This window comes from Carassius carassius, chromosome 23 (genome assembly GCF_963082965.1).
Source record: "Carassius carassius chromosome 23, fCarCar2.1, whole genome shotgun sequence".
In the NCBI taxonomy this organism is placed as follows: Eukaryota; Metazoa; Chordata; class Actinopteri; order Cypriniformes; family Cyprinidae; genus Carassius; species Carassius carassius.
In genome coordinates, this window is record NC_081777.1 from 5,547,345 (window position 1) to 5,691,523 (window position 144,179).

The following is a 144,179-nucleotide window of genomic DNA, read 5'->3' on the forward strand; positions in this document are numbered from 1 at the left end:
AATCCACCATAAAACGTGCAAGAAGAAGTAAATAAGGAATGGCTTGAAGCAAGCTAGTGGTTTGCTGGACGCTAGACACTACTTGCGCATTTGTTCATGACACTGTTGTCATTTGGTTTCTACGTCAGTAAAGGGCGGTAACAAAGGGTAACTAACAAAGGGTAACTTTTAAACTGTTGATTCATTCAGGAACGAAACACTATCATGTTGCTCACAGTCACAGATCCAAAACAGTGGCTGATTTTGGAATGATTTTTGTTTTTAGAAAAAGAGCAGAAACAGGGAATATGTTGTCTAAAACATAAGTCTCTTGATATTAACTTCTTGTTTATTGAACTGTTGTATAAAATCAATATCACATTTGTAATAATGCTGACTTTTGGAGAAAAACTTAACTCTTTGTGTGATAGTAACTATATGGAATTATATAAATTACACAGATACATTTTCTGCCCCATATTTTGACAAATGTGATACTTCTAAATTTCCAGTGAAAGAACGGGAACGGATATCTAAACTTGATACCGGAGGTCCACTGTCCTGCAGGGTTTTGTTAATCAAGCTAATCAAGGTCTAATCAAGGTCTTTAGACTGACTAGAAACTTCCAGACAAGTGTGTTTCCAGCTGGTTGGAGCTAAACTCCGAAGAACACACTGCTTCACTAGAGAAGACATTCTTTAACCCACTGGAGTTGTACAAATTACTTTTATGATAGATGGATGTGCTTTTTGGAGCTTCAAAGTCTTGGGCACCATTCACTGCCATTACAAAGCTAGAAAGAGCCAGGTTTTTATTTAATATAACTTTGTGTTCGTCCGAAAAAAGAAAAGCATATACGCCTGGAATGGCTTCAGGGTGAGTAAATTATGGGATAATTTTCAATTTCGAGTGAACTATTCCTTTAAATGAAGAAAATGTCCTGTTGGTATAGACAGTTATTTCCTCTCACTCAAGCACAGAACATACATGGTAGTTCATCATTGGCTGCCATCTTTGAGGCGACTTTTTAGCCCAAACACAGGCGACATGAGGCAACAACACTGTTGGCTGTCAAAAGCGCTAGTTTTTTTTATGTCGGTTTGGTGTGTCACAGCTTTTACAGAGCTGGAGATACAGCAACAACACTTGCATAAGGGTGTTAAAATATTCTCACAAGCTTAAATGAGTACTTATCTGTACTAACTTCCGGAGAGAAATAGCGCAGAAACTGTACAAGGGTTTGGTTTGACGTGAACACTTAGCGTCAAAACTGTGTTCACAGTCAAAACTGAAGTATACTTTTTGTGGAAGTAAAATGGATTGCGAATACTGTTTCACATTGACTTCAATGGTACTTTAGGTAAACGTGATTTCACCAAGTACAACATGTTCCTGGATCTACATCCTTGTTGATCCTGGAACAACATCCCAATCAACCAATCAGAATTGAGGGATACATTTATAGGATATGTCTGTTTTAGGCTTACAATAAGGGTTAGGTCTTCATTTCCATCTGATATTTGGCATACATTTTGAGTGGGGTTAGGTTTAGGGGTAGGGATAGGGTTATGTCTATATTTTGGACAGTGATGTTGTTTCAGGATAAACAAACGATGTTGAAAACTTCCAGAGGTCATGTCTGACTTGGCAAAATCATGGTGACCCTTGATGTATGATCCTATATCTCTGTAGAAACACAAATAAGAATGACTTGATACTTTGCATGCTAATACTATTTGAGTGAAACCTAAAATTAATAACCAAAGTGCTGAAAAATACTTATCATCCTCCAAATGTTGCCTCTGCCAATTACGAGTGATGCTAAAAAATACGCTGGTGATACACATAATGTTGACACCAAAATATTAGTCTGTAGCTACTATCAAATTGTCTATGCTTAATATCTTCAGTTTTCCATTGGGACTCATCCAGCCTGCTCTCTCTCTCTTCCCGCCGGGGGCTGTGTGTGATAGAGTTATTTCATTTTTCTATAAAACACTGATGTGAGGGAAGCTCCAAGTCTCCAGAGAACTCCCCACCACTAACAAGCTAAATTAAACTTGTGAAAGACAAACAAGGCAACAAAGAAACACAGTTACTCACACACACACACAAGCTTCTCTTTAACCCACCTTAGTTCCTCCCAAGGCTAATTAAACGCACTTGGTAATTACTTAAATCCCTGATTTGGCTGCGTAATTAGATGCTCTTTGTTTCAATTGCTCCTTTTGCACCAGGTATTCTCCCAAGATTTGATATATTGGTGGCTGGTGTTGTGCAGGTTTGATTATTTTATGTTGATCTGATTAATATCTGACTTTAACAGTCATAACCATTTCCTTTCTGCCTCAATCATACATCGCTCTTCCTTTTTTATCATTCCCTCACTCTTTTCCTCTCCTCTTGTTATCCAATTCCATCAGACTCGCGGAGGGTAAACCAATTTACATTCTTGTTTTAGTCTTCAGATCCTTGCCAGTTTCCATGACAACACTGCTTTCACACTCTTTCTCCCCCTTTCTCCTCCTCAGGATCTTTCATTCCCTACTGTTTCGCTCTCCTTCTTTACTCTTGACCTTCCTCTTCGGTCTCATTTTTGTTCTCTTTATATTCTGTTTGGTTTTTGCATCTAACTCTCATTTCCTTGCCTAATTGATGTGGTTGCTGTCGTGGCACACAGCAGCTGATGGTAACAGGGGGTTAGATGTGGACAGGAGGGAGATGCATCCCAAATGTCTGTATTAACACACATCACACTCTCTGCATGTTAAATGATCAGTGCCGGGAGGAAATTATTTGGGCGTCTCTCTGTCTCTGTTTCAAAAGGCTGTCTGGTCTCTGACGCTTTTATTTGCTGCTGTTTGCAGTCCGAGGATCATTTTGTACTGGCGATATAATTAAATAACTTTGTCAATGATATTAATCATCACTGGGTACAGGCGTATAAACTACTCATTATTCAGGATTAAAAAGATATTCTGTTACTGTTCCAGAGACCCTGTGAAGTCATTTTAAAATTAACCTCAACCACTTCCAAACATTTTAATGCGCTTCCATGCATTTTCCAGAAATGTGACCATGTTTATTTAACATCATTACTTGGCTCTCTTGGAGTACTTGATTCTGATTGGCCAATCATGCATTCTGTGGTCAAATATTTGTGTGTAATGGCAGTTAAACTATTAAATTGACCGTTGTACCAAGCGACCAATTTCCTACACAGCTAGTTTCATGTCTCTGGTAACACACTGTGGTCTCATTCTTCTCACATATTACAATGATTTTAAATTAAATCAATATTTCATGTCAGTTTCTGTGTTTATTTGATAAGCAGCCATGCAATAACAAGATGATGTCCTTTCAGTCTGTCATTATTGGAAAATAAACCTCTTAAAGATGACTCTGTTCTGTCTGGCTGACTGTACAGTATTCCTCATTAGTTAACCTCAGCAACACATTAGTTGCATCCCAATTCACATGCACTATTCCATTTTATAGTTGAATATCTAAATATATATACAGTACAGACCAAACGTTTGGACACACCTTCTCATTCAAAGAGTGTTCTTTATTTTCATGACTATGAAAATTGTAGATTCACACTGAAGGCATCAAAACTATGAATTAACACATGTGGAATTATATATGGAATTATATACATAACAAAAAAGTGTGAAACAACTGAAAATATGTAATATTGTAGGTTCTTCAAAGTAGCCACCTTTTGCTTTGATTACTGCTTTGCACACTCTTGGCATTCTCTTGATGAGCTTCAAGAGGTAGTCACCTGAAATGGTTTTCACTTCACAGGTGTGCCCTCTCAGGTTTAATAAGTGTGATTTCTTGCCTTATAAATGGGGTTGGGACCATCAGTTGTGTTGTGCAGAAGTCAGGTGGATACACAGCTGATAGTCCTACTGAATAGATTGTTAGAATTTGTATTATGGCAAGAAAAAAGCAGCTAAGTACAGGAAAACGAGTGGCCATCATTACTTTAAGAAATGAAGGTCAGTCAGTCCGAAAAATTGGGAAAACTTTGAAAGTGTCCCCAAGTGCAGTCACAAAAACCATCAAGCGCTACAAAGAAACTGGCTCACATGCGGACCGCCCCAGGAAAGGAAGACCAAGAGTCACCTCTGCTGCGGAGGATAAGTTCATCCGTGTCACCAGCCTCAGAAATCGCAGGTTAACAGCAGCTCAGATTAGAGACCAGGTCAATGGCACACGGAGTTCTAGCAGCAGACACATCTCGAGAACAACTGTTAAGAGGAGACTGTGTGAATCAGGCCTTTGTGGTAGAATATCTGCTAGGAAACCACTGCTAAAGAAAGGCAAACAAGCATTTTAAGCAATGGACACAGCGACCCCATTGGATTCAACGTAGACAAGTGAAGTAAATTAGAAGCACTTACTTCCTGGGGGTTTGAGCGTACTGTGCAGACTCAAACTGAGCTTGATGACATAGATGTCACGTGAGCAACCTGTAAGTCTTCTAATCGCTGTGCCAAGAGAAATCTAAATCACCCAACGAATCTTCCAGAGAAGGCAAGCGTGAACAGGAGCAAATTTTGGTAAGTATTCTGATTAATTATCTCCCTTGACTTCATGCCTCCATGTCCCCCCGTTTGCCCCATAGACCGTAAAAGATTGCCTGCGATCTTCTCCTCCTGTCCACACGGTAATTTCTCTACTGTGCGACAGAGAGTCGCTGGTTATGGCGCAATCGTTAGCCTATTTTTACAAAAACTGCTTCTACGGGACCATAATGTAAGATACAAGGTAATGGAGCATTTTATACATTGTCGTGTTTCTTTAGAAATAATTAATGGACAAATGGAGTCTTTAAACGCCTCAGATGTAAAATTATTAGCTGTCAAAGTGACGCCAAATTGAATCGGAGTCAATGGAATGCTAACAGTAGGTGGGAGTCCGCTAGCCAATGGCGGCGCCCAGGGGAGCTTCAAAAAAATATGAAACCCTGCCCCCCTGGTTTTAAGTGCTTGCACTCTCTCCAGGCGAGAGAAGCGTGTATCTGAGCATGCGCGTCTGGTTTTGTAACAAAGCAAAGGAAATCTGCGTGTGAGCTGAGAGATTATTTTAATGTGCTTTCGCGTTACATTAATGCGCTCTCGCTGCAGCTTCTGCATCGCTCACACATACTGTATACATACTGCAGACGGAGTCTACGTGTGAACCTGTATAATGTATAACAAATCTATATTTCAACACCTGAGGCACCGCTACAATTAATGAGCTCTATGAACAATGCATGGCAAAAAAAGAAAAAAGTCCCTGGACACGGGATTTATTTATTTATAATTTTTTTGCCATAAGTCTATAAAGTTTGTTACACCTTTACTATAGTGATTATTTTGACTTATGTCTGTTGTAGAGACGTTACAACTTTTTGATAAAGCTCTAATTGGTTTTCTTTTGCAAATATGTTTCAAATTCATCCTGAATGCATTTATGACTGTAAAACATATCTGTGTGTGTCAAAATTGTGATTTAAAATCGAAATCACAAAATTTATCAAAGGGATCGCGATAGGTTTTTTTTTTGTCCATATCGCACAACCCTAGTTCATTTAATATAGTTAACAATCTAGTTTCTGAGTACTAAGTTATTAACCCAACAATAGCGGGGTAAGTTAATTTTTTTTGCAGTGGGCCGCGCAAACATATGTGTTTGGTTAAGTGGGCCACGAGTTGAAAAAGGTTGGGAACCACTGCCTTATTGAATTCAACAATTGGCAACCAACCATTGAATTCCAAAGTATTTTTCCCATTGAGTCGCATATAATTAATGTCAAGGGAACCGGTATTGTTTGGTGACTTGAATACCAAAATTTTTTCAAAATATCTAATTTTATGTTCCACAAAAAAAAAATATATATATATTTTATTCATCTCTCTCTTTTCCCCACTTTCTCCTCAAGGCTTAAGAGTGTAATACAACACCAGATTTGGGAGACAAAGAGAAAGAGCCCAGTTCTTTTCAGGTATACACTTTTGCCAGTGCAAAATATCATTCCTTTTTTCTTTTTTTGTAAACCACTCTGTCCATTCAGCAGGGTTTACTACATAAATTTAACAGCATAATTAGAATCCTGCATTTCTCTAGGTTTCATCATGTATACCTGATTATAACACGTTTCCTCAGGGTAAAAAATATAAACATAACCAGCTCATAAAAGAGCTATTTGTATGCGCACAATTAGATAAGCTGAGCTTCAGTTTGGAGAGGGGTTGATTTCTCTATGGTGCAACTTTTGGTGCATTTAGTACAAGCCTGTCGGATATGAAACTATGGTTAATTCACTTTGGGATGCACATTTACATAATCATAGTTTTGTTTTAGAAAATTTGTCTGCTTTGACAACCTAACAGTAAAATACTAAATTCATCAGGGCATCATTAAAGTGACTTTTTTGGACTTTGAACAGTTTCCTGCACCACCAGAGGGAGTGCTCACCTGTGAAATGATGTCTGAACACCCAGCGATGAAGGTCCAAATATATCAGAGGGTATCAAGCCTCCCGGGGAGAGAGTGCTGATCTTGGCATATGCCTGGTAAAGAGTGATCTAAGAGGGCTGATACATCTGATACCTCTGTTGTCAGGTCAGGTTATGTGTCTGATGTTTCAGACAAAGCAGGCATGAGCTTCATTCACCCAACCACAATTGTATAACTGTGTTCCTCATGCTCCTGTGTTATTAAAAAAAAAAAAAAAAAAAAAAATTATATATATATATATACACACACATATATATTCTTTTAATAAAAGTAAGGCCATATTTTATCTGTCTTAAATGATCAGGGCTATTTGAAAACAATTCATGGACATAAGTAAGATACAACAATTATATAGTAATGACTTGTTTACTACAGTACATTTACTACGGGATAAACACTGCTTCATTGAATATTTTTCTTTTTGATTTTGTATGCATGTGCAATCATATATATATATATAGGCCTATATACACATGCATATATATACACAGGTGCAGTTCAATAAATTAGAATGCTGGGGTAAGGTTCATTTATTTCAGTAATTCAACTCAAATTGTGAAACTCCTGTATTAAATAAATTCAATCCACACAGACTGAAGTAGTTTAAATCTTTGGTTTTTTTAATTGTGATGATTTTGGCTCACATTTAACAAAAACCCACCATTCACGATCTCAACAAATTATAATACTTCATAAAACCAATACTTCTGGAAAGTATGTTAATGTACTATACATGTACTCAATCAGGGACGTGCACAGACATTTTGAGGGGCAGGGGCTCAAGTGAAATAAAGGGCACTTCTCATAATTAGGTTTTTTTTTTTTTTTTTAAACAAAAAAGTATATATATATTAACGCAACTCTGACTTCCTTTTAAAAAAAAAAATAATTTAAAAAGTTAATTAATTTTATTTTCCTCAAACTCACGCAATAGTTTCATTTTCAAAAGATGTCTACAAAATAATCAGTTCACAGAAACCATGGTCTCCTTAGTATTCACTAGGTTTATAGAGCAGCAAAGGAAACCATTCCACAATGTGCATGTTTTGAAAACATTTTCTATGCTACTAGTTTCAAGTATATATGAAGAGTTCAGATGCAAAAGCCTCGAAGTGCCATCTGAAATTTTCTTATGAGCTTTTTTTTTCAAGCTCGTATTTAAGTTCAGTAATTTAACTTAAATGACAATTAATAGGTAATTTTCATTGCCAGTAATGTGAAATAAGTGAGCATAAACATACAAGCTTGATAAAAATGATCATTATTGAAGGAAATTTCAGATGGTACTTAGAGGATTTTTCATCTGAACTCTTCATATTTAGAATAACCTAAATAACTGCATCAAACAGAGGGGCGTGTTTTACTAATAATTTGTTTATTTTTGCACAAGGCCCTACATCGTTTTAATTATTTTGGTGTTATCAGAATACATAACACTTTAAAATTAGACTTACCAAAATAATGGAGTAAAAATTCAGTAAAAGCCAATGTCATGTATGTATTTGTGGTGGTATGGAATACTATTTTATAAAGGTTTCGAGAAAATAAAAAAAGTTAAATTACTTAAATAGTTAATTTATAAATATTGTTATTAAAGTATTAAAGTTTAATGTTAACTTGTTTCTACTCAGTTTATTTATTAATGTAACAGATGCAGTTACTCAGATTTACTACATTTTTTAGTGTATCCTCCATCTGTTTGCATCTGTAGATTTCTTCTTAATTCACCAATTTAGATTTCTAAATTTCAGGGGGAAAGACTCTTGATGTAAGTCAATAACTGGGGACGCTCTGTATGCAAATTAGGCGTCAACTAGTTAAAATGCGCACATTTGCATCTAATTGACAGGGAAATGCAGGTAAATAGGATAAACAAAATAACTAAAGCATATCACCTGGTGGTGATATATGCTTATTTTATTAACTTATTTTATTACATGGCTTGGTTGAATTTCAATGTAGAATGCGGTCTGTTATAACCAACAGACAGCTGTGCGGAGTATAACAGACCGTTGCCATGAAAAACAGAGCGTTGCTATGGACTCACAGGATTCTAACCGTAGAGACGGAGCGGACTATTTTCTTTAGCGGAAGCAATACAATCGGGTTTAACAATCGGGGGAGAGGGAGAGGGAGCGCTTCAGAACTCCTGACCTGATATTTAGATACTATATTTCAATAAATATATTTGTTTGACAGGGAAGCAGTGTGCAAACAGAAATGTATATTATTTTTCAAAAATAAAAAAAAACCATCCCAGAAAAAGGGCACTTTCTCTCCAGGAATAAAAAGGGCAGGTACTCAAGCCCCCTTTCATGTCTATGTGTGCACGTACCTGTACTCAATACTTGGTAGGGGCTCATTTTGCTTTAATTACTGCCTCAATTCGGTGAGGCATGGAGGTGATCAGTTTGTGGCAATTCTGAGGTGGTATGGAAGCCCAGGTTTCTTTGACAGTGGCCTTCAGCTCATCTGCATTGTTTGGTCTCTTGCTTCTCATTTTCCTCTTGACAATACCACGTAGATTCTCTCTGGGGTCCAGGTCTGGTGAGTTTGCTGGTCAATCAAGCACACCAACACCATGGTCATTTAACCAACTTTTGGTGCTTTTGGCAGTGTGGGCAGGTGTCAAATCCTGCTGGAAAATGAAATCAGCATCTTCAAAAAGCTGGTCAGCAGAAAGAAGGAGGAAGGAAGTGCTCCAACATTCCTTGGTAAACGGGTGCAGTGACTCTGGTTTTCAAAAAACACAATGGACCAACACCAGCAGATGACATTGCACCCGACAATCATCACAGACTGTGGAAACTTAACACTGGACCTCAAGCAACTTGGGCTATGAGCTTCTCCACCCTTCCTCCAGACTCTAGGACCTTGGTTTCCAAATGAAATACAAAACTTGCTCTCATCTGAAAAGAGGAATTCGGACCACTGGACAACAGTCCAGTTCTTCTCCTTAGCCCAGGTAAGACGCCTCTGACGTTGTCTGTGGTTCAGCAAATTCCTTGACACGTCTGTGTGTGGTGGCTCTTGATGCCTTGACCCTAGCTTCAGTCCATTCCTTGTGAAGTTCACTTAAATTCTTGAATCATTTTGCTTGACAAGCCTCATAAGGTTGTGCATCATTTTCTTCCAATTTTTTTTTCTTCCACTCAACTTTCTGTTAACATGCTTGGATACAGCACTCTGTGAAGAGCCAGCTTCTTTGGCAATGAATGTTTGTGGCTTACCCTCCTTGTGAAGGGTAGCAGTCTTCTCCATGATTGTGTAGCCAAGTGAACCAAACTGAGAGACCATTTTGAAGGCTCAGGAAACCTTTGCAGGTGTTTTGAGTTAATTAGCTGATTGGCATGTCACCATATTCTAATTTGTTGAGTTGGCGTTTTTTTTTTAAATGTGAGCCAAAATCATCACAAATAAAAGAACCAAAGACTTAAAACTACTTCAGTCTGTGTGCAATTAATTTATTTAATACAAAAGTTTCACAATTTGAGTTGAATTACTGAAATAAATAAACTTTTCCATGACATTCTAATTTATTGAGATAACCCCTATATATATATATATATATTGTTCTGTATTCATTTTTTATTTTGTTTGCATGTGCAATCATATATACACACATATATATATATATATATATATATATATATATATATATACATTTTATAATGATTTATAAAAATCTATGATATTGTGGATATTTTATATTTTAATGTGAAAATGTGTGCTTATTAGACGATGGTGTATGAATATGATCAAATAGGAGAGGAGCTCACTGAAACAGCAGGAAACAGTCCTGATATAGCTCTGGGTGAGAGAGCGTGCGTGTCACTCATATGTGTGTACAGTGAGTTGAGTAATGAGCGCGAGAGCTGCTGTCTGTCTGAGCGCCTTCTGCTACCTCTACACTACGGGCTGTAATATACAGACAGCGGAGTCATGATCTGCCGTCTTCCCCGGGACTCGTCTTCCGCTCGGAGCCGAAGCCAAGCAACATTTTGAAGCATCTGATATTGAACCAGCGGCTTTCCTTCGGGACATCGCGTTGGTCGCTTAACACAGCCGAGGAGGATCTTGCGCAGTGGCGGCGGACACTTCGGGTGATGTCGGCTGGCCGTCACTCTTGACATCGGCCTCCGCTCGCAGACGCACGCCGGAATGGGGTAGGCAAGCTCCGCGCTCACGCATCCACACAAGATCGGCGCGTACTAAACGCCGAAGCATCAGACCATCAGTTGGCTGCGTGTATCGCGGCGCGTCTGTAGCGTAGCGCTCCGGCGCTGAACTCGCAGTCACAGCAGCAGCTGTAGGGGATCCTGGAGTTAGCCTCGCCTGCTAACTGCCTCTCTTCAATGCAATGGATGCTAATGAGCTGACGATAGGCTCGGTGTAACGTCGGCCCCGTCTCCATGTGACCGTAAAAAGACACGAAAAGCCAGTAAAGACTTGTAGCTGCTGTTTACGAGTGAGTTAGGGCGTTTAGATGGTCGTTTAAAGCTCTAGATTGAGGGAAAACGAGCTAGGCAGTTACAATGTCGCGACTGATTGGCAGAAAGAGGCAGGCACTTGAAGAATGTGACGGTGAATGTGGTCGCTGCTCACCATCACGTTCATGAAGTCAGTGGAAAGAAGCGGTTGTCTGTAGTAATCCCGTCAGCATTAAAGATGGGCTTTTTACAAAAGTGTGCTGCAGCTGACCGGGCATGCGTAGGCCTACAGGACATTAGTTTCTCTTTGAAATTTGAATATTGTGCACACATTCAACAGACTTGAATGTTTGAATGTCCTTGCATCGCAACACACACACACACACACACACACACACACACATCTCAATCCAAGAGGCATTTACTGTAAACAAAGATAGCACAAGCAGAGTTTGTAAGCAAAACATTACAGGAAGTGTGTTTGGCATGTTTTAAATGATAAAATGCACTTCAGAATGAAGATTTAAGATTATTTACACGTTCTCTTTTCAAACTTTAATGGAACATGTTCTTAGTTAAATGGGAAGTTCATTTACTTAACATCATGCCGTTAGAAACCTGTATGCTTGCTTTCTTTCGTGGAACACAGAAGGAGAATTTTTGAGGAATGTACAGGTTGCTCCTTTTTCGTGAAGTGACTATGAATGGGGATTAGCTTTCAAGTTTCAAAAATTAGGCCAAAGTATCATAGAAGTGATTGATATGATATTCCAAAGTCATATTACAGCTCTGTGTGAGGAGCAGACTGAAATTTAACTCCAATGAGCTGTTAACTGCTGTGATTGAATCATTAAGTCAGTGAACTGAAATCAAGAACCGCGTTAGTCAAATTAGTGAATGAATCATTCAAACTGGTTTTCTGAAATGGATCAACAGATTGATTGAAAAGATAATTTCATTCATAAACCAGACATTTTCTCTAGGGAACTTTTGTGAACGTGCAAAGAAGAGTCAGGACAGAAGTCAATGACTACATATTTGTTCTGTTAGCTGTCATGTATGGTTTCAGGAGGCCTAGTTGTACGGGCCACTTTCATAGTTATAAAAAAAGTGGCCAGGACATGTTTCATGGAAAACTGTTTCTAAAACTGGGTTTCTAAACATTCTGCGAGGACACCTGTGTGACCTTGAGGGGAACTGACTTTAATTTTCAGTAGTTGCAAAATGATTTAGTGAAGTTTAGTTCTAGTTTAAGAGAAAACAATGTATTTTGTGTCTAATGGAGTAAATTTAAAATGTTTTTAAAGGGGCCAAGTGTTTTTTGGCATCACTGTAGCTAGCATAATTCACCTCAGTATATTATCAGATATTGTTGTGGAAAATCACATGATTGATTTATTGGCGAATCTAATCTTTCAAAGATTATATATTCTTATTTACCCTGAACTGAACTCAAGCTTTTTTGATGCTGGCATGACAACTAATGGTTTTGAAGGAATAATTCAACCATGATCAACTTTGGAGCACAGTTATTCTGCAGAATTGGACGGGCCTGTTGAGCTCCAAATATAACACTAAAACTAAGACCGGTGCACTACATTCCCATTTGCTTTCCAACTACTGTACATCCATTTACTTTCATTGTGTGGAAATGAGTGCTTGGGACGTCTGTAAAATATCTTCTGTTATATGTAGGGAACATTCCTAAAAAATAAAGGTTTCGAAAGCCCCCCCCCCATATTAAAAGAACATACTAATAATTTGAAATAACCTTGTTCCACTGTAAAGAACCTTTTGTCCAATGAAAAGATTCCATGGGTGTTAAAAGTTCTTCATGGAGCTTTATTTTTTTATAGTGAAGACGGTCATACAGGATTGGATGAGCAAGCGATCACAAAATATTCATTTTTTGGTTGAAATGTTCCTGAGTAAAATGGGTTATTTGGTGAGAAAAGTGCACTGTGGGTCTTGATTTAATCAAAGATTGTATATTGATTGGATTGTGAAAGTGGGTGCTTGATGACGTCAGCCTTGGCATAGTCACACTGGAGGGACAGTACATACAGCTCATACATACAGCGACTTGAATCTCTTCTTTGATGCACATTCTTAATTTCTAAATTTAAATACATTTTTGAGAGCATTAAGTCAAAACTGTCAGGGTGGTACAACTGTCCTGATATCATAATGAGAAATGTATTATATATTGTAATAATAAAACCTTCATATTCATCCGGAAGAAGGAGGCGGGAACCGGCGGACAATCCAAATGAAACTTTAATAATCACAAAATAAACAAAACAGCGCATCAGCCCCTCACGGACGACTGATGCGCACAGATAAAAAGCAAAACATAAACTAAAGCCCAGGCCTGGTCCTCTCTCGTCCTTCACTGTCGTCGCTCCCATTTTATATCCTTACATCTCCTATGTGGGACTTGAGACCGGTGGTGGTTCGCAGGTGTCGCTGATTTCCCAATCACTCCACCGGCCTCGCTCGTGTTCCCACATCCCTCGGCCCCGCCCTGCTCGTCACATATATATAATATATATATATATATATTTTTTTTTTTAAACAAATTTTCCTAATTATATACTTAAATTATACTTACAGTAGGGCTGGGACAACGCGTCGAAGTCATCGATGACGTCGACGCAAAAAATACGTAGACGCAAAATATGCGCATCAATTCGTCGACCTGTTTTTATTTCTCTAAAAAACGTTTGCAAAACAATTACCTTATGTGCGCTGAATATACGCGATGGCCGGTTCAACATTCTGTCCAAAGTTTTATAACCAATCCAGGGGTTTTTCTGCATTGATCTTTTTTTTGGCGGCTGTCAAAGCCTTATTTGATCGGTGAGAGACAGTGACAGGGCACGTACGAGTGAGAGACAGTGACAGGGCACGTACGAGAGAGAGCCCCGGCTGCGCGCGCACTCACAGTCTTGAAACAACACGAGCGCTTCTTGCTCTCTCTCTCCCTTGTGCATATTAATCAAAATCATTAAACACGATAGAAAAAGGGCGAAACACCAGAGTTTCACGCGCGCTCGCGCACTCACAGTCTTCAAACTACACGAGCGCTCTCTCTCTCTCTCTCTCTCTCTCTCTCTCTCTCTCTCTCTCTCTCTCTCTCTCTCCCTCGTGCATATTAACCAAAATCATTAGACACGATAGAAAAAGGGCGAAACACCAAAGTTTCACGCGCGCTCGCGCACTCACAGTCTTCAAACTACACGAGCGCTCTCTCTCTCTCTCTCTCTCTCTCTCTCTCTCTCTCTCTCTCTCTCTCTCTCTCTCGTGCATATTAACCAAAATCATTAGACACGATAGAAAAAGGGCGGAACGCCAAAGTTTCACGTGGAGCATTCTGAGATTTTTTTTTCTCCATGACAGGCTGCTGGCTCCCACTGTTAAATTATTTTTTTTTTTTTTGGAAAAGCACTCTCTGTATTAGCTTAAAGCCCTCAAGTTTACATTGGTTACTGTATTCTTTTAATTGCTCTAAACAAGTATTTTGGGTGAACTTTTTTATTGAATGCTAGACTTCAAGTTGTTGTTATTTTCATCTGAAAGAAGAACTTTTTTTCAGTAAGCTAGGCCCTATGTGTTCAGTAAGCTATGTGTTTTCAAGGCTTTAAGGTTTTATTGAATGCTATCTCTATACATGTGCAAAGTAATGCATTCTTAGTCAGTCTTTTATTTAGTAATTTTAAGAGCAATAAACATATATTGCAATATCAAGGAATTCATGTTTTTTCATTCAGATATGTAAATCAACATGTATAGTGGTTAGTAGTCAATTAATGGGGGAGATAATCGGAATCGAATCGGTCTGGAAAAATTAATCGTAAGATTAATCGATGCATCGGAAAAAAATAATCGCTAGATTAATCGTTTAAAAAATAATCGTTTATCCCAGCCCTAACTTGCATATATTTATAGTATAAGGAAAAAGTTATTTCTTTATTACTTTGTGGTTACTGCACATAAAATTTTTTAGGATTAAATTATTATTATTATTTTGAAATGGTAAACAAATAAAAGTATAGTAAAAAAACGTGATACGAATGCAACAGTATGTTTTTAGAGCTTGGCACATTATTTTTTTTTTAAAAAAAGTACTTTTTTAAATTTATTTTTGACTTTATCTTGTGTCACTGACTTTATGTGAGATGTCAAGTTTTTCATTCAACCTTTCTGTTGAATTCTACGGTGGCCTAGAGAGCTCAACGCGCTGCAAATTTGTTGGTGAACTGAAAGGTGTTTTTTTTATTATTTTTTTTACACCCTGATTGCATGATTCCTTTTATCTTTTGGATATTATTAGCCTGAATAAGCTGAATAATTACATGATTAAATGTAAAACGTTACTTAAGATGGCTAACTTTAAAATCCTCAGCTAAATATAATTTCAAGATTAATGAAAATAAATTTGCAATGGTTCATTAATTGTTTCTTAATTTGCATGTGTTGTGAAGGATTTGCAGCGCGTTTTGTTATATGCATGTGTTGTGAAGGATTTGCATTGCGTTTCGTTATATCCATGTGTTGTGAGGATTTGCAGCGCGTTTCGTTATATCCATGTGTTGTGAGGATTTGCAGCGCGTTTCGTTATATCCATGTGTTGTGATGATTTGCAAGACTTGTGTTGTCAAACTGATGAAGTTCTTCATTTGCTGGTGTTTTTTCAATTTGCATGTGTTTTTTTAAGTTGAGCTCTCTCGGCCACTGTAGAATTCCCCACAAGGGTGTATGCAAGTAAATGTGTTCCTACTCTCATTATAAACTGTCAAATCTGGATTGTACTTACTTAATGAGGGATTGTGTGTATACAGTTATTTAATTGGCATAATACACACCCAAACAGTTTCCATATAAGGGCTTTCCGCGTAACCTCTCCCGTACAGCCATTGAAAAAAACCCTGCAAACTGGTTTCGGAACACTCCCTCTATCTGTCATTGGTTAAACAATCAGATAGTCCACTCAAACCCACACCATTGATGCAGTCAATGTTGCTGTGTCAGGCTAGTTGGTGTTCTTAAACATAGTCACAGTGTTTACACATTTTTTCCAAAGGGAATCGACCTAGAAATTCAATATTTATAGTTGTCTAAGTATTTAACTGGATAAGAGTAATTATTTCAGTATTTAAAAAATTAGTTCCCTATAAATTGTGTTTGAATTTAGAAGCCTTTATGCACTGGTTTGTGTGTTACAGAAAAATGTTCTTCCTGGACACTTTTGCTGAGGAACTGAGTGTGGTTAGAGTGCACTGAGTTGACCTCAAGTTCAAACCTACAATTCACTTCTGCTTCTGTGAAAACAGTAGAGGATACTGCTCTAAGGAACTAGACTAGACTGCATTGTGATGTCACATTTTAGCCAGAAGGAACATTTATCAGAGAATGCGCTTGAATTCTCGAGATTCTGTTTGACTATGTTGTGTATAAGATACAGTGAAAGATGAATGTGGAAACGATGGGGGGGAAAGCAGGAAGTGAGATCACTGACTGACACAAGCTGGATACTAACGGAGCACCACAAACGCTAGACAGGGGCATCGGAACAACCCGAAAAGTACCCATTTAACCCATTTAATTCCATTATAATTTATATTTAATGCAATTTTATATATAATGTATAATTTAAATATAAATTACTTTTCTACTTTTTTCAATATATGTAGAGCTTTGGTATTATTAATCAATTGTGACATTCGTTCAGCTCATATGTAGAAGACAATATGTTGATAGGTGAGTGTTAATAGTATGATTTCCCTGTGCCGCAAACGCATTCATTTACCCTGCAGCCAAACCAACCTGTTGGCAGAGACTCGATTGTGCAGTGGTGCATTAAAGGGCTCATATGATGCAATTTCAAGTTTTCGTTTGTTTGAGGAGTGTTACAAGCTGTTCTTGCATGGATAAGATTCCTAAAGTTGCAAAATCTAAAGTCTCAAGCCCAAAGAGATATTCTGTATAAAAGTTAAGACTCGTCCACACCCTCCTAAAATGTCTTTTTTAAACACGCCCCCACATGTCTACATCACTGTGTGGGAAGATTTGCATAACACCGCACAAATGTTTACGCAAAGAAATAGTTTTTTTTTTTTTTTGCCACTGCCGTGACGTGGAGATGCTGTGTTCCGTTGTGAAAGCGAAACTACTTTGGTTGGTCTTCCAAAAGAGGACACAACTAGAAATCAGTGGTTAAGTTGTATTTACAACACTGTTCGAGAACAGTTTAACCCAAATATTCAGATATGTGCTGCGCATTTTATGGAGGACTGTTTCCTGATCCTGGGAGAGTAGCCTACAATAATGCCTGTGCACAAAGGCTGTTTCTATAAAGTGGGGCAGTTCCAACTTTGCAAGGACAGTCTGGTGCTTCTGGCTCACAGCCAGTAAGTATGTTTTCATATTTAAAGAATTTGCCAAATGATGATTCATACGTGATTTAGAGTTTAGGTTTAGAGTAGCGCTTGTTGTTTGTTGTTTCTCCTATCACAAACGCAGACATGGTTTTATGTTTACGCGGCGCGATACACAAGGCAACATGTAAAAAGACAGTATAAATCATTATAATCAGTAATTATGTCTCCACTGGATGCAACAAATGCCTCATTTTTTAATGGGTTTATTGTTTTTGTCTTGTCGAACAAGGACACGGCATCACATTATGGTGAGGGGCATAACATTTCTGTCACACGCTTGAGGTATTCGGCCAATCATAATGTGCTGGATAGCAGGCCAATCAGTGCACACCTCGCTTTTCAGAACATCGAGCTTTGTAAAACCGCATAAACGCATTACATTACACCAAATACAAAAAATAATGTTCTTTTTAGCATACGACCCCTTTAAGGAAACACGGTTGTGCTTCTGTGTTTACCATATTTTATGAGCTTGATGGATGTGTATTGTTTAATGTTAATGAATGAGTCAAAGGCTTAGTCTTTTCAGTCTTTATGGATTTCCTTTGTGAACTTTGGGATTGCATGAACTTTCAATGAATGGACAGAAAATAGATTCCAGTAAAAACCTCCTCACTTGTGTTTCGAAGAACTTTTCCTACCCTCAGACCATCCAAGATGTTGGTGAGTTTGTTTCTTCATCAGAACAGATTTGGAGAAATGCATCATTTACTCACCCACGGATCTTTTGCAGTGAATGGGTGCCGCAGAATGAGGGTTCAAACAGCTGATAAAAACATCACAATAATCCACAATAATCCACAATAATAAGTATGTAAGACATATTTGTTTAGAATGGTTTTGGACTTGATCTGTGCATTTTCTCTTTTTCAGACAAAGTAAAAATTTTCATTTAAGAAAGCGATGTAATAGATTGAGCTGGAAGTCACAGCTTGAAGTTTTTGCTTCAAAGCATAAAGTCTTTTGCTTCTCAAGATATTAATGTACTGGTGTCATGTGCATTACTTGATAGATTATTATGACGTTTTTATCAGCTGTTTGGACACACATTCTGACGGCACCCGATCACTGCAGAGGCTTCATTTGTGAACAAGTGATGTAATGCTACATTTGTCAAAATCTTTTATGCTGAACAAACAAAGTCATCTACATCTTGGATGGTGAATAAATATTCAGATAATTTTCATTTTCTGGTGAACTATCTGTTAAAGCATTGAAGGTATTCTTAATAAACCATTTTGACCTTTTAAAAAAAAATATATATAAATAATACTTTTTTGTAAAAATGTCTCGTATTGCTAGTTAGCATGAAAATATTAATTAAAAAATCATTTATAAGACTAAAAATACGATGAAAAAAAATGTCTATCAAACATTCATTCATATCAACTTAACTAATTTCATAAAAAAAAAGATATATATATATAAATAAATATATATATATATAAATAAATATATATATATATAAATATATATATATATATTTCAGAAAAATGAAAGAGAAAATATAGTAGTATCTTGAAAATAGAACCAGCCTGTCAATCCAGAATGAGCTAAAGTCCAGCTCCATTGATTATAATGGGGAAAGTCATGTCTGCACGTGTCCGATTTAGACGTGGTGTAAGGTTGCCGACCCATGCCCTATTCTAAAGCCACTTAATTTCCTCTGCCGCAGAACCAGAACGGACCTCTTCATGCTGGCCTGTGCAAACCTTTAACATATGGCCTCTCACCTGAGACTGCATGATGCCACACTTCAGATCACCTCTGCTAAGGGACAGTGTTTGTCCCTGTGCCACCATCTGCGTTCATGTTCTTTGAAGAGTAGGCATATTTACATCAGGAATATTAAAAACAAGAACCACTGCCGCTCTGTGTTATGTCATGTAAGCATTAACGCACCACCACAGTATCACCTGGTCATAAAAACTACGATGTTATTTTGAGGCGATGGCGTAATCCGTCTTATCACAGGTCAGGCAGGAGGAAAGTGAAATGTTTGGTCAATTGTAGATCTGTGTTTTGAGTCTATTAAAGGCAGTTTGTAGTGGGTTGGAAGGACAGTAAGATCCGATGTTTGGAACAAAGTGTTTCTTATCTGGTCAGGTGATCTGAGCTTCCAGATGAGTTACAAGTCGCAGCGCTAAGGTGAGCTATGAAAGAATAATGTGATATCGAGAAGCTGAAAACAACAGCACCCAGCTGTGAGGCTCAGAACACTCCACAGTCAACACAGCAAGCCTTTTTTTCCTTTAGTACAAACTCTTTGGCTGGATTGAGCTAGAACTTTGCCCTACATTTAAGGTGGAATGGAAATGACTCAGAGTGTGTACAAGATTCCTGTTGAGTTTGTTCCGCCAGCACAGCGGAGAGTGTGTATACTGGCTTAATTAAAAACTTAAATATTTAGCTTTATGCGCCAGTGATGAAGTGCAGTTCCTCTCATAAGAGACAATTTACTGTATTCTTTCCCCTGTTATGATGATTGTTGGCATTAATTTTGATTTACAAAGAACTGGAATTAAAAGGTGCAATGGTTAAAAGTATTGTGCACTGCAAAAAATACTTTTAATAAAAACATGGTAAAACATTCATTTCCAATCGACCATTCAGTCCTTTCAAATACCAAATTGTTTGAATCATGTAAAAACAGCTTGCGATCTACAAAATATCATTAATAATATTGAAGTGGATGGATGATGTCCAATGGAAGAGATTTGTTGACATTGGGTCAATGACGATTTTTTTCCCCTTTGGATCTATTCATTTGTATTTAAAATTCATTCAAGCTACACTCAGTGACTTAAATAAACCTCTTTAATGATAAACATAATTTTAATGGCTGAAATACTTTTTTTTTTTTCAGGCATGATCTGAAATCTCATAGCCATGTTAAAATTTTCTTTAAAAGGAAGTGTATTAAAATATTTATATATATATATATATATATATATATATAATATATAAACAGAAAATCATGTCAAAGAGAGTATCACTGCTGTCTCCTAAAATATCAGATAATTATCAGATAATTTGGCTTTTTTTTTTTTTTTTTTTGTGAAATGTTATGTAGTCTGACTCAACCATAAATTTGTAAAAAAATTTAGCTTCCCCATTAGCTAGAAATCTTTTCTTTCTTTCTTTCTTTCTTTGACACTCTTATGTGTTTCCGCGATGCAGAAAACATGGAGGGAATCGCGGAATCCAGTCATAAAAAACGGAATTTACAGTTAAACGTGGAATGGCACAGAATTTGCTACATTTTGAATGAATTAATCAAAAATAGGTCATTTCACTTACATCAAATCACGATATGGACTAATATCTGTAAATATTAAGCCGGAACAGACTATTTAAATATGAATCCTGCATGTTCTGTGTCTATGTGTTAAGCCTGGAACACACCAAGCCGATGCCGACGAACTAGCGCTGATGAAAGTCAACTGTGTTGTCGCCTCGCGTCGGAGTAAAAAGCTGTACTTGAACACACGAGAGAACTACTGCTGACTGTTAGGTAGACTGAGTGTAAATGAGTCAACTGTCTATTTCTGCAGATATATTCGTCTATATTCGTCATTCAAAAAGGGAAACTGACGCTGCCGGCTGAAGTTATACAAACCGTAAACAAAGCAGCGCGTGCTTACTGTTTTGAATATTAATCCTGCTAAACACTTTCTTTATTCCACTCCTCTCGTGTTAATATTGAAATATTCGCCAAGGAACAATCGGTTAAGATTTTATGCTGAACAGCCTCTATCTGCACCGTTTTGACTTTGCTCGCTGTTTTGCTATTATTCTCGTCCACTGACTTGTTCACTAAGCGGAACAGCCAATCAGAGTTCCCTCTTTCACTGATGGCCCGACGCTGATTCAACATGTCGAATCGGCCGAAGAAAAGCAGACGAGGACCAATTTCAGCCGACGGTGTGGAACACACTGAGGAAACTTAGTCGGCCGACGCACAAAAACTGCCCGACGGCCGACCGGCGGCTTGGTGTGTTCCAGGCTTTAATGAATGGCGCAGAAGCGCTTCTTCATTTATTTACACACTGAAGCGCGTGACGCTCGCGGTAATTTCAGCGTCTGCTGTCTCACTAAATAAGGACGTGAATACATGAACAACATCTCCAGAACTGCTCTGACAGTCACTTACTTCATGAGCATTTGACTGTTTGATTTGAGTAAAACTAGCGTCACATCACATACACAGAACTGTAAAGATACGTCGTCAACCCGTCAAAATAAAAGTCCTGTTAAAGACTATTGTTCCGCAGAATGTACATAGCCTACTACTAAAAAAAAAAAAATCAAACATTATTATTTTTTTTTAAGGTTTAATCGCACAACATTTCTTCCATGTTTTATTTTTAATAGTAAATCCCCTTTGTTTACCAAAAAGTTAAGTTAATTTTCAATAATTAAAAGATAATTAAATTAATGTTTTATGTGTTTAATGTGCATCTCAGAAAATGCTTTATTTTAAACCCCAACTGAATGGCACTTAAATGCACTTAATTCATCTGTCAACTTTCTTGTCATTGTTCACAGTACAAGTACAGACAGAGAAACAATGGGTAATAATTAAATGTTTATTTTTGATGTATGCATTGAATTCTATGCATTTAAAAAGTAAAAGTATTTGTTGTCTAAAAAAAGAAACTTAGTTGTTCATTTTAAGAGACCCAGGAGTCTTATTTTCTCTTGCATAATTAATATTGCACTTTAATTAAGCAAAAACACATTTTATCCGATTACTCGATTAACCGATGGAATTTTTGGTAGAATACTCGATTACTAAAATATTCGATAGCTACAGCCCTACTTCTAAGCATATTTAGCGTATCTAGATTCCAGAATATCATATACACTTGGCAGTTGGTTATTTTGACCATCTGAAACATCCTGGCACTGTGGCAGCGACTTTTACACAGGCAAACATTTTCTTCAGAAGATGTACAAATCTAGTTTTCACTTGCATGTCTCATTTTCCTACATCTCTCTCTCTTTTTTTTTCCTGATGAACACTAGATCTACAGAACAGAGGCTGTACCTCCATGTCTCTCTCACCATCTCCTGTCTGTTTGTGCTGCCGCTGCAGTTTGCTCTTTTTTTCCCCCTTGCTCTAGTTGGCTGATGGCCCAGAGTCAGTTGGAAAAGATACAACTCTTGACCCCCGTGCAAAGTGAGCCGAGCTCTTCCCTGTCTTTACAGAGAGAGAATGAAATCGAGAAAGAGACTGCAGAGCTCACCGAGGGCCTTGGCCTCAGTCACTGCACACACTGCTGTTCTGTGGCCATGACAGTCTGTTTATGCTTCATGTACTGCCCGCCCTCTTTCTCTCTCTCTCTCTTTCTCTCTCTCTCTCTCTCTCTCTCTCTCTCTCTCTCTGTTTTTCAGTTCTCTTGGGGGTCACATGGTATGTGTTCCAAGAAACTCTGTTCTAAGATGTGATCATTCTGTATACACCCAAACCAATGCGTAGATGTTTACCTAACACACTTTGTAGGCATTTTTGCATATGGGTAAGAAAAAGGATATCCTTACCAGGCCAATGCAGCAACACTGGCTCAACCAGTGGATCTGTTCGTCTGTCCAGTAACAAACCGGCGGGGTGTTTGGTACACTTAAGAACATTTTATGGCCAATTTTGGCAATTCCATTTGGTGGCATTATGGAAAGGGAATCCTTTACTTTAAACAGCTATAAAAATAATCAATGGATATTTTCCACACTGTTTTTCACAGAATGAACAAAATAACTAGTTATAGAAAATGTTAATTTACATGCACTAATATACATAAAATTATATTATTACTTATGCACATTTAAAAAAATATATATTTTATATGATGCAAATTATGTGCAAAGTGTAATGCACATTGATGATGCAAAGAAATGGTTGAATCAGATCTTAAAGCAGACTTAAAAATACGCACATTATGCAATTACACAGTATTTATGAAATTTAGTCACCAAATAAAAAGCATATTAAAGTCATTGTGATATTAACATTCTTGCATAATTTTCTATTTTTGGTACATTTTATCTTGCTGATTGTAATTACTTTGGAAATATAATGTAAATACTTATCTTGCTGTATTTGCAAAAAAAAGAAAAAAAAAATTAGACCTCCTTTTTCTTTTTTGATTTGTAAATGCCAATCATGTTTATTACAACATGATTACGATTTGTTTGCATTTGCAAATATCCTGGCTTGAGGCGCACATATCCAACTGATTCTCGGATACTGGAAGAGAAGCTTTCGGTAATTATAGATAATTACCAAATTGGCTTTTGAGAAAAGTAATCACCTGACGCTGAATAAGAAGTTTGAAAGTGATTATAATTTGTCGTGAGTAGTTGTTGATCATGTTATTTATCAAAGCTGTTCAGCAGGGTGTCTCGGATGTTCAGTACACACTTTGAGTCTCCTCGAAGGGCAGAAGCTTTCTTTATACAAGTACGCGAATGCAGATGTGACTCTAGTGTTTGGTCTATGTATTGCAAGTACTGTTTTCTCCTACTTCCTCCCTAATAGTTTAAATGGATAGCTCATCTGAAAGTTAATATTTGCAAAAAGTTTACCCACTCTCAGGTCATCCAAGATTTATAGGATTTGTTTTTCTTGATTTGGAGAAATTCCATCACTTGCTCACAAACAGATCCTCTGCGGTGAATGGGTGCCATCAGAATGGGAGTTCAAACAGCTGATAAAAACATCACAATAATCCACAAGTAATTCACATGACTCCATCAATTAACTTTTTAACTACACGTTTGTAATAAACAAATCCATCATTAAGAAATTAATTTAACTTCAGACTTTTCCTTCTGGCTTATGAGTTATAAGTCCTCTATCCATAATATGGCTTTCACCAGTGAAAACGTAGCCTGAATCAGGAGAGAAATATGTACAGATCAGGCAAAAACAGGTCTAAAGAAATATTTTGGTGGATTTTGATGTGAGATGACAACAGAGGATGGAATTTTTCACTGAAGGAAGCATTTTTATGAATTATGAACTGGAATTTTTGCCAGAAGTGACATTTCAAAGTTAAAACACCTTTATGATGGATTTGTTTCTTATGAAAAAAAACAAACAAAGCACACAGCTTTTCACTTCACAAGACATTTATTGATGGATTGTAGTGGTGTGGAATGGATTTCTTGTGGATTATTTTGATGTTTTTTTTATTAGATGTTTGGTCTCTCACTCTGACGGCACCCATTCACTGCAGAAAATCCATTGGTGAGCAAGTGATGTAGTGCTTAATTTATCAAAATCTGTCCCAATGAAGAAACAAACTAATCTTGGATGACCTGAGGATGAGCCAATTTTTAGCAGATTTTCACTTTTAGATGAACTATTTCATTAATGTGACTGAGTGTGCCGTGTTGTATAAATATTTCAATGTAAGACATCATATATCACCCTTTTTATTTATTCATGTGCCACCACATTACAAATGTTTAAATGTAACAAATAAATCTTATTACCCAACAGTTTCTTCCTTCTTCTTTTTGGACAGATATTTGACTTTGACATGAAAATTTAGCATGTGGCCAAAGGGCATGTGTGGAGCTGGCCTGTAGGGCTGGGCGATATCGCATGCGATTGTCACACGCATTTCGTCAGTAAAGCCGGTTCCCTGATTAGTGGTAAATCGCCATCACCTGCTTTCAAATAGAGCGGCATTTAATAGACAGAGCTGTAGATCACTGACAAGCAATGCAATATTGCGTTCATTATCGAAGGCAATTCATCTGCGATAATGAACGTTATATTGCGTAGCTTTTATTAAATAATATTTTATTTTATTTTAAAGGGATAGTTTACCTCCCAAAGTGTTGTCATTAATTACCCTCATGTAATTCCAAACCCGAAAGACCTTTGTTAATCTTCGGAACACAAATGAAAATATTTTTGATGAAATCTGAGAGCTCTCTGAACCAGCATAGACAGCAATGGAACTACCTGTACCACGTTCAAGGCCCAGAAACATATTAAGGACATCAATATTTAATCCATGTGACATCAGTGGTTTAACCATGATTTGTTAAAGCTACGAGAATACTTTTTGTGTGCAAAGAAAACGAACACAATGACTTTATTTAACAATTTCTTCTCTTCCGTGTCAGTCTTTGACACGCATTGACGAGAGTACCACGATGCATGCATGTGCATTCATCTACTTGAAACAAGGCATGTTGTGTGGTACTGTCATGAACGAAGATGAAAGAAAGTCTTACAGGTTTGGAACGACATGAAGGGTGAGTAATTAATGACAGAATTAACATTTTTGGGAGTACTATCCCTTTAAATCCTTGACCACAAATGATTGGAAAAGTCATTGGAATTCGAAACCGTATCTGTATCATCAAGACCATTTTAACAAGAAATCATGCAGATTCGATTTTTGGATGGCTTTCTGTGACGCATCAGCTTCGGACAGTGAAATATTCCAGAGAAAATTAGATCAGTGTGAATGAGCGAGCTGTTGACGCATACAGCCTGCAGTTAGCGTCCTAAAGTCTCAGCGCTCCCAAAATGCACCAAGCCAGTCTGAGTCATTTCTGATTTCTGATAAAGTCACACACACTTTAACCTGCAATCCTGGCGAGTCCCTGTAGCTGCTGTCTTGCACTTATGACAGTTGCACTCTTGTAACCTTTTGGTCTACACAAAACTGCACTGCACTCACTCCCATGACAACAGGCGACTGGAAAACAAACGGCCTGTTGCAGCGGAGGAACAATGGACTGACTGAAGACGGCAGGCACACAGCTGGACAGAGAGAGAAAGTTACTAGACAGACACTCGGGTGACAGTGGGAAGTTTCTAGGTAAACCCTCTATTGTGATGAAAACAGCATTTTACAATCTTACCCTTTTTTACTAAATGCCAGACTGGGAGAGTTCAGTGCCATTATTATCCATATTTACTCCTCTGCTAGTTATGCAACATTAATTTTTAAGGCCTACGTGGACAAAAGCGTTTATTTAATACGTTATGTTCAAATATGAGTGATTCTGTTGAAAAAGCACTCAATCCAGTAAGCTAACCCCGTTTTGTGGCTGACAGGCTGCAAACTGCCTGCAAATCAAGCATCCGAGCAAGGCTTTGTCCCGCCTCCAATAACAGTCTTTCCTAGAATGGGTGAATGACGTCATGCAAAATTCGACCCCGCTGTCAAATCACAGAAATGTGTCAAATCTTATCCCCATTGGGCCCTAAAACATTTCCAGTGGCTGTTTTGTTGGAGAATATGGTTTTACAGTACAATGAATGGTAGCAGAGTGGATTTAAAACTTCCTCTGGCATGTTTAGCCAATCCTAAATGCAAATATCACTTTATTTTAGATAATTATATTCTGTTGTTGATTCTTCATCTAATTTCTTATCTCTTAATTGCAAACACTGAAACTAAATTTATGGATTGGTCACAATGGTAATTAAGACAACTACATGTCTACCCATCCAATATTCGATTAATAAAGTCAACTAGTTTAGCTGTTCGCTCAATATTAATTGCACAAAATTGCACAATTTAAGAAAAAACATTGTATGATAATATATATTTATTTATTTGCCCTTTTAGAGGAATTTTTTTTTGTTTTTTGCATATACCTACTAAATGGTCATCATTTACTCTACCTCATGTTTTTCCAATTGTTTCCATTTATTTCTTCTAGTAGAATGCAAAGGAGAAATAAAAAAAGGGCTTGTTGCTTTTTTCATTCAATTATAATCAATATGAAATGGTTTACAGAGCTTGTTTAAATAATTCATTTTATTTTTTTGAAATTGTTCACAGATTTTCACGTTTCATTCACGTTTTTATTTTATTTTGTCTTACTGACATTGCATTGTTGAATCTAACAGAAACTAGACTGGTTTTACAGTAAAATTACTATTCAAATACAAAACATATTTGAAAAAGCAAAATTAACCTTAGGCCTATCCTCAAGTCTCTATGGTATTTTGGTTTCTAGGTATGCTACTGCAATTTCTTTGTCCCTTAAAAAAAGTGCAAGTCTTCTTACTCCTCTCGAAAGGCCATATGATTGGGAATTTTAATACTTAGTTAAGCATTTGATGAACCCCAAACCCTAAGCATGAGCAATAGTTATTGTAACGCTCGCCTCAGCAAGCCCCGCCAACAAGTCCTTTGTGTATCATTTATAGAGCTGTCAAACATAATTGATGCTCAGTCAAATGTCAAATGCGATCCTACAGGCAGAATGAATAATGAGTTTGAACATGGTTTAAAACGTGTTTAATGGCTCCCTCTTCACACACTTTATAGGGAATGAGCGGAACACATAGCGAGACAGAAATAGAGAGCGACGGGGAGGGGGAAGTGTTTAGACGGTGTGAAGTAGTCCCTGCTGCAGTGGAAGAGAAGAAATTAAGGAAAGTGAGAAAGTGTGTTAGTCACCGTTTGTGTGTGTGAGAGAGTGGCCATATTAGTCAGACATGGAATGAAAGCATGTTTGACTCGGGTGGTTTCAGCTGACGTGTGGGAAATTGGGTTTCGGCTCGGCAGGTTTCATGTTCAAACAAGACACAATCCCAACTTCTAACAATTATGCCTCTCAGTCTTTCCCTCGTTGTGATGAGTAGCTGTTCTGGCGAACGCTGAGTCATCATTTGTAATCTGGGTGTGGGGCCATATTTTATACGGTAGTGCCATTAGCATGTTCAATCCTGAGAAATTCGGGTCGGTTCCACAAGAATCAAAGTGAAGATCATCATTTACTCTCACTCATTTTCTTCTAATTCAGTTGTTTAAATTTTCAACAAGGTTCCACTTGTTTATATTAATTTTATCTGTAGAATACAAAAGGAGCCATTTTGAAAAATGTGCTGGTCACTTTTTAATTAAATTAATACGAAAGCACCATAAATATCACTCAAGTTTCTTTGCGCATAATATTTAAATTATATATTTCTTCTGAAGCTGTAAGATAACTTTATGTAAGAAACATGCCAAATTTTATATCCTATTTTTGAATTATTCTTTTGAGTCAAATCAGTATTCTCACTGATACAGTTTTATTATTTTATTTTTAATTTGACCTTTGCTTTTGATTAGAGGTTACAATTGGAGGAAAAATATATAGAGGAATTTAAATATATGTTTTTTGCTCATCCCTAGCTAAAATATCTAAAAAAATAAACTATTAATGAGTTCATGAAATAAATACTAATCTCTAAAATTCTTGTTCTCAAAGTCAACCAGCAACCTCAGCAATGAGTGCCTGTCGGTAAACATTTATTTTGGTGCTTCAAGTGAAGAAAGATTTTGGGGTGCTTTAAACAACAAATTTCCACACCCAAATTTTTGACTCCGAATCATAGACTGAAATAATTTGATGTGACTTTTGGAGAAAAAAAAAAAAAAAAGCTTTAATATTAATCCCATTTGTTGTTCTAATTGAAGATCAGATCAGCATTTCTGGGCTTGGTCGAGTGTAAAAGTCCTGAAGTGGAAAGACCTGATTGGCCTGACCTGGACACAGTAATGGGCTTTTAAATGCCGGTAGCAGGTGAATGATTATGGCTTTCAGTGTGGCTGTTGGCTTGAGTGTGTTTAACTTTCCTTTAGTAGCATGAGCAAAGGTCTTGCCATCAAGTGATGGAGTGAGATTAAAAGTACAGTGTCGCTGACCCTTTGAACTCTGTGCCAAATAGGAGACAGTTGACAACGTATGCGTGCATAAACTTTCGTATGCATGTATGTATAATTTTCATTTATTTGCAGTGTTGTTTTTTCTACATTTTTATTTTGTGCATCTCATTTCCTATTATTAAAGTTGAGATGAAAACAGCTATGACCATAAACTCTAAGAATTTGTAAAGCACCCTTGTAAACAGAACAAAGATATTTGGAGTACGTTTTATAAGAAAATACTGTTTCATTGTTTCAACAAAAAATTCACTTAATTATATTTCTTTCTTTCTGTTTCTTTGTAATTAGTTGTGAAACGTTCTAGCAATTTCTGAAAGTTGTTTTTACACAGCGCCTGCAAATAGTCTGTGTAATATCATTGGAATAAGAGTATAGTTCCTAGCCATATCAGCCTTAGTTTTTTCGCAATGTAACTACAGAAGAGTCAAGTTTTAAATAGGAAAAATATTAAAACTCTTTAGTCATTTTTGAGCGGGATGCTAATGGTCTAATCAGATTTGATGATCTATGCTAAGCTAAGCTAAAAGTGCTACAGCCAGACTCAACTGTTTAACTCTAGAGGAGTTAAAAAAAGAATCTATTTTCAAAAAATGATTGCGTGTTCCTTTTTCCAAAATTGATAGTACTACATGTGGATCCGCTCTCTAGATGTTGGTATAAGCCTCACCAAAAACACATATCAGTGCACAACATGCTTCTGAAAAGAAATAAAAGTTTGTCATTCGACTGGAGAACAACTCTCATCTTGCGCCATTTTCTCAACCGAATTAAATCCAGCAGCAGTGTCGACAAGGTTAAGCTGCAAAAGTCAAAGAGCTTGTTGTTTTGGAAACAAACAATTTGGTCTGCCAGAGAGACCGAGTCTTAAGTGGACAGCCTGGAACAGAGATGGCCGTCAAACCCTTTCATTCTTCTCTCTCGCTCTCTCTCTTCTTTCACCCCTCCCAACATTTCCACTGGCGCCGCGCTCAAATGTAGTTTGTTAAGCCAGGGCCAATGTCATAAAGCCTTCACTGTGTGTGTGTTGTTAACGTTTAACTCCTCTGTCAGACACACTTTGGTCACAGTATTGACCCTGTATTGCCTACAGTACAGCTCTGTGTGCATGTGTGTGAGAGATTTATGTGTTTACGCAAGTATAAGAGGGCGAGAGGTGTGTGTTTCTTAGGATAGGGCCTAGAATTTTCCTATTACTTTTCTCCTGCTCTCCTTTGGGGATTTGGAGCTATAAATATAACTCAGCATGCTAAAAATGTGCAACAGTGTACGTTGTGTGTGTGTGTCTCTGCTTCTAGATTTCAAAACTACATGTGTAAGAGTGTGGGCATTAGCATTAGGGGTTTATTCAGAATCCAGTGAGTATGTTTCTGTTAACGTCTATATTCTTTCACTTATGTGGAGGTAACAGTGTATTAAAAGGCTGTAAATTGTGTTTTATTTTGTAAAGGGTTTTATTTGTTTATTTTTTTACAAATAAGGACATCCCAAAGATAACTTGGAGTTTTTGTCAAATTTTGCTCAAATTCTGTGTACAAGTTTGACTACAAAAATGATTCGTTAATTTACTCACCCTCAGGCCATTTCTTGACTTAAGCAGAAAAGTACAGATTTTTAACTGAAATGGTGGTTCTTAGGGTGCTTTCACATCTCTAGTTCGATTCATTTGGTCCGAACCAAGGGCAAACAATTATACATTGTAGCATTTTTCAGCTTTTTTGGTTCCTTTTCACACCACACTGATTGCTTTGGTCCGTACCAGTTGAAACGAACCAAAATGCAGTCACATGACAACATCTATTGGCCATGACGTATTTCCTAAACTGCTTTTCGATTGGTCAGAAATTACGTGCGGGAAAATTCCAACCTAAAAGTAAAAGCCAGCAAAGTAAACAACACGGAGACAACATGACTACACGACTACGTGGGCTGGTTTTGTCCCTGGCCATAATCTATTACATTGTTTGTATACACCACAACATGTAAAAATACATTTCTATAATGAAGCGCGGATGCGGCTTGAAAACAATGTTCTAATGCACTGCAAACGGCAAGCGGGAATCACTCATAACTTCAAGCGGAGGCGTGCATTAATTCTTCTTAACTCTGACATGCTCATGGTCGTCTGACCAAATTTCTATGAGGCTCCGCACCTCCGCACTACTCCAAGTTTGTCCACGAGCTGCCATGCTTAAGTGCAAACTGTCAACAAACACTTCCTCATCCCATAATGCACAACACAGCTGACTACGGCAGCTGGTTTAGTCCAAAAATGATCAGTACTTTTTGCAGTTGGGTCTGTTCGCTGTTCGGATCACATTCTCACCACAAACGAACCGCTCCAGAGTTCGTTTGAAAGCGTACCGAGACCACCTCTTCCAGCAGGTTGTTTGGTCCGCTTTTGGTGCGCACCCGAGTGCGATTGCTGCTTTCTCACCTGCCCAAACGAACCGCACCAAAGGGGGAAACAAACTCTGGTACGATTCAACCGAACTAAATGAGGCAGGTGTGAAAGCACCCTTAGTGATCCATAAATTAAAAGTCAGCAGCTGCTTGTTTTTGAGAATAATCAAAATAAACATGTTAAGTTACAAAAAGTTAACACCTGTGTCTCCTGATGATATATTGAGGTCCTATGAAGTAAAACGACTGGTCTCTGCAAGAAACTGAATATAATTTACAACATTTTTACTTGTAATCCCTAGCCTTAGGCAATGGGAAAGACTGATCAATGTGAACGACTTTTCTGTGAACAGGTTCTTTTGGACTGTTAGTTTCAGTGGTTCAATTCACTATTTTTACACTCACACAAATGAGGTTCACTTATGCTCCTATCACTAGCTCAAGTGTTCTTGTTTTTTTTCTGAGTCAGAACTGTTTCCTCAGTGACTGTTGGAGGAACTGGAGCATTAAATAAGTCAACAAGATCAACATCTTAGGAACATATGCGCCTGTATTTTGGCTCATTTCGAGTCTAAGTGACTGTCGGACGTCCAAAAGTGAGGTTTATTTGAGTAACTTATAGATCTGTGCTGCTCCAGCCGCGAATTGTTTTAGATGGTTCAGTCCAGTTTGGTGAACTGCTTCAACTCGTTCACCAAAAAGAACCAGTTGACAAGAATTAAATTATGTTGAAAATAATGTTAAGTTTCTTGCGTACACGTTATTGCGTTGCAAATTATGAATCACCAAGGACAATGGTTTCAGCTAAAATTCTTCTGTAATGGTCCATTGAAGAATAAAGTCACCTACTGTACATCTTGAATGGCCTGAGGGTTAAATTAACAGCACATTTTCATTTTTACATGAACTATCCCATTAAGTAGGTACAATTTTGTTGTCATTGAACATTCAGTTTCACTCTTAAATAGGTTATATTGTGTTAACATTTTGTTTGAATTTTATTTTTGAAAAATTCATATTATGTATGGCTCTGCTTTCTAGATATTGATGTCAGCCTCAGCCTCATCTTTATAAACAAGACATCCCCCAAATGATTTTTTGAGCAGTCAAACATTGCTCACTTTTGTCCTTATGAAAACTAACCATGGTATTTGTAGTAAAACTGTGGTTATACCGATGATAATAATTAGCCAAAGAAAAAAAAACCTGGTTACTACATTATTACTAAAATAAAACAATGGTTAATTTTCCTAAGGGTGGGTACAGATTTGTCCCCCAAAACAGTGGGTACAGTTTGTCCCCCATTCTGGCTTTATATGTTGGTGGTCTTCTAATGACATCAGCACCCTTCTCTTTTGTGAGCATCAAACATGTGCTTCAAATTCCCCCCAAAAAAATCAATCATCTCAGACATTCATTTTGCTTCCTTCAAACATAAACTTGAATCTCTGGAAAGTTTCTCTAGCTGACATCATTTTCATGTTCTTAATTCAAATGCCATTTGCGAGAGACAAACTCCCATTTTGAGCTCTTGTTTTCTCAGATTAGACTCTTTCTGGACTGTGTAAATGGGATCAAAGTACCAAGCGGTAATAGCTGAGTTTTGAGAAGAAAGGTTGAAAAAATATGTTATCTGTTTCTCTCTGTCTGCTTTCTCCCACATCTTTCTTCCACATCTCTTTCTCTCTCATCTCTTTCTCTTTCACAAGCACAGTTCATTGGTCTAAAAGGTGTGTGATTGTGTTCTCTAAGTTATTCACAAGCTCTGATGTGATTGCTGCTTTAGAGACTCCATGGTTTAACAAGCACTAAATTTGACCAATGTAACACAACTTTCTAAACCGGAAGTTTAGGCTGGACATATCAAATGGCCCATTTCTTTTCATTTTAAATAGGGCTGCAACTAACGATTATTTTGATAATCGATTAATCTGTCGATTATTTTTTCCGATTAATCGATTAATCGGTTTATGTACTTATATTTTAGTTTTTTCCATTTTTTCCTCAAGTAAATTATTAATAAATGGTCTTTATCCTTCAGCATAGATTTTTAAGAGATTTTAACCATTTTGCACTGTTATATCCTAATCAAAAATATACCTGGAGTTGTTTTATTGTGTTAGTAATCCTTTGTCGAACTCTTCTGCAATCAGAACACTGACCCATACTCTAGCAAATTTCACAAGGAGATTTCAAATAATGTTTTCACCATGGCAGTCCTTAGAGCTCCTAAAGTAGTTTAACATCCCGAACGAAGCTTAAGGAATCTTTCAGAACATATTTTCACTAAGAATAAGGATAAAACAGAATAAAATTGCAGTGCATTGTATTTTATTATTTACTGGGAAACAGCTTTATAGCTTTTGCTGTGAAATTGTAAACAATCCTTAGAATAAAGTGCCAGTGGCATGAAACCTGAATGGAACTCACAATTTAAAGTAAAATCCATCAGAAGGTTGTCCAGAAAAAAAAATTGGACAGTCACACACAAAAAACCTGCTGTGTGAAAAAGAGCAGTGAATACTTAGGAAAAAAAAGTGCATTTCAAATATCTTTAAACATTTACCTCTCTCATTCAGTCATAATTAGGCTGCACGACTGAATTTTGAACTGGTAAACTACAAACTGATCACAGAACATGTTTGTAAAGCTTTTAATGTTAACTGTTAAAAAGCAATGTTATCAGCTTTTACGACTAAACATTTGCAAACAACATTGTACTGGAGAATCTGCACAAATAAAAGTCTTAGGGGCCGTTCACATATCGTGCCTAAAAACGCGTGGAAAACGCTAGGCGCGCCGCTTTCTCCTCCTTTCCAAAGCGCTCGGGCAGAAGCGCCCCTGAGGCGTCTGCCTTTGATAAGCAACCATGACGTGCTCTCTCCTTGAAGACGCGGAAATTTCAGCAAAGGATAAATGGATTTGCAGCTCAAAAAATCGCTTGCAGTAGCTCTGCTACTAAATTTATTTCAAAACGGAAATCCATATACAACTATGATCAGCTGTTCCTTTCATCTTGACTGAGCTTTTAACGTTGTTACGGGAAAGGATGAAGCTGATTGGTTAGTTCTTGTCACATGACCCGCGATGCGCTTGCAGCATTCTGAAAAGTTGAGATGTTTTTAACTCGATGCGGTGCGGTGTTGGAAATAACGAACTTGAGCGCGCAAAAGACGCGATATGTGAACGTCCCCTTAAACAGTTAAGTAGTGCAGAGTTTACATGTTACTCTTCTTTTTTGAAGGCTCAAAGTAAAGTACTCCCAGTCTCCCACATCCCGCTAAATGCTGCAGAGACGCTGTTCGGGAAGCACGTGACATAAAACGAGGCCAGCTATTGGCTATTCGCTACTTCTCCTGCTGTACTGGCTGAGTAAAACCTCCGGTGGCTCATTACTGCCGTACTTTGGTCACCGCAGATTTGAAATATGCACGAAATGAGCCGCTTACGGCAAATAAAAGTTATTTAGCAACGAATCGATGACTAAATTAGTTGACAACTATTTTAATAATCGATTTTTATCGATTAAATCGATTCGTTGTTTCAGCTCTAATTTTAAACAGACGTGGACAGTTGAGTACTACTTAAGTACTCAGCTGAGCGGAGTACTAGATGTTTTACAAATAAAACCTTGGTTACCAGGGTTTGAAATTAACACCCGCCAAATTTGGGTAAAAGTCAGCTGTGGTGGGTAATGCTGTCAAATCACTAGACAATTTGGTGAGTTAATTTTCGTAAATTATGTTCACTTATTAATTTCTTGGGGAGGTTGCAAGCCAAATCTGTGCAGATTTAACGCAAATACGAGATATCATTATATATTAAATACAGCCTAGTTTCGCAGCATCTGTGCATATCTAGCTTACTTGAACATACCCATGACCCGTCACTAATGGTGTATTGGTTTCCTTTGCGTTGAAGTAGCAGCGAAGAGTCGAAAAACGACTTAAGACTGTGATGCGACACATTATAGTCGGTGATGCAGTCTACACTGGATGCGGCATGACATATAGCTGGTGTTTTTTTTTTTGGCTAGTAGAAGTCATGGTAACTTAAAACTAAACAATTTAATAGCCAAATTGGCTGTGAGTGGAAAAAGTTGATTTCAAACCCAGATTTTTACTATGGTAATCACTGATTAACTATGGTTTTGCTACACTAATTATAGTTTAACCATGGCATTTGTAGTAAAACTCTGGTTATGAAAATGGTAATCAAAAATAAAAATAAAAATAATGGTTACTACACTTTTACTAGTAAAACAATGGTTAATTTTTGTAAGAGAGGGGAGGGACATTCTCGTTTTAGAAAGCATTTGATTGGACAAAACTAATCCATACTCTCTTTTGATGGGATCAAACAAAACCCCCATGAAATTACAATTGAAGATTTTCAGCCTTTAGTCTGAATGTTGACTAAATTTTTCTTTTAATATTTTTTTTTTTCTTTTAAGTAAATTATTTCTATAATAGGTTCTTATTTAATTGTATGTTAAAGTCTACTTGTTTTTTACAAGGGACAAGATGTATTATCATCACCGTCGCTGGCACCAGCCATTAAAAAAAATCATATTGGTCAACCTCTGATGCTAATGATAGTAGTTAGCTTAGTCGACCTGACCTGTCCACGCGAGATGATGTGCACAAAGGCTGCTGCGATACATTATCATGAGAGAATTTCCTCTGGGGGTTAATGAGTGATGAGCACTGTGTGTCTTTTAATTAATGACTAATTGGTGTCGAGCAGGTTATGTGTGAGATAACTCCTCTGAAATGTCAATTCAAAGATAAAATGTGTACCCCCCCCCATTTTAGGATGCTTATGATCTATTTTACAGTTTTTAGGTGCAAAGGTGACCAGTATGCCATTTCTTCTAAAAAATATAAACACTGACTGAATTTGGGGCAGGGCATAAATGTAGTTCTTTAAAAACAACAACAACAAACTAACACATAACTTGTCCTGCATATTTTGTGCTACAAACATATATACAGTAATTTACAACTGTCCAGAACACCTTAGCAACCATGCAACAATGCATAAATAAACACTCAAAATACCTTAGCAACAGTACAATGAATAATAAACAAACAAACACTTAAAACACCTTAGCAACATCACAACAACATAAATATCTCGGAACACTTTGGCAACCACATAGCATTGCATAAAAATTGTCCCATATAAGTTTGATAATTATTTTCATTCTATGAAAATAGGGAAATCAACACCACAGCTACACGACAACCATAATGCAGCAGAGGAACAAAGTCACTGGAATCACTTTCAGAAGGTTTTTTTTTTTTTTTACCAACTGATGAATGATATAAACATTGACAGCCAAACAGAATCAGAGGCTTTAAAGAACTTGAGCATTTAAAGGGACAGAAGACTCAACTGCAGCATGTGTTTGAAATGAACATAATTTTGTGTGAACTAGAGCTGTAGCTATCGAATATTTTAGTAATCGAGTATTCTACCAAAAATTCCATCGGTTAATCGAGTAATCGGATAAAATGTGCTTAATTAAAGTGAAATATTAATTATGCAAGAGAAAATAAGACTCCTGGGTCTCTTAAAATGAACAACTAAGTTTCCTTTTTTAGAAAAAAAATATTTTTCTTTTTTAAATGCATAGAATGCAATGCATAACTGTTAATCACTTTAACAGCCACAACATCATGGAGCTGCTGAGTTTTGCACAGGTAAACACCACCCACAAGGTTTTCAGAAAATGTAGAAATCGAATTATTTTTGCATATCCGTTTGGTGCCGCTGTGGCACAGAAATGACACACCTCGAGAAAAAGAGAAGGGGAAAGAGTCTGTTATTTGAGACTGAGAGAAAGAAAGGGCGCAAATAACTTTATAGAGGAAGCAGAGGGTGTTTGTGAACGGCAGCAAGTGGAAACGAAAGTTTCCTGTTGAAGAGACGGAGAGTGTGATGGAGGGACAGAGGTGTGCTGCTGAGGGGGTGGGAGAGGGACTGATAATGTGTCTTTTGTTTTTGAGGTCAATAGCTTGAATGTCTCTGGCATGGAAATATGTGTGGGACCCCGCAACCCGTAACCGACACGCTTTACGTCTGACTGGAAGTGTTTTTGTGCCCGTGAATGTGTAATATTTACCCACTGTTTATGACTGAAAAATTTGGATTTATTAAAATTTATACTACAAGCTCTGAGGCCTGCAGAGATTAATCAAAATCGAACCGAAATTGCTATACGAGTTTAATTAGCAAAAGCTGGGATTTAATTCAATAAATATATGCACTGTGTGTGAGTGAAGCGTAACACTGTGTTCTGATTGTAATGCAAAATAAAATAATTAGGTGGTTATTTTACTAATATGACAACTTTTTCGTAATTTTATTGTATTTTATTTAATGTGATTTTGGCAAAATTGTCCAGCACTTAACACAACAAACCTCCGTTTATATACAGTATGTATTTACAGAATATACTGGAAAAAATTAAGTTTACTGCCTTTTTTTATCATTTGCATGAACGCTGGTGTCATTGGGTGTGTGTGTGTGTGTGTGTGTTAATGTCTTTTGTGCAACAGGTGTCCTGTTCGGACCTGTATGTATGACATGTACCACATGCCTCTCCCACACAGTCTACATGACAAACCTGCAATGACAGCATGGGAACTCACTCAACATGCGCACACACACACATGCAGGAGAGCTCTGCAGGTTATGGACAGAGGCAGGTGGCTTCTGGGATAGTGTGTAGTTCCTCTTTCATTCACATGAGAGAAATCCAATCCATTGCACATTTCAGTCTTGGCAGCTGTGCTGAGGTGTGTGTGTGTGTGTGTGTGTGTGTGTGTGTGTGTGTGTGTTAATTCTGGATCTACGGTAACACTTGGAATGTGATCAGTTGCTGTCCATTGTCTTCAAGAGCCCCTGAAGTGGTTTGATGAATGCATTTTTTCTGTCTTGTCTTGATTTTTGGGTTGCATGATTCATCAAAATCCCGAAAAAAATCGCATAATGGCTTAGTGTGATTATCAGATTGCACAGGCTGCAATTCAATTAAATATGTGCTGCATGTTTCACAGTGAAGCGTAGTACAATGTTTATTTACACATGAGCAAGTTATGCTCCACTTTAGCGTCTCGGAGTGTTTCAGAACTCCTCTGCATCTGCTCAGAGTTTGGGATACTAACATGCATTTAGGAATGCAACATGCACCCTTATTTGTAGTAAGAAACTCTTGTCAACAAAAGGGAAGCTGGAAGGGCTTCCTGCAGTTGTCTGTCAAAATAAAGTTTGATTTAATTATTAAAATATAAAGAAAATGTAAAATAAATTATTATTAATATTATTAATTTTATTATTATTATAGTATTTAATAATAAAAAATAATATTACTAAATGAAATATAACTAACAAATTGTTAGTAGTAGTAGTAATTATAATATTAAATGCTTAAAAATAATTGTTATAAAATAATATTAAATTAAAATACTAATAAAATATTTATATATATTTTTTTGTTATATTTTAGTCATATTGATGGATAATCACAAACTTAATTGTGTATCCCTACAAAAAAGCACATCAAACCTTCTTTTCTTTTAATAGAAATCATAATTTTCTATCAAAAAAAAAAATCACAATTAAAAGTTGGTGGCATATCAAAGGTCTTGTCTCTTTTTTTATAGGGTGGGATTTTCTCTTTGTAGACTAGAAAGCATTTGTTTGGACAAAAATGGACACGCCTCTGAGTGCAAGATGAGTCATCAGTCCACTGTCAGAAGTGAAAGACTAAATGTTAAATGGGTCAGTGCTAAAGGTTAATTTAGTCAGATGAGATCAGAGCCCTTTAGGATCTTTAGGAAATATTTAAATGTGTATATATTAATAGTAGATTTAAAAATATGTAAATAGCTCTTATTCATTTCCAAACATTGATTTGTTTATTGCTATATGAACAAGACGAGGAATTAAAAATAAGAACGGTTTGATGACAAATAAGAGCGTTTGGATATTATTACTTAAGGTGGGGAGTTTTTGTGGTTTCTGCTCGCTGTGGGTGGAGCAAATTAAACAGGAAACTCACTTCTGGGCATCAGAGTGTCCAAACATTATTTGCAGCCTCCTTCTTAAAGGGACAGTTACACTTATTCAAAAGTCTCTCTCTCTTTCAAAGGCTGTCGTTTCTCTCTTGTAATTATGCTAATATGTATCATTATTTTGAATGTTTTTGTGTGATAATGGTTCATAATGGAATTAAATGAAAGCATAATTAAATCTCTGTGGTGTGTGTTACAGATCAGTGCACATGCAGTGAGGAGACGTCGGAATGCACTTGCTTGTTGGACCTTCATCCCAGTGAGGTGCGTAAAAATCCACAGCAAACCAGCAGCATCCCCTGCGAACCAGCCTTCAGTGTCCTGAGACTGTGTTTGTTCTAAACACATACAAGACAATTAACATTTATAACACAAGAATTTTGATGCAGTCTCTCTACTATAGTAAGACTGACTGTAGTACTGGAAGTTCCTCACAGTCAGTGACAGTGTTAATATCAGTGTTAATATATTTAATTGAGACAATTAATATGAGTAATAAACTGCAAGAAAATCTGTCTATTAACATGTTTTATAATAAAGACCATTTATATTCATATTTGCAGTTCTATATTCAGGGTTTATAATTATATGATATTTATATAAATTATATAATGTATACATTTACAGAATATATTGAGAATTATAACTTTATTTCCATTCTTACATTAAGATTTAGCGATATATTCAGACTTAATATTATATATTCATATATAACTTGAAAACCAGTTTGTGATTTTATGGCTAAAATAAATGATCATTTTGAGTTGTATCATCTCTCTTATGAGGTAAGAGAGGTATTGTTGGCAATGACCTTTGAATCCTGTTTAAGCATTAAGTGTGAACAGACCTGTTGGGATCTTCTTTAGATGTGATTGGTGAAGGGTCAGAACAAAATCATATACATTACTGCAAGTAATTTTATATGATGGTATTTGTATATATCACAGTATAGTGATATGGGATGACATTCAACAACAACAACAAAAAAAATTATTATTAGTATTTTTAAATATTAAACAGCCATGTGGGAATACATATTTTTGTATAACACGGCAAACTTAAAGTTTTGAAAGTTAATCATTTTCACCAAGAAATGAGATTGGAAATTTTTTGAGTTAAAACCAAAATACTAGTATGACTAATAATATAAAATAGATACTTGATAAGTTTAACACTACAATCATAATACATCCATTGTAAAATAGCCAGTATATACACAAGTGCACATGAGTTTAACAATGTTTTTTTGTAATATTAACTGTTATACCTCCCAGTCCTACTGTTTGCGTCTGATATGAAGTGAGTAAAACTGAATCTATATTATTACTAGAAATGTGCAAGACCAACTCTCACAGTCTTTCGTGCCTCTTTCTTTCTCTTTTCAGCTGTCTACTGACAGACAGACACAACATATTGCTGCAACCCAACCCCCTCAGTTTCCTCTCCATCACCAGCCAATCAAATGCACTCTGAAAATAAACTATCCAATCATGGCAAGCAAGTGACAAGCGGGGCCCAATCACAGTTCCCCAATGTAAACCAAGCGCAGCAGCAAGGACCTGCTGGCAACCAAGGGTCAAAGGGCAGTGGGTCTGGGAACCATGGAGTCAAATCCAACCAGATTTCTCCTGGCAACCCTGGACTGAAGAGCCACAACCAATCAGGTGGTGGAGTTGGCGGGATAATGAAGACCAAGGCAAAGAGGGAAAGGAGCGTCTCCACGGACACGGGAGACCAAAGGGAGTCACTCACCCCTGTTTTGGAGCCAGATGCCAAAGGTAGGCGTAATGACCGAATGACCATGGGCCGCCCACAGTCCGTAGACTGACTGTCTGATGATTTAAACACAAAATAGGATGAGCTTTCTCAAAACATCAGATCCAATCTGCCTGACTAGCTTTACAGATGTCACATATTAGTAATGCATTTTGACTACTTGATTACGCACTACTTTTAAATGACTTTTGACCTAACTTGTGAGAAAATATTTCCATTCATTGTTCTCAACATTTCCCAAACTGGGAAAGACCTGCGGGGGTTCGTGAGGTGATGAAAAGTTAATAATTAATTCAATCATAAAAATATCAAATTAAACTAATTTGTGTGCAGTTCCATAAAACCAGAAGACTTTCTGAATGTAAATAAGCGGCAGGAGTTTTTTTAGGAAGGAAGATTTAAGAGAAAAAATAAAAGTATTGGAGCAAATCAATAACTTATCAATAATTTACTGCCATTGTGTAAATAATATGCGAGCATGTAGTGTATAAAAAGTAAGTTTGGTCCAAAGCTGCATTTACTTGATCAAAAATACAGTGAAAAATGTGATATTGTGAAATATGATCACAGTGTAAAATAACTTTTTTCTATTTTAATACATTTTAAAATGTAAAGTAATCCTGTGATGGCTAAGCTGAATTTTCATCATCATTACTCCAATCTTCAGTGTCACATGATCTGAAGTTGTTGTAATATTTGCTGCTCAATTACTCATGCTCAATGATTTATAACGGTTCTTTTTATTATCGATGGTGAAAACTGTTTTTGCTGAGAATTTTTTGTGGAAACTTTTGTAACATCATACATTTGTTTTTATATATTTTATTTTATTTTATTGTGACTATTTAATGTGTCCTAAAATAAATCATATTATTTATTGAATGAAAGAAAAAAAAACATTTTACACATTTTTAATCCTAGTGTGTCATGATTTCCACAGACATATTAGGCAGCACAACACCGATAATAATACTAAGGGCCAGTTTTACGCGAAAGTGCAATTCCAGAACAGCACCAGTGGGTGTGGAAATTTCTGCGGCTGATTTATTGACAATTCACAAATTAAAGAACACAGACGCAACATCTCATTTCCAGAATGACCAATGAAATCTACCAAGCATAGTGCAAATAAGCTTAAGGATGTGTTAAGATTCGAATAATGTGTTATTTTGGCATTCCAAATAAATTAATATGCATGGAAAAAAATCCTCTTGCTTCTAGCGCGCACTCTGTTCTCTGTGAGGCCTCCTCCTAGCAACAACAAATGCCGCCATTTCAAGCTCAAAACAGTTTAAGGCACACTTTTTTGGGGTGTTGAATAATGGCGCAAATACCAGTAATTTGAAAAGCGCAAAATTTTGTTAATCATGTTGTGTGATTCTTTTTTTAATACTCTCCTCCCATAAATGTTGCGATACTCCTACAAATGCATATTCAATAAGGTCAGGTGCAAAAATAACCATGTCATTTCAGCGTGTTTTCAATGTAATATTTCACTGCATGTCTTTAGTAAATCCTGACTTTACAATTTTAAAGCTATTAATTAATCTGGCCTAAATGTTTCTTGAGTAGCAAATTAGAAAGATTTCTGAAGGATCATGTGACAATGAAGACTAAAAAATTCAGCTTTGAATCACAGGAATAAATAGCTTTTTAAAATATATTCAAATCGAAAACAGCTATTTAAATTGTACTAGTATTTCACATTATTACTGTTTTTTACGGTACCTTTTAATAAATAAATAAAAGCAGCCTTGTTGAGCAGAAGAGACTTCTTTTAAAAACAAAAACAATTGTTTAGGTAGTGTATATTGAAGGTAGTGTAGGCAATTTCGGAGAGGCTAGCAATAGCATGCTAGCTTTGAAAGCAAGATCCCGCCCTCCTAGCAAATCACTCTGCGAGGCCACGCCTCCTCCAAAACACATAAACGCACCTAGGCAGACCAGAGACTTACCTGTGACACCTTGAGAAATGGAATTGGGTTGAATGCAGCACTGTCAGATTACCTCATGAAAAACATTACAGTACACAGCACATAGTATAGCAATAATAACGCTTTTCGTTATCCCTCGGTCTGCAGTGGAACGCACTGATGACAAATAATGTCTGCGCAAGCAGGGTGCACAGAGGTATTCAAATACATATGTTTACTGGCAGGTAGGACAGCCTATCATAGTCCTCGGACCAAATAATTTGATTGGACAACCATTTTATGGTCCTATGCCATCAAAGGAATATATAAATATATATTATAGGGCTGCACGATAATTTGCATGCAATATTCAATGTGCATCTTGGCAGTAAAGCCGGTTCTGTAATCAGCACGTAGTAAATGCTTTTCCATGTGAAATCTGTGCAGGTGATGGAGATTTAGCACTGATGACAGAACCGGCTTTATTGACAAGATGCACATTAAATATCACATGCGATTTATTGTGCATCCATAACATATAAGCACATTTAGACCACTTAATTGATTCCTGTTGGGATGCAAAGAGACTTTCAACCAGCATAAGAAAAAATGTCACCTAAATGAATGTCATTTTTGGTTGCTTTTCCAACTTTAGCTTGCTCACAAATGTCAATTTCTTGATATTGACATCAAATATTAGTTTGTGACACTCTGATTTTGATTCTGATCTGATTTTGATTATTTTAACCGACTTCCTATTTTTTTATTTTTTGCTCATGCTTGGGATGAAAAATAGCTTGCCTTTTCCTGTCAGAATAAGCAGTAATGTGGACCAGACTTTATGGCAATAATTAAAACTCAGCCTATGAGAGACTTTCATAACACACACACAGACACGCACACATTCATACATGCACATGATACTCATTATGTAGTGCACAACCAAACTCACTTGATACTCATGTATCACTGTATCTCTTGATCAACAATCTAAAAAAGGCCAAACTTCTGGAATTCCCCTTTCAACTGGAAACAGAGTAAAGATGAAACTGGCTGTTTTCAGCAACCCCAAAATGCCCTGACCTTTCTGAGCGTGTGTGTGTGTGTGTGTGTGTGTGTGTATATGCATGCTAATATGTGTGTATCAGATGTTATGCTCCTGGAACAGCACCAAATGCGCAAGTGCTTGTGTTTTCCTGTTGGTTGTCCTGTTGTGTGTGTCACTCACTAATTGAGCGGGGGTTGAGAGAGACTCTGCGCTCAGACAGGAAGTAGAATAGAGCGGGGTGGAGAGACTGAGGGGGAGGGAGACTCTATTAGCAACAAGTTCCTGAATGTCAACAGGTCCCTTACTGTGCGCACACACACACACACACACACACACACACACACACACACACACACAAGTTCCCTAATGTGGTTTAGTGATTCTGACAAAAACATGTCCTCGTAATGTTTCACATCAACACCAAAGTAAAAAACAACTTTATAATTATTATATTTTGCAGGAAGAAAGACCACTGAGATTTTTCCCCCCCCCCAAGACAGTTAAGTACAGTTTTCACCCAAATTCTCATTATTGTAATTGGTGTGGATGTTTTATTTTTTTCCCCATTATTATTATTATTATTTTTTTTTTTATTAATATTGATCATTATTCATTAATATCATTTTCATTAATTAATAATAATTGTTAATCAATTAATTAATTTCTTCTTTTTCCATGTATCCTATTAAAAGTAAAAACAAAAATTTCATTTCGGAATGTCGTATTGCACATTTTTATTTTTTAACCATTAAATAATATTTTTTTTTGTAATTTTTACTTTTCTTTTAAAATTTGTATTATTAACAAAAAAAGTGAATAATACAAATTTGAAAAGAATGTAAGTGAAAAACTTTTTATCAGTAGGTCTATGCTATTATATTTAATTGTTGCAAAAATGTAATTAATTAATGGTTAAAAAATGTAAATGTATAATACGACGTTCCGAAATAATGAAATGTAATGAATTAGATAAATGAAAAAGATTTGCCAGGATCATCATGGAAGGAGTCCTTCAGCAAAATGAAAATGCGGTCATCATTGAAGAGCTGTTCACACCACAATTTTTTTTTTGCTGCATGTCAGCGGTTGCTATACAGATCGGATGCTAGTCTGCGTTTCTAGTTCTTGTTGCCTTAGTAACAGTTATGAATGCCACTACAGATAAGATGCTGTTCAGTGTCAGTCCATGTTAACCAGGTTTTATGCCACTGGAAATGAACATTATGTAAGGAGAAAGTTAGATATAAAATGCAGCAATGCAAAATGTATCATATCAAAGATGCAAGAATCAACTTGTGATGTCACTGAACGCGCGGTAGATTTGAATGTGTGCAAGTGAATGACTAAATTACAATAATGGCAATTGTACATGGTGAGAACGTGCTTAATTGTCATAATAATGCATATTATCTATGCAAAATATACCTTCTTATACTTTCTTTTGATTTGGGTTGAAATATGAACAAAGCGTGCTGCTGACAGGACTCGTGAGATTCAGCCAAACTGCTGCTGTCCAATATAAAAAGCAATAACAGGTCTTCTCTTCCTGGATTGCGGAGGCGTGTTTTTCTTTTCACAGTGTGTGTGCCATTTCTTTTTGTTTGGTTCATTGTGCAGTTCTTATTTTATTTCCATTTGCCCGGTGCTTTGTGTATGTGATGTGTGTATTAGAGCGAGAGATCAGGGGAAATAACGGGGCAATAGAGTGATTTAGAGAAACTGAGTCATCTGGGCTTCCTGTAATAGCACTGAAACTCTTTTGTGTGTGCAAACACACTCTCACTCTTTCACACCTGGTTGGAAGTTAGAAGGTGGGATAATTATAGTTGAAAATAGAATAGAATAATCTTTTGAACTATTTGAAAAAAAATATATATTAAAGAAACTTTTTAAAATATAAATTTGTTTTTTAAAATTATATTATTTATTGGAGTACACTTTTTAAAAATCATAATACTTATGTAAGTCTTAATTCACCTATTCTTAAAAATGTCTTAAATCAGAGCAGAAAGTCATTAATTCGTAAAGTCATGACGTTAATGTTGCATGCATTCTATTTATTTTTTAGTGCAAATATCTAGCTTCCTAAAGGCATTTACCTGAGATGCAAAAGGGAGATATGAATTCTTGTTTTCTGAGAAATGCATCTAAATGAGTTTATGCTTAAAACAAGAACAAATATCTGCTAACGGGGTCTTTCCCTTTGAAAAGTAATTTTTTTTCTGAATTTTAAAAATAGTGTACATTAGTGCTGTCAAATGATTAATCGAGATTAATCGCATCCAAAATAAAAGTTTTTTGTTTATACAACATATGTGTGTGTACGGTGTATATTTATTTATTATGTGTATATAAATACACACACACAGAGTATATATTTAAAAATATACACACATATATAATGTAAACAAAAACTTTTATTTTGGATGTTATTAATCGCGATATAATCGTTTGACAGCACTAGTTGAAATTTTAAGTATTACTATTCATTGTAGTACACACAAATATTTTAGCATGTTAATTCAACGGAAAAATACTTCCAAAAATAAATCTTTTTTTCACAATTGTAATGATCAACTTTGTTAGTTACATTTTCTTTTACAAATATTTTTTAAATGTTAGTTATTTTAAATTATTACAAATCTCTAAATTTTATTGCACTAATGCATATTATTTTCAGTATATGCATTAATATATATATATATATATATATATATATATATATATATATATATATATATATATATATATATATATATATATATATATATATTATAATATATTATAATATATTATAATATATTAAATTATCAGAACAAATTTTACTAATAATATGGAGGAATGCTTAATTCTACTTTTAGTTTTGGTTAAAAATAATGGTGGAGAGGATCAGAAACGGGGAAGTGAGAACTTTGTTTACTTAAGCTCTTCTTCAGGGAACGGTTTCTTTTGTTTTGTCTTTCTCTTTCTCTTTCTCTGCATATATTGTTCCCTCGATAGAAAAGCAAACAGAAAGGCATTCAAATGAAATGCAAGTCACCCATCCACTTCAGACCACTCGACTGCCACACCTGGAAAGAGCCAATGATTAAAGAGAAAGTAGACCAGAGAGAGAGCTGACTCACTCATTTACGTAAACTGATGTCTGCTGGGAACAAAAGAGGATGCAGAAAAGGTCAGCTCTTTATCTCTGCCCGCCGCCAACATGGCGTGCGCAGGCCGAGGACACCACAACCGAACGCTGTGCTCTCTTGTTTTCTACCTCACGGTGTCTGGTATTCAAGGTTAGGGGATGTTTCAAGGCTTTGGAGGCCTTGTGTGTCCTCTCATTCCGTTTAAATGCCAAAACATTTCTGGAGTTTGTGAGATTGCAATGCGTTTTAAATTTGCTTTTTGAGACCAATTGTGGGCGTTGGCTTATATCAGTGTGGATAGAAACCATACTGTCTTATATAAATATGTGTAACTGATTCTAAATAGGTTTACATTGCTGCATCTTTGTGTTTTTTATAATGGTGTCCAGTAGAGGGAGTGATGCGCAGCAAACGCCGGTGTGTGCTGGAGAGAAAGCAGCCGTACAGTGGTGATGAATGGTGCTCAGGGGCCGAAACTGAGGAAGAGGATGAGAAACCCCTTTCTGCCACTCACCGTGAGTTCATGTACAAACACACACACACATAAGGTACAGCCTGCCAGTCTGAACCTGTACATACATACGGTCTTATAAACCTTAATGAATGTTTCTTCCTGTAGACTGTTTACACAAACGTCTGGTAGACGTCACTGTTGTAAAAACACGCACGGCTGTTGATTCAGTGTTAAAAAAAGAAAAAAGAAAAATAAATATACATACATACATAATTTTACCCCCCTGATTTAAAAAAAATATTAATAACACTATACTTTGTGTTATATTATACTGGCATTAATTACAAAAATGGCTCATGGGTGTTTTTTTATACAACAGCTGATGGAGTGATGACAAATTGGACATCTTTCTCTCTTCTGACCGACATAATCTATTTCTTGGTAACACTTTATTTTAAGGACCAATTCTCACTATTAGCATGCATGCATATAACTAGGGTATTGGCTGTTTATATAGTAAGCAAATATTAATATATTGCCATACACTGCCTTATTCGGCATGACCATATTTTAGATCCCTTAATCCAACCTTAACACATACCTAACTAACTATTAATTAGCAGCAAATTAATAAATAGCAATCAAATGGAAAAAAAATAAAATTTAGTTGTAATGGCACAAAAAATGTTATTATGAAAGGGTACCATCTTACACACCCATTGGGGCAAAATGACCCCCTAAACCCAGAGACATCTTGGCCCAATTTATAACACACACAACAAAGAATAAATACACGACTAGATAAAAAGTTAATCAAGGCAAACTTTGTCGTCAAAGGAAAGCGTGACCAGAAAATTCGTTTTATTAGCTTAAAGTTTGAATGTTGACGGATAGACAAGCCAACACAACACAACTACTTTTCTAAATGCACACCATTTAGATCTTAGCCAACCGTCAGATATTAAAGCAGTCATTCGTCTTCCGCTGCAACACTTCACACCTATACACTCCTAGATTGCTTTAGTGTCATCTTCAAAGCCTTCCATTCTCTCTGTGTTTGTGTCTGAGTCTAGTTGTGCATCTGTCAGTTGCTGACCACAATCCTGGAGTGTATGAATGCACACGCTGCACTACCTGCTATTCTGTGCCAGAGAGAATCTGTGAAAGAAACATGTGAAAACTAGGTTGCATAGCAAACAAAAACTGATATAAACACAAACAGCCCTACTAATGGTTATGAACTGAAATGCTGCTTCCATGTCATTCCATATAAAAGAAATAAAGGTATGTATAAAATGTAGCAGTGCATAATGCATCATATTAAAGATCTGGGATTCAACACTTGCTGAGTTTATCTATGCTGACAGCACTTCAATTTCATTGGTTCTTGTATGTATGTATCATCAGCATGGTAGATTTGAATGTCACAAAGTGTATGAAACTACCACCGCATTACAATAAAGAGAATTAAGGTGGTGTGAACATGATCAGTTGTCATAAAAATGTGTATCATTTGAAACAAATTACAAATCTGGGTTTCTTTCTTTTGATTTTGGGGTGAAACATGACTAGGACTATCACATGAGATTCACCCAAACAGCTTCTCAGCACAGAAGAGGCATACTGTATGAAGACTTGTTTGCATAGGCCAAAAAAAGAAAGAAAAATAGAAATGTGTCTTAAAGGGATAGTCCAACCAAAAAGAAGGTTTTGTCTTCATTTAAAGACACTCATGTCTACCCAAACCCTGTATGACTTTATTTTGTGGAACACCAGAGAAGTTTATCTGATTGTCAGCCTTTGGCGCAATTAACCTTCGCTGTTTAATATAAAAAGGGATGCAATGAAAATGAATGGTAACTAGCTGGAAATGTAATACCTAAACCTCCTTGTGCGGCGTGGTTTGGAGAACTATCAGGAGAAAATGATGAAAGAATTTAATGGGTGAAATATCACTTTAAAACTTCAGCTTATGTCTGACAATTGACATACAGTTATTGATGAAACAGAAGAAAACAGTCAGCTGTATTGTACTTCTGTTTATGATATTTTTCTATCCCAGCGAGTTCACTTTTACTAAACTAGCATGGGTTTAGTATGGTTCCTAAGGCATTAACTACAACTTATAGTGACATTTGTATATGCAAAAGCAGTTGAAATATTATACTTTTAAAAGTGTATTGTAGGCATTTGAATGTGAACTTGCCACTTAATAGTAAAAGAGGTATGACATTGAGCTTTAAAAGCTATTGTCCTCTTGTGAAGTCAGTTCAGCCTTCCTTATCTGTGTATAGACACGTGACTGAAGGTGTGTCATGAAACATTACCTGCACAAGCACAACACAACACCCCTAACAAACTCTGTATTGCCCTTTAAGGAAAATGTCCCGTTCTGTAACCTTGACTTTGCCTGAGTCATATCAAAATTTTAAAGACATTAAGATGAATCAAAGTTTAAAAAATTCATTTTGTGTGACATTCATGAGACAGAACATGGCCTGTTTGTTTCTCATTTTGTACAAATCTTCAGTGTTTCATATCTGCCCACATAAATTCATGACGTAAATGCTTAGCCATCAGACGTTCATAATAGAACCAAAGGTCTGGGAAGTTTTCTGTGGGATTTAGCTCCTCCTTGTGGTTTTCTGGAAATGTTTATGCTGGTAAACAAACATTTAGGTAATTGGATTGCTATTTCATTATTATAATATTCTGACAGTTTTTAATATTTATGATTAATAGTAAATAATAATAATAAATAATATTTCAGATGTATTTGATAAATGAAAAAAATAGTTTTTTATCTTCTCTTAAAATAATGGTTGGGCATACATGTTCACAAGTAAATCACTGTTTCCAGTGTTTGTAATGTAAAATGTTATTTTTGTCCCAAAAAAAAAAAAAAAAAATTGACACATGATAACAAGTGACCCATCTAAAATTTATAAAAACTGTAATAAACTGTGATAAATTTTATGCCATTACAAATATTTTTTATCACTCATTCACATTTTTTTCTTCTCACAGGTGAAAATGTGATCTGTCCTAGTCAGGGCCACTCTGGTTCATCTGCCACAGGCCATGTTAGTGATCCAGGAGGTCCAGCACTAAGTGGACCTGGTATTCGGACAGATCTACATCCTCGTCCCCCTCAGCAAGTAGTGTATGTCTTCACCACCAGCCTAGCCAACAGGTCAGTATGATTGCTTTGCTCAGTGTTAATAGTCTCTGCAGCTTGACAATCTGTTTTGAACAAATGGGATATTTACCATATGTTGCCATGTCTAAGCCGGAAATTTCTGTGAAGGCCACAACAAAGGAGATGATTTATATGCAAGTATCATCTTAGCAGCCAGTTTTCCACCACAATCTTTTAACAGGTGTAGGAGTGTGCTTTTACAAGCCATTGTCATGTGACTGAATAGAAAACTATTAAAATCATAGGAAACTGTTTTTCCCCCTAATTTCTTTGTTGTTAAGTAGATTTAACAACCCTTTTTTATGTTCTGCAGTGCTGCAGAAGCAGTGTTGCATGGCCACACAGACTCCATCCTCTTGTATCACCAGCAGAATGTCCCTCGTACCAAGCTGGATCAGGTCAGTCTATATGTATAGACACACGGTGTACCTACATGTCTTCATATTTTTATTATATTAAGTTGCTAAATTACATGGGTTTGTTTATGTTTGTAAGTAGAGTGGAAAAATGGTGTCACAGAATCCACATTTGCAGGTGCATGGTGGCAAGGCACTGTATTTGTTTAAATGGCTATTTAAATCACAATGCTTATCTTTGTTCCTGTTTTGATGAGGAACAGTACAGTTTTACAGTCTTTTGTGATGTATTGACCTGAGATTAATAATGGCATTAACAGCACCCATTTCTTTCTCTCTTTCCTTTTTTTTTGTTTTTTTTGTATTTGTCTAAGCAGTCTTCTGGCATTGGAAAACTCTCCAACCTGACAGAGCAGATTGGCTCTAGTCACAGTCCTCCCATTGGCACACCCAAATCCCAAAGTGGTACACCTCGGCCAGGTTCTGTTGGTGGAGTTGTTGGTGGACACCTTCAAGGCACTTGCACTCCTTCCTCTACAGGGCATCCAGATGGTGAGCCAGCCCAAACCCTCCGAGGAGGAGGAATGTCAAACAGCATCAGCCGCTCTGCAATTCATTCACTGGGCCAAGGAAGTTCCGGCCCACAGTCTGTGGGAGTTTCAGGACCAGACAGAGTGGACAGGCCAGGTATTATTGCCCACCATGGTGCAGGTGTGTCTCCTTCGTCAAGTCCCTCTCTATTATCTGTATGCCATCAGAGCGAACTGGGCCAACGTGGAGGGCCAGGAAACACAGATGGCCTCTCTAAGGAGCAGTTGGAACATCGTGAACGCTCTTTACAGACTCTTCGAGACATTGAGAGGTTGCTTCTCCGTAGTGGAGCCAGTGTAGGCCATGAGGAACAAAATGGCAATCCTAATGGCACTAATGTTAATAACAATAATAGTAATGATGGAGGTAGAGGTTTGCAAGATGGTGAGAATGGTGTGGGGGATAGCAACAATGCTGGTATAACTGGTATGCCCCCTGTTGGTGGAATAAAAAAGTATGAGGAGCCGTTACAGTCCATCATCTCACAGACACAGAATCTTGGTGGGCCTGGATTGGATGACTCACTGATGGGCTCACACCATGTTATGCCACCTCATTCCCACCACCTCTCCTCACCCTCAGGGTTAGACATGGGGCCCCTTATGGGACCTGAAGGTGTAACACCAGAGCAGCTAGCTTGGAGGAAGCTTCAAGAAGAGTACTACCAGGAGAAAAGGCGGCAACACGAGATGAACCCCCACCAACATCCCCAGCATTTCCGCATGATGCCAGAGATGGGCATGCCTGGGGGGCCTCAAATGCTGATGAGGGGACCCCCACCACCATATCATAGTAAACCCGGTGACCAACAGTGGGGGCCAGGGCCAATGGTAGGGGGAGGAATGGGAGGGAATTCACGACTAAAAGACATGCATCAGGAAGGTCCTCGAGGGCCAAGGTTTCTTGGACAGATGCGAGGTCCTTCAGGGGGTGGGGGTTACCCAGAAGGTCCTGGAGGAATTATAGGTATGGAGGGGTTGGGTCCTCAAAGACCTCCAAGGCCAGGCATGGGTTGGCTAGAAGAGATGCCTCCAAACATGAGTGGTGGAGGCCCATTTCATGGGTGCTATCCACCAGGGGGGCCTGGGGGACCTCCCCAGCCCTTTCAGGGTGATTTGGATCGCCCCATAACACGGGAAGAGATGTTCCGCAGACTCCATAGATTGGACTTGCAGCAATTGTCCAGACAGCAACAGCAGGCAGGGCTTGGAGGTCCTAGGATGATGGATAATACTGGGGGACCAGGCTTCCCCAATCCTGGAATGGGAGGAGGCCCGCCCTCCCGTAGTGATCCAATGGACTTTCCTGGTTCTCGGACTATAATGGGCTCTCCTATTGGTGGAGTAGGCAGTGATGGTGGCCCCACAATGAGAGACATAGTTGACTCTCCTTTAGGGGGTAGCCTAAATATGAATATGGGCATGAATTTGAATCCACAGGGGCAGCAGTTCTTGGTTCAGAAGCTGAGGGGGGGTCCAGGAATTGGCGGGCAACTTGGGGAGATGTTGAACCCTGATGACATCTCCCGCATTAGGGCTTCACAGAATGGCCGGGGTGGTGCTAACAAAGGAATGATCCCTGGCCCAGATGGACCTCTTCAGTTTTCTAACCAGAGCTCATTTCCTGTTAGTCAGGGTGATGGCTCATATATGCAGCAGCCAGGCCCTGATATGTTTGGACCAGACCAGCCAGGTCCTCCCCACATGAGCAACACCTCAAGACTTAGTCACATTCCCATGAACCCTGGCTCAAGAGGTACAGACCTTGGTGCCCGACACCCTCCTGATCTGCCCATTAGTGTTAACCAGATGGGATCCCCAGCTATACCTCAATCTCACCAGCTCAAATCGCCCTCTCTTAGTCAGGAGCCATCACCCCTCATGCCTTCACCCTCTGCAGCAGGCCTGAAATCACCCAGCCAACTACCACAGGGTGGTCCTACTCACCCTCCTCCACCTGCAGCCTCTGGGGCAGGAACACCCTCTTCGACCTCTATCAAGTCCCCCCAGGTAATGGGCCCTTCTCTTGGTCTTCGCTCACCGTCTGGCTCCCCTGGACACCTTAAATCTCCAACCTTGCCTGTTGCTTCACCTGGCTGGATTGCCTCACCCAAGAATACTATGCCTAGCCCTGGGGGGCCTTCTAGTGTCAAGGTCGCAGGCAATGGAGGTAGCAGCTCCACTGATACAGGTAAAGTTAGAGGTACTGATACTACTAGAAGTGAAATATGAAAAACGTTTTGAATTTTTAGGGTTTTGTGTATATTTATGCTTTAGCTTTAATTACATGTTTTTTGTTTGTCATTTTTTGTTGTTGTTTATATTAGGTATGTCCCTGCTACCTAGGAGTTCTAACTCAACACCCATCAGTCAGCCTTCCAACTCTATCAATCCTAGTATGCCTTTCACATCCTCACAAGATGCCCCTCCCTCCCAGAATCCTTTATCCCTAATAATGTCTCAGATGTCAAAGTATGCCATGCCTAGCTCCACTCCGCTGTACCATGATGCCATCAAGACAATCGCCACATCAGATGATGAGATGCTAACCGATAGACCCCTCCTACCTGGAATCAACATGTCAGGTACAGATTTTTACAGTGAATCCAGAACTAACACTGCATTATTTTTTCCTTCAGATCATTGTTTGATGCCCTGTTATATTACTTTATCTTATTTTCTTTGTCTAAAAGAGAAGTTTAATTAAAATTATTACATGTAACCTTTTTTCCAGTAGGCAACATGGGAAATCACCAGTCTACGCAAATGCTCCTCACCTCGCAGGGTTCAATGGGACCTCACAGTGGTCCGCAAAGTCCAATGGGAATGGTTCTCCAAGGAGTCCCACAGCTATCCCACGATCCTTCTGGACCTATGCTCCCATCCCCTAACCCTATGGGAATGCCAGGAATGACCTCAGCAATAATAGGAGGTGGAGGGGGACCTCCAGATGGGATAGGGCCTTGTAATGTTTCCCCAATGCATCCCCAAAACCAGATGGGAGGATTCCCTCGCATGCAGGGACCACTTCACTCCCCTATTAGTGGAATGGGGCAACAGTACCCCCAGCGCCCCGAAGAGGTCTTACAACCCCAACAGATGCACCTTCTAAGCAAAGGCATGTCTCACCAGCGGCCTCCTCACCAACCAGACTCTTTTCCATCCATGCCCATGGGTGATGGTCCAGACCTGAGTGAGGTCATTAGGCCTACACATACAGGCATTCCTGAGTTCGATCTTTCACGTATCATTCCTGCGGACAAGCCCAGCAGCACCCTGCAGTACTTCCCCAAAAGTGAAGCCATGTCCCAGCCACAGCAAAATCCACTCCAGGGCCAGCTGCCTCCACAGGCTTCATCTGCTCAACTTCTTAAACAACTATCCTCATCTGGACCTCCCCATAGCAACGTCCCCTCCTCCAACCCCCATATCGCTAACTTACAGAACATGATGGCTGAGCAACAGCTGCCTCTACACCCCTCACATTCACATTGTGGAATGCGTCCAGGTATGGGCATGCCTCAGATCGGCTCCAGGGGCATGGGATCAGGAGGTGGGATGGGACCCATATTCCACCCAGGGCACATGATGGGCAGGACAGTCATGTCTCCACAACAACAACAACAGCTCCAGCAACACCATCAGCAGCAGCAGGCCATGATGGCCAACAACCTCTTACAACACCCATCCCACCCTCCCCGTGGTATGCTGTCTCCACAGCAGCACCCTCATAATCTTATGGCCCAGCAGAATCTAATGATGATGCAGGCTAAGCAGCGGGGCATGACTCTCCCTGGGGAACACTTTGGCCAGCAGGGTGCCCTCATGTCCCCTCAGGGGCCTATGATGGGACCTCCACATTCACAGTCAGGCATGATGGGCCCCCAGAGTCTTAGACAACGGAGCATGTCCCTGGACAGCCCACTGAGCTATGGGCCTGGAAGTATGGCCAACATGCCCTTTTAATCTGGCTTCTCTGTAAAACTGTAGAAACCTTGTTTCTAAACGGCCATTTCTCACTTGTACATGTTGTTTTTATTGCCACTGACTTAACTGTGCAATCAGATGCTAAAAATGTTGGTTTAAGTTGATTCTGAAGTTATTTTTTGGTGGAAAGAAAACTGTTGAGGGTTATCATTACAGTTAAGTAATACAATCTGAAGCCATTTTTTAATATAATTGTAAAATATGTAAATTTCAGATCAATGTGTTTGATTGCAAAGGCAAAAGGAAAAAGCCTTTGGGTCTCTATGTTCTAATTACATTCTGGCTACCAAACTGTTGTGGAAGGTTTTATATATATATATATATGTAGTTGCTGTAAATAGGATGCAATTTGTGCTTGTTTGCAACTGTTCTGTATACTGTGTTTTATTAGAAATCTAATAACAAATATGAAAAAACATCAGTTCACTTTCTGTTGACCTTGTTTGATGTGTGTGAGGGTACATTTTTGACTGATGATCAAAAAAACAAAACAACAAAATCAGGAAAAAGGATTATCACTTTTTATTTCCGATTATTTATTACAAAACCATTTGTTATCTTGTATTTAATATAATGCATTCAAAACACAATGCAAAGCACAATAACATTTCATTTACTATGCTTAGCTCCGCTTATTAATGAAATTCAACCTCTGACTAACGGATTTTCCAAATTTATATGATTTCAAGCACTACAGTATGTGCATTTCATCATGTGCAGTGATAGGCTTAGAATGCAGGACAAGCTGTACATCACAGATAGCTGGCAATTTAAAGATAAAAAAAAATTCCAGCTGCTATTAGATGTATTGGCTACTAGTAGTAGCCTCTGAGACAGATAATCTGTTCAAATTTTTTGTGCGCTGACCTGACACACATACACGCAGACACTTTATCTTTGCAAGCAACTGCAGGAGGTCTCTTCGGAAACGGACCCCAATGAAGGCATACAAGATTGGATTCAGACAACAGTGGGAGAAGCCAATGCTCTCTGTGACTATTATCGCCTGTTGCAATGTGTTGCGAGTATGACAGGTCTCCGGCATGGCACCCAACACCACCAAGGTATTCATGAAAATGGTGATGTTATATGGTAACCAGCACAGGCAGAAAACCAGTGTAACCAGTAGGGCCAGTCGAATTGCTCCTTGTTTCTCCAGACTTCTCTGGCTTTGGCAAAGAGTGATGATTACAGTTGTGTAGCAGTACCCCATGATCACCAGAGGCAGAAAGAAGCACAGCAGGTGTGTGATGAAGCGGCTGGTCAGCATCCAGTTGCTTGCATGCATGGCATGGCTGTTGTAAGAACAAAATAATCTGGAAGGGTTGTTCTTATCTTTCGCCACAGACAGGAACACCATATTGGGAATGGTCACAAATAGACACAGGAGCCAGAGCAGTGCGCAGGTGAGGTGAACGGTCTTAGGCCGACGGGTTTGGAGACTGGGGATGGCGTGCACAATGGCGAGGTAGCGATCGAAGCCAATGCATGCCAAAAGAAGACTCCCACACACCAGATTTAGGCGATTAACAAGGCCCAATAGCTTGCACAGGAAGTTTCCAAAAAGCCATCCGGCCAACCCTTCAGTTACCGCAAACGGTAGAGTGAAGAGGAGGAGCAAGTCAGCCAGTGACAGATGTAGCAGATAGATCTCTGTGATGCGCAGGTTCCTCCGCCGTTTAAGCAGAACGGTCAAGAGGAGGCCATTTCCTGTTAGGCCCAGGAGAAAAACCACACCATATACAAGAGGTTGAAACACGGTGTGAAAAAGATGCAGTGGGTTACTTTCATTGTTGCAGGTGTACAGTACTGGATCAGGAGGTCCTTCTGTCACATTGTCATAGTAATCTTTTTCAAAATCCTGAAATAGACATTTCAATTAGATCAACATTATTTGATTTCTCTTCTAGACACCACAAAATTTACAATGGAAAACCTCCACGATCAATCCAACATGGGGTCTTAAAGAGTATTAAAAGTTGATAAATCAATTTAGAGAAAATGAAGGCCCTTAAAAAGTATTACAACACAAATGATGGGCGCTTGTTAAAACAAATTATCCAGTTGTTACAAATACACAATTTAAAGAGAACACTTTGTAATAATTGACTTTACTGTAGATGTTTTGATAAGAGTGGGCTCTGCTTCGCACTCTGAGCCTGCTTCTGCCTCATCTTCAATTGAAGTTGGGGGAGAGTGGGGTAAGTTGAGCCAGTGGGCAAGTTGACCCAGCCCCTACATCTTGGCAACTGTACACTTTTACTGTCATGTGACAATGTATTTTGGAACCACTAATCATTTCTGCCAGACTGTAAAAATCAGTTGTTTATCAGTTGTGTTATTCATTCAGCAACACATAGGCCTATTACTGTTATACTTTTCATTAATAACCATTGCTATATCGATGATAACTTTGTCTAGTGCCTTTATGAATGTTTTTGCCACGACTTGAAAATATAACTACAATATGAAATAGCATAGACATAACATACTTGTTCTACAGATCTCTGCACTAGTTATGCTACTGTTTTGATAGCGCTGACAACATTTTGTGTGTGGTTTTTTCCATCTGTAATCACTAATGGCCAACAAACACTCTGTTTAGTCTGTTTATTTATTTCACATGGGTTTGAATAAGATTCAGTCAGATGGTCTTTTTACACACAGATGGTGAATCTTACTTATCTTACCGATTTGACTTGCGTCAACTTATCCCAAACCATATTTTGTGCAGAATTTGTGTCCTTAAATCTTACTGCTTAATCTTCGTCATTTATTTAACTGGTTGCATTTGCAAGAAGTTATTTAAAGGAAATCTCACTTCCTGATTTTTTTTCCAGTATTTAAAATTAGATTAATTATTATAGTTTATTAATAATACAATTAATAATAATCATTAATAACAACAACAATAATAACAATATAGACAACTGTGATTTAGACAAAATGATTCACAAGAAACAATCTATAGATATTTAATGTGGACTGTATTTTTGCTGTTGTTCTTATCATTTACAATTAATTTAGTATCGTAAATTTCTCTTAATTTATTTATTAATTACAGAATGAAAATTAAATCAATTATGACTAGTGGACCACAGGAAACATCTAACCATAAATTACCATGAATAAACAATTCAGCAAAACAAAAAAAAGTTGAGAGTTCAAAAATACTCACTTCAAGAATTATGTTCTCTGTTATTTGATCCATGTTTGTGTTGGTGACTGTGACCATACTATTGTCTCAGAAGTGTGCGTCCTCCACTCCGGGCTTAAAGAATGCAGTGTATCGTGATAAAAAACCCCTCTGAACAACCAACCCATGATTTACGCTCAAGACTAAAGTCTCAAGACACGCCTATTTAAAATATTCCTCCAAAAAAGGACACGCATTCACCTTATTTGAATTTTTTACAAAAACAATGAAAGAAACCCACACATTTCCTTTACAGAACACAAGCACCCCCACTATCCTGCACTAATGGACATAGTTTGAACAGTCTCACACTTTGATCTTTATTGAGCTGCTCATTATTGCTGGAAGCTGCAGTGGTTTAGCACTGACAAATCTTAGCACGTAACACAACTAAAATTACAATAGCTTTATATTTTGAATTAAAAAGTAAAAGAGAATAGAGAACGAAAATTATTGAACTTTGGCCACTACATAATTCCCATATTTATTTAATTATTTTAGCATTATCCAAATCTTTTAATAATAAATAAATCAATAATAATAATACATTTTTGAGTGGTATAGTGCTATATATATGGTATAGAGGTATAGTATATATATAGTACAGACCAAAAGTTTGGAAACATTACTATTTTAAATGTTTTTGAAAGAAGTTTCTTCTGCTCATCAAGTCTGCATTTATTTGATCAAAAATACAGAAAAAACAGTAATATTGTGAAATATTATTACAACTTAAAATAATAGTTTTCTATTTGAATATACTTTAAATAAAATAATTTATTCCTGTGATGCAAAGCTGAATTTTCAGCATCATTACTCCAGCCTTCAGTGTCACATGTTACATCCAGTCTATCACATGATCATTTTGAAATCATTCTAATATTCTGATTTATTATGAGTGTTGGAAACAGTTCTGCTGTCTAATATATTTGATGAATAAAAGGTTAAAAAGAACTGCATTTATTCCAAATAAAAAAAAAATCTAATAATATATATTCTAATAATATATTTTCTTTACTATCACTTTTTATCAATTTAACACATCCTTGCTGAATAAAAGTATTGATTTTATTTTAAAAAAGGAAAAAAAAAATTACTGACCCCAAATTACTGACCAGTAGTGTATATTGTTATTACAAAATATGTATATTTTAAAAACATAGCAAAAAAGTATCACGTTCTGAAAAAATATTAAGCAGCAGAACTGTTTCCAACTTTGATAATGAATCATCATATTAGAATGATTTCTAAAGGATCATGTGATAATGATCCTAAAAATTCAGCTTTGCATCACAGGAATAAATGATAATTTAAAGTATAATACATTTTAAAACAATTATTTTAAGTTGTAATAATATTTCACAATATTAAATTTTTTTCTGTAGTTTTGATCAAATAAATGCAGGCTTGATGAGCAGAAGAAACTTCTTTCAAAAACATTAAAAATAGTAATGTTTCCAAACTTTTGGTCTGTACTGATATACATATACATATATACATACTGATATATATATATATATATAATTTTTTTAAAACATAGCAATAACATCTGAAAGTCGACCAATCATTTTTGTTCAAGTTTTTGGAATGTGTTTGTTTTATGGTTCCTAAGTCAAATTATGATTAATTATAAATATTATAAATCTGGACACTACATAACATCTGATAAGTAGGCTATGTCTTGCTAAGGCACGCATCACTTTCACTATTACTCTTTTTTGGTGTTAGATGTACTTCAGATGTTGCACTTTAACATATAAACCTCAGTAACCACCTACAACACTCTTGCTTCTTAGCAGCAAGTTTCGCACGGACAAGCACTGAAAGAAAAATATATATAATAATATTATATATATATATATATATATATATATATATATATATATATATATATATATATATATATATATATATATATATATATATATATATATATATATATATATATATATACTCCCTCTTAGTAAATGTAAAACCTGGCTGTGAAAATGATTGCTACAACCCTGAACACCTTATGAGTGTGTGAAGCTTGCTGGAGTGGCTCCAGTTTACTATCTAGAAAGAAAAAAAAAATCACTCAGAAATTGTTGCCACTTTAATGTAGCTTTTAGCTATGGAACTATAAAATCCATCTATCCATTTTCCAACACCTTGTCCTATGAAGCTGAAGCCCAAATTCAGTTCATTTTGTGTATATACATCAGGTAAAGGAAGAGTCATTCAGCTACTTAAGGCAATTAATTAACAATCTCTCAACCCTACAGGTGTCTCTATCAACAAATTCATACTTTTCTCACCCCAAACCTCTTCAACTCAAGAAATAAGAAATAATAATAAAGAATGTTTTTAGGCATCGAAATTAATTTCAGAGCTTTAAATCACATAAATAGCCTACATACATTACCACCAATTAGTCAAGCACAAACATGTTAACTAATTAAATGACTCACATGTCAGGTTTCTGCCAAGAGCAAAGATAAAAACAAGCTCAGGTAAGAATTAAACTCTGTTGCCATGTAATTATGATCCTTTTAAAGAAGTAGAATTGTGATTATCTCATACGCCTACAAAGGACGCAACAAATAAAATTCAGTGCATACAGGCTATGCAATATTTATTGTTTTAAAAACCAGACATCAAAAATATTTAAAATGTATTATATATATATGAAAGAAGTCGTAAAAAAAATATTTTCCTAAATAATTTTAATTCGCGTGGTGTTTTTGTGGATTAAATGGGGCTCTCATGTGACTGATTATGGGAGGGTTTAAAGATGACTGGAAGCCATCTTACACACTCGCTTTACACCCCGAAATATATGTCACAACTCTACACATATAATTCACAAACACCAACACACAGAAAGATTTTCTCAGCCACATCTGGTAAGTTTATAGAAAGTTAAATGTTTGTTGTGCGTAGTGACATTTTAAATCGATTTCATGGCTTCTTTGTACGTTAGCCGAGTGTTTACATGTACGCTGGTGTCTTATATTTTCGGCTCAGTTATTCAGCATTCGGGTAATCGCTTTAGTAAGAAGTACAATGTTTCTCTCAAATGTATTGTCTTTTATAATAATCAGTGTTTAGTCGTTTAGACCGTTAATGGTGAATGTCTGAGGGTTAGTTCGCGTGAGGCCTGTGTGTGGACGCAAAAGCCAACAATCTCGCGCACAGAGCTAACGCTAATATGGATTTTTTTTCTCTCACACAGTTCAGGTATTACACTTAATCTCCAACATAAGCAACATATCCAGATGCTATTATTATATCTGTATTTTGTCATTTGTTAAACATCCTACTTTTAAAATGCCCTGATAAGAAGCCATCAGCAGTAGATGCGTAGCTTAGCATTAGCTGCGTGACGGCGAGTTTCACGTTGTGTGGAGTCAAGACGGTTGAAATTTAAGCGTTAACCAAATAAAAACGGAGTTGTGTTGATTTAATTGAGATACATTGGTTTACCGTGTTCGGTAAGTGAGTTTCGTGAACGGTGGCCTACATCTAACGTTAAATAAAGCGGGTTTAAGTTGTCTGTAATTTTAACCGGATTCCACAGCTGTTTAGCCAAAGTGTTACAAACACAACGTTAGCGAAATCAAACTATGAATGTATATGAAATCTGTGAATGGTTTCGTTTAAGCGAGGCTGTTTTTAAACTGAGGCCTATCGTTTTGACTTCGTGCCAGGTGCTACTGCCATCATTGAGGGTAGATTTGACATTTATAAGGTTGGTGGTTTAGTTCTTATGTACGGACCTGGACTTTTTCCTCAAGTCCATTCACAATTTGATTACAAAAGATATTTGATTTGACAGACTTTTACTATTCCATTTCTGCCAGAGCTTTTCTTTTAGTATAACGATAATTCTTTCTATAGTTTTGATTCTTTTACAATTTAGTGAACACGTGCTGCTTTAATGCCACGGATGATAAATAACTACACATATTGTAGGTATGTGACAAAAAAAATAAATACTAGAAAACTAATATATAATCATAACCATATGATGGATAATAAAAATACCTTTTAACATGTTTTTTAAAATCTGATAATTAAGAAAGTTATGGGATTTTTAAATTCGGAAATTAGGGGTCAATTTTGTACCTAATTATAACAGTAAAACAATGAAAAACTGACACCTTCCACTTGATCAAACACTTCAAAATATCACAACTTCCTCATTTCTTGGTCTATTTGCATAATTCAAACAACAGTTTATGTAATTAAAAGCCCAACAAGATTAAAATGACCTTTTTAAAAGGTGTGTGTATATATACAAAATTTATTATTTCTAATTAACCACTAATTAATAAAACCGAGTGCATCAATCCACGCACATATTTCCATATGAAATCAGAATAATCTGCCTTTTAAAAATATGATATCATATTATATCAAAAGTTAATAATTTTTTTTAAGTATAATGATATTTATATTTCAAAAAGTAATATACACTTGTATATAATATATACTTGTAAGCCTACAAGTACTACAGACATTTTTGTTTTTGCTGCTTTAATTTTTTTTTTTTTTTTTTGAAGAAAGACATTTCAATAATTGTGAAAATAATTCAATTTTACCAACTCTGTGCAGAATAATACAGCACACATAGGCTGAAATGTTTGTAAGATTCGGCCAATCAGCTTGCAAGATAGGGGTCAAATGACCTAGCAGGCAGCCAGAAGCACAGTTGTTCCTAAACAAATACATAACCATCCATGGTATTTATTTATATGTTTGACAAAATCATGCCAATAATGTAATCAAGAGATTCTAAACCTTCGTTCTGTATGTTTACTTTGAAAAATACTCCACGGATTGATGAAAACTGGGAGAAGTTTTGGAAGCCAATATGATTGAATGGCAGATTCTGCTTTTGACCAACGTCACTTGCGGATCATAAAAAAAAAAAACACATGCGAATGTTACGATCTAGGGCTGGACGATTATGGCCTAAAATCAAAACCTCGATTAATTGAACATTTTACCTCGATTACGATTAATTAACGATTATTGTGTTTCGGGTTTTTTTTTTTTTTTTGCCCTCATAGTTCACTGACAAGGTTTGTACTGTAAATATGATTGACTATCAGCAGTTATTTTATCTCGTAACATTTCTTACTAGGGTTGGGTATTGTTTGAATTTTATCGATTCTTATCGATTCCTAGTTTCGATTCCAATAAGATAAAAAATCCAATATAAAAAAAATTAAGCCAAACATTTAGATGTCAAACATTTTTACAAAGCATTCTGTTGCAGCTGAATAACGAGCAAAAATAAGCAGCCTACAAAACACAGCAAGAGGAATTTTGCCTGTGACAAAAAAAATAGTACCATAGCAAAAACAACTATATTAATATAAATTTTAAATAAGTAATCAGTAATAAGAAAGGAACAAACAAATCAATTAGCAATATCATAAATAAATACAACTAAACTAAATTTCAGGTACAGAAACTGTAATTAAAAGTTTAAAAACACTGCAATAGTTTTCTTTTTATAAATAAAATAAAAATTAATCAAGTAAAGTTATTAAATATTTTCAGTAAAGATCAGTGAATGATTTTCTTTTGTTCTTTGATTAACATTAATGATAGACAGCGCGTTTATTAGGCTGTTGTCTATTTAAGCAAAAATACTGTACGTGTGTTTTCTTTCTCATCTGTTTATGATCACGTAAGACAAAAACGGCTGCGATTATGATGATATACTGATGTAGTTTTCTGAATCGTAGTTTCGACTCGGAACAACCGTTTCTACAGTTAAAATACACAAAACAGTCCAAGAACGGACACAAACCGGGAACCCGCAGCGCGTCCGCCGACCGCTGCTCTCTGTGCACGCGCTTGTGCTTCATGTGCGCTGCACACAAACATGCTATAATAAGTTTTGCGATTCTAAGCTATTTAGTGATATATCACAGGAAAGCGCTGGCAACTAGTTTCTGCGTTCCTCTGTGCGCGCGATCTTCATGGCTATGTTTATATGAGTGTCCGTGCCACAATTCAGCTGCGCGAACATGGTAGCTAGATATAAGAATACACATCCGTTCATCTAATCGCTTGAATGTCCAAACCATAAAACAAATACAACTGACAAATTTTAGTGAAGACGCAAGGCTCACCGCTCACGCGCCATCAGTATATGTTGAACCGACGTTCACCTCCGTGTTTTGCTTTTATGCCACTGACTGGAGAGCAGAGTCACGTGGCTACACACGCTCTAGTATGCTTTTAAGGGGGAAGTATTAACAGGATTAAAAAACCGAAATAACCGACATGGGAAAATTACGTCGGTTAGAGGTTATGAATTTCGGTTTTGATTATTTTTCGATTAATCCTCCAGCCCTATTACGATCAATCCAAAACTTCACCTAATTCAAGTTAAATGTATATTCTATTGGGTTTGAAACAAAAAAATACTCCCCTTCATAGCGGATTTTGATGCCAAACACGAGAGAAATGTTGCTTCGTTTATAACTTTCTTCTTACGGCAGACCACTTGGAAATTCGAACGTGAAAATAAACATGGACGTAATTTACGTCACTAGTAAATGGGCTTTAGATGTATTCACAAAGCACAGATAAGAAAGATTTCCTAAGTCACCAACGCGTCTGGTGCTGATTACCTGCTGGGAACACAGCCGCAGGAACAAAGCGCTCGTGCATATATACTATAGGTCAGTTTGTCACACATCTACATATTGGTCTGTATTAGTGATGGTTGATAATGAGGACACATTTGGCCACTTTGAGATTGTGCAATAGTTAAAAAATTTTTCAACAAAACCTTGGAAATACTGGCCAACAGGCTTTGTCAATGAAATCACAAAAATAGTGACTTGTGAATCAAACGAATATTGCAGGCTATATGACAAGTGTCTTTATAATCTGCAATTCTCTGTGTTTCTTGTTTGCTACACACTATTTATAGGCATTATATTGTCCAGCTACACATTTTTGTCTATTAAGATCTAGAAAATTTGTAATTTTAAGTGTGCTACAAGAATGATCGGTTAAGTTAAAATTTTTGAAAAGTTGGGAAAATTTACACATTTGTAAAGTGCTTACTGCTTTTTTTTTTTTAAATTACTGCATTAACTAACAATCATCAACACACTTGTTCGTTTTTATTACCCTTTAATATTAGCTAATAAAAAAATTAAGATTGTTAGCTCGGTTACATTAAAGATCCCATTTTTCGTGCTTTTTTTTGAAGCTTTGATCGTGTTTACAGTGTGCAATATAATGTGTTCATGTTTCGCGTGTAAAAAAACACAATATTTTTCACACAGTTCACCTATCTGTATACTGCTGTTTTCACTGTCATAAAAACGGGCTTATGATTTCCTTGTTCTATAAAGTCCCTCCTTCAGAAATGCGTAACAAGTTCTGATTGGGCCAGCGGTTTCTGTGTTGTGATTGGACACCAGCTGAGCGCACGCTGCCCTCCTGGAAACGCTATTGGGCTATTTTTGAGAAGCAAGTGGGCAGGAGCATGTGCTAGAGATGTACTTATAATCACAGGAGAGTTTTTACTGACGAGATGTGCATGAAAATCGCTTTTTTTTTTTTTTGCACAGCCCTAACATCTAGTTAAAAAAGCTAAACAGCGTTGCACCAACTTAAATAATAAAATACACTTACCGGTTGTGGTCCATAAACAACGCCTTCTCCAGACAAGGAGGGAACTGCTCTGTCTTTCAAGAATAATCTTTGTGCGAATCCGGCATTAAACTGATTGATATTAAGGAAGCTGTCCTCAGCAAAATGTGCTGCACGTAGTTTTACATGTGGATTATAATTTTCGGGAACAGAGTTAAACACAAATTGTAACCATCAATCTCCAAGTACAGCGTCCCTTGGAAGGCCAAACAATGATTGGACTCCGAGATGAAAATAACAGCGTTTCGACGACATGGCGACAAACACAAACGCAACTCTTCCTCTTCTCTGTTGGAGAGCAACAAGACCACGCCCCCTTTTTTGTGTATTCCTGTGGGCGGAGGTTAGTCAAAAAACTGTTTTAGTGACGTCATTCCTCCAGGAACTAGAGGGATGTAGTCCAAACGGGTCATTTTTTTGTAGGCGAATTCTGTTAAATAAAATATCTCGCTTGGCATTGAACTTTGAGCTTTAGAATTTTACAGATATTATTTATACTCTAACGACAACATTACACACTAACTAAAGTCTAAAACATGGGATCACGAAGAACGGGACCTTTAATACTAACAGATACAGCTTTTTATTTTTATGTAAATCCTGAAATTCACAAATGTTTTAGGTTTTTCCCCCATTGTTACTTGACTCATATTATGAAATGGAACCCATTAACGACTTTTTCGTATTCTGTATCCTTGGGGTTGTCTGAGAGTTTGGATGCGGGGTCTCTTGGTTTGTAAAGGTTGGGAAACCCCGGTCACATTTAATGGGTATATCAACGTATACTAAAACTGACTCATGGTTGTGTTTGACATTTCATGTTATGTGCTTTATGATGTTCTTTCTCACGCAGGTCGAAAACCTTTGAAATCATTGATGTTGAATAATTGGAGAGAAAGGAATGAACCAAATTGAAAAGACTAACACTGGCTCCCTGGCCCCTGGTCTGTGAAACTTTCCTTTTGCAGAGGAATGATTTACTCATTCACGAAAGGATAATTGAAGCTAATCTTCCTGCTTCGATATCTGTGACCTGTTGCTTGAGAGACACTGACATTTGAGATGTTTCACAAGAGACTTGCAATTTGAGGAACAAGGAACTGGTGAAAAATACCGCTTTAAATTTTTGTGCGCTTTGGACACTGAGATAGCTGTGGGAAGGACAACTTGCAATCTTTTTATTTTTACTTTTTGCAGGCCCATTAATATAAAGTATTATCTCCACTGTTGTTTGTCACTCACTGTTTGAAAGAGAAAACTATTTAAGTCATGAGTACAGCCAGAATGGAGAATCCAGTGATTCTAGGACTATCGAATCAAAATGGCCAAATGCGAGGCTCGGTGAAGCCAGCAGGTGGTCCAGGAGGAGGTGGAGGGGTGTCCCAAACAACACAGCCAGCCCAGGTCAAACCCTCCAGCACAGTCAACAACGGCAACTCCCAGCCTGCACCTACAGCCAACACTATCATCAAGTAAGTCCTTGAGGGAAGTGCAAATAATGCTGCGAGTGCTAATTTAGAATGGTGATGACTGGGATTTGATGCCCCCCTCCTTCTCTTATCAGGCCTGGGGATGACTGGAAGAAGAATCTAAAACTTCCTCCGAAGGATTTGCGCATGAGGACTTCAGTAAGTCCATCTCTAAAACATTATTTGTATGTATCGTCTGATACAGAATTTTTCTCTAACGTGCTGCTTGTGGTCGTGAAATTTACAGGATGTGACGGCGACCAAGGGAAATGAGTTTGAGGATTACTGCCTGAAACGGGAACTGCTTATGGGCATCTTTGAAATGGGCTGGGAGAAACCGTCACCTATACAGGTAAAAGGCAGGGGGAAAAAATTGAAGTTTGATGGAAGATATTTTAGATTTGATTCACTCCTAGCTAAAGAGATGATATGAGATCTGGAGAATTTTTTTTTTTTTTTTAAACCAATTGCAAGCACAAATACCATGTGTTAGGGCCCTATGAAATCACTTGCTGTTTTCCTAAGTTCTAGGGGTGTAATGATTCAAGCTGTAGTCACACTACACTCTGAGCATGCGGAATTCATTGGGACCGCTGCAATGGTTGTGAAATGACATCATGCTCTGCAGCGTCTTTAAAAAAAAACGCATAAATTCAACAAAAACAATATTGCACATACAATGTAAAAATATACAATCTACTCCACTTTCATGCAGCCCTTTTCACACGGGCTTGCATTTCCAGTCTGACACTTGCATGTGTATGAATGGAAGTCAATGGAATGAAAATTGTAGCGTGACCGCGGTTTCACTTGTTTTTCATCAATCTTGAAACATGGATTTTTTTTAATTGTGAATCGTTGATTTTGGCTATTAATTGATCGATTTCAAACTCTTAAGAAACAATTTTTTTTGAGCAGCCAATGTGTGATCTCTCCTTCAGGGCTTAAAGTTCTCCGTCACTGTGCTGGATTTCCAGTCTGCCGCATTTGGCTGTGGAAAAAACTAATGCTATATTTAAAAAAAAAAAAAGAAATATCTTGTTGATTATCACTTTCGAATCCATGAATTCGCCTACCAATGGTATAAGAGAAGCAGCTTTCACTCTCAACCAAACTAACATTACTAGCCAATCAGAATGTTTTGCTTTCGTAAACACGAGATGAGCATAATGTATCCAATTGCAGAGTTGCAGCCCTGATGAATGGAGATGCGTGACAAAAAGCTGCAAGGCGCAGTGGTCAAAGATGTCCATCTAGCGGATATTTACATAGAAAAGCTAATTAAAAAGCAACGGAGCTTTGTAGATAGTTCAGAGTAATCGCATCTCCATAAGAACGATATGATTGCCAGAACAAAATATGTACTGTGTGGCCATCCTTGAAGATATTCTTGTTTGCCGTAACCCGACCGAACCAGTCAATTTAGGACTGACTCAATTTTTTTTTTTTTTTTTGCTTTTAGTCCGACCACCTTGTCAGTTGTACATTTGCGTTAAGACGGACCAATTTATTTTAACTGTTCAAACTAATACAAAAGCAATAAAACAATATTAATTAGATTTTTGTAACTATTGTAAATATATAAATTGCCTAGGCCTACATACAAACGAAGGCTACTTTCTGTCTTAAAAAAAAAAAAAATCGTGACGTTATCGGTTTACACTACTGGTTAGCGGATGTCTCACTATGGCCCGTGCGTTCGCTTCGTCTCATACTCTCATTCACTGTCCGAGTCAACGGTTTGCGCTTGGTAATGATGGCTGAGGCTGCAGTAAACAAAAATGTTTGCGGTCACTGTTCAAAGTCATACGGGTTCGGGCACTATAATACATCTAAAAAATTCATTAACCTGTTAAGTCACCCGTCCCCTCTGTGGGACGCCTACATTTACTTCACTATATTACAATTAAATCTAATCTAATCTTGACAAACTATATATCGTTGGAAAGGTCTAAGACTCCCAAATATATATTTCACCAATGTTTTTTGTTAAAAATTATGTAGAAAAAGTAATCGATTAATTTATTACAAGAGTGCACCCTCAAAAATCTAAATTATAACTGGAGTTTTGACCTTTGTTTAAAAAAAAAAAGACTACTTTGTTGCCTTTTTCTCTATCACATTTTAGAAATCATCAGAAATTATATATCGACTGAAAACTTAAAATCTCAAAATTCATCCTTTTAAAACCCATTTTAAAATCAGACATTGCATTACCATGTAAATGGTACATCAATATCATGTTACAAAATATTTTCATTCATGAATTATAAAAATTTAAGTTTGGATCGTGCACTACAAAGTCAATATTCAAAAATGTGAGTGACAGTTAAGGGGTTAACCTGTTAGCCAGCACCAGAACACAGGCGTCCTGAATGACCCTAAATTCGCATGAGTCAGTGTTTACGAATAGATTAAATGAAACGGGACAAATTTAATTTTGACTAAATATGTTTTATTATAAAGATCTAAGCCTCAAGCATCGATGACGGATCGCTGTTTTTCAATGGAAAGCTTATAAAGACCGTATTTGCTACATTTGTGTAAGGAGTACACATAAAAACATGAACATTAGAAACGCTGTACAAACCAGATCCGTCGTCATAACGAGTCATAAACACGTCCACAGCTGCAAGTCCCGGTTTAGTTAGGTAAGGCTCCACTGAACGACATCTCATGGAGCATGTTTAGTCCAACTAAGCAATAACGTTGTAATATGGATCATAATTCCCTTGTTTACGTTTCAGTTCTTCAGCGACAACTGTTTGCGTCCATTATGGAATAACTCACGGTAGGAAACTGCGTCTTGGTAGTAAAAAAAGGCATGGTTTTGCAGCGTACAGTGTCACAAACAGAATGAGACAATCCACCAGGAAAAAGAATGAAAGATATGCAAAAGCTGGTATATTTGAATTTTGGCGCTCGTTCATGACTGCTCATGATGCGCGCTGTGATGCACCTGTCAGCTGATGGAGGCGGAACTTGTAGCGATCGCCTTTTTTTTTTTTTTTTTTTTTTTTTTCAAACAGTTTTTATATATGTGAGTGTGTTTTGTTGACTGAGCGTATCTGCATGATTACCTTCTGTTTTAGTGCAAATCAGCTCGCTATTACTGTATGTTCACGGCTATCAAAGTGAATGCGTCTGTATGAATAGAGAGAGTGGATTTACTTTATGGTGCATTTGTGTTATTACCATCTGTATACCGTATTTTCCGTACTATAAGTCGCACTTTTTTTTTTCATAGTTTGGCTGGTCCTGCGACTTAGTCAGGTGCGACTTATTTATCAAAATTAATTTGACCTGAACCAAGAGAAAACATTAGTCTACAGCCACGAGAGGGCGCTCAACTCCCTCCCGCGGCTGTAGATGGTAATGTTTTCTCTTGGTTCTAAATAAATGCGATTTATAGTCCAGTGCAACTTTTTTTCCTCATGACGTATTTTTGGACTTATACTCAGGTGCGACTTATAGTCCAAAAAATACGGTTAGTGGCCATCAGCACTTATTTGCATCGTAATTCATTGTAAATGCTGCATTTCTAGCAATCTCAGGATGTTCTGTAATTGGCAAACAAAGTTAAATCTTTTTTATTCTTATTTTTCTTACTCTAATTATTATTCTTGTATTTTTCTAGTGCTCAAATAAATCACTTATGATGTCTAAGTTTCTGTCTAGTGTTTTATAATTGAAAAAAAACAATGCAGTGGTATGTTTACTGACTAAATAGTTTGTAGAAGCCTTCCATACTGTTGGTAAATATATATTTTTTTTATATTTGGGGGGGTGGGAGGTTTAGACAGTCTCATAAAAATATTTGCAGGAGTGTCATTTTTCATGATATCATTCAGATTTGAAATAGAAACTCATGAGACATGTGACTTTCAACCCATTACTTTTCTAGATCACTTCAGGACTCATTTCATGTATTTTTATATCAAATAAAAAAATATTTAAGTGTAGTAAAAAAAAAAATTCAAGGCACTTCAGTGTCTATAACTTTTTAATATTTTTGAGCATTATCAAATCTGGATAATAAAAAGTAAAGCCCAAAGGATCTTCTTTCCAAAGACACCAAAATTATGTTTGTAACACACTGAAGTAGGAAACTGTTACAATAAGTTAGGTAAAGCACTTTCAGCTGTGAGTCCCATAATGGGGGATGCTGGCTAACCGGTTAAGCAAATACACTTTCAAATGTAGCTTGATTCTAATTATACTCCTAATTATATTTTAAGATGTATCCTGTTCTTGTAAGCATTCTAGGTAGTTTGTGTTTCTGGTGTAGAGCCAAACTCTTTCTGTCTTAACTTAGATGTTAAATCCATATACGAGATGCATATCTGAGGAAAAATGCGTTGTTGGTCGGCACCACCTAGCGTGCATGCACGAATTGTCAGCAGAAGGGAAACAATTGTTTTGTTTTCAGTGTTAGAGCACCATTCGTCAGCGATTTGCCTCTCTTTTCTTATCGCGCTCTAGGGCTGGGCGATATGGAGCAAAAAATATATCTCTATATATTTTGCTGTATCTCGATATATGATATATATCTCTATCTTTACAGGAAAAAATAACCCGCCAAAAACTACTGCAAAAACAAATATGCCAAATACTACGTTTAGTGCCCTATGAAATGTTTTTTTTTCTTCACCATATGTTTTGTTACCTAATTCTGTGTTTTAGCATGTGTAATTATTTAAATGCATAAAAACAATTTAATTAATAAATTCTTAAAATAGCCTTATGTGAAATGTTTTTTTCCTTTCAGAAATTCAGTGTATTTACATTTTTCTGGTTATCAAATGAAGGCATAAAACATTCATTTAGTTTTTCTTTTATTTAAAATTAAGCAAACTTTATTTTTTGGTAAACAAAGGGGATTTACTATTAAAAATAAAACATTGTTGTGAGATTATTCCTTAAATTATGTTAGTTTCATTTTAGTAGTAGTAGTAGTGGGCTATGTACATTCTGCTGAACAATAGTAATAGTTTTCTGGCAAATACTTTGACTGGTTTACCTTTTACAGTTCTGTGCATGTGATACTACAGTCTATGATGTGATATGAGCTAGTTTTACTCAAATCAAACGGTCAGATGCTCATGAAGTGACAGCCTCAGTGCAGTTCTGGAGATGTTGTTAATGTGTTCACGTCTTTATTGAGTGAGAGGAAAGACGCTGAAATCAGCGCGAGCGTCACGCGCGCTTCCGTGTGTTTAATGAATGAAGACGCGCTTCTGTGCCATTCATTTACACAGACACGCAGATCATGCAGGATTCATATTTAAATAGACTTTTCTGGGTTAATATTTGCAGATATTAGTCCATATCGCGATTTGATGTAAGTGCATGACCTACTTGATTAATTCATTCAAAATTTGACAAATTCTGTGACATTCCGCGTTAAACTGTAAATTCCGTTTTTATGACTGGATTCCGCAATTGCGTCCGCTTTCTCTGCATCGCGGAAATCATAGGGCCCTACAGTAGACATCTGCCTGCTGTTCGCCCTACGCCTTAAGTTCCTTTCACACTGGACGTGATTTTGATGCGCGAATTCGCGCAATGGTTTTATTTTTTGATCAGCTGTTTGTGTAATGAGTGCTTTCACACCGAACGCGAATGTGCTGAGGCGAAAAAACGACTTTTATTTTTTTCGCTTCGATGTCGATTTTTTTTTTTACTTTTGAGGCGACCAAAAAGGCTTCAGCCAATCACATACAAGGAAACAAAGGTGACGTCACAGCAAAAATGACGGCTCTTTTGATTACTTGTGTGTGTGTTCTATGGGCTGATGTTTTTAAGAGGACAGCTCACCTTAAGCAGACTGCCAGACGCTGCTCCGGATCAATTGATTCCCTGAAGTTTGTGGTTTGTCTCGTCAGATGCGGTGCCACTATCTGAAGGAGCTCCTCGAATTGTCCCACAGACATCCGAAAGTAAGTGCGGAACTGGCCATGATAAAGTTTTAGCTCCTGTACAAGATTGGCATGCTCCCCTTCAGACTCTCTGTTCTTTAGGACTGGGTGCACCCAAAACCTTCTTTTCTGTCTTTTAAAGAAAATGAAAAGCTCGTCTTCACTGCATGATGATGTTGAAGTGTCCATTTTCTCAACTGTCGGCGCAAAAGTTTTGGAATGTTGAAGCTCTCTGAACGTCACATACATCGCAAATTCGCGTCGCGGCTGATGTGAATGGTTTTGACGCGAACTATTCGCTTTTTCGTTACACATCCGGTGTGAAAGGGCCTTTAAAACCGAAGTATCTCCATTATAATTGAGCCAGTTGTCCATTTTATTTTATTTTATATTTATTTTACTTTTTTATTTTTATTTTTTTAGACGTTCTGTACACGCGAGGGGAGGGGGGACAAAATCTAGGAGGCGGCACAGCACAGAGAAGGCAAACAAACAAAGTGGCGGAATCAGAATTAAATTAAGTTAAAGCCTTTTGGAAAATCTATTTGTGGCAGTCAGTTTTGATATTGTGGCAGGTGCCACAATGTATGGTAAACACTGTAAATTCATGTTCATTGGACTGCTGAGAGATCGCATTTGTAAAATTGCTGTTTTTTAGTTGTTTTTTTGGGTCAAATAAACTGTGCTCGATCTTCATGTGATTGTTTAACTTTATATACATTTTCTGCCTCTCTTAAATTATCTGATCATTCTTCATGCATTTTAATACTGAATCATGCAGTGAAAGAATGCACAGGTGCACTAGTCTAACATAAGTTCTTTACATGGGCCTAATATACGTGAGCACTGTAGGAGTTTTTTTTTTTTTTTTTGCAATATAATTATTAGTCAAATCGCGCATCGTTAAAAGAACAATTACAATATTGCAAAATATATATCACACCCCTATAACCAAGGCTATATCACAAATTAAGACACTTATTATTGGTTTTGGTATTGACATTTTAAAGTTCTCACGATTCGATCCACTTTGTGAAATTGAAACCCCATAATAATATAAAGGTGCTGGTCATATAATTAGAATATAATAAAGTTGCTTTATTCTCAAATTCCATTCAAAAAGTGAAACTTTTTATTATATTCATTCATTAAACACAGACGGATTTATTTCAAATGTTTCTTTAATTGATTATTATAACTGACAACTTAGGAAAATCCCAAATTCCGTATCTCAGAAAATTTGTATATAACTTAAGACCAATACAAAAATTTATAAAAATTATATTTTTAGAAATATTAGCCAACTGAAAAGTATGAATGAAAAGTATGAGCATGTACAGCACTCAATACGTAGTTCAGGCTCCTTTTGTCTGAATTACTGCAGCAATGCTGCGTGGCATGGAGTCGATCAGACTGTGGCACTGCTCAGGTGTTATGAGAGCCCAGGTTGCTCTGATAGTGGCCTTCAGCTCTTCTGCATTGTTGGGTCTGACACATTGCATCTTCCTCTTACCAATACCCCATAGAAAATCTATGGTCATGCAAGTTTGTTGGCCAATTAAGAACAGGGATAACATGGTCCTTAAACCAGGTACTGGTAGCTTTGGCACTGTGTGCAGGTGCCAAGTCCTGTTGGAAAATGAAATCTGCAGCTCCATAAAGTTGGTCAGCAGCAGGAAACATGAAGTGCTCTAAAACTTCCTGGTATATGGCTGCATTGACCTTCGACATCAGAAAGCACAGTGGACCAACACCAGCAGATGACATAGCACCCCAAACCATCACTGACTGTGGAAACTTTACACTGGACCTCAAGTAACGTGGATTGTGCGCCTCTCCTCTCTTCCTCCAGACTCTGGGACCCTGATATCCAAAGGAAATGCTAAATTTACTTTCATCAGAGAACATAACTTTGGACCACTCGGCAGCAGTACAGTCCTTTTTGAAGCGAGACTCTTCTGACACTGTCTGTTGTTCAAGAGTGGCTTGACACCAGGAATGCGACAGCTGAAACCCATGTCTTGCATACATCTGTGCGTAGTGGTTCTTAAAGCGCTGACTCCAGCTGCAGTCCACTCTTTGTGAATCTCCCGCACATTTTTGAATGGATTTTGTTTCACAATCCTCTCCAGAGTGCGGTTATGCCCATTGCTTGTACACTTTATTTTTTTCTACCACATCTTTTCCTTCCCTTCGCCTCTCTATCTTAATGTGCTTGGACACAGAGCTCTGTGAACAGCCAGCCTTTTTTGCAATGACCTTTTGTGTCTTGCCCTCCTTGTGCAAGTTGTCAATGGTCGTCTTTTGAACAACTGTCAAGTCGGCAGTCTTCCCCATGATTGTGTAGCCTACAGAACTAGATTGAGAGACCGTTTAAAGGCTTTGCAGGTGTTTTGAGTTAATTAGCTGATTAGAGTGTGGCACCAGGTGTCTTCAATATTGAACCTTTTTACAATATCTAATTTTCTGAGATAATGATTTTGGGATTTTCCTTAGTTGTCAGTTATAAACCTCAAAATGAAAAGAAATAAACATTTGAAATATATCAGTCTGTGTGTAATGAATGAATGTAATATACAAGTTTCACTTTTTGAATTGAATTGGTGAAATCAACTTTTTGATGATTCTAATATGACCAGCACCTGTACAAAAATAGCACTTGCATTTTATTCCTCTTGTGGGTTTTGATTGCTTCCATTTTCCTTATTTGTAAGTCGCTTTGGATAAATTTAAATGTAAATGACAAAACTAAATTGAGATTTTAAAACAATGCCCAAATCAAACAACATTATCTTCATATAAACAAAATAAGGCTTTGTTTGTGCTATTTATTTAAAATTAGAGACAACCACAGCATCAATCATTATCCAAACAAAGATGCTGCATACATGCAACATGAGCAGTTTTTAATCTAAATTAGATTTGAAGCTTGAAGCAAAAGCAATGTTTTGACTTCAGTTTTGTGAAACGATACAAAAATATCTGCATGAAATGGCGGACAAGCTGAACGAGATGCATATTCACTCTCTGCCAGCAGGTGGGGTGTAAAGCTTTTCCTTGGTTTCTGCTGTAAATGAAGCTGAGCTGCACTTATGATTTGAATTGATTTTCAACCCGCTCATAGTTTGTTACATCCCTAGTGGATGCGTCTGTTTGCAGGTTTCATATGAGTAACATGATCGGAGAATGTTTTTAATTTGAATTGGTTTATTTGAAAGTAGACATTTCGTGCTCTATAGACAACCCTAAATCACTCGCATATGCAACTAAATCTAAATGTGTATGAGTAAATGTGTAATATTAGCCAATGGCTAATACATTCTCAGATTTTACTTGCCAGTGTGTGAGTTGGAGGCTAAGTATATACCTATATTTGACAACGTAAACTCTGGTGTGAATCGCACTACTTGCCCTCGCTTTCTCACACAAACAAAGAAAGCGAGCAAGAGTCTTGCATAACATTGTAGAATTGACGCGCTACATGTAAACTATGCTTTATTTTCCTCTCAAAATAAATGATAAAAGTTCCTTTGGAATTATTCAGCTTTTAAGAACTACCTTTTCTTTGGTAGTGGGTGGAATTTAAGTGCAAAGGACAATCTTATTGGCTGGTGCTCACCTATTATCGTCCCCATTTTGATTTCAGCAAATCAGTTTGAGTGAATTCACATATGATTAATATTAATGAATCCAGCAGCTCGTTAATCCTTAGTGCCTTTATTGTTTTATAATTTGTATTATCTTGTATTGTTCGTTTTTCCCATTTGTTTTGCAGAAAGACTGAATGACCAAAAAGTACCACCACCAGTCCTAAGCTCAGTTAAAATTATTAATATGCATTCATTCATGGTTACCAAGTTTAAAATCTATTTACCGAAGTTATAGAATTAAATATTTGATTATTATATCAAAATGCTTGACTGACTGATGTTAAGTGTACTTTCAGATATTTAAAAAGCGGTGCCATTTTACAAACATTATATACGTTTAAGTCTGGCGAGTAAACTAAATTACTAGCCAATGGTGTTTTAATTGCCAAGGTGTCCGTAGAGGGTTGATTGTAAATTTTTTCTTACAGAAAGGAAAAAATAACTGAGTTTGAGTTTTCTCCAAGTTCACAGGTGGAGATGGCATCCTATTTGCTATCATTATTTTACAAAAGCGCAATGTTTTGTTATTGTGAGTGCACACAAAATGAATTTGGAGTCTTTATCTGTATGTGTGAAAATGAGGGCGTATTTTAAGAGCAGGTCATCTGTACTGCAGTGAGCACCAGAGGTGGGGGTCTCGAGTCACAAATTTATAGACTTGCTTGACTAAATAATGACTTGACTTGGACTTGATCCAGTGATTTGAGACTTGACTTTGCCTTCATTACTTGGCAGGACTTGACTTTATGAAATCTCATTATTGTGAATCATTGCAACACAATTTTGTAAACAAAATGAAAGCCACTGAACCAGCGGCAGAAGTGAAACAGAGTCTACGCAGTAAACGATATTGCGTGAGCACTGGAACACAACGTACCAAATACAGGGAGCAAGGAATTCTTCGGAGTTGTTTTGATAAACACTTCAAAACTATATGCATTTGCTGTATGTATTTACAAAGCCAGGATATCGGCACTTCGAAAAGGAAAGGTGTTTGTTAGTTAAAAACCGCATTGGTGTTAAAATGCAGCTTACGTCTGTCGTTAAACTAAAGTGATAAATTATTAATCCATTTGTAACTAACAATGTCAAGCTTTAAATTCACTGGCATTTGCCTCTCAAAACAGTGCTTTAGTGTCGAGCTTCACTATTAGTAAATCAATGTGAAATTGTACCACGGAAATCAAGTGTTTTATCGATTAGTGAGGTTTCTCTTCCACCCAAAATCCGATGTTGTAAAAAAAATGGCCCTAGTATGAGACTTTATTTATAACATACGATTTTTAGTTCATTTAATTTTCAGCGCAGCTGCCAACAGTTCCGTTCACCCCACAGCTACGTGCATCTTTAAGCAACACACTGAATACTGAACAAATCCAGGGATTTGAATGAAACGGTTGAGTGATTCAGTGGAACATTCTTGCTTGTTCATGAATGAATCAACTAGATCACAGAAGCGTTCATTGAACTTATTCTATAAAGCAGTGATTTGCAACCACTTATTGGTGGAATTAAAGTCATGGAGTAGGCCTATCATTTCATATTTCTATATTCCATTTTTTTAATTAAGTTCCAACAGAAAACAAAATAAAAAGCTAAGCCAGAACGACAAAAGGCTTCTTGTTTTGAGCCATGACAATAGTTTAAGAAAAATGTAGGCAATCATGCAGTCAAAGAAACAGTCCAAATAGGTCACCTATATCTGAAAGCTTTATATAATTATTTTTTGGGTCCATTTTATTTCTGATATTTGACGCTGATATTTGAACTTGATAGTCTGCATAATTTAAATTGAATGGCATGTTTTGTTACACTGAAATTCTTTAGCATGCTCTCAGACAGAATCCCTGTCTTTGCTGGAGATATTTAGTACAACATAACCTTCAAACATCTGTTAAATATTACGTGTCTCAATGGATGGTCAAACTCATAATAAATTTGAGCTACATATTTGTATCTTGTATTTTTATCAATATTTATTTATTAAATTGGTCTTAGTGGTATAGAAATTAGTATTTAGTCTATATTCAAAATGTTAAAACATTATTTAAAATGTATAATTAAAGTTAATTTCTGAGGGAAAAATGTATGTGGTTGTCTGGTAATATGCTTGTACTGTGGCTTGACACCTTTGGCAAGCACTGCTGTTAAGCTCTCACACTCGTACAGCGCACGTTTCTCTAGGTTAACATTTGATTGAGCGGCCATGTAAACTTTTTGCTACTTACAATCAAGCTCCCTGCGACTGGTCAATTCTAGTCAAATGAAAGTTTCACTACTTATTTTTGTGCAAGGTGGTGCAGTTACCAGGTTACTGTTAAAATTTAAAACATGGAAGAAACTGTTAAGTTAAAATGTAACTTTTTTTTTTTTTTGACTGGTTGTGTAGTTCCTGTGTATCTTACCGTAGTTCTTGTCAAGTGAAATGCTTGTAAAGTGAATTCTCAGAGGCTCTGGAGAGGAAGTTCATGAATATCCTCATAGTGATACAACCGGTGCTGAAAAAACCATAATCGTCACGCATGCTTGAGCATGTGTATTAGACAAAACCACGACACCCATTCACACAGATGCACTTCATATTTAAAGAGCTGTCTCCTAAATCATAGTCAAAGTCTATGAATTCTGATCATTATTTAAACTGTCACTTTAACTAAATTGCAATGTACAGATTGCATTTAATCGGACCCATCTGCTCATTACTGTGTTCTCACTCATTCCTGCAGGAGGAGAGCATTCCCATTGCGTTGTCTGGGAGGGACATTCTGGCCAGAGCCAAGAATGGCACGGGAAAAAGTGGCGCCTACCTCATTCCCTTACTTGAACGCATTGACCTGAAGAAAGACAGCATACAAGGTCTGTAACTGTCTTAGTTTTGGCATTTTTACAAGATGTTAGGTTTCACGATTATAGGCTTTATACAGGGCACCAGACTGTGACCAAATGGTCGCATTTTGCAACCATGTTTTTTAGTTTGCAACTAAATTTTGTTAGTGGTTGCACTTGCGCTCCAGTGTTTAACTCTTAAGCGCTGCCATTTGTTGCATATGTGAAACCTCAAACGAAAGTGAAAGCATAATGAAACCGCGCTACCCGTTTCAACTACGTAGTGCTTTGAGCGTAGAGCATGGTTTATATAGGTACGTGCAGCAAAAATTACGCAAATACAGGGCTTCAGGTTCTCTGGGACTGTGCTGGATCTCCGGTGTGCAGCGTTTGCCTGCGGAAAAATTAATCTAATAATCCATACAAAAAAAGTTCAGGCTCAGGATTTTTTGGGAGGGATTTAACCCCTGATAATATTGAGGAAACGATGGATGGTTTTCATGCTAAAGTAAGACCGCTTCTTAAACCAAAGGTGAATATGTTGGTGTTCTTGTGGGGGGAAAAAACTTTCAAGCACTGTCCCTGACATCAAGTTTAGTTTTACTTTGTTTTCATTTGCGTTATCTTTGCAGTTTACCTCACATTATGCCATGGAGGCTCTTTTATAAAAAAAATAAAGTATTTGATTCCCCCTTGTTTGCTTAACATTCTGTAATGTATTTTTAGTCCATATATAATACAGCATGTGGTGTATGCCATGCCTCATCTTTGTAATTTTTGTTAAAGGCACAATATGTAAGATTTTATTAAAATATCCAAAACCACTAGAACAGTGTTTTACATTTTGCTGACTTGTACTTTCATTACCCCAAATGTTTTAAAGAATGTTAAAATCCAGAGCTATTAAGCAATTTTAACTGGTGACATGGACCATGTCATAGTGTCATTGTCACCTGCCAGTGATGTCATAAACCCCTTGATTTCTGGTTTGGTTTTGTAGAAGACACATGGAAACACCAAAGACGCTTTATGCATTTTAATAGACCGGCGATGACTGCACAGTAGCATTATAACAGAACTCTCAGAAGTATCTAGTATAATAAAACTGCTCTGCCCCCCCCTTTCAGCTTCACCCTGCTTTGTTCTACTATGTTAAATCATTAGCTCATTTATGAACATGATTTCTGTCCGAGTCCCTTTGGATTGCATTGGCTGTGAGGATGAAGATGAAAACTCCCATGATTCCACACTCAATCACGGTGTCATCAAGCTGCGTTACCTGGTCTTTTTTTTTTTTTTTTATATGCGACCTCTAGATGCGGAAAAATTACATTGTGCCTTTAAATGTTTTGTAAACTTGTTTGTCATTGTATCTTTTATTGTTGTGCTCTTAAATTAATAACAGTTAATCTATTTTTTGTTTTAGTCTTAAAAAGTGAAAGTTATAGATGGAAGCAAAACAGACAATTATCTTTTCTTGTAAAACGTGACCAGATCGAAAATTCAAAAGTAAAGGCATCCGAAGCCTGTTGCTTACAAACATTGCAAAAGAGTAACTCCCGTTTGCAAAATTCAAATCACAAATAATACTAAATGAAAAAGAACAGGTTGAATGTTAAACTTTCATTTCCATATAACTTTTGATAAAAGTTCATCAGCATGCATTGGCCAATGCCATGTTGTTGCAAAAAAATAATAGCGACCAAATCATGTGCTCATGCAACCAACTGAGAAAGTTAGTCGCAAAAAGCGTCCATTAGGAAAACTGAGTCTGGAGCCCTGTTTATACATGATTTATCGAATTGCTTTGAAGTGACACCATGCTTTTAAATGTTTTCTGCAGCGTTGGTTATTGTGCCCACTAGAGAACTGGCTCTACAAGTGAGCCAAATATGCATTCAGGTCAGCAAACACATGGGTGGGGTCAAGGTCATGGCAACTACTGGTGGAACCAACCTCCGTGATGACATCATGAGACTTGACGAAACGGGTAAGTTTTCATAATCTGGTGGAATTTTTTTTTTTTATGGATTTGAACTGCTTGACATATACACTTTTGTAAACATTGGATTGAACTTTGCCCTGTGTAGTGCATGTTGTCATTGCCACTCCAGGAAGAATTTTGGACCTCATCAAAAAGGGAGTGGCCAAAGTCAATCAAGTACAGATGATCGTGTTGGATGAGGTATGTGAATAAGAGCTTTTAACTAACTGACTTCATTGTCATACCGTAATTCTCATATCTCTTGTGTTTTGTCCATGTTACCGAGTAGGCAGATAAGCTCTTGTCACAGGACTTTGTACAGATGATGGAGGAGATTCTGAGCTATATGGCCAAACAAAGGCAAATTTTGCTGTACTCTGCCACCTTCCCACTGAGTGTGCAGAAGTTTATGGTAAGACCACTGATTTCTAAACACAAGATGGATTTTTTTTTTTTTTTTTTTTTTTTTTGAAGTATGCATTTTTTATTTTAATTTAACTGGGCATGCCACTAACTAGTTACCAACTTGGTAGCAGTTAACACATGCAAAGTTATGATTTGCTGTTCATTAATGTTTTTCATTAAAATACTGTCATTAATCTGTTTGGCAAAAGTCATAATCACTATTTTTATCAAGATTTTTAAACCTTGTTAGTAATTTGCTTTTTTTGAGTGAATTTTGTTGAGCTTTATCGTACAGATTTATCACTTGAAATATTTCAAGTAATGTATCATGACTATAAACTACACGTTTAAGGAAGGCTAGAAACATGTCGCTCTAGAGGAGGGGGAGCTATGAGTTCATAACAAAAAGAAACAAAAGCATCATTGCAGTTTTTTTTTCTTTTATAGTAGTTACAAAGCCAAAATAAAATTTTATTTTCATTGTTCTTGTTCAGAAAGCATTAATTTACACCGTTTTTTTTAACAGAACTCCCATCTGCAGAAGCCCTATGAGATAAACCTGATGGAGGAGCTGACCCTGAAGGGGGTTACCCAATATTACGCCTATGTAACTGAAAGGCAGAAAGTCCATTGCCTTAATACTCTGTTCTCCAGGGTGAAAACCTTATGATCCTTGTGCATCCCACACTCGAAGATCTTAAAATTAGCATCACTCTCCTCCTGACTGTTGGGAGAACATGTAAACATCCCTTTTAATGTTTGTTTTTGTTTTTCAGCTCCAGATCAATCAGTCTATAATCTTCTGCAATTCATCACAGCGAGTGGAACTCCTGGCAAAGAAGATCTCTCAGCTTGGATACTCCTGTTTCTACATTCACGCCAAGATGAGACAGGTGGGAATATAGAGGGCGTGTGGTGTTACCGCACTGCTGTTGGCAGACTTTTGAAATTGTGCAAGTGTTTATGTAATGAATTCTGAAGGATGTGCAAGATTTATATTTGGATTAGTTTGGCTTTATAAACCAGCCATACTGTTGACGTTGTGAATTCTTTAATGTCATGCTAATACAAGTTTTAATTTTCCTTTAGGAACACCGAAACCGTGTGTTCCATGATTTCAGAAATGGCTTATGTCGAAATCTCGTCTGCACTGGTAAGTACATTTGAAAATCTGGATGTTTAACCTCTTTGCGGTCAAGGATCGGCGACGGCCCCAGATTATTGTTTCACTTTCACAGCACATTAAACTGCACTTCCGTGTTGATATCTGACAACCACACAGATACACATCTGTACCCACGAAATATCCAAATAAACGCACTATTACGATAGTAATGGTTGGTTTGTGATTTGGGGCATGTGTATAATAATATTGAATATGTACATCTGAAATACTAACTTGTGAAGCGACGTAAAAGGCTATAAATAGCATATTTTTACAACCGTAAACGACCAAATTCCATCCGTGATCGCAAAAGGAAGTTATTACAAACACTCGTTCGGGGTTTAAAGGGAGTTCTGAGAGTGTACTAATAATTTCATAAATAGTCTGATGTAGCTTGATGCTAACGTTAGCAGGTGCAGTTCTTCATAATGCATTTTTTCATGATTCACGTAAAGGCGGGCGTACACGGTGCGAATTCGGATGGTCGGAAGATCGTATGTCCACGCACACGGCACGAGTGAGTTTATCTGAAAATCGTACGGACGAGATGATATACGACATGATTTTACAACCTGCGAATTCCAGAAGCAATCGCACGAAGTTGATAGACGCGTTCGACTTGAAGCACCGCTGCACGCACAGAAGGTATGACATTAAAGTACCGCGAGAGCGCTAAGAGAGCACACATATCCAATGCATTCGAATCGCTCTCGCGGTACTTTGATGCCATACAGGTGATGTCATTCTGTGCAGCGCTGCTTCAAGTCGAACGCGCCTAATATAACTGCTCTCCCTCTCCCATAACTGCATATACAATATTGATACAAGCCGTGACTGTTTCCTACACGTACATGTTATTTTTCAGCAATAGGAAACCGGGACGTTTGGTCACCCTGTGTGTGTTCTTGTAGGTTTATAAATATCTGAAATAGGTATTACAATGTAAACATGGTTTGTGAGGACAATTCCTGTGCCCTCGTAAACCAAATGGCTTTAAAAAAATACTATACGGTGTTTAATAGAAATTTTAAACATGCATTTTCCGTAATGGATAGAGGTTGTGTATGGGGATATACAGTATAGAATACCGTTACGTCTATGGAGAGTCCCTGTAAACTACATAATGCGTGTGTGAGAGAGAGAGCGCGCGAGAGAGAGAGAACTAAAAAGCATGGTACACGTTGCTAGAAACATCATACAGCGCTCGCTGTTCCTGTCAGACTTCAGCGAGTTTATCCTCCTGGTCAATAGTCCACATTCGCCGTGGCGCTGCCCTGTTCGTGTTTCTTCTTCTGTGGTTTTCCTAGTTCGTGATTGGTCAACTTCAGATAAATCAACAAATCGGCTCGTTCAACCGCACACAAGTCACGAATTCAAACTGACAAACTTTTTAGACATGTTTAAAAATGATCGGGAGGTCGGGAAGTGCTCGTAAGCCACTCTGCTCGGCTCGTAATTCATAGCAAATGATACGAGCCGCGACCATACGAGCATACGCAATTTCCACACGATTGAAAAAAATCGCATGCGAACTCGTACGACAGCAAAAATCGCACCGTGTACGCCCGCCTTAAGGTCGTAAGAAAGAGTTTTGTTTTTTTTTATAATAAGGCTTTTAATAAAATTGGAGTAAATGTATACCGAGAAGCGAGATTGCAGCTGTGTGGCTTTGTAAACCTTGAAATACCACGACAAAGGCTAATAAAGGCGGAATAAAAACAAAAGAATAATGATAAAATAATGCGGATAATGTGTCCTACCTGGCAGAAGTGTGAGAGACCCATTTCGTGAGAACAAAAGAATCATGAATGCGGGAGTATTCATAGCCAAAAACACAAAGCACACAAGCATGTTTACATGTGAGTTCTTACGGAGATGACAAGTGCCATAAATCAATCAGATTAGCCTTCTCTAAAAACACACAAAATTAAGTTTTACAGATTATATTATGAAATTTCAAATGAAGCATTGGTAGACTTGTGGCTTAAGCTACATGGTTTCTAAACTCGTATCGTACATCAAAAACTTTTTTTTAATACTTAAAAAAATAAATAAATAATTGTCTCCATGCCGAAAATGGGGGGTGTCTGGTAAGGGGTTAATTTATGATAAACGCATAAAAGTTATTAAAACCAGAAGTTGCTTTGGCTTTAACAACTCTGTTTTGACCCGTTTAGATCTCTTCACAAGAGGAATTGATATACAAGCTGTGAATGTGGTGATCAACTTTGATTTCCCCAAACTTGGGGAGACGTACCTCCATCGCATTGGCAGATCTGGTGAGTAGGGTTTTGTTCGGTTTCCGCTCCGAGATCAAGTAATGTATTTATTATGTCACTGTTTGGCAAGTGAAATAGTAGTTGTGTTCAGTGACATTGGCCTTTCCCCACAGGCCGGTTTGGTCACTTGGGTCTCGCCATCAACTTGATCACGTATGATGACCGCTTTAACCTGAAAGGTATTGAAGAACAGCTGGGTACTGAAATCAAGCCCATTCCCAGCAGTATTGATAAGAGTCTATATGTGGCGGAGTACCACAGTGAGAGTGGAGAGGAGGTTAAACTGTGAGCAGGAGAGGTGAGTTCAATGTTCAGTCACTCTAGAGCTTACAATGTACACGTATGTTTGACTTTTAACATTAACTTTCTTTTCTACCTCCTCCAGATCACCAATCCTTTGTCCCCTTTCCCCACCTTTTTTCCTTCCCTATTGTGTCTAGGGAATGGGAGGATTTTTTTGTTTAAACTATGTTCCGTCTGTCTTCCTCTCCCCCCCCCCCACTTTATTTTCTTGCTTGTTTGGTGCCACCACAAGGAATGTGATGTTGTGACGACCCAATAATCGGGACGGACTTATGGCCTCATAAAAGACTGCTTCACCGATATTTTCATCCTGAAGACTTCAAATCATTTGAGGAGGGAAAGAGGGGACATGAGGATTTATCACCCAAGAAAAAGACTACTCATCGCCTGCAAGCACATTCTCACCCCACTCTCTCTCTCTGTTCCTCTGCTCATCTTCATGTTTCTAGTCATTTGAAACAAGTGCCTTAAGCAGTCTAACTTGTTCAAAAAGTAATAACCTGATTTTTTTTTTTTTTTTTTCCGCTCTTAACTCATTTGAAGATGTGGTCTTGATCTTTCTCTGGCCCTCCCGTTTGACAGAATAATTTTGCATTTGCCACCTGTAGATTTGAGGCGACGAAGAACAGGATTTCACAGCGGGAGAGTGGATGGGGTGGCATGTGCGATTTGTGCAGTCTCTGGCATACTTGACTGTCATGTGAAGAGAAGCCCCCTGGAGAACTGAGATGATATCAGTGGGCGTAAAGACAATGATGGGGCTAATGTTCCTATGGCAAGCTTTCAAAAGTCAAACAAGGCTCCCAGTGGCGCTTTCCTTCATCTGCTCATGGAACATACCATTCCTCTAGAGACCCATAACTCTTTCCCTCTCTGTCTTCAGTGGGCCAACACTAAGAGACTTGACTAGACTCAGACCAGCCTTTCTCCTTGGCCATGAGGACTCCTGCTTTGAGACGAATGTGGACTTGTTTGTCTTTTCGTTTTTTTTTTTTGTTTTTTTTCTTCCCTTCCCCATTCCACCTGATTTATGTGCAGTTTTGCATTGTTATTGGGTAGGCACTCTGTCCTAAATGTGCCATTTATACAGATCTGGCACGTTGTAAACATTTTTGTAAATACTTTTTTTTTCTTTTTCTTTTTTTTTATGGATTGTTTTAAAACAAGCAAAAAAGGCTGGATGACCATTTGAAGAGTGTCAAAAAATATTTAGAAAATCAGGATTTTGTCAGCACTGGGCAGCACTTAACTAGTTTATGCTCTTTTTGCCCAATGGGAAGTAAGTTTAGCAGGGTTTAAATCTTTTCAGGCAGTGCACCACCCTTGTTTTTTTTTTTTTTTTTTAATATAAATTTTTTTTTTTTTTTTTTTTTTTTTTTAATCCAAAAAAATACTTTCAAAGTTCAGTAAGTTTCTAAGCGTTTAAGCAGGTGGTAGTTATTTAGGCTTGCACTTCACTCTAAATGATTAACTCTCATCCGTTACCCAGTGTTGACAAGTTCCTGACATGGGTTGCTCAAATAAATGGCCTCATTTAAAGGTTGTGAAAACATGAGGCTTATTTCCTTTCCAGCCTTTTGCTTGTTAGACTGACTTATGAAGCACTCAGCAGAGTCCCTTAGCCTGGGTGACTAAACGTAGAGATAATTTAATATTATCATCATGTAATAGTGCAACTCGCTGCAGTGCAGCTCATATTTGCAATGTGCAAAAATGTTGAATTGATAAGCGAGATGTGTAGCTGTTACATGTGTCTGTGTGTTTTTGCCACTGGCACTAGGACATGACTTTAAATGGACCGTTTTGGGGGGGGGGGTTCAAAAAGGCTTGGATGTTCACATTGGAAAAAAGAAAAACGGACAAAAAAACAACTGGATGCCAAGACTTCTAAATGATGGACTGACATAATGTAGCAGCAGAGACATGCAGTGCATTGTGCGTCAGCGGGCTTTTTATTTATTTTTATTTTTTTTGTAATGACCATGTTCTTGAGATGCTGCACAGATTTAACAGAAGAATCTAAACCTTTGCATTGTGGGCTGCACTTAAGTTTGAACTTTAGTTCAAGGGTTGGGCAATAAAACGGGCTGCACATGATTTGGGAGCACTTCCTCGGTTAGGGCAGAGGTATACAGACTGAAAGGGAGATTTTAGTTTCTTATTTTGGGGAAGCATTGTGGTAGGGACAGGGGTATTTTAACATGGGGTCTGGGGATTTCATGGGTGCTGATAACCAAATGATTTTTTTCTTTTGCAGCAGAATATTTAACCCCCTCCCCCCAAACACTAAAAGGCTTTTTTTTTTTTTTTTTTTGGCGGGGGGATTAATAGGGGCTTGCTTGAGACACTTTAGCCCTTCTGCTGCTTTTTGAATAAGTTACGCATTTTATGCAACGTTACGGGGTGGGCGGATGGGAGGGATACAGTTTTGCCTCTTGATTTATAGAATTTACTTAATTTTACGTTGGAAATTTAACATCACCAACGTCCCCATTTAAAAAAATAAAATAAAGATAAAATACAGGTGAGGGTTTTTTTTTTTTTTTTTAATGGATTGGCTTTGTCTACTCCGGCGTGTTGCTGTTTTCCCTAATACAATTAAGGTTTATGGTTACCAAATTCTGAGCAAAAGTTATTTATCCCATATTCTAGAAATTACGCAACCTTTTCCCAGTGACATTGCTTGAATCCAAGCTTGTATTCTCTTCTCTATAGCACATACCCCTTGGTGTGTACATCAGCAGTCTAATCCCATTTGGTTTCTTTTGGGCGATTTTTAAACATCTGCCCATAGAGAGGAGTATACGAGTTACTGGGCTCTTTGGCAGCAGCCCAGTGTTTTTCAGTAACCACTTGCAGTGAAAATCACCATTCGTTCCTGAGATGCTGTAAAGCGGCATGTAATTGGATGTGTGGTGGTCCTTGCCGTGGGTGGTTGGGGTTTTGATTTTAATTTTGTTTTATTTTCATTTTATTTGTAAGAATGAGGTGGAGAACATCTCGCCTGTTTAAGAATCGTTTTCATACTAAATTGTCATCTAAGTCCACTCATTCTTAAAGGTGTTTTTTTTTTTTTTTTTTTTTTTTTGTATCTGGGTGGGTGGGTATTTTTTTTTATTTTTTGGCTGCCCTGATGTATCTTTTTGTGACTCTAACACTATCCACCTGTTCAGTGTTGGGAGTACAGGAATACATCAGTCTGGGTTGGTGGGAGGGAGGGAAATGGAAATAATTGGTTTCAAAGATTCTAATAAACAATTTGGGAGTTCAGGGTAAGGAAAATATGATCTGTAAACTTTGCCCTTAAATTTATGACTTATTTTTATTTTTTTTCCAACTTTTGGCTACTGCAGATTAAAATGACCAACCAAATTTAAGAAATCAAAATTGTTTTTTTTTTTGTTCTTTTTCAATTGCCATTTGTCTCAGTGATGCTACAATTTTAAATATTTGAGATGTGTGAAAAATGCAATGGTTAACATCTGATGGTTTTTGTTTGAAAATAAAGCTCACTGAAGTTCCATATGCGTGTAAGGAGTCTTTTTACTGCGGTGCTCATGTAAACAAAACCCACATCGTGTTGCACTTAAAAGACCACTTTATTACTGTGCGTTCACGTCGCCGCCGTTGAGAGCATCAAATCGCTCTGGTCGCGCTGCCAACAATGCTGTAGAAAGATTCATGGATGCTCTGACGTAGATCAATGCTTCTCTTCAAGTGCACAAGATCAACAAGCTTGTTTGCTTATAACGTTACCCTCCTTGTGGTCAGTCTGACTGATAAGTTAACCATTAAATATAGTTGTGGACAAAGTATTAAGAACCTTTACCTAATGTATAAAGCACTAATTCCACACTGTAAAAACTGATACACGTAAAAGCTCTGTTCTTTTTCTATTGTTTTCTTTGTTTACTAAATGTAACATGACTAAATGTAAAAGTGCTGCATTGAAAATATGACTTAAGTATAATTGGGTATAAACATTACTTAATGAAAGTATAATCAGGAAAATGTATTTAAATGTTTAAAAGTGAACTGGGACTATTATAATGTTATTAGGTTATTATTCCTATAGCATCAATGCGCATCAGCAGGTCACCAGGAACACCAACAATCTCAGACACCTTGGTCCATAAATAATTTTTATGTCCTTGTACGCAAACAGGGACACGTCGTAGATGTAGTACTGTTCCATGGTATAACAGTAATACTCACTCTCTCTAGAAAGTAACTTGTAGTCTTGAACGCAAATGGAGAAAAACTAACTTGGAAGATTTTAGAATTGCGTGGAAAAACGGTATGTCCAGCTATAGACAGGCTCTAAAAACTGCCAGGGCAGAGCATATCCACAAACTCATTGAAAATAACCAAAACAATCCAAGGTTTTTATTTAGCACAGAGGCTAAATTAACAAATTACCAGATGCCACCTGATTCAAATATTCCACCAACATTTAATAGTAATGACTTTATGAATTTATTCACTGATAAAATGGATAACATTAGAAATACAATAACAAATGTAGATTCTACAGCGTCTAACACTTCAGTTTCATCCATTGCACCCAAAGATAAACTGCAGTGCTTTACAAATATAGGACAGGAAGAGCTAAATAAACTTATCACTGTATCTAAACCAACAACATGTTTATTAGATCCTGTACCCACTAAATTACTGAAAGAGTTGTTACCTGTAGCAGAAGAAACGCTTCTCAATATTATTAACTCATCGTTATCTTTACGTCACGTCCCAAAACCATTCAAGCTGGCGGTTATTAAGCCTCTTAAGAAACCAAAACTAGATCCTAGTGAACTGGCAAATTATAGGCCTATTTCAAATCTTCCATTTATGTCTAAAATTTTAGAAAAAGTTGTGTCTGCTCAATTGAGCACCTTCCTGCACAAAAATGATCTGTATGAAGAATTTCATTCAGGTTTCAGACCGAACCATAGCACAGAAACTGCACTTGTTAAAATTACAAATGACCTGCTTCTTGCGTCAGATCAAGGCTGCATCTCATTTCTAGTCTTACTTGATCTTAGTGCTGCGTTCGACACCATAGATCATGACATACTCATAGATCGATTACAAAACTATACAGGTATTCAAGGACAGGCTCTAAGATGGTTTAGATCCTACCGGTCCGGTCGCTACCATTTTGTTTACTTAAATGGGGAGTCATCTCATTTATCATTAGTAAAATATGGAGTCTCTGCACTGGCTGCCTATTAAGTTCCGTATCAGTTACAAATTATCATTACTTGCCTATAAGGCCCTAAATGGTTTAGCTCCTGCATACCTAACTAGCCTTCTACCACGGTACAATCCATCACGCTCCCTAAGGTCACAAAACACTGGACTTTTGGTAGTTCCTAGGATAGCAAAGTCCACTAAAGGAGGTAGAGCTTTCTCACATTTGGCTCCCAAACTGTGGAAAAGCCTTCCTGATAATGTTCGGGGTTCAGACACACTCTCTCGGTTTAAATCTAGATTAAAAACGCATCTCTTTCGCCAAACATTCAAATAATGTATCTTAAATTTTGAGTGTAGTTGCATCTGATCAAATGCGCATTTTTATTCTTTAGCTTGGGTTAAACTAATTAATTTTACTTTGTTGGATCAGTAGCTATGCTAATGATGTCTCTATTTGTTTCTATGTTTTGTAACTAGGATTTACACAAGCTCCAGTCTGGATCCAGAACACCTGAGAAGAGATGATGCTGACCCGTCAGAGGACCTCAGTTGATGCTTACCCATGAATCAACAAACAGAACTAACAAATATTGCTACAAGTGTGACTGCATCATTTAATAATTATAAATTATTAATAATATTAATAATGTTCATCGTCTGGTTGACTACGTCTTGTATTAATTTTTCTAAAAATCCTGTCATACATGCACTAACTGACAGTCACCACTTATAAGCTATTACTAAATGTTGTAGAAACATTTTTTGCTGTAAAGTTGCTTTGTAACGATTTGTATTGTAAAAAGTACTATACAAATAAACTTGAATTGAATTCAATATTTATTTTTGGGTGAACTATCCCTTTAACAACTCAGCGCGTGCGTGCAGCATTCAGCACTCCACCAGTTGTTGCTATATATTTATTTATTTATTATTATTTTAATTCAAATAGTCTAATTGTATCGTATTTACTTTTAAACTTTTTCCAAATAAACTTTCTTGTACTGCCATCTTGTATCATAATTCTATCGCAGACGAAAAATATTGTCTTACAAAGTAAACGGAATAGTTTTATTAAATTTGTCTATTTTAAATGTGGACTCGAAATCAACATCAACATCATTGCAAGATCTCCTAACTTTTTTTTTTTTTTTTTTTTTTTTTTTTTAAGAAGATCTCCTAACTGCAGATCACATGATCACAAACGGATTTCACTTCCGTGAAGTGACCATCAGCATGTTCCCTTCGCTTAATGACTTCTGGAAGGGCCATTCGTGAAGGGATTCAGTTGTTCACTTTCGTTTGGAAGGTCCCTAGAAATGGAGTCTACTTCCCGAAGTGTCCTTCAAGGGCGCAAAAAAGCCTTTTGGAAACCGCGTCATAGCTCATTTCCATAAAGTTGCCCTGATTTCAACTCTCCTCGACGCTCTCAACGTTCAAGTCGTGCCGCGCAGCTGCTCGCCGCCGGTTCACTTTGAAAATGAATGCCTTCCGGCCACTTTGACGCTTGTCTCGACGCGGCGGTGTGAACAACACACGGTTAGTCTCTAAGGCTGTGTTCGAAATGGCACAGTTGCTTACTGCCCAGTACACAGTGTATAGACCCCTTAATCGGCTACGTCACTATGACGTCACCGCTCTAGCTGGAGGCAAAACATAAGGCAGAACTCATAGCAGGTGCGCTAAAAGTTTGAGGTTTTGACTTTAAAATGTCTTATTGTTGGGGTTTTGGCTGCCAGAATAGAAGGAACAGCACTTTTGTTTCAAAACTAAAGTTTTACCGGATCCCGGCAAAATTCCTTCACAGAAATCAAGAAGACAACTGTGGTTGAATGCAATACGGCGTACAGACTGGACGGAGATGATCATAAATAATGCTCGTGTTTGCAGTGCACACTTCATATCAGGTAAAATAATATATGCATATGAACTGGTGTGTCGGTTTTATCTAGTAAATCAGCAAGTTTCTGTTTTATAGGTGAAAAGTTGCCAACCATAGGCGTCGATTTCGGGGGGGACGGGGGGGACGCAGATTTCGTCATGAGTCATTTTGTACCCACCACTTTTTTTTTTTTTTTTTGAAAACCTCGAGTTCAATTTAGCCGTTCTGCTGCTGCGCTGGCTACACGCTTTTCTGTTCATTAAAACTGCAACAACTGTAACTTTGGGATACGTTCTAGATTGGGGGAGGGGGAGGGGGAGTCATCGTGTCACTGAGGCAGGTGCAGCTCAGCTGACGTGCGTAACTGCTAGCTAGCTAGCTAGCTAATAACATTGTTTGTCAAAAAGAGTGACAGAATGGGTTATTCATTTAGCCGATAAGATACCGGCACTTACTGTGCATGTCTGCTTGGCTTTAAAAAAAAGCTCTGATGTCCTGTCCACTTCTTTTTGACATAATGCTGTTATTATTTTCTCTATATGACTATCGCGCTTCTTTTTTTTAAAGAATGTTTTTCAAATGAGTTGACAGTTTGGAATGGACAGTGAACGAGCGTGAACGAGGCTACCTAGTCTTTGCTGGGATTGGCCAGAATTTCTGGCGAATGTATCATAGACGAGCAAGTCATTTAGCCTTCATACAATATCACAAGGTTGCATCCTAGTGCCATGGACTATAACATATCAAAGTGATAACCTGTAGAACAAATGGACGTTGTTGTACACACAGCATGGGTCTGCAGACCATTGACACAAAGGTAAGACGCGATAACTTATGTTTATTAAGATTTGCTGGTATTATGGCTAGGTCTTGTGCATTTGCACACAAGGGATCGGCTGTTTTAATTCTTCTCTTGCAATTAATGTTACGTTAGACTTCCTTAGCCACCAACTTAATTAGCTAGTTACGGTTTGCGTTCATACAGCAAGTATTGGGGGAGATGATTGTTGAGTAGTCAGTATCTTGTTTAATTATTGCTTGAATCTATTGCTGAATTCTGGAATAGTTGTGATGATGATGATGATGATGATGATGATGAGGAATGGATCAAGTTTTAGTCAAAATGCCTTATGTAGATTGGATGGATGCATATTGTTGTGAATTGAGAGCAGTCAGATCATGGTGTGATAGTCAGTAGTGTTCATCTGTGCTACACGTATTTTTGCTTTTTCAATCTTGATAAAATTTGTAGTGCTTAAGTTGTGTTGTGTGTAGATATGGTAAATTGTACTGGGAATTAAATCAAATTATTACATGGCTTGGTTGAATTCCACTGTAGAATGAAGTCTGTTATTTCTTGATAATAACACCGTTGCCATGAAAAACAGAGCGTTGCTATGGACGCGGCAGGATTCTAATCGTAGAGACGGAACTATTTTCTTTAGCGGAAGCAATACAATCGTGTTTAAATCAATAAACTATTTTTTTAAATCAATATTTTGTGTCAAATTATTGATTTATTTGGTGGGTAGCCATGTAATAAGCGGGATAATGTAGAGCGAGGCCCGATTTTGGGTTAGATTTTTTTCCCCGTTTTCAGTGGTTATAACAAAGCAACATGAAAGAGAAATTTGGTAATCATTGTTTAGGTACATTAAACCACGTCATGGCCATGTCATATTGTCAACATGGTACTTATATGATGATATGAAGCAGATTAGTGGGTCATATATCATATGTCTAATGCTTTGTACGGCTTTCTTCTTCATAAAACGAGTCGGACATCACATTTTTGTATACATTTTTATTTATTTACATTAATAAGATACAGGACGTCTTTCAAAACATGACCTGCGCGAAAGAGAAAAAAAAATGCATCATTGTACCCAGCACTTCTGAAAATGCACTTCTGAATGCGTCTCTGTCCCCACCACATTTCAAACCAAACTGACGCCCATGTTGCCAACCTTCAGCGCACTAGCTAGTTTAAATGTTAAACAAACATACAGCGATAGATGTGTGTGCCATCCTTTGAATGGTCTCTTAAAATAATACACATTGCTAATCATAGTTAGCCCAGCGATAGGTTACATTAGAAAATAAGCCTTGACAAAATTCCCCATACCACCCAAAAGTAATTCATATGGCCGTATGGCATACGGGTCAGGTAGCCTGCTTCCATCCGCGAGAGTTAAAAAAAGAAAAGAAAAAAAAGCTGTCACGGTCCCGCAGAGTCAGGGACTGTACATATTCGGACAGTTCCGAACCTTCTTCTGCATCCATGTTTAATAAATCCCTCCTAAAACGTGTTCGCTTACGCTTGTCAACATTGCGTCCACGCCTCTTTTTGCTTCCAGCTAAGCCCCGCCCACCCAGAGACGTTGGAATGTTTACAAACTTTTAAGGGGTCTATACTGCCTGCTATTTTTTTTTAAATAGTGTGTGAAACAGTATACAATAAGGACAAATGTTTCAGAGTAGCGTGCTAAAGTGTTGTCACATGACAAAACATTAATTCAGCACAGCTGCTGAGGTTGTTACCTCACAAATAAATGTACTAACTAACCATTCTATTTACAAAGGCTTGCTAATTAAGGATTCATACTAGTAAAGAATGCTATATTGCCCAGTTGAACTCATTTCATAATTAATGGACTTTAAATATACTGAGCAGAACTAATAATTGTGTAAATAGTAGTTAGGTGGTAGATATTTATATTTCAGTACAGTAGTATATTATAAAACAGTATGCAATAACATAGTGTGTTTTATGTATGATCATACTTAAAATTATTATTAAATGCAACTTTATTGGGACAAAAACCTCCCTACGCCTATACTGCTAAACATCTGATAAAACTGTATTATTGAGATGTATTATTGAATGTATTATTATTATCCTTTATTTGATGCATACAGAAAATTTGCACACTATGCACAACATAAATACTGGATAATGCAGAAATAGTAAGTTGATAGTATGGTATTTCGAACACCGCATTTATCTGAGAAGCACCCTCAGATCGAGGCGGGGCTGCAATCTGATTGGTTCGATCGTCTTTCATAGACACATGATAGGAAATGTGTGCGTAGTTGGTGTAGGATGGAGTATGTTGTTTAAAAAGCTAAAAACGATGTGCAGTTTTACAAAGCCTTCATTACAATGCACGAAAAAAAAAAGAAAAAGAAACATTAGCTTGTAACTCGCCATGTCCCTAAAATTATATTTGCTCAATTAAGCTGATATTTAGGATAACAGACGAACAACCCATTACATTTAGTAAATTAATTGTGTTGATTATCCACAGTGGGAGGATCAGGTCTTCAGATAGAAGAATGAATTATGAATTAAATAATTTGAATTTTTTAATATTTCATATCATCGGCGTAAGAGAAAGGAAATGAAAAGGATGCATCAGCATTGTTTTTTTTATTTATATAGCATGACAAGACAATCATAATAATAGTAATGACATTTGACATTTGTTTCAGGAAAATATCTTGCTCCTCATTTTTAAAGTGAATAAATCGAGAAACTTTTATTTCTACCGGCCGGTGATGATTCTGAAAGGACATAATCTGTTGCTATATTAATGATGAATGCAATTTCATGATCCTCATGCTCTTATTTTAGTGCAGTTGTCTCACAGCCACTGCAGTCAAGTATAGAGATAAACTTTATAAAGTATCATCTGTTTATATTAAATTAATATATTAAATTGTTATCTTCTCCAATAGCCTACCCATTTTGTGACCATTATTGAGCCTGATTATTTTCAATCAACTGGAATGATTCTACGCTTAACGTGGCGTAATGCATTAAAACTGTGTTTTTAAAAGACCAAACTCAGTAACACATAAAATATATATATATATATATATATATATATTTTTTTTTTTTTACTGAGTTTAGTCGTCATAAAACACCATTTTAATGCACAAGCCACGTACTTTCACGTTAAGCGCTCTAGAATGTCCCAGTGATTCATTGTGAATTCGATTGGTCCAAAAGATTAAACTTGTCGCAGCTAACATCTCGTGATACAATAAATCAGACATAGTGAGTCAAGTTAACAATAAACAACTGTGCATTATAATGAAAGCTTTGCAAAACTGTACAGCGTTTTTTAGCTTTTTAAACAATATATTCCATCCTACACCAACTAAGCGCACATGTCCTATCATGTGTGTCTATGAAAGATGATTGAACCAATCAGAGCAGGTATGCAGCCCCGCCTCCATCTGCAGGCTGCAGCCGGGTGTACTTTCTAAATCTCAGTATCCAATCCCACATTGTTTCGCTAGATGTCAGTATTTTTAACTTGCATTTTCCAGTAAATGCTACTTATGTAACAACTTCATGCTGTGACTAATAATAGTCCATGTACTGATATCTGACAGCTAAGCCAGCCTAGTCTTATCCTATGCTGAAACTGATTAAGTTAATGGCTGTGGTATGATTTTTAAACTCACCCTTTGCCTTATCGTTGATAAACAGGGTTCAGAGTTTTAAAACCCAGGAAGCAGTGCACTGTCTGGTCATTTCTTCTGACTACCAATAATTTCGCTTACCAAGATGTGTTGGCGAATTCTGGTGATCTTTTCGTTCATTCATTTCTTCTCATCTGGGGACACGCTCCTGGCACCTTGTGACAGGTTAGTTCCCACAGGCACGAGCCTTCTGTACTGAAATCTGAGCAGCTTTTCTGAATTATCAGTTGAGGTGGCCACATTTGATATTGAGATGATTACTTTGAGATAAACGCATGTGCAAATCTGTCTTTTTGTCACTTGGGTTATGTAAAATGATTTGTGAATTTCTTTATGAATAATCAGCTTTGAACATGGTCCTCACTGGTTTACTTCAACAGCCACCATATGTTATTCTTAATATGACTGAACTCCGAGTCAATGACAAAGCAGGTGGAGGTGTGAATGCAGGGAAGCTGAACTTTGAACCTTAATCAAAGAAGAGCACTAGAAAGAAAGTTATTGATCTTGGTTTTACGAGCTGAAGCTGTGAGTGCCAGAGAAGAAGTGGGCAGACTCACAAACTGCCTGTTATTCTGAGCATCAGATGCCTGACATGTGTTGTTGCCACCAGTCAGATCTACTGCACTGGAGAAGTCCTGCGACAGGTCCAGATGGCCAAACTGTTTGATGATGACAAGTACTTTGTAGATATGAAGTTGACTAGAGCTCCCGGTGAGTCAAGCATGTTTGATTTGTTCTGATGCTCATCTGAAAAGCTCTAGGCTTGTGATTTTTCTGTACTCTCTGCTATTTTCCTGCTTACCCGTAGAAGTCGTTGTGGAGGCTTTTGCCAATCTGAGCTCAGAGTTCCCAAATAAGACTGTCCCGTCCTCAGAGCTACAGAAGTTTCTGCAGACATACTTTGAAGAGCCGGGTAAGGAGTTCGAGCAGTGGACTCCTCCAGACTGGCATTCAAAGTAAGAACATTTTGAGTGGAACTGTCTTGAAATGGTTCGCCCCAAAAGAGAAACAACGTCATGTTGTTCTAAACCGGAATTCCTTTACTTTTATAGTGGAACACAAGTGTTCCAGAAAAGCCATACTGGAACTGTATGACCTGAGGGTGTGTTCATTTAAATTTCTGGATGAACGATTCTTTTAAATTTGAATGTTAATAAAATACAACCATCTTTGTTCCCTCTTCGATAGACCAAAATTCTTGTCCAGGGTTTCTGACTCAAAATATCGCAGTTGGGCTGAAGAACTGCACAATTTATGGAAGTCCCTTGGTCGAAAGGTAAAGGTTGGTTTTCACTAATGTATGGGACTGTGTACCACTAACTAATATTTATCTTCTTGCTATATACATGGCTGTGCAGATCCGTGATGATGTCAGAGACCACCCAGAGCTGTACTCACAGGTTTACACCCCACACCCAGTTGTCGTGCCTGGTGGCCGCTTTAGGGAATTCTATTACTGGTTAGTCTCTCCTTTTATCACACACATGGAGAAAACCCTAACCGTAAACCTTTAAAGACAGACCTGTTGTAAGTCAATGGTAAATGCTTTGGTTGAAGTCATCTGTTTGCATTATTGCAGCTAAGAGAGAAATTTTCATTTTTTTTTTCACATTTTATGTTCCTGCCTTATCTGCTTTAAATTACTTTTATTCCCACATCAATCTGCACTCCATAAACCATAATGGTAAAGCAAAAAAACAGGTTTTTAACATCTTTGCAAATTTATTAAAAATAAAAAAACTTAAATGATTCCATTGCATAAGCAATCGTAACCTTATCTGAGACAGTTGAAATTTAGCTCAGGAGCATACATTGCTTGTAGATGTCACTACACTTCGAGTGAAGTTAACCTGAGGCAAATTCAGTTGAATGGATATGACTTGGAAACTTACAGAAGGACAAACATCAGTGCAACACTTCACTGATCTGGGCTTTATGGCAGTGTGGCCAAACTCAATCCTCTCGTCAGTTAAGACACATGAAATACAATGACCTAAACACACAGCAAGAGTGGCTTATAGACAGCTATATATACAGTGCCCTACATAAGTATTGGAACAAAAAATGTTCTGCTTGCTGTGGAGTAAAGACATTTGCAAATGATTAAAAGATGAATATGAGACAACTACAGAATGTCACATTTTATTATTAGGTCTTTCGACACATACATGTTTTACCAAATAAAAAGGACAGCACTTTTAGAGTTCATCCCACTATTTGATGTGAGCATAAGTATTGGGACAGTTGAACTTAAGGCAGATGGAAAAGATTAAAAGCTATTATTTAGTTGCAGAACTCTAGTGTGCAATCAGAGCATTGAGTCTGTGTCCCATAGTTATCACCAGACTCTTTGTCTCATTCTTTGAAATGCTTTTTCAAGCCTGTTATACAAAGACATGTTTTAAAATCACTATTGTAAAAATGAACCAGCATTACTGAAAAAGTGGACGAGCGCTAATGCACTCTTTTCTTGGTGACCATACTGTTATTGGACATTTTCACTCATGAAATGCATATAAATCATGGCTGTTAGTGGCATACAGTGAGTTTCTACATTGGCATTGGTAGTTTATAAATATGTGTAATTCTGCATCCGCACCACTAGGTGTCAGTGTATGTCCACAGCCAGCCCTCTTGCTGGGGCACACATCATGCACGGATAAATATGTTCAATACTGTCAAATATGATTGCATGGTGACTTTAATAAACACATAGTAGCACCCTGACAACTACCCACAACTCAATAGCATCATAATGATTAGTTCTGCTCTGGCAAAACCCACTCGTATTTTCTTTAGAAACTGTAATAATCAAGGTGTTTTTGTTCTTTAGGGACTCATATTGGATATTAAATGGTCTCCTTTTGTCAGAAATGACCGAGACGGCTCGAGGAATGATTCTGAACTTTGTGTACCTGGTGGAAAGGTGCACTTATTTCTCTTGCTTTTCACATGATCAGTTTCATTGGTTTAAAACATTACCGCTAAATAACAGATATTTGACTCCTAAATGATTAAATGAAGTTCATTATTTATTTACCTGAATGATGAACTAAGTATGATTGCTTCAGTTCATAATAATTAACTTAGAAATGCACAAGCTTTTTTTTTTTTAAATATGATTTTATATTAATAATACAAAAGGACTTAAGCTGTAAAACACTCACTTACTGTTTTCCTTCACTTTCATTCAGATACGGCCTTGTCCCAAACGGTGGTCGGGTTTATTACGAGCGGCGTAGTCAGCCTCCCTTCCTTCCGCTAATGGTGGAAAGTTTCTATGAGGTCACCGGAGACAAAGACTTCCTCAGGTAACCTTCCCGTCTAAACTGCCCTGCTGCAGGTTTGTTGAATATTGAGGTGTTGCACTGAGCCGCTCTGAACAACACCTCTGCACCGCATGAGCTCTGTGTGTGTTTAGGCAGGTTTTGCCAGCACTGGAAACAGAGTACAGCTTTTGGATGCAGAATTGCTCTCTTAATGTGGCGATGAGTGGACGGACTCACATCCTGAATCGATATAATGTACCGGTGGACAGGCCGAGGTGAGACAACTCATTAACACCGTGCAGTTTAAGAACATGTCTGGGTCACCACCAAACGCAAAATGAAATGTGAAAAGTTTCATTCGTATTACCGTGATTCTCATTACTGTAATAAAGTAACACACCTGGATGCATTCCAGTATTTCAATCTGTGACTATTTGCAGACCTGAGTCATACAGTGATGATGTAGAGCTGGCTGAGGGCCTGTCAGCAGGTAGGAATCTAGGTGCTCTATCAAGGCCAAAATGCAAACTACTTTTACCTATTAAAGGTATAGTTCACCCAAATATGAACACATCTGAAAAGGTGTTCATCTTCAGATCGTTCAAGATGTAGATGAGTTTGTTTCTTCATCAGAGCAGATTTGGTCAAATGTAGCATTACATCACTTGCTCGCTAATGGATCCTCTGCAGTGAATGGGTGCCGTCAGAATGAGTCAAAACAGCTGATGAAAACCACAATAATCTAGAAGTAATCCACGTCCATCAATTAATGTCATGTGAAGCGAAAAGTTGTCCATCCATAATTTTGTTTTCTCCAGTGAAAAAGTTACATTGGGTTCAAGCACCATTTACAAGTCAAAACAGATCTAAAAAATATATATATATATTGGTAGATTTTGATGTGGGAGGTTCACAGGGGATAGATTTTTTTCACTGGACGAAGAACTGGTATTATGGTAAAAAGTTAATGATGGATTTTTTTCTTACGAACAGCTTTTTGCTTTACAAGATATTTATATTTATCAGGTATTTAAGCTTTCAAGCTGATGGCACCCATTCACTGCAAATAAGTAATGTAATGCCTCTATATCATGGGTGGCCTGCTGGTGGATACATTATGAAGGTGAACAATTTTTCATTTTGGCTGAACGGTTCCTTTAATTTCCTGATGCTTACATGTACCACAACAAGATTGTTAAATGGAGTCATATTAAAAGGTATTTATTTTGTGCATGAATATGACTGTGTATTACAGAGGCTCAGAAGAAACTTTGGAGAGAACTGGCATCTGGTGCAGAGTCAGGCTGGGATTTCTCTTCTCGCTGGTATATAGACAGCACAGGCAGAAACAGTGGCACCCTGAGAGACACAAAGACAAGCTCCATCCTGCCTGCTGACCTCAATGCCATTATGTGCCGCAATGAGCGTCTGCTGGCCTCCTTCCACAGGATTCTGGGTAAAAACACACTTCTGTGGATCTAAACACAATACTGATTTAAAAAAAAAAATTAATACAGTACTATTTAGTAAATGCCTAGAGATTGGCATACGTTTACAGTTAACAATGCTAGTTCGCTATACAAACTAATTACCTTATTTCACATGTTCTCCCGATCATTTCCTGTCCTATTTTTACTCATATCTTTACTGTGTTATAACTGTATCATAAAGGATGGGTTTAAACTTTGTCAAAAATTTTAATCTGGAACTAGAACTAGCAAACTTATCAAACTTTGTCATAAAATCATAATATATATATATATATCCATTATGGTGCACCATATCAGTTATCAGCCTTGTTTTGAGTTTGAATTCTGAGTAACCAATTGAATTCCCAGAAGGGTGCACTCTTTTAAACCCGTAATGCACTGTCAAGGTTTACATTTCCCTTTTTTTCTCCCCTGCAATCTTTGTAGCTCTGATTTTTTTTCTTCCACGTTTTTAGTGAAACATCCTTTGTAGTTTGTCATCATGTATGACAAATGTTTTGGTAATAATTTATTTTTGTCATTAATAATTTTCAGGTCAGCAGTAATATCACTTCAGTAAATTAGAGATATCTCAGTATTTCAAGGCAGAAGATTTCACACAGAGGAAATTATACTTTGTTTGATCTTCCAAATATTTGGCTATTACTTTAAGTTAATATATCCACCTAATCAGCTGATGTCATTAAATTTAATAACTTCATTAGGCTACTGCTTAAATGAGGACTGATGGTCATCCTTGGTCGCTGAAATGAGAGATTTATTTATTAGATATTATTTAACAATACTCTCTCTCTCTCTCTCTATATATATATATATATATATATATTAATAATGTACATGTTCAAAATGTCTTAATCCAGTTTACTTTCTTTTTTTATTATTTGATGAATAGAACATTCAAAAAACAGCATTTATCTGAAATGTAAATATTGTGTAACAATGTTCAGTAAAAGTGTTTAAAAGTGCTAAATAAGAGTATAAAAATGACCTGATCCCCAAACATTTGAACAGTAGTAGTGTATATGTGGTAGAAATGGTTTAGTTCTATTAGCTATGAGAATTAGGCAGCAGAGACTGAACAGCATGGTTTGTGTGTTTTATTAAAAGCACTCTGACAATCTTTTCCTATAGGTGATGAAGAGAAGGCAGCGGAATACGAGAAGGCACTTTCTGCTAGAATTAAAGGGGTTGAAAGTCTACTGTGGGATGCAGAAAGAGGAGCCTGGTTTGATTTCAGCATGGTGAAAGAGACCCGGCACCTGTCTTTTTACCCATCTAACCTGGCACCTCTCTGGGCACAATGTTACTCTAACCCGGAAATGGCCAACCAGGCTGTGCAGTACCTGACGGTGAGCCTACCACTGTACAGTACAAACCCTTATGTTAATTACTGACCTTTTATAGTGGGTCATATCATAAGCAGGTGACATATACAACATATGCAGTGCTTCCTTCCTGCAGACAAGCTCCAGATGTCTCACCTTTGACATAATGCTGCTTTAATAAGACCTTCCATCCGCACTCACAGTAAATTATTATTATTTCTTTCTATCACATATATTCCCTCTTGAGTAACACTACAGTTCGCCTCCAATTTTTTTTCTCCTTATTAATTTGTCTTAAATACAAGAGAAAGGTATTTTTAGGTTTCACAGGAAAAAAAATGAGATCTCAAACAGTGGGAGATTGCATTTCCCTGAAGCAGGCTCCATGCTCAACAGCAGATGGCACTCTTTGCACAATATTCCTGCTTTTCACAAACCTTTCCTCTTTCTGGTCATGTATTCTCTCTCTCTCTTTCTCTATGTAGGGTAGTGGAGGTCTGGACTATCCTAACGGGGTTCCCACCTCTCTTAGTAAAAGTGGGCAGCAGTGGGACATGCCCAACGCCTGGCCTCCGCTTCAACACATGATTATAGAGGGTATGTAGTCATTTAATCTTGCGGCAGTCATCATTGAAATCATAGATTTGTATAGTGCTATATGAGTAGCAGAAGCAGCTTTACATAAGGTCACAATGTTAATGTTTGTTAAATATGAGTATAGGTGCATGAAGCAATTTAGAGCTGATGATATAGTTGTATTATACATAAATATACATTATTTACTTATTGTGCATATTCTATAATTTGACACCTTTCTGGTGAAAATGACATCAACTAGGCTTAAAGTGAGCAAATGTCTTAATAAAATCAGGACAGTCACTATTTTTCAAGCCGTGGTCTTTCGTTGATTGCTACAAATCAGCATTTTAAGCTAGCTTCACTGCGATTCAGACCAGCAGCAGTGTGATGTGTAGCCTTGTGAAATGAGAGTGGCTGGGCTGTGTAGTTCTTAGACCTAATAAAGCAGAAAGTATTTAATAAAGAGCTACATCTGTTGGGCCGACGGTCGTCTGGTCACCCTACTGAGAATGTGCAGGATTTTGGTTAATGTTAAGTAGTAGCCAAATCGCTCTCTAGGCCAGTAGTGATCATGTTTTACTTAAGACACATATTGTTGATTCAACACTGTCTATTGTTGATTCAACTTTATTGCCATTTTTTGCCGTTTGTTTCACTGGGAACCAAATGATTAGGAGAGAACATACCTGAAAAAAAAGAAACCTTTTGATTCTATAGACAATAACAGTTTGGTTCTCGCCCAGCTGCTAACTGCAGTTTACTGCTTACCGAAGGCTCAGGCTGGCCATAATACATGAGCATCAAACACACATTTTGCAGATCAGCCACTTCAGTTGACTTGAAGCAGTGTGCCTGAAGAATCTTCGGTCTGTTCAATGTGTGAACTAAATCACTTTATTCCCTTCAAAATTAAATTTACCTGCTGTCACATTTTGTCTGTGAGTTTGGGAAGTGACTATTAGGATGTGATTAATGATGCTCAGTAGTTGGTGAATTTTCCATTTAAATCACCCACCCACTTCTCACCCAATCCATCACGTCTTTGCAGGTCTCTCCAGGCTCAATTCAGCCCACGCTAAAGAGCTCGCCTTCAGATTGGCCCAACAGTGGATTCAGACCAACTGGAGGGCGTACATAAAATATGAGGCCATGTTTGAGAAGGTAAAGTCCACTAAAATCCACTCTGGACTGTGTCTGAAATCACTTTGTCACTATATCAGTGGAGTAATGTAAGGAATAGTGTCCGATTTTGGATACCCCTGTTGTATACAGCCCTGGGGAAGTCGTGGCCAAGTGGTTAGAGAGTTTGACCCCCACTGCTCCCCGGGCACCGCAGCATTAAATGGCTGCCCACTGCTCCGTGTTTCTATGTTTAGGTTAAGTAATTTCACTTTAATGGTAATTAAAATGTTATTAGTCAGTTATTTAAATGCGTTATTTTATAAAATGTCACATTGCATTGTCGCTTTTAATGTAATGTAAATTGTAAAATAAAATATTGCTTATAAATAAATGTTATGACTTAGTTTTCACTTACTGTAACTTCCTCACTGTCTCTCTCTCTCTCTTTTTCTATGCAATTCTCTTCACCTCGTGTCCTTGTTACAGTACGATGTCAACGGTGATGGAAAGCCCGGAGGAGGTGGCGAGTATGAAGTTCAGGTATTAATGGTCTGTTCATATTTACATATTCAAATTCATAAATCTGCTTCGGAGCTGGGCACAGCGCTTCGGAGACATTTTAATCTCTGGAGGAATTAGGGGTAAATTAGAGTTCTTCAGTCCAGCAGAACCGTTCTTGAAATGTAGAATCTCATTTTCTCCTGGACCCTGAGGACCAATAGAGTGTCTAGAGTATGAACGGCAAATTAATAGAAGCTCAGATCATCAATTTCCAAGTTCATAGAGAAAATTTAAAAAGATGTATCATAAAAAGTCTTTATATCAGACATTGACATTAGTATTGCAAGCTTTAGTACTGCTATTGTCGATCCCAAACCAAATTAAACTGTCGAATGGCTCATCTTGTGGGGTTTATGCAACTGTGAATGATAACCCAAACCCTCCATCTTGTTTCTTTGTCATAGTTGGGTTTCGGGTGGACCAATGGGGTTGCTCTACAGCTGCTTAACCAGTATGGTGATAGGCTGAGCTCTGGAGGGAGTGTCCTGAGTGGCAGCATTCTGATTGGACTCATCTATCCCATCTTAAAATCTCTGTTCTGTTCCTGATCTGTGAAGTCTGGAGGCTAAAGCAGTGGAAACATTAGAAAACTCCACATCTGCATTCAACAGCTGAAGCTGAAATGATTCAGTCAATGACTTTCTGTCTGACTCGCTTGCTTTTTTTTCATGGAACTAAGAGGGAACCCAAAAAGTTTAGCAGAGAATAGCATGGTAACACTTTACAATAAGGTTCAATTTGTTGACATGAACTAATGCTATAAAAATATTCAAAAGCATTTACTAATCTTCGTAAATTTTTATAATATTATTTAGTAACACAATGTTAAACTCATCTATTAAGTATAATTTAATGGACCTGAGCTGACATTAACTAGCAATAAACAGTTAACAAAAGTGGAAAATAAAAACACTGTAACAAACAAATTCATTTTTTTGTTAATTTTAGTTAATGCATTAACTAATATTACCTAATGGGACCTTATAGTACATTTTAACCAATGGTAGTTTTTATAATTTGTTTTACACTCACCTGAAGACTGCATATTTTAATGAGATCTACCCAGAAGTAACTATGGTAAAATAATATACCAGTCTGCAAGGCTGTGATATGAACATGTAGCTGATATAATCCAATGGAAAATTATAGACATCGTGTTATATTTTTTCAGGTTCATTGTCTTAGGTAGTAATTAATGTCTCTGCAGTGGCAGGATCAAAAGATTATCATCATGACTAAAACTGAGCTGACACTGCAAATGGTAATTTGCTCTAATCTAATTAGAAGGCTTATTGCTGATCGGAAATTTGCACATACTGTTTATGTGGAGTATGATTATTATGTGGAAAAGTGTTTCTGTTTGACTCAGAGCCTGTGTGTGAACAAGTGTATTTTTAGAGAAAGTGTGTGTGTGTGGGGGTTGGTTGACATTTTCTTTCATTTTTAGTCACTGGGCTTTATAGTTAACTTTTTGTTCTAGGTAGTGTGTGTGAAGGTCACAAGCCACATCTGAAGAATTGCTGACCTGTCAAACGTTTTTATTTTTATTTTATTTATCAAGAAAAGCATTTCTGAGAATAACTGACGAAAGAAAGTGCTAAGATGAAGTGATTGTGATTCTGCAGGGATTGCTCATCGTCATACCAGTGGGAACACAATCATGGCTCAAGTGTTTTCATTTATCTCATTACCTATTTATTCTCACTGAAATGAAATTGCACAGATAGTTCGATAAGCCATGAAACATCTTCTCCACAGCTGCTTGCTAGGTCAACGTACTGCGTCATTGTGTATTTTAAACCGTGAGAGTCATAAAATCGCCTTCATATTTTAATACATTGGATAAAATTTTAAACCGTTTTCATGACCGAACATGAAGTGAAAACAAAATGCTCTCTTGCAAGTGATATGTAAAATTATATACGTATATTAGTCCACTTTATATTATATACTTCCTATCCTGTTAGTCATTTATAAAATAATTTCCTTGATAACATCATCCAGCAGGAAGTGACAACATTTTGGAGGGAAAACAACAGTGTGTAAAAACCAGTAAGTATTAGCAATGAAATTCAAGAATTCTGTGACGTATTGTGATGCTGGTTGATTTGTCTTATTTGGTTTGATAAAATTACAGGACTCCTTATATTTTCACATTTAAAAAGATAAGTAAATAAGTTGTCGAATTAAATGTTGGAATTAAGTATTTTGCTCAAGGGCGAAATGCTTCTAATTCATTGTTCCATCAAACCATGTGAGCTTTCAATTACCAACTTGGATAAATCAATAAACTATTCACCTTTTTTATCTAACCAGATAGCAACAGACATTGAACATCTTAGCATTAGAACCCTACCAAAACACAGTATCATCATGGCAGCCATATTTGCACTGACAAGCACCATATGTTTCTTCTGAAATTGTATTATATTCACAATTCCGTTTGAAATTCCTTTAACTACACCCCTACGCTAATAATAACCAGTTGAAAATGAATCTTATGCCACTACAGAGGTATTTTTGAACCGGTGCCGTTTCTAGGCATAGGTTAGCTAGGCGGTCACCTACGGGCGCCAATGACTGCTCATATTGGCACTCCATTGCTACATTTTAGCAGGGTTGTGATGAGTGGCATGGTCACCCTGGAATATGGCGGACATCACTGGGCTAGAGTACTGTCAAACTGACGATGCCTGTATGCCATTGGATCAGAGTGCTGTCGATTGCTGCCTGATTGTTGCGTGCAAAGTTTGCATTTGGAGTGCTCATCAACACTATTAGATCAATGGACTCTGTCAGTGCTTTGCCATCAAGTTCAAGGCCAATTTAAAATATTGGTACAGTAAATAAAGTACACAAAATCAGTATTTGTGGCAGTTGATAAATCATGTTGCAAGATTTATCCAAAAGGTGTGTGTTCTTTATTGTCATTGCACATGTAAGGTACAAGGCAATGAAATGCAGTTAGCATCGAACCAGAAGTGCAATAAGCAGTAAGTACAGAATATACAAGGTCTACAATATGTTACAAATGTACAATAAATATACATGGACATAATTGACTTTTACAATTTTTAAAAGATTTTAAATATCAGCATGATATAACTTGGTTGGATGGATTATGTAAAAGTATATGTACACTATAGGAAGAAATTAGGAACATCATTTACACGAGTGCAATGGACAGTAAGGTGCATAGAAAATATTGCAGTGTGCCAATGGATTACTCAGTATTCTGGATGAACAGACAGTAGTGCAAGTAAAAACAAGTTTACAGTTTTTTGCTTGTTTGTAAATAAATAAATAAATCAGATGTTGTGATGAGGAGTCTGTGTGTGTGGTGTGGGGGGTGTTTTGGGAGGGTCAGAGGACCGACTTCAGTAAGGAGACAGCTGTAGGGAAAAAGCTGTTCCTGAGTCTGCTGGTCCTTGTTCGGAGGCTCCTGAAGCACCTCCCGGAGGGCAGGAGGTTAAACAGTCTGTGGTTCGGGTGAGAGGAGTCCTTAAGAATGCTGCGAGCTCGACATAGACAGCGTTTCCTCTAGATTTCCTCAGTAGCAGGAAGTATTGTCCCTGTGATGCGTTGGGTGATTTTCACTACCCTCTGCAGTGCCTTGCGGACAGCGACTGAGCAGTTCCCATACCAGACTGTGATGCAACTGGTCAGGATGCTCTCGATCGCACACCAGTAGAAGTTCACCGGGATGGCTGAAGACAGCTGGTTCTTCTTCAGTGTCCTGAGGAAGAAGAGGCGCTGGTGAGCCTTCTTGACCAGGCTGGAGGTGTTTGTAGTCCAGGACAGGTCCTCTGAGATGGTGATTCCCAGGAACTTGAAGCTGGAGACACGTTCAACAGCCATCCTGTTTATGTGGATGGGGTCATGCGTGCTTCCTTTCTTCTTCCTGAAGTCCACAATGAGCCAATGCATTGTTAAAGGATCAATGTGTCATGTAATATTCCCATATAAACCTTAACAGCCAATTTAAAAAAATTGGTAAAGTAAAATTTGCTAATTCACAAGATCAATGCATCCTTTATTAACACTCTTTGTTGAGTTTAATGCATATTTACAGAGGTGTCAAAATGCTGAATCAGTTAAATCACTTCTAACAGCACTTAAAGTGAACAGCGTCATTCACATAGAGGGCAGAGTGGAAGTTCACACTTTAATGAGCAGCAAAGGATTAAGTAACTGCTTTGATTACTTTTATGCCACCCATCAGGCTTTTATATGTAGTTTGGGGTAACAAAGGGCAATAACTGACACTTGAAATCAACATTTCAAGCAACAACAACAAAACAATTGAACAAAAAGCAAATAAATACAAAAAGTTGCCATTGATAATATCTAAACATCCAAATCCAAATGTAATAAAATTAAATTATGTGTGATTTATGTGCAAATTATGTGCAATGTCTTAGTTACTAGGGAATGCCACATAGGACAACACAATGATATTACAGCTAATAAATTGTGCAAAATGTTTATCTTAACAGTCAATTTAGAAATAATGTATTCAGATCTGTGGAACTTACAATGCAATGAATCTCCACAAATTAGTGTTGTTACTATGACAACAAATTTGAACGTGACAAGAAATGGCGTCTGAAAAGAATATATATATATATATATATATATATATATATATATATATATATATATATATATATATATATATATATATATATATATCTTGGGAAGCACCAATAGGGATTTTGCCTAGGGTGTCAAATTGTCTAGAAACAGCCCTGTTTTGAACCAAACTATATTAAAGTATGGAAGCATATGGGTAGCAATATTCAATTTGGAATGTAATATGCAAAATGACAATGCAATATGTAAAATGACAATGCATTTCTTTATTTACATTTACATTTTCCAATACATTTGTGCAACGTTTGGTACAAAATGAAAATGAAAATGAAATTATATAATTTTCATTTGCCATTTCATACACCAGTTTTAATATGTAAAATGAAAACTAATTTTAACGCTTTATAAGTTGCAAAATGAAAATGTATTACAGAAATGATTAGATATGTATAACATATTCAAGCAAAAACTGTGGCAAAATTATCATTTAAATGCTATTTTTCTTAAATGCATTAACACTCACAGTCAAGACACTTACGATTGCATTTTCATTCAATGTCCCACAATGAATGTAGCAAAATTCAATGTGCACATTGAAAATGCATTCCGAGCCGATCACGTCTCTGCCCCCTCGCCATGTCAATAACTGCGTGAACAAGGTGGGGCTTTGCAGAAGGTCAGAGACTCAAATCTCAAGAAGAGGATTCAAGTGAGAGAACATGGACAAGACAGCTGGTCCGTGTACGTTTTGATCATTTCGGTTTATGGCTTCAATATTTCATTCGCACTTGTGGGCGGCGCTGAAGCGCTCCTTTCATCTGATTGGTCGAATCGCTGCACCTTCTGCTCGGTGCCCAGCTACATCTGATTAAAATATTATGCTAATGAACAGTGAGCGGTGGTTTCAGACATTACAGTGCTTCACTCGCACTGACTCTTATTCTGCCTGAAAGAATGAAAAGACCGAGTTGAAGGTGGAGTGATTCGACCAATCAGATGAAAGCAGCGTTTCAGCTCCGCCCACAAGTGCGAATGAAATATTGAAGCCATAAACCGAAATGATCAAAACGTACATGGACCAACGGTCTTGTCCATGTTCTCTCACTTGAATCCTCTTCTTGAGATTTGAGTCTCTGACCTTCTGCAAACTCCGCCTTGTTCACGCAGTGATTGACATGGCGGGAGGGGGCGGACTGCATTTTCAATGTGCACGTTGAATTTTGCTACATTCATTGCGGGACACTGAATGAAAATGCAATCGTAAGTGTCTTGACTGTGAGTGTTAATGCATTTAAGAAAAATAGCATTTAAATGATAATTTTGCCACAGTTTTTGCTTTATAACATACATATCTAATAATTTCTGTAATACATTTTCATTTTGCAACTTATAAAGCGTTTAAATTAGTTTTCATTTTACATATTAAAACTGGTGTATGAAATGGCAAATGAAAATTATATAATTTAATTTTCATTTTCATTTTGCACCAAACGTTGCACAAATGTATTGGAAAATGTAAATGTAAATACAGAAATGCATTGTCATTTTACATATTGCATTGTCATTTTGCATATTACATCCCAAATTGAATATTGCTTCCCATACGCTTCCATAGTAAAGTACTTGAAATAATTTGTTGTGGTAATGTTATAGTTGCTGTGCAAATATAACAATTAAAGAAATATACAGATTATTTTACCCAATACTGTTCTGTTTTCTACAACTATATGGAATATTTTACTACAATAAACTACAGTTTACTGTAGTATAAACTAAAGTATACTACAGTACTTATTACATTTTATCAGTTCACTATAGTTAATACTACAGTATGCTGTAGCATTCATTAACATAGTGTTGTAAATACTATATACACTATAATACACTTTACTATTTTATGGATCAGAAACACTGTAGTATTTACTATAAATGACTATAGTATTTGAGATTATAAGAGTGTATCCATATCTATGTTATTAAATGAGGATCCTGAAGCCTGACGGCTGGTGTTTTCACGTGCCAGTTGTCTGCGGCAGCTCGTTTAGAGTCAACTCATTGTGATAAGTCACATTATGAGCGTCTTCAGCATAAGGAAAACCTAATCAGAGCGCTGAGAGGATGCAGATCCATTTGTAAGGGAGGAAAGGGAGCTGAGGAGGGGGACCGTTTTTCTTTGTGGGAACATTATTACAGTAACAGATCCCTGGTATGTGGGATGAATAAGAATGGAGCTGCCTGTGAGGCACCATAACGCTTTAATGTGGTGAGTTCAAACCATGTCTGAACATATTGGGGTGTATTTGATTGTCAAATGGATCCTTTTATCAAAGATGGCCACATGCTGTTCTTATACAACAAATGCCGTGATGTCAGCCATTTTAGGCTGTTCAGTATAGAAAATTATAGATTACAGACACATAATGTCCAAACTAGACTAACATTTCTCCACCATGTCTAGCATTTGTTACAGAACAAGGTGCTTTATGGATTGATGAATACAAGCTCCTGTCACATAACAGTTCCAGATACACAGATAGCAAAAGCATAATATACTCCTATTCACCCACTGTGAAAAGAAAGTGTGCTTAATTGTACTAAATGTGCACTTATAGTGTACTTTAAATCTTGAAAGTATAATTTCTAACTCTTTAGAAAAAGGAACACATATTACTTAAAGGGATACTTCACCCAAAAATGTAATTAATCACTTATCCCCATGTTGTTCCATAAACCGTAAAAGCTTTGTTCGTCTTTGGAACACAATTTAAGGTATTTTGGATGAAAACCAGAAGGCTTGAGACTGTACCATAGACTGCCAAATAAATAACAGTGTCAAGGTCCAGGAAAGTATAAAAGCATGATCAGAATAGTCCATCTGCCATCAGTGATTCAACTGTAACGTTATGAAGCGACGAGAATACTTTTTGTACACAAAGAAATAAAAAATAACGACTTTCTTCAACAATTCCTTATTTTTGCTTTAAACTTCTAATTTGCTGCTTAAATAATTAGTAAGGTAGTTATGAAAGGTATCTAAAATATGGTCCATGTAGTCCACAGTAACAATGCATTAATATGTGGTTTATAAGTACTAATTAACACTATTAATATTCATGCTAATAAGCAGCTAGTTAACAGCGAGTATTGGTCCTTAAAATATCTGTTACTGTATATTTAGAAGGCCACTTAAGTGTACTTAAAGAGAATGCTCTTTAATTTTTCGTAATACCTTAGTAAACTTTCAAAATGCCATTTGTAATAGTCACATTTGTCAAACTATTTTTAATTGTTTTACTATTATTTTTATTTATTTTTTATTATGCTTTAAGTTATTTTTTTTAGTCAACTAAAGCACGTGTAAAATATTTAATTATAATTGTTTACTTTAATGTTGTTAAATATATTTTAAATGCAATTAGCCACTTACATTTTTTTTATTATAAATATGTTTAAATACATAACCTACAAGTCTCAGTAGAAATTACATTTAAAGCATTTTTTAGTTGTGACAGTCTGCAGCACACTTTAAGACACCAAAAGTAATTATGAAATTAAAGATGCGCTTAAAGGGATAGTTGACTAAAAATGAAAAGTTTGTGAGTGAAAGGTATGTGAGTTTCTTTCTTTCAAGTAGATATTTTGAAAAATACTGGTAACCAAACAGTTGCTGATCACCACATGGAAGCCTATGGAGACCAGTAACTGTTTGATAACCCGCATTCTTCGAAATATTTTTCCTGGTTTCAACGAAGGAATTAAAATCATACAGGTTTGAAACAACTTGAGGTCGAGTAAATGATAACAGAATTTTAATTTTGGGTGAACTATCCCTCTAAGTCCTACTTAAGCAAATTCAGCAATTTAAAAAAAAGTTGAATTTAGTACAAATTTAAACTAGAATACATTTGATTTCAAATGTACATAAAAGCACAATAAAGTGTACTTCTATTTTCTTATCAATAGCTGTCTCTTTAAGCTGCGGTCCATATTCAGCTTACTACAGTGCCGTGTAAACACACTTGTGCACGGCCATTCCTTTGATCACTGACTTTCCCTAAAGTGCTTTGACCTCCGATGCGTTTGAATAAACCTCGTTGGCACAGAGAGATCAGGCAGAGCTGCATCGATTGGCCGTGGCCTCTGGACCATTTGATATTCATTACAATGGAAGAATTAGAGGCAAGATAATGGCTGAAAAAGTAGATTCTAAAAACCAATTTTAATCTAAATACACACACTAAATAAAGCCAAATCGATCTGAAAAATAATTTGACTCTTTCAGATCGCTTTTCATCTGCTTCTCTCCACCCAAGGACCAGTGTTCTAAGATTGCTTTCACATTCATCATGTATTAGTTCAATTTTAGAATATCAATGTGTTTGTGTTGTGGGCATTGACATGCATGGTGGCTGTTTTCAAACAGCTTGTCTCTTTTTGAGGATTTTAAGTTGACTCAAATTGATTTGTAAGGATTGATATTCCAAAGGCCTCTTCACCTCAGCTATTGCTTCATGTTGGATGAGCAAAATGCCAGGGTTGTGCACCAATAATTGAGTTGAATTGGGAATTAGAATCTTGAATTTAAAATTAATGTTAATTCAAGGTAGAAAACAGGATGTATAATTATAATGTCTTGTATTTCAATATAAAATACACATAAACGTGGAGTTTTTCCAGGAACTTTAGATGTTCTTAATGATTATCGTTTGAAATGTCACATTACATTTCTTTGTTCCTTTTTTTTTCGTGCAATTTTTGGAAATTTGGTGTTTTTTTGCATTTTTGAGAAAGCGGAAACCTGTTCATTTTAGTGCTGAGTTAGTTTAGTGTTTAGTGCTGTGTTATGTTGGACATTTAAAATTGTTTCTGTTGTATATGTTGTTTTATTCAGTAAACAATATATGTGCTAATTTCAGAGCAGTGACATCATTAAACTCTAATTTACAATATATGTTGTATTTGCATGTACATTAACATATTTATGTAGTATATAACTAAACTTTAAACATTATCAGCCACAAAGTTCCACTAAACATGTATGTCTAAAAGATGCATGTTCCATTTATATATTTTTTACACTAAACTCAGTTTAACTCAGTACTCAGTAAATGTTTTTTTAATTTAAACATTAATACATTTTATAAAATAATAAAATCATTTAACTGACTATGATTGTAAAACCACTCACATTTGTCAACATTTGCAGTTATTAAAGCAATATCTCATGAATTGATACGCATATAACATTAACAATTTAACTCGTAAGCTTGTAAACGTTCCTCTTGAGTGTCTTGATTTTCTTTGCATGGCCTTTTTAATTCAAATTCACACTCATGAATTCAAATGAAGTAAAGTTTGCACAACCCTTCAAAACAACTTTGGGCTTAAAATGGTCATCCAGCCACTTCTTTTGCAGCACCACAGTCTTTCTAAAAACGTTTTGTGCTTATGATTTGATACATTTCCATTGCCAATCACATAAGTGATTTGTCATTGTTTAGCTCGAGTTCTTCATTCTGCTGGGATGATGATTTTCTCTATCATCAGTATAAACATCACTTTCAAGGCAAAATAGTCATCTGTTTATTTTTGCATCTCGCTGTTTTTTGCAGGTAGAACATCACGATGCTGAAGTGCCACATTTAACAATGGCCTTTGACAAGTTAAAGGATAAATTCTGACCACTATGTGAAAATTTCTGTTTTCTTGGAAAAACACTCACCTCTTTCGCCTTAATGCCTTTAATGACCCATGTTATGACCACTCAGCATGATGAACAGTGCTGGCATTCAGCTTTTAACCTTTGGCATCTTCAAAACTTTTTCAACAAGTCAAGCTCTCTAGGTACTAACAAACCTGTATACCTCATTTTTTTTTCTTTGGGTTCAGTATTGACACTCTGTTATTAGAACGTCTTTATTTGTTATTAGAGCACTCATGTATTGCTGTGTCATGAAAGGATTTATGTTGTTTCTTGTTGTTTTTATGGGGCACACTTCTCCAGCCGATAAAATGGGTTTATTGATGAGTTGGATTGAGCCACGTAATCTTGTGTGATTCCCATTCAGTGGAAGGCGACTGTGATTTATAGCTGTCTTTACACGTTTATATAGGTTTGTGAAAGAGGGCGACTGTGCATTGTGTGCTGAAGAAGCTTCACTGTAGCGTGACAGACTGCAGAAAAAAAAATACTTAGAATGAAATAAATATTTATAAATATATTTCAAATACATTTTAAGTATACTACAAATACATTTTCATATTTATGCACTTAATAAAATGCCCTGCTGTTGTACTTTTAATATACTAAACTGGTATACTTAAAGTCTGCTAAATTGGAACAACTAATTTTGTACTAAAATTAGAAGTAGTGCTAAAGTACAATTAAAGATATGCAATTAAGCAGGAGAGCGGACAAACCAAGCACAGTACAAAAAAAATAAAAAATCCATGGTGGGAGGAGCCAAGGGAAAGCCAGGAGCATGAGGAAGCTGACATCCTGGGGACGACTGATGGAGATGCAGCTACCACAGATGAAGATCCAGATGGCCGATGAGCTGATGTGCCCATGTGCAGCCGATGGTCCTGGAGACCGAGGAGGAGCTGCGGCGACAAGCGTCAGAGGAGAAACCGGATATCTGAGCCAGTGGAACCGATGCAGGCATGTTGACAACTAACCAAGGAGATCTTCCTGTTCTAGGTAGAGAAGTTTTACAGAGGGAAGGTCCATAGTAAAAATTAAACAAATCAAATGAGAGATAAACACAGCTCAAACAGTTTGGGCCAGGCACATATAAAAATAGAAAATATAGTGAAAAGGTTTTTCTTTTTTTTGGTAATTTATTTCAAAAGTTAAACTTTGTAAAGAAACGTAAAGTTTGAAAAAAACAATTTGTTTATTTTTTATTTGGATGATTAGAGCTTACAGCTCATGAAAGTCAAAAATCCTGTACCTCCAGCAGTACCTCCCAAATCCAGCAGTCACATGAATACATATACATGATCTTGAAATGTTCAGTATATATGTTTTTATGTCCAAGTGATTCTGTATTTGGCACATGTAAATATTGTCACATTCTTTACTTGCATAATAATAATAATAATAATAATAATAATAATAATAATTATAATAATACAGTATCTCACAATATTTACATTTGAGTTCCATCCAACCCTACAGTATAAATTCTGGGTATCTCTTGTTCTTTGAAACTACAATAATGGGAAAGACTTCTGACTTGACAATGGTTCAGTAGACAACTGACACTCTCTACAAAGAGGGTTAATCAGAAAAGGTCATTACTGAAAGGGATGGCTGTTCACAGAGTGCTGTATCAAAGCATATATAATGCAAAGTTGACTGGAAGGAAGAAATTGGGTAGGAAAAGGTGCACAAGCAACAAGGATGACTTGCAAGCTTGAGAATGCTGTCAAGCAAAGCTGATTCACACACTTGGGGGAGATTCACACGGAGGGGACTGAAGCTGGAGTCAGTACATCGATAGTCACAGCGCTCAGACGTCTTCAGGAAAAGGGCTACCAAGCCACTTCTGAAACAGAAACAACATCAGAAGCATCTTACCTGGGCTATGGAGAAAAATAACCGGACTGTTACTCAGTGATCCAGTGCCAAAACCACTTCCAAGTGGTTTGCAGACCAAGATATTAATGTGCTTTATTGGCTAAGTCACACACTAAGATGCCTGACCTGAACCCCATATGGATTCTATGGGATATTTTCAAGAGAAAGATGAGAAACAGTCGATCCAACAATACAGATGAGCTGAAGGCTCAAAAGTGCCTCGGCAGAGCCACAGGCCGATCGCTTCCATGCCATTCCTCACTGATCCTGTCATTTGTGCAAAAGAAGCCCTGACCAAGTATTGAGTGCATAAATGAGCATACTTTAAAGAACATGAACTTTTCTGTTTTCTGTCAAATCCAAGATGGCGCCGCTGAGTCCGGTCACCGTCCAGGTCGCTCCGCTTAGATTATGTTTTTATTTCCTTTTTTCCTACTTTTGCTTTCTCTTTTTACACACATAACCTCTGCACTGATCATTTACGACAAAGAAACACTTTTGGACATTGGACACCGCTTCACTGACCTGTTTCAGGACACTTTATCCTCCAACCCATCGTGGCCATCTGAGATTCTCCGGAACGCCGAGATGAACAATGGCCACCTGAATAACCACCCGATGCGACGGATCTAGAAACACCGTGGGAAACATGCTGGGAATCACAACAGACTGAGGAAAAGAGCACACAGCCCTCCTTTACCGAGCATTCTGTTCGCCAATGTCCAATCTCTGGAGAATAAGATGGATGATCTTAGAGCCAGGATAAGTTTCCAACGGGACATTAGAGACTGTAACATCCTTTGTTTTTCTGAAACATGGCTCACGCCCTTGGTCCCGGACGCTGCTGTAACGCCGTCTGAAAACTTCTCTGTTTTACGGATGGACAGGACAGCCGAGGCCAGCAAATCCAAAGGCGGAGGAGTGTGTTTCATGATTAACAAGAAATGGTGTGACCCCAGGAATATCTCCACTCTGTCGCCATGGGAGTTTTCATCGATCATCATAACTGCTGTTTACATCCCACCACAAGCAGACACCGGTTTGGCTTTGTCTGAGCTTCACGATGCGCTCAGCGGCAACATCAACAAACATCCTGACGCTGCTATTATCATTGCTGGGGACTTTAATAAAGCCAAACTCAAGCAAGTTATGCCTAATTTTTATCAACATGTATCCTGTCCAACCAGAGGACCGAATTCACTGGATCATTGCTACACTCAGTTTAAAAATGCCTACAAAGCTCGCTCACTACTGGCTTTTGGCAAATCGGACCATGCCGCCATTTTCCTCACACTGGAATATAAACAAAAGCTCGTTCAAGATCCCTCGGTGCAGAGGGTGGTGACGCGATGGTCCGACCAATCAGAAGCCATGCTGCAGGCTGCTCTTGATGACGTAGACTGAGACATGTTTCGCGCAAGTTCATCTGGGGCCTGTTCTTCGTACATCGCTAACTCAGTTAGCTGGATTTGAATGTTGACGATTTGGCGTGATCTTGGATCATTTGGTTCTTCGAAGCTCATCCCGGATCTGCTGTCATAGCAACAGGTCCGTAAGCTTAAACCTGCTCGGGAGCAGGCTTATTTCATGTAAACAGGATTAGATCGCTTCTTTTCAACCAGAACTGATGCTCAAAATATGTCTGCTACCACCGCTACTTTATTACAAGTGTATCGTACTGATCCAGGGACAATTATTTTAAATAATAATCCTTAAAAAAATTATTTAAAAATAATATAAAAATGCTGTGTAGTCCATAACAGCCTACTATAGACACAGCCAGTTTTACTCACTGAAATATTTATTTGTCTTAAAAGTATTACTTCATAATTGTATTAGAGTCTTACACACATGCTATACAGATAATAGAGTCGTGCATTATTTTGAGTGATGACTGCTATTATAAGAGTGGCTTGATGGAGCGCAGGAGATGCAGATAACATGATATTGACCCTTAAGAATCTTTTATTAATGCTGTCACGTAACAAATCTGTCCAAATATAAAATGAAATGAATAGATAATTTCTACACTGAAATAAAAATGTAAAGACTGCACAACTATTATAAATTGCGAATATAAATAATTGGGAATCATGAAAAAAATTCTAAAAAAATAAAAACATGCATCTATTATCTGTTTCACGTATCTATTATAACATTTATGTAGTTTTGTTTGCTTGGCTGTTTCCTTATAAAAGTCCAGAAATTTGTCAAGTTTTTCGTCAGGTGTCGTTTTAAATTATATGACGTCATTACATTGCCGTCTTGCCACCAGCCAATCGCTGCACTGCTGATCATGGTTTCGAGTATCGATACATATCCCCTTTTAAGCCAACACATGAACGTGCAATTATCTTAGATAACTCAATCCAGCGATACTAATCATACACAACAGGTGTGTTCGAAGAACCCAATTAGCCGGATCATGATTAGCACGATGATATCTTCTTGGATGTGTCATTTGATCTCGGATGAAATATGCGACGTACGAAGAACGGGCCCCTGATGTCAGCCTGATGACATTATCAAATCAGAAACCATGGGTGGACAGATCAATCCGTGCAGCAGTAAACAAACGCACTGCTGCTTACAATGCCGGTCTTCTGTCAGGAAACATGAGCGAGTACAAAGCATCGTGCTATGATCTCCGACGCGCAGTAAGAGCCGCCAAACACAGATACAGAGAGCGCATAGAGTCACATTTCCAGCTAAATGACTCCCGATGCATGTGGCAAGGACTAAGGACCATCTGTGCCTTTGCAAATAAATTCTCTGCAGAGGTGAGAGCAAATCCGATGCTGGCTGACGAGCTAAACACTTTCTACGGCCGCTTTGAAAGCAATCTAAGCAGTGCGAGTCAGGAAACAGCAGTCACAGCAGCGATCATCATGTGATTACTGTGTCGGAGGACGAGGTTCGGAGGGCACTAAAGCGAGTGAATGTAAGGAAAGCAGCTGGACCTGATGGGATTTCTGGCCATGTTCTGGGGTCCTGGGCTGATCAGCTCGCTGGTTTGTTTACATCCATTTTTAATGAGTCTCTTGCTACATCGGTGGTTCCCAGCTCATTCAAAAAATTTGTCATCATCCCTGTGCCATCTGAATGACTATCGTCCAGTTGCCCTCACATCAATAGTCATGAAGGTCTTTGAGGGACTGGTTAAAAACGTCATCTGCTCCTCCATCCTGGATACTTTGGACCCTCTTCCGTTTGCCTCATCGCCCAAACAGATCCACCGATGATGCCATCTCTCACATCCTGCAATCTTCTCTCACACACATTGACAGCAATAACAGGAACTAAGGCTGCTATTTATTGACTATAGCTATTTTAATACTATAGTTCCCTTTAAGCTAGCTTCTAAATTCATAGACCTTGGCCTGAATTCTTCACTATGCAACTGGATTCTTGATTTCCTCACTGGAAGACCTCAAGTGGTTAAACTAGGCCTGTACACCTCTAACTCCATCACCCTGAATGTAGGAGCCCCACAGGGCTGTGTCCTGAGTCCCCTGCTCTACTCTCTCTACACATATGACTGCGTGTCTTCGCACAGCTCCACATCTATAATAAAATTTGCTGATGATACTGTGGTTCTGGGCCTCATTCACAACAATAATGTGACCGCATACTTGGATGAGGTAGAGAAATTAACATCATGATGCCAGGATAACTGTCTCTCTCTGAATGTGAGCAAAACTAAAGAACTGATTGTGGACTTCAGGAAGAGACAGCAGCAGCCCTATACACCTCTTATGATCAGCGGGACCCCTGTGGAGAGGGTGAGCAGCTTCAAGTACCTTGGTGTAAACATCTCCGAGGACCTGACTTGGACTACTCACATTCAAAAACAGGTTAACAAAGCCAGGCAAAGACTGTACCATCTGCGACAGCTGAGGAAATTCAGGGTCTCACCAGCAATCCTGAAAACTTTCTATTCAGGGGCCATAGAAAGTGTATTGACACTTGACTGCAAAGCCCTGCAGAGAGTTGTACGCTTAGCTGAGCACATCTCCGGGTCTGCTTTCCCCTCTCTGCAGGACATCTACCTCAAACGCTGCAAAAGCAGAGCTGCTAAAATCATCAAAGACTCCTCCCACCCCAGTAACCATCTTTTCATTTTGCTGCCATCTGGTAAGCGCTTCCGTTGCCTGATGGCAAAAACCGAGAGACTCAGGAGGAGTTTCTTCCCCCAGTCCATCAGGCTCCTGAACTCAAAACCAGCCTCTTAACATCTTCATGTCTCCACTTAATGTTCACTTATTAGTAAGATATTCATCATTCACTACCTCACATTGACACACTGACAGTGTCAACCTGTTTGCACATTTGCCTCTTGTACATTCCTGTGTATCTTAATATTTAAGACTACAGTATAATGCACATTGTACATCCCTGTGTATCTTAATATTTAAGACTACAGTATAATGCACATTGTACATCCCTGTCTATCTTAATATTTAAGACTACAGTTTACTTTCATGACCATTATTTTGCATTCTATCTTTAATTCTACAATATACATCTTTTTTATATGTGACGAATAAAAATCTTGAATCTTGAATCGTGAAATACTTTCTTTGATTGATCTTAGGAAATATTATAATATTTTGAGATACCAGATTTTTGACTTTCATGAGCTGTGAGCTCTAATCATCTAAAAAAATAAAAATAAAACATAAAAAACCACTGAGATGCCACATGGATTAATTTAAGATCTCCTTGCTACATTTCTGAGCCTTGATCATGTAAGGCAGTGGTCACCAACCTTTTTAAGCCCAATATCCCTCGCCTTAGCTTTTATAAACGACAAGATCTACCTATTGAAGAATTTATAGAAAAAGACATCCCAGTTTGTACTTCCAATTTGAGGCCTTTTATTTAGTATTTTAGTTAGTGATGCACTGATCATAGCCGATTCAGAATCCGATTTATTTATTTATTTATTTATTTTAACCTAGCAAATTGGCTGATTCTGATAGATTTTTTTAAAGCAAAATTATTTAATGGCTCTTTGCTTTATAAAAACAAACTGGCCTTAAACAAAAATAAATGTGACCATTTGACCATTTTCATCACAACCAAACAAAGATGCTACACACGTTGCACGAAAAGTTGCTTTTGATTTCAGGATTTAAAACAAAAACAGAATGGTATGACTTTAGGTTTTATTTATAATTTTTTTTTGCCACATAAAACCATAGACTGTATAAAATAAAACTGCATGAAACAAAACGTCAGGTCTGAACAAGCAAATTCACTCTCTGACAGCAGGTGAACCAGCCATGATACATAGTTTCCTTGGTTACCGCTGTAAACAAAGCAGATTTGCGCTTTATGTGGAGGTAAGAGGAGAAGAAAATTACCATCGAAACTTTTCGAGACAGTGTGACGTATTTTTCTTTATTACTGCCCCAGTAGATCCCGAAAATAACAGAAAAAAACAGTACAAAGAATGGGGAAATGTAATGCATTTTTTGTACAGTTATTCTCGGGATCTACTAGGGCAGTGATAGATATCTACCAGTCGATCGCAATCGACAGGTTGGCAAAGACACTTGCTGTCTGTGGGAGGGTCAGAGAGCTCTCGGAATGCATCAAGCGAAGGTAATCGAAGGGTCTTACAGGTTTGGAATGACATGAGGGTGAGTAATTAATGACATCATTTTCAGTTTTTGGTGAACTATCCCTTTAAACATTTCAAAACACAAGAAGTAATAAGACAGTTGTGGAATTATATATGAAGGTGTATTTGTGTCTTTTTTTAGGTGGATGAAAAACAATTCATTTCAAATAATTGCATTTAATAATAAATTGAACTATAATAGACTACATTGAATATAATTTTTTTTTTACATAAATTAAAATAAATAGCCACTTTCATACAGTATTTATATTAAGACAAACATACACTGAAGAACTGATTCAGATTCTATTAAATGTCTTCACCGCAAAGTTTCAAACTGCTGGGGCCACTTTGGCATCACAAAATGTCCTATTTGATATTCCATCACTGCTGCATAGTGCTTTGTCATTGTGTTGAAAATACCATGTCAGAACCGATGCTTTTGTATTGTAGCAACTTGGACTGCGGATGTATTGCAGGGACTAATAACAGTGTGTCCATCTCTGACAACAGCACTCTCATCCCACTGCAGGAGACAAGTGAAAAAAGTGAAAGTGACGTGACATTCAGCCAAGTATGGTGACCCATACTCAGAATTTGTGCTCTGCATTTAACCCATCCGAAGTGCACACACACACAGAGCAGTGAACACACACACACACTGTGAACACACACCCAGAGCAGTGGGCAGCCATTTATGCTGCGGCGCCTGGGGAGCAGTTGGGGGTTCGATGCCTTGCTCAAGGACACCTAAGTCATGGTACTGAGGGTGGAGAGAGCACAGTACATGCACTCCCCCCACCCACAATTCCTGCCAGCCCAAGACTCGAACTCACAACCCTTCGATTGTGAGTCCGATTCTCTAACCACTAGGCCACGACTTTGAGAGTTGTCGAATCATACAGTAGTGGAAGAGGGCGTCAGTCGAACAGGAAAGCAATGGGGAAAGGGTCTGGGCGGAACGACAGGGAGGAAACAGAAAGCACTGCACTTATCACAGCAGTACAGATGGTGCGGCAGATGAGATGGGAGTGGAAGATGGACAGATAAGGAGAGATAGCAAGAGAAGAGAGAGATACGGCAAGAGAATGTGTGTGACAGACAGCGTACTTAAAGAATGGTGGTTTAAAGCTCCATGGGAACTGTTTTAATCAACATAGGCTCATTGGAAAAAAGTGCCTCTAACTACATTTTTGTGAAAATGCAAAAGCATACTTATACCATACAGTTGACTGCAGTTCCCAGCTGGAATGTCCACTAGGGGCAAAGAAACACAAACTTTTATTGCAAATTATGATTGCAGTGGCAGATTGTTGATTAATGAAGATTCATTTTTGTGCAGTTACTGCCCAATACTATGTTACCATACTTGGCAAATATCATGACTTTTTTCTAAATAGTGGATAAATTGTCATCTAGACATTTGAACATTTTCATAATATAACCAGCTACATATGTTTGGCTCTTCTGAAATGTAAACTTGCTCAGTAGCTCACCTGGTACAGCCACACAACACTAAGGTGGGGTCTAAACAGAGGACAAAAATATTAAAAAAGTGAAATGTATCATTTATGCATTGCTAGTACCAAACAAAATACAAAGTGTTGTAGGGATGACACATTTTTGTAGGACAAAACCTAGAAATTAGTGAATGAGTTTCTGTAAATGTCTGAAATAAGGTCTGTGGATAACACAAGCTCAGGATATTTTCATGTTTATTATAGAATATAAAAAATCTGTGTGATTAAAAAATGCTTTTACTTGTCTTGGAAATGGTTTTTGTGTGGCTAAATGGGACTAAAGAGGTTGTCTGGGATATTAAGAGTCATCACACCGAATAGGAAAACTCATCTACTAACTAGTCTGCTTTCACAACCTTGTTGTGTTTACACACTTGCAATCTATTGTAACTCAAACTGTCAGAGATGTAAAAAATAAATAAATAAAGTCTGAAAGAGCTGTTGGAAGCTGAATGGTGGTGGTCATGTGAAGGTAATGCAGTTTGTTTATAGCCTATATTTAGCCTTCTACTTCTGGTGATTCATAAAGGTTGTGTTCATAAAACACACCATATTGGCTGAGCCAGAACTTCAGATGTTCCATCAAACAGAGTAATGTTTTGAAAGCACAGTGATCACATTGTTTTAGAAAATCAGGCTTACTCATCGGCTGTCTCTTCAAATTCAACTTAAGGAAAAAAAAACACCTTTATACTGATTAGAATGATTTAGTGGAACTCAAGCCAAGATTCTATCACATTAAAGGTGGGGTTAAGTGATTTCTGGGAGCCAATGTTGATATTTCAAATCACCAAAACAAACACACCCCTACCCCAAAAGGGTATGGCCCCTATTTTGATAGCTCCGCCCCACACATAATGAGTACACATGAGTAGGTACTACATTTGAATTGGAACTTACATTGCAAGTACTGTATGTTCTATATAGTATTGTTAACCTTTCCTGCTTGTCTCCGAACCGTGGTTGGGTGATGTAGGGGAGATCTGTCTTCTCCAGGGCCGGTAGTTCTCCTCCCGGGGTTAACTCCTTAAAACTTCACGCTGTTAGTTGTGGTGGCATATATATAAACAGGAGACTTTCGTGCCGAAGAGTTATTTGCTTTATTTTCAGCCGTACTAAATACACTCACTGCAATATCAAATCAACTACCCGCACCGATCACCGTCTCACACACGCACCGTTGCTTAGCAGCGATCATAACACAGAGCGGGCGGGGAAAGGGCGCGCCACAGGCACGCGCACTCACTCACTCTCATTCACACACACTCTGAGCTGTCCTAAACTAAACACATGGGAGACACATCTCACAACACTACCCCCACCATGGATTGGCAATTAACATTAATTCCATTCCATCTAAATGTACTTAGCACAACTTTCTCTATATCTGCAGGCCTAAAATGTGAAGAGATAGTAGTGCCCCAAATAGTAGGTTACACTAATTTAACAAGTGCCTAAACAGTGCTAAAAGTTCTAAAGCTCATTCAACAGTGAACCCAGGAGTGAAAAATTATTAGAAATGCAATAGTCTCTAATAAAACATAAGAGTACATCACCTTTTAAATCCTATTCTTAGGTGACCAGAGGTAATACTGTCTGACTAATACAGTAATAATGAAAACATACATTGGATGCAATAAAGTGCAAGCATGTAAAAGCATTGAAAAACTCTTCAGCCTTTTTTTTTAAACTTGGAAATATGCTTTTTGTAGAAAAGTATAGAACAAAACTTGACTAGAGTCCAAAAAGAATGTAAACTGTAACGTCTCTAGTGCAAGTACGAACTGTCAAGTAACTCATTCAGTGACCCAGTCCCCATACCGTAACGGTTCTCTGCGCTGGCGTTGGGGCCGAGGTTCGCGTAAAGACTGGTGGTGTGGCTCTCCTACCGCACCCCCACCATGGTCAAGTATCACATGGGAAGGAGTGGATGGAAGAGACCCAACCACGTGAGGATAAGTAACAGGAGGGGACTGGTAGTGTGACTCTCCTACCGCACCCCCACCATGGTCAAGTATCACATGGGAAGGAGTGGATGGAAGAGCCCCAACCACCTGAGAATTAGTAGCAGCAGGAGTAGGCGACTGGGAGTTACTAGGGCCATCACTCGAGGCAGTGGAGTAGAGGCTATGCAGGCCGAGATCCTCCCGGTCTGCTGGGTGCCCGTCCACAGCTGGTGGCAGGATCTCAGAAGGCGTCCAGTTCCGGGACTGGTCCAGGACCCAGGTGTTGTCCAGGGGCTCACGGCTGCGGTAGCATTTGAGTTGATCATGGTGGACAACTTTGACCTTAGCTCTGGGGCCCTTTTGGATCCGATAGACTAGATCGTCTAAATGTCCCATAACAAAGTAAGGTCCTTCGTAGGAGGGGAGGAACTTTTTGCCTTTTTTTTGATATGCCGGGTTCCTTTGATGAGATACCACACCGCATCGCCGACTTTATACTGTGTATGGCAAGCATTTTTGTCATATTGTCTTTTTGCACGCGTGACTGACTCACCGAGGGCTTCTTGAGTGATGTTGTGAGCCAGTTCCAACCGCTCACGCATTTGTTGCACATACTCAGGGGTGGAAGGAGCATGGTCTGAGTCCGGAGGCAAACCAGCCACAAGGTCCACTGGCTCGCTTATTTCACGGCCGAACATCATGAAGTTGGGGGTGAAACCAGTAGCGCTGTGCTTGGTTGCTCTGTAGGCCATCACTGCATATGGGATCATCAGGTCCCAATCCCAGTGACAGTGTTCTGCAGTGGAGGCCAGGATCTTTTGGAGGGTGGCGTTAAAACGTTCGACTTGGCCGTCGGACTGCAGTCTGAATGGTGTAGTGTGGGTTTTGTCGATGCCAAACAAACGGCACATTTCTTGGAATACATCTGATTCAAAGTTGCGCCCTTGGTCGCTGTGCAGACAGTGAGGCATTCCAAAGCGACATACCCATTCAGTTGCTACTACGTTTGCCACTGTCACAGCCTTTTCGTCAGGGATTGGGAACGCTTCAGTCCATTTTGTGAAATACTCCTGTATTACGAGTATATAGCTGTTTTTACGGTCTGTCTCATTTAGTGGGCCCATAATGTCCAGTGCAATGCGCTCCATGGGGGCTCCAACTCTGACAGTTCCCATGGGTGCTTGTGGAGTCTTGTGGGGTCTGGCTCTGCATGCGCAGTTTGTACAAGTCCGGCACCAGAGCGCCACATCCTCTCGCATGTGGTACCAGTAGAATCTGGTTTGAAGTCTGGCTACAGTCCTTTCAATACCAAAATGTCCTCCTACTGGCCCTTCATGCATTTGCCGCATAACATCAGGTTGCATTTTGCGGGGGAGAACAATTTGAGGATAGAACTGTGTGTCGTCTAAACAGTAAAAGCGGCGAACCAGTACTCCATCTCTGAAGTACAGTCTTCTCCATTGACTCCAGTACGTTTTAGTGGCTGGGCTGCATGGGGAGACTGTGACCCATGGGGTCCGCTCACTGCTGGCTTCTAACCAAGATCTGATTGGTGCAATGTCTGCGTCGGTAGCTTGAGCCTGCCGCAACTCCTCAATAGTCCAGCCGGAAAACAGTATGGTTTTACTTATGTTTGTCACATAAATATTCTCTGTTTGTTTTAAAATGTTTGGGTTGGTAACATTGACAGCGCTTACCCCCACCAGACTCAGCAATAGGGGCCTGGTGTCTGAGTCCAAATCACACTGAATCGCTTGGTGACTTGTGGTTCTCAGCTGCAAGGAAGGGTCCTGCAGATTACAAGGACACGACTGGCGGCAGGGCCTGCGGGAGAGACTGTCAGCATTAGTGTGTAAGCGACCTGGGCGATGGATGATTTCGAACTCGTACTCCGCTAGCTTCTCAAGCCACCGGGCTAACTGACCTTCCGGCTCTTTCATTCGCGTGAGCCAACGCAAGCTGCTGTGGTCGGTTCGTACCTTGAAAGGCCTCCCAAGTAGGTATTGCCGAAAATGGGATGTGAAATTGACAATGGCTAGCAGCTCCCGCCTCGTAGTGCAATAGTTCTGTTCAGCTTTGGCTAGTTTGCGGCTGCCATACGCCAACACCCGTTCTGTGCCCCCCTGCATTTGCGACAGAACAGCGCCAATACCTGTGTCGCTGGCATCAGTGTCCAGGATCATTTCACCATGGTCCAGTGGATAGCCTAAAACAGGGGCTGTGATGAGGTGGTGCTTGAGCGTGTCGAAGGCGGCTTGGTGTTCAGCATGCCACTGGAAGTGTGCATTTTTCTTTGTCAGATTATGTAACGGCTCGGCAACGGAGGCAAAGTCTTTCACAAACCTGCGATAATAGGAGGCGAGGCCAATGAAACGTCTGACCTCTTGTACTGATGTGGGAGTGGGCCAAGCTTGGACTTTGTTGACTTTATTGGGGTCAGTGGCCACACCGTGCTCGGACACAATATGACCTAGATAGACAACTTGGTGGCGGAACAGGCAGCATTTGGCTGGTTTCAGTTTGAGATTTGCCTGTTTAAGTCTCTGGAACACTTGGCTCAGCCGCTGCAGCATCTCGGGCACATCCTTAGCCAGCACAATGATGTCGTCCAGGTAGACAAGGCAGGTCTCCCACTGCATGCCGGCAAGGACGCGATCCATAAGGCGTTGGAACGTCGCCGGGGCGTTACATAACCCGAACGGCATAACGTTCCATTCGAATAGTCCATTACGGGTGCAAAAGGCAGATGCACGACGGGCTCTTGGTGTTAGCTCAACTTGCCAGTAACCTGAAGCAAGATCCAAAGTGCTGAACCATTTAGCGGTGGCGAGAGTGTCCAGCGTGTCTTGGATGCGGGGCAGTGGGTACGCATCGGTGATGTTGTGGCTATTTAGTGCCCTGTAGTCTATACATAGGCGATAAGTTCCATCCTTTTTACGCACCATCACGATCGGTGAGGCCCAACTGCTATGGCTGCGTGTGGCGATACCGCTCTGAAGGCCCTCACTGATCTGCTGTTCTGTTTTTCCCCAGCCATACGACGAGGAGGCTGTTTCACTGGAGGTCCCGGATGGGTTATGATGTCATGCTGAACAAGACTTGTCCGACCCAGGTCACCAGGTCCCCTGGAAAAGACACTTTCATAGGTACACAACAGGTTAAATAGTTCAAGTTTTTCATTATCATTAAAGTCAGTGGAACTTTGGGCATAGAGCTCCTTGAGGTGCTCTGGAACTGCAGGGGAACTGGCTGAGAAATCTGCCGCTGTGGGGACACTGGGCGAGGGCAGAGCTTCAGCTGGCTGGAGGAGGCCTGCAATGGCACCCTCTTTAATAGTCACCGCCTTGTTACCAGGGTAAAATAGGCGTAACAGAACAAGGTTGGTGTGCTGTGTGTGGACTAGGGCTCTGGCAATGAGTATTTTGTGTTTTTCAACAAAACCCTTTGTGGGGCTAAGCATCATGTCTCCCTTAACTTCTCCGCAAAAGTGCGCGTTGCCCTTGACTAAGTACTCTTGTCCCGCTTCAAGCACAACAGTTCTGGTTACTCTCACAGCGTGTGACTTTGGAACAGTATCTGGGTGAAAGTAAGGCACTTCCTCTCCAAACAGAATTATGCGATGCCTACCGAAATCAAGGCGGGCCTCTGCCTGGGTGAGGAAAGGATGGCCAAGCAGCACCTCGTTGCCCTCTATGTCCGCTACAAGAAAGTCCACTTCAACTTGACGGTTGTTGATACTGACCGGTACCTTGGCCTCACCAAGCACCGGTACATCTCCTGGTCCCACTCCGAACAAAGTCTCTACGATGGATGACTGAAGCGGTGGTCTCACGTCTTGGTGAATGGCGTTGTATTGGTGAAGAGGCAGCACGCTCCTCCGCGCTCCACTGTCCAGGACTGCACATACCTCCAGCTCGGATATGCGCATGTGAATGTTCATTTCACGATTCTGGCCTTTAAGGTGGAACACCGTGGTCAGGGGTATTTCCTTGGCGGCGCTGGACAGGAAAGTCTTTGTATTTCTTTGAGGGGACGAGCACTGGCTATGTTTGTGACCCCAACCGTTACAGTTATAGCAGCGAATGTCACCCTTTTTAAAGTTCTTGTGCTGCTTTAGTGTTTTTGCAGATGTGCGTGGGACAAGGTGATTGGGTGATGTGCTAACTGCACAGGTAGTGGTAGTCACAGCCTCATTTTTGTCTGTTACGTGAAGTTACGGGCCCCTGGCTGCATGATGCTGGTGACATAGGAAGCAGCTCTCTTGGTGGTGTCATGACGGTGGGCTATTTCGTAAGCTTTGGCTAGTGTAGCTGGACGTTTTTCTAACAGTCTTTGAACTAGCTCTGTATCACCCAGACCGTTTGTGAAAACTTCAACAGCTATAGCGTCTTGCTCAGCCTCTGACCAATCACCATAAGCTATAGCTATTTTTCCATAAATGTCATCTCTGAACACATGAAGCGCCTCCCCAGGTTTACGCACTCTTTGCCTCAGCTCTACTGCTACAGCCGTTGCATGATCTGATAAAGTGATTCGCCTCTGCACAGCTCTCAAATCTGTGCAGGAACTCTCTCCACGGTGTGCTGCCATCGTACTGGCCGGGACGTAGAGTGGGTACTCTCTCTTTGGGGTTATAGTCCTCATCACTATCCGACTGAGGAGCCTGACGGGGAGCAGGGCGGCTCTTTTGTGCTGGAGATGAGGAACAGGGCTGGCGCAATGGGAAATGTCCATGTTTTACAGTCATGCCTGGATTAATAAAAGAACAGGGCATGGGAAACGTACTGGCTTCAGGTTTGGATATAAACGGTGTGCTATGTACGAAACTTCCCATGTGAGCATTGGCAAAGGGATTTGTGACTTCATAATGTCCCTTTAATGGCATGTCAGGAGCGGGATATGTGAACATGTGAATGTCTGGCCTTCCTGCGGAGGCGTGGCTTTGACGGTGGCCTCTGCTAAAGGGATTTGTGGGCGAGAAACAGGCGGGGCCGTCAGATGGTGCGAACAGATCCTCTCCATTAACAACTGTGTTAGTGCAACTTTCATCACACAGGAATGGGTTATAATGTTCGTATTTCCTCTCAGCCTTGCAGTCATAAGCTGTCACAGTACCATGACTGTTGTCCTCAACATTGGTTAGCGACATGAATGGGTTTGAGTAATTTGTCTCTCGTCCGTAAACATCGGAGGGATAGCGAGCGGCCGCCATATTATATATCATATGAGCTTAGACACGCCGCTATTACAGCTGTATTACAGTCACTTGGCTTTAACTTATTTATTTAATAGTTTTATTGTCCTTTGATTTTCATTGCTCACCAGTTTTTTTTTTCTTTTTAACAACGTGAGAGTCCCTTCGTGGTCGCCAGTGTTAACATTTCCTGCTTGTCTCCGAACCGTGGTTGGGTGACGCAGGGGAGATCTGTCTTCTCCAGGGCCGGTAGTTCTCCTCCCGGGGTTAACTCCTTAAAACTTCACGCTGTTAGTTGTGGTGGCATATATATAAACAGGAGACTTTCGTGCCGAAGAGTTATTTGTTTTATTTTCAGCCGTACTAAATACACTCACTGCAATATCAAATCAACTACCCGCACCGATCACCGTCTCACACACGCACCGTTGCTTAGCAGCGATCATAACATAGAGCGGGCGGGGAAAGGGCACGCCACAGGCACGCGCACTCACTCACTCTCATTCACACACACTCTGAGCTGTCCTAAACTAAACACATGGGAGACACATCTCACAACAGTATGAATTAAATTCAGATGTACTAGATCTGCCATGTTGTTACTATGACATGACCTAACAGCGTCAGTTGTGTCACTACACTGCTGTTTATAAATTATTTACTATCCTCACTGGATAGTAAAAGTGTCCATTGAATGCACTGTTCAGAATCTTGATGAAAGTTTTGAATACAGTGAATATGGACATACTTTGGACATACTCTGAATATGGGCATAATGTTTTTCGTATAGCAGGGGCATATTCAGTTTTGGACACAGTGTGTGTCTGAATGAGATCTGTCTGGGTGTCTGCCCAATCTAACATAGGCTAAACTGAGCAGGGATGAGTAGTTTTTCTCAGTGCAAACCAGTGCTACCATGAAGTTTAAGTGGTTGCTAAGGTGTTTTAAATGGTTATTTGTGCACTGCTTTGTAGTTGCTTATTGGCCTAAATCCAAATTCAAATCTCTCAAATAAATTGGTGTCTAAATATGGCTCAGATTAAATGTATATAAGTATTTCATTGCACATTCAGCTGATTGCATATAAAAAGTAGATGATCAATATGTTAAGCTTAATCATTAGGCTAAGTACTTTATTGAAATCTCGAACCTTAAAGGATTCATTCAAGCTTGTCTTCTGTTAAAAATGCATCCACAGATTCATCACCCAGGTTTGACGTCATTTTTTAGTGCTGCGTTAGTTCGGACATACTGAGAAATCTTTTGTGTTTCACGGCAGAAAGTGAAAGCAGAAAGGGTGAGAAAATGATGAAACCGTTATCATTTCTGGGCAAACTGTTTCAAGAACAGTATTGGTCATACTAAAGCACTAGCAACCACTGCTAATTAAGCCCTAAATAATTATTGGAAGATTGCACAAGAATAATTTAGATGACAGAATAATTTCCAGCCCCTTCTTTTTCCCTTAATGGCTCTAATTTCAAATGCAGAGTACCTCAGCAGTGAGCTAAAAGTGGTGAGTGGAGCAGCTCTAACTGTCAGAGACCTGCCGTGTTCTCATGGGTTTGATTAACACGATGGCAAAGTTGTCTTTTCAGTGCTACACAGCATATGAATCCCCAAGTGTTTTCTCAGCATCGTCCAAATGATGAGCACCAGAGAGATAAAAGTGACAGGAAGACGAAGGGCTCACCCACATGGCTCTTTGATTATGTTTTAATCAATCTTGTCCTAGTGATAATCTCCTCGTCTTTCTACAAGTAGCCCTCCTCCTTTCCAAATCTCTTGAGCTTCATTAATTGGACTTCTTAGCCTTGATGGATGAACGGCGAAGAAGAAACTGCATGTATTAGTCCCTCTGATTGAAATCATTCCTTTAGCCTTTATTGTATAAGCCGAAATACTCCAAGGCCTTGTTTCATAAAAATTCTTGCCTCCAGCTTACATCTCTGAGTAACTGGATTTAATACTGAGTCGGAGAGTTTGAGATTGCTATGTTCAGAATGTTTACACTCAGTCCGGCTTGCTTTAATTGGCCGTATCTGATGTAATTTTCTGTTTCCCGAAGATAATCGGGAGCCAACCAAGACTTTACTAATTAAATTGTGATTTTGCCGCTAAATGTAGTATTGTTTCAGGGGATACTGCCAAAATCCAACTTGTCTCAGCGCCAACGGATATGTCTGTAGTCTGCCAGCATATAGAACCGCTTGAATCATCCTTGTCAGAGCTGAAACTAGTGGATTTTCTATCTGCCTCTAATTTAATGGTGGAGAGAGTGCCTGCCTGAGGACTAGAGAAACTGCTTGTTCCTCTGCTGCTTATGAGGTCTTTTCTCAGGGTGTCTCTTCGGATGGTGTTCCACCAGTTTAATGGATTGGGATAGAAATGGTAATGTTTTCCCCGGCATCGACTTAAAAGTGGGAGGATATCCCTCCCTCAACTAGGTTATTGAGAGACAGCTTTGGGCAGGACGGATTTTCTGGCATTCTGGCAGGGGTTCTTGCCTCAGGGGTTGATTGACTTGAGACTACTAATTTTTGGAACCACTGAATCATACTTCATAGGATCCATGGGAAACTCAGACAACTGTGGCTGGTACGAAGAGCTGCTGGAAGTCCCCTCAGGGTAGATAAAGGTTGACTAATACTAGAATAGCATGGTGTGACAGTAGCTGGCAGTGCTGCAGTGATTTTCCAGCAAACACAAAATGTTTCACAGCATTTCATTTTGGTGGCAGTTTGATTACACAGTATGAGAAACTACAGAAGCCATTAGAGGCCATGCATTATTGTACTTTTTTTTCCGGTCAAATTTTTGCATCATCAAAACTTTAAAATCCAGTTTACTTCAGAATTTTCACAGACAGGCCCCTCCCACAATTGTTTGCTTGACAATAACGTTTCAGCACAGACTGGACTGGTGTCAGTACAGCTCATTAACATTTCAGAACAGTCGGCCCGATCATTTAGATCCTTGCTTGTGACATCCTTACTCTAAAACCATCATATGCCAGTCCCTTGTGTTGGCTGTCCAGATGTGCAGAGTCACTACAGTGTCTGGGAAGATAAAGCAGAGGCCAAATGTTGTTAGACACTGATTCGTAAGTGATCTATCACTGACAAACACAGAGCTTTCACTTTGAGTTAGTTCCTGAATAAAAACAAACCAACTAATTTTTGATGCAGCAGCATATGCTGCATTTAGAAATGCCTTTGTTACCTAAAGAAACAAGAAAATATCTTTTGCTCTGTGGAGATCACAAGAAAACTAAGTTGTGATGACTATAAAACAAGACAAGAAAAAATGTTCCATGGGCTCTTAGAAATTCCATAAAAATAATATTCAGCAAAAATATAATATAACATCATATATTTTACTGTGAAAAAAACAATTAAAACAGATTTTAAATAACCTTATATATACATAATAGTAGTAGTGGAAATATCAGCACATATCTCGACCACAGTATAACGTTTGCACATTGTCCACTACTACTTCTATTACTGCTACAGGCATACAGGCAAAAAGTAAACGGAGGATATGTTAAATTATTTTGAGAAAAAGCTTTTGGAATGGGCACATGGAAACTTTAAACTGACTGTAGAAGTGGATTCTCACTTAGTTTCATTACATCTTATCTTCTTACAAACAGGGCCGCTGCACAAGATCCCGGGCCCTATGCATAGGCATTCCTAATGCCCCCCCCCCGAAAATATATATTCCAGACTTTTCAAAGGCCCTCTCTTCCTTTGGGGCCTTGGTAATCAGTACTGGTTTTACCCCCAGTCCGACGCCCCTGCACACAAATGGCAAATTAAGGGGTCAAATGATGGTCGGAAATATTTCAGGTGAAACATTGCACGCATTGACAGTTGGTGGAACATGTGTCAGTGGAAAATGGTGAGTGGAGGACTGATGGGTAAAGCTCATACCTCACTTGAGCACAGATTCTAGAACATCAGGCTCCAGAAGAGCAGTGAGCTGGTGTGGGCTCACATTCACACGTAGGTAGGAATGACAGGGTGGGAAAAAAACAAAACAAAAATACAGCTTAAGTAGGTTATGAGTGGTACTAAAAAAAAAAAAAAAAGGAGAGAGAGCGACTGAAGAAGTTGTGCAAAAACTTTTGAGTAGGCTGTCAAAAGTAAGTGAATATCCAACCGCAGGTGAAGCGCGTTTTGCTCGGAGCTCACCTCTCAGGGGAATCTGTGATGTGCTGTGCCAGGTGACAGCTATACATTTACCGTCTGTCTTATTTCATTCAGGTAAATGAAGGTGAGCTCGAGGGCAAACATGTCTGTCTGTGTGGGTGATGTGGTTCCTGCTTTGTGGTTGTGTAGTAATAACAAGGATGAGCAGCTGTTGTCTGAGTCAAAGCTAAGGAGGTCTATATTACCTGGAGAAATGTGTGTGTATATAATCTGTCACTGATAAAACATCTACTCCAGTTTAACGATATACCCGCAATGTCAGAATACACAGCTGTTTTTCAGTGGCTGTCAATGGAGAATGAAGCTTTTGGCCTACAAAATGGTGTAGGTATGAGCAGCAGGGCCCATGTTAACCAGAAAAACCTTGACCGCAGGTCCAGACTCCTACCTAGATTAACTATGTGAAACAGAATGAAGAGGTCTATGGGGAGCTGGGTGGAAGCTCGGGGTCACTCTGGACTATAATAGTCACAAGGCTGAATTAATCACTCCTAATGAGGTTACACTCCACAGAAAGGATGAATCTCACTGCCCTCCATGTCTGAATGAACCTGGAGTTTTTACACAAACACAAATGATTCGATTTTGGTGGGGGATTTCAGCATACACTACATATTACAGTATGTTTTTAATCTTCTGGTTGCTGACCTATTTCTTCAGATGTCCTTGGGAGGCAGCAGATATAAGCTTTACCACCTGTGTATAATGTCACAACCCAGGATTTTACTTGTCTACAGTAGGTCGAGTTTCTAAGCCACTGCGCATCATAATCCAGCCAGAACAGCCTCTTCTAAAAGGTCCTTTAATATGTTCAAATATTTTCTGTTTATACATATAATTAAAAATGATTTTCGCACTGTTAATGTGAGAAGGTTTTTTTTTTTGAATCCTTGTTTAGTTTATTTGCTAACCTAGAACTAGAGAGACTGCAAATACAAATACAAACTCGTTCACTTGCTGATATACATAAAGTAATAAATACCTATTTAGAATAGGCACTTAATTCAAAGAACTATTAGGCTAAATAATAAAATAAATAACGAGAATTCACTGACTAAAATAAGCTTGAAAATGCTAACAAACATGGATCCGTATTTTTTTTATATAATTGAAAGGTACTCTGTTATTTCATCAGTAATTCATGGAAGTCTGGTGGTTGATGGGCTTCTGGCAACATTAATTCCAGGAGAAAAGACAATTTGATAGATTTGAGTGCACAGGTTTGAGCATGCACATCCGAGTGAGAGAGAGCACGCATCCTGTTTTGTGCATTATATACTTACTGTTAGATGTGTTTTGTCCACATTCATATGTTGTATAATTATATCACTAGGTAATTACAAATAAAGCTGATTTTTTTTTATATCAGAAAACCTCAAAAAACATTTCAGTAAATATGATTGAAACTGTACTTAGTATGAAATATATATGTTTTAAATATAATAATATTTTTATTCGTGTAAGCACAGTGTAAAATGTTGAAACCTAACTTAGAGTTGTGGTAATTGATGCTAGACTCTGAATCAAGTGCAGCCTCAAATGCAATTATGAAAGATCTTGTAACGCATAATATATATATATATATATAAAATAGCCATAGCTTACCAATATAAAATGCTGCATCAAACAATTTTTAAGGGAAAATGTATAAATAATAAATCAACTCAGTATTGGAAGGGGAAGTCGTGGCCTAATGGTTAGAGAGTCGGACTCCCAATCGAAAGGTTGTGAGTTCGAGTCAAGGGCCGGCAGGAATTGTAGGTGGGGGGAGTGCATGTACAGTTCTCTCTCCACCTTCAATACCACGACTTAGGTGCCCCTGAGCAAGACATCGAACCCCCAACTGCTCCCCGGGCGCCGCAGCATAAATGGCTGCCCACTGCTCCGGGTGTGTGCTCACAGTGTGTGTGTGTGTGTGTTCACTGCTCTGTGTGTGTGCATTTCGGATGGGTTAAATGCAGAGCACAAATTCTGAGTATGGGTCACCATACTTAGCTGAATGTCACTTCACTATTGTATTCCAAGTGATCAAGGGCTTAGGACATTCCAGTTCATCCCATTGCAAGTACTCCGCCAGTAGTGGGTGCTCATGCAGTGTCATCAATGGCATACATGTGAGTTAACAAGACAGGGAAATTAGTAAGGGAAAGGTATAAAAAATGAACTGGAATGCAGCCCCGACCACCTACACTTAGTGCTCGAGTATACTTAAAATTCCACTCCATGCTCTGTTTTAGTATGAACAGTGTAAAACAGGCCTAAAGAACAAGATCACAGCTAGCACTACATTAAATCAGTAAATTACCCTGTTTAAACCATTTCATGCATGAATAGTAAACAGATTGAAGCAAGATTAAAAACAGCACTGCCATCTCAAAATCCCTATAGTTGATGTGTTTACTCACTTGTCAGCACACAACCTGCACAGGTACCAGAAAAAAGTAAGTACACACAGTAATGCACATGCTCAAGCAGGCTTGTGAAAGTAAACACACACAGGTGCTCCATCCTCGCATGTGATTACATACGGAAACAGTCTCTCTCTCTCTCTACTGTATCAGTGGCTCATGTCCTCATATTTGTACCAACGCCTTAGCTGTGTACCCTCATTTCTCATTAAACTATCTACTCCAGTGGATTGTGTCTCTACAGCGGGTGGAGCACAGGGTTGTAAGGAAGCATACATTACACAAGTAGAGCATCTCTTTCTGGTGCTCTCATGACGAGAGCCCTGTAATGTATCAAGCCTTCTGATCTCCGCCAGATGGTTTTTAACATGCTGAGAGGGAAAGCGCCATTTACCTCTTGTATTCCCACCTCACTGGTGTGGCTCATTGACAACATTGTCTTGGATAATAAATGTCAAAGGCTCAAGGATTATGATGTGGTACATGACGATCTGTCTGCAATTTAATTCATTTTCCAATTCTTGCCTTTATGGCGTGTTCAGGAGACTGAACACGTCATAACATTCAGACATGCTGCTGGATGTTATGAAGCCTCCATAAAGGATTTATTGTTCTGCCATCATTTACCGAATCATATCAGTCCAAATCTGGATTGTGTATCTGGAACATGAAGATTGTGGGCAACAAATGTTTATGATGCTCTGTTTCATTATGATGCTCTGTTTCAAAAGTGAATGGGGTTGGACCAGTCTCAAACTTGAAATATGATGTATACACATCCTAGAAGTACTACATCTTTGTGTGAAGAACAGACCAAAATTTGTTACAAGACATGGGACAACTAATGTCGTTGGGTGTTATTATTAAACCTGCGTATAAACCTTTGCTCAACATCTCCATTTGAAAGGACACTCATAAACACAGTGTTCTTGTTGTCAGAATGTTCCTAATGCATGCAAAACCTGCCTCATTCACCATCTGTATTATTGTGCTCATGTAAACTCTTGCTCAACTGTGTTTCTGCCATGTGCCTTCCTCAGAATCACAGAACAGCCAATCACACACACCTTACCATCTGCACACAGCAGGAGAGACATACCGCCAACCCCCCCATCCACCCCCCATCAAAGTGCTGACAGCTCCTTAAGAGAGCGGCGGGGATGAGGCGAAATAGGTTGGTGGATAAAGGCGGAAAAAGTGAATTGCGTTATTGATTTAAATGTAGTCACATGGTCTCTTTCACAGCTGGAGAAGGTATGATAAAGAGCACAGGGGCTGCACATTAATGTCGGTCTGCTGGTTTCAGATTCTTTGCTCGTATAATGTGCTGCAGAACATTTTGGCTGGATGTCGATGTGGGAAATGAGCCACAAATTACACCTAGACTTTGGTTTGATGAAGCGCCTCTGAAGTGCTGCCTTAAATGTTTTGCTAAAGTTTGGAGTCCCATGTCCTGGATAGAATATTCCAAATGAAACTCGTGCAACGATGTGACGACTGGGTTCTTTCAGTGCAGCATAAAGTTAGCAGTTTGTTCTCTGTACTGTAGAAGCTGATTGTGAAAGTTGTTTCATTATTGAACCTGACCTTTTCTCTAGCACAAGGTCGGAGTTATTGTAGACTCATTATGTTACATTGTCTTTTATTATTTCAAGCTGCATAAGAGGATACAATGCAACAGGGACTCAGTGTTTCATTAGAAAACTATACTGAGACCGAGGTTCAAATCTGGGGGCTTCCAAATTAAAGCCTTTGTCTTCAGAGCTTGGTTTGAACTGTTCATGTGAAAGTGTTATTGGAAACTGTTGAAAAAGGTAATGCAGTTCATGTGAACTCTTATAAAGATCTTTAGTGATATGAATGTGATCCATCTGAAATTATTAATCATGTAAAAATGCATATTTGCATGTATTTCTCATAGGCGTCACCAAAATATGCCTTTGTGGAGCAGTTTGCTTTTATATGTATAAATCTTGTGCAGTACATTAGTAGCAGTGAAAAGCAAGTGTCATTTTCTTTCACTCTCTTTGGGTATTTGTGCATTTAAATTTATGGCGGTCAATCTGAAATGACAAAACATGAATAAAACAAAGAAGCTGGCCTTGTAGTCCTAAATCATTACTTAGTTACAGCAGTAACACTTACCATATTCAAGGTGGTGCTCCAGTTGATTAAACAATTATTCTCTTATTCAAACTCAAGGTATCAAACAATATATGTGGCAATATTAGTACAAAATGATATTATGTTTCTTCTTGCATATTTCATGATATTTTAGAATATCCAGTAAGTGACGCTAAAATCACGTTCAGCTTTCTCAGAAACAGATGAACATGACTATTTCATAACATTGGTTGTTGTAAATATTGAGGCAGTTCAAAATTAAATGTCTGGCAAGTGGCGATAAAAGATTAATGTACGATTGAAAATTATGTACCACCTACCTAGACCCTACCTTAAACCTAATCGATAGTTAGCAAATGTGAGAAAAACTGATTTGCCGACTTCTACCTTGAATGTGCAATTATGTATCAGGTGGGCTGCAGAGCAAGTTTACAAAGTTAGAAAAACCATATGGGAATGGTTGTGTGATGCAATTGTTAAAATGTATTATTTTTTAGTTTACAAGTCATGCACTATGGTAAAAGCGCTTTAAGGTCATCATGCAACAAGGTTATGGGGTTTGCAAAAATTTAGGTAAAGGCACATTTTTCCAATGAGCCCATGTATAGTGTGAACGGATAACAGCAGTGGAAGGGAATCAAACTTGGATTTTGACCAAGTAATCAAACTCATCTGAAAATGTGTAAGCACCCTCAAGGGGACACTTTGTGCCACTATGAGAGACAGCAGAGGAGCAAGCCATAGACCTGCCAGCAGTTTGTCTCCTCGCCTGTCTCTGTCCTGGAGCAATGGCATGGTGAGCCTGGCACTTCTTGTGCAAGAGATGCAGGATCAGCATGAGCCCTTCTGCTGGTCTGTCAGCAGTCTTCAGTCAAATTGTCTCACCAGCTGGCCCCACAGGTGTCCAGGAAATTAATCACGAGAAAGGAGACATACTGCAACAGTTCCCTTTCCTGTTTATTCCAAAGTGGTGTCACTTCCGCATAAAAAAAGCATTGTCATAGTTGCCACCAACCATCTTTTTCTTTGGATCCTGTAAGGACAGTTGGAAATGCTAAAACAGAATGGCCTTTTCAAAATTTCCTACAGGAGGCCAGTTTGTCGTTTTAACTCAGAGAAACTCCATTATTGTTTAACCTTAATGTTATGAAGCCACAACAACACTTTCTTTGCACAAAGAAAACAAAAATAACGACTTCATAAAATTAAGGTTGAACCACTGATGTAACATGAGCTATTCTACCAATGTCCTTACTACGTTTCTGGGCCTTGAATGTGGTAGTTGCATTACTGTCTATGCAGGGTCAGAAATCTCTCAGATTTCATCAAAAATATCTTACTTTAGGACATGAGGGTGAGTAATTAATGACAAAATGTTTTCATTTTTGGGTGAACTAACTTTTAACACCATAAAATACCCACCTTACAATCATATTTGTTCATTTTGGGGTTGATATCCTCTTTTTCCAGTTTCACACTAGATCACATCCCAACATGACTGAGTCTGATTTGAAACTCCCCTGAATGAAAATTTCAATTTCTTCTGAAAGTGGGCCTTCAGTTCAGGAATGGTGGTCTACCTATTCTAGACTCGGTGTCAGGACATGTATACTTACTTAAAAACCCTTGTCAAAATTGACCATACACACATACATGCACTACATTTGCAATTAAGTTAAGCAAAGCCTGAGGTATAAGATCTCCGTGGGAGTTAATGGAGGACTGTGAAAAGCGCCTGTGCTTGCGTCTCTGTATAATAGCAGCACTTGACACCATGCCTATCTCGCAGTGTGGGGCTAAAAGTGTTCCACAAGAAAGATCTTAAATTTGCCATATTATGGTCAAGTGTGTATTAAATTGTTTGTGATGGATTGGCTAATGCACTGCGAACAAAGGCCTGGTGTCTCCGTAGAGAGAACAGGCTGATCACTTATTAATTCACTGATGGTCATGATGACTCAGCACTGCTGCTGACACACAGTTCTTCACAGAGGAATATTTTCTATTCTTTTCTTTTAGCTGAATTGAAGTTTATAATCAGTATAATGCCTAGACTGGGTGAAGAGAAAGTGAAAGCAAAAAAAAAGTGAAGTTGATAAGTAGCCTAGGAAGTGTGCGCATATGTTTGATCTCTGGCCAGTGAAGAGAAAGAAGAGTGGGAGTTTAATAAATGCTGAATGTATCCATGGGGGAATAACCT

At 38.0% G+C, this 144,179-nt stretch overlaps 4 protein-coding genes across 5 annotated transcripts; 3 read left to right on the top strand and 1 right to left on the bottom strand.

Annotated features, from left to right (window-relative positions):
• The first annotated feature begins 10,351 nt into the window (after window positions 1-10,351).
• Window positions 10,352-56,418, top strand: LOC132101270 (B-cell CLL/lymphoma 9-like protein). 2 transcript variants are annotated; one of them, XM_059506084.1, is made up of 9 exons: window positions 10,352-10,662; window positions 39,740-39,804; window positions 40,926-41,318; window positions 47,801-47,926; window positions 50,893-51,058; window positions 51,378-51,462; window positions 51,798-54,201; window positions 54,338-54,595; window positions 54,745-56,418. In XM_059506084.1, exons 3-9 carry the CDS (start codon window positions 41,003-41,005, stop codon window positions 55,974-55,976), a joined length of 4,587 nt encoding a protein of 1,528 aa, XP_059362067.1. In that variant the 5' UTR covers window positions 10,352-10,662; window positions 39,740-39,804; window positions 40,926-41,002; the 3' UTR covers window positions 55,977-56,418. The 2 variants fall into 2 exon arrangements, with proteins under 2 accessions (XP_059362067.1, XP_059362068.1); XM_059506085.1 differs by having other exon boundaries at window positions 54,748-56,418.
• Window positions 56,419-56,784: 366 nt separating this feature from the next.
• Window positions 56,785-59,317, bottom strand: LOC132101271 (C-X-C chemokine receptor type 5-like). The gene is made up of 2 exons (XM_059506087.1): window positions 59,176-59,317; window positions 56,785-57,858 (listed from the first exon to the last, which is right to left on the bottom strand). Exons 1-2 carry the CDS (start codon window positions 59,230-59,232, stop codon window positions 56,797-56,799), a joined length of 1,119 nt encoding a protein of 372 aa, XP_059362070.1. The 5' UTR covers window positions 59,233-59,317; the 3' UTR covers window positions 56,785-56,796.
• Window positions 59,318-61,948: 2,631 nt separating this feature from the next.
• Window positions 61,949-90,383, top strand: ddx6 (DEAD (Asp-Glu-Ala-Asp) box helicase 6). The gene is made up of 14 exons (XM_059506083.1): window positions 61,949-62,078; window positions 67,715-68,333; window positions 68,426-68,489; window positions 68,578-68,682; window positions 80,625-80,754; window positions 82,568-82,714; window positions 82,815-82,909; window positions 82,998-83,120; window positions 83,640-83,768; window positions 83,890-84,006; window positions 84,203-84,266; window positions 86,456-86,557; window positions 86,671-86,855; window positions 86,943-90,383. The coding sequence occupies exons 2-13, from the start codon at window positions 68,131-68,133 to the stop codon at window positions 86,844-86,846; spliced, it is 1,455 nt and encodes a 484-aa protein (XP_059362066.1). The 5' UTR covers window positions 61,949-62,078; window positions 67,715-68,130; the 3' UTR covers window positions 86,847-86,855; window positions 86,943-90,383.
• A 7,465-nt stretch (window positions 90,384-97,848) lies between these two features.
• treh (trehalase (brush-border membrane glycoprotein)) lies at window positions 97,849-107,844 on the top strand. Its single transcript, XM_059506082.1, has 15 exons — window positions 97,849-98,588; window positions 99,037-99,137; window positions 99,235-99,382; window positions 99,615-99,702; window positions 99,785-99,885; window positions 101,260-101,352; window positions 101,621-101,737; window positions 101,848-101,970; window positions 102,136-102,185; window positions 102,951-103,151; window positions 104,317-104,534; window positions 104,996-105,107; window positions 106,138-106,250; window positions 106,698-106,751; window positions 107,177-107,844. Exons 1-15 carry the CDS (start codon window positions 98,509-98,511, stop codon window positions 107,318-107,320), a joined length of 1,743 nt encoding a protein of 580 aa, XP_059362065.1. The 5' UTR covers window positions 97,849-98,508; the 3' UTR covers window positions 107,321-107,844.
• Window positions 107,845-144,179: the final 36,335 nt, after the last annotated feature.

Coding starts and splice junctions, on each gene's coding strand:
- ddx6 (XM_059506083.1), top strand. CDS start 68,131: ATGAGTACAGCCAGAATGGAGAATCCAGTGATTCTAGGACTATCGAAT. Junction 68,490..68,577: donor ATTTGCGCATGAGGACTTCA/GTAAGTCCATCT, acceptor TGAAATTTACAG/GATGTGACGGCGACCAAGGG. Junction 84,267..86,455: donor TCGAAATCTCGTCTGCACTG/GTAAGTACATTT, acceptor TGACCCGTTTAG/ATCTCTTCACAAGAGGAATT.
- treh (XM_059506082.1), top strand. CDS start 98,509: ATGTGTTGGCGAATTCTGGTGATCTTTTCGTTCATTCATTTCTTCTCA. Junction 101,738..101,847: donor GGAGACAAAGACTTCCTCAG/GTAACCTTCCCG, acceptor GTGTGTGTTTAG/GCAGGTTTTGCCAGCACTGG. Junction 103,152..104,316: donor CTCCTTCCACAGGATTCTGG/GTAAAAACACAC, acceptor CTTTTCCTATAG/GTGATGAAGAGAAGGCAGCG.
- LOC132101270 (XM_059506084.1), top strand. CDS start 41,003: ATGCACTCTGAAAATAAACTATCCAATCATGGCAAGCAAGTGACAAGC. Junction 41,319..47,800: donor TTTGGAGCCAGATGCCAAAG/GTAGGCGTAATG, acceptor AATGGTGTCCAG/TAGAGGGAGTGATGCGCAGC. Junction 51,463..51,797: donor CTCGTACCAAGCTGGATCAG/GTCAGTCTATAT, acceptor TTGTCTAAGCAG/TCTTCTGGCATTGGAAAACT.
- LOC132101271 (XM_059506087.1), bottom strand. CDS start 59,232: ATGGTCACAGTCACCAACACAAACATGGATCAAATAACAGAGAACATA. Junction 57,859..59,175: donor CAGAGAACATAATTCTTGAA/GTGAGTATTTTT, acceptor TGTCTATTTCAG/GATTTTGAAAAAGATTACTA.